This window comes from Culex quinquefasciatus, chromosome 3, assembly GCF_015732765.1.
Source record: "Culex quinquefasciatus strain JHB chromosome 3, VPISU_Cqui_1.0_pri_paternal, whole genome shotgun sequence".
Classification (NCBI taxonomy): Eukaryota; Metazoa; Arthropoda; class Insecta; order Diptera; family Culicidae; genus Culex; species Culex quinquefasciatus.
In genome coordinates, this window is record NC_051863.1 from 7,822,723 (window position 1) to 7,966,901 (window position 144,179).

At 35.2% G+C, this 144,179-nt stretch overlaps 3 protein-coding genes across 6 annotated transcripts; 1 reads left to right on the forward strand and 2 right to left on the reverse strand.

Annotated features, from left to right (window-relative positions):
• Positions 1-701: 701 nt before the first annotated feature.
• On the reverse strand, positions 702-10,281 carry LOC6045479. 3 transcript variants are annotated; one of them, XM_038265780.1, is made up of 13 exons: positions 10,241-10,281; positions 9,789-10,135; positions 9,542-9,731; positions 9,105-9,351; positions 8,951-9,049; positions 8,727-8,879; positions 7,383-7,435; positions 3,296-3,642; positions 1,868-2,057; positions 1,448-1,817; positions 1,297-1,395; positions 1,079-1,231; positions 702-1,015 (listed from the first exon to the last, which is right to left on the reverse strand). In XM_038265780.1, the coding sequence occupies exons 2-13, from the start codon at positions 10,132-10,134 to the stop codon at positions 959-961; spliced, it is 2,304 nt and encodes a 767-aa protein (XP_038121708.1). In that variant the 5' UTR covers position 10,135; positions 10,241-10,281; the 3' UTR covers positions 702-958. The 3 variants fall into 3 exon arrangements, with proteins under 3 accessions (XP_038121708.1, XP_038121706.1, XP_038121707.1); XM_038265778.1 differs by having other exon boundaries at positions 9,105-9,486; XM_038265779.1 differs by lacking the exon at positions 8,951-9,049 and having other exon boundaries at positions 9,105-9,486.
• Positions 10,282-65,613: 55,332 nt separating this feature from the next.
• On the reverse strand, positions 65,614-108,957 carry LOC6045483 (ABC transporter G family member 20). Of its 2 annotated transcripts, XM_038263056.1 has the most exons (8): positions 108,791-108,957; positions 108,136-108,288; positions 72,983-73,312; positions 67,486-68,427; positions 67,017-67,411; positions 66,770-66,956; positions 66,446-66,711; positions 65,614-66,388 (listed from the first exon to the last, which is right to left on the reverse strand). In XM_038263056.1, exons 3-8 carry the CDS (start codon positions 73,252-73,254, stop codon positions 66,087-66,089), a joined length of 2,364 nt encoding a protein of 787 aa, XP_038118984.1. In that variant the 5' UTR covers positions 73,255-73,312; positions 108,136-108,288; positions 108,791-108,957; the 3' UTR covers positions 65,614-66,086. The 2 variants fall into 2 exon arrangements, with proteins under 2 accessions (XP_038118984.1, XP_038118985.1); XM_038263057.1 differs by having other exon boundaries at positions 108,136-108,957.
• Positions 108,958-125,234: 16,277 nt separating this feature from the next.
• LOC6045486 (chymotrypsin inhibitor) lies at positions 125,235-125,612 on the forward strand. Its single transcript, XM_001862815.2, has 2 exons — positions 125,235-125,323; positions 125,397-125,612. Exons 1-2 carry the CDS (start codon positions 125,245-125,247, stop codon positions 125,573-125,575), a joined length of 258 nt encoding a protein of 85 aa, XP_001862850.1. The 5' UTR covers positions 125,235-125,244; the 3' UTR covers positions 125,576-125,612.
• The last annotated feature ends 18,567 nt before the right edge of the window (positions 125,613-144,179 follow it).

Consider the following 144,179-nt stretch of genomic DNA (forward strand, 5'->3'; position numbering starts at 1 on the left):
ATTCCCGTATTCGGCTTTTGAAAATGTTGAAGTTTAGAGCACTTTTCAAAAAAACAGTTTCAGTAAATGATTTTTGTATCTTTTTTGGTGAGTTGCTCCATCCTGCATTTTTCGTGAGTCTTTTTGTAACATCTTAGGCTATTTTCACAAAAATTTAAACTTTTAAACTTAAGAATCATAAAATCCCATAAAAGTGGAGTGTTTTTTTCTTTCAGTGTGTTTTTTTTCGGAAAGCCCGTCAAATTTCCTACAAGTTTGTCTTTGACCACTTTTTGATACAATGCTACGGCTTCGAGATACAGCAATATTTAAATTACGAAATACAAAAATATTGAAAACATGTACGCCCTTCTCAAATGTCATTATCGAGTGTTACTGGCTCCATATACACAAAAATGGCTTATATATGCCTAGAATAACATGTCTACAATGTTTCATTGAAATCGGAGAGGGTCGAGAAAAAAGTACCTAAAAAAATCCTGTTTTGGGCTGGAATTGCTCGAAAGTATAAGTATCGTCAGTTGGGGTGACTCTTTGGGTCCTGTTTTTTAGTATCACAAACAATTTGAACGTTATCAATTAAATCATCAGGTGGAAATGGTCTTAGATAGCATACATTTTCCTAATGTGCTATCATGGTCGATTTGAGAATTATGCCACTCTGTTCACTTCTTTTATCATAGTTTTTAATGAGTTTTGTTTACAAATGTTCGGAAATTTAATATATTTTTGGACATCTTCTATATGGCTTATTATACTAAATGCAGGGGATTTTAAAATATTGATGAGTGAGTTCAACATTGAGCAGTGTGCAATTGTTTGAAGCTATCAGGAGTTGGTTTTGATACTATTTTATCATATTTATTTTGAGTGCAGTTAACTTTTATGAGAATATTTACATTAAAACTGCGATGAAATTTGTATACCAATCTTATTCCTACATCTTATGTTATTATGTTTAGTTTTCCACAAAAGACTGCATAATCGTCATGTAAGATCCAGCAGTACGAATAATCTGGAAATTAAAATGGTAAAATGTATATTTTTTTTCGCACAAGAAATTTTGATTGATACGCACGGCACCGAAAGTGACTACTGATGCTTCAAAGAATGGTATTTCCACCCTGCACGGCCTTTGAGCTCGAACCATCATCATTTGGATGAGCTGACGGACTTCCCGGTCGTAGCGATACCACGAGAAATTGTATGCTCTGTGGCAAACATTTTCACTCTAAAAAGACGAAATTAGTAAATTAGAACACTGTATTTCAAAAGAGTTGTGCGCGATAAAATTACCTCTTCCATCAAAAGAGTCCCACCAAACGAATAGATGTAAATTTCTGTAAGAATTCCGAGCGAACCAAACAAGAAGATAATCCTCACTAAGATGTCAGCCTAAACCAAAGACTGTTAAAATAAAGAATGTACAAGGCTTGTAGAAGCTTACCTTGGACATAATAAGACATGCCATACCCAGCTTAACGGCGGCGATAGTGTAGCATGTAAATACGTTCGGAACGAACAACGAGGACATTTCCTGGGACATTTCAATGGCCTGATTGTGACGCTGGACGATTTGCTTCAATTGTTTCAAAATTCGCTTGTTCTCAGCGGGAACATCTTCGGAAAGGCTCTCTTCAACCTCGAGATTCTCCAGCTGCTGTTGGACTAAACGGAACTGGCTGCTGACGAGTAGACTGACGCCGATGAACAGGCCATCGCTGCCACCCAGCATGAAGCAAGGGGTAAACGTAATGTAGGACATCAGCAGGAATGTCAACTCAAACATTGGTGAGTACTTGTATTCGTATGGGAGACTGTAAATGATTGGGTTATTTTTTTAATATTTATACAAATTACGACTTACGTTACTTGCGTTGGTAGCAGAAAGATCCGTGGGTTGTTTGGATTCATAATTGAGTTAAACAGCATCACCCCCAGTGGAAATAGTGAAAAAAAGAGACAAGTGACTAGAAAGAAGTTCTGTTCGAAATTCGTGAATTGTCGGCTCCAGTATGTAACCCATTTGTAGATTGGTTTCTCATTCTCATCAGCCTCTGTAAGTTCAAAAATGTTCATCGATTGCCACTAGTGCGTCCATCCCGGGAATTCCCGGGACAAAAATCCCGGGATTTTTCCTAAACCGGGAATTCCCGAATCCCGGGATTTTCTATAATTTGTCCCGGGAATTCCCGAAATTGAAAAAAAATCATATTTTGGTCTGGAAATTCAGATTTGGTTGTGAAAATAGTAGAACAATAAAATGAATTAAAATATGTATTCAGCAAATCTCAGCATTAAATTGGCATTTAAGGAAAAAATATTATAATTTGAATTACTAGGTCCGCAAAATGCCTAGTGCTTTACATTTTTTCTCTATTATTTTATTTTTTTGAAAAACTGGATATATTTACGTATATTTTCGATTTTAAATAAAAAAAAAATAAATCTCATATCAAATTATTTATAATCAAACACCGGCATCTAGGGCAAATACGTACAAATGTAACGAATAAATACAGCTATTAAAGCAAAAAATATTTGCATGACGTTTTGGACTACTTCGGTTGAAACAGTAACAGAACAAAACAATTTGTACTTCCAAATGTATTGCTCTAAAATCTTTTGTACCTATTTAGACTGTAATTCTGATTTTCCCTCGGTTGGCGGTAGTAACTTGAAGATAATTTGTAAAATATGTTTTATATAAAACAATGAATTCAAAACTTATCTAAAATTTTACATTGACTGGTATCATTTTATTTATTGTCGTTGTTTGTTTTCTAGCTGTTTTAGTCATGTCATATAAAATATATATAAAAGAAAAAAATATGAAAGAATTCCAAAGTTTTTTTTGAATAGGTCCTATAAACATATGGAAAACAAAAGCTTATTGGACCGTTTCAAAAAAAAAAAAAAAACTCAAGAATTATGTAATTTGATTCGCAAATAAAAAAATGATTAATCATACTGGAATTAAAAATAGTAGTTGATATAAAATTCTAAACACCACAAAGACAAAAAAAATCTTTTAGGCTATTTTAAAACTGTCGTCTTTGTTTAGATTGAAGTGAGGATTATAACCATTTGATATTATTAAGCTAATTCAATGATTTTAAGCTTGAAAACATAACAAATATAATGAAACATAGATTTTATTACTGATTCAAAAATTTCCCGGGATCCCGGGAATTCCCGGGATTCCAAAAATATTTTTCCCGTTTCCCGGGAAATTCAAAACCCGAGAAAATTGGACGCCCTAATTGCCACAACACCAAATAAAAACATTTCTCACGGTCATGCAGCTCGACAAGTTTGTCCAGAAATTTTTTCAACCTCTTCCGTCCGACGATCAAAACTGAGCACTTGAGCAGTGCCCCGACCCGGCTCAGGGTAGGTGTCATCACTTCCAGCGCCACAAACACCTCACCTTCGCGAATCTTGGCCCAGCCGTGGCGAAACTCCCAGTAGCACAGCTGAACCTGGGACCAGTAATGAAACAGGAAAACGCCAACCAGTGACCAGTGCAGAAAGCCCGAATCGCCCGGGTAGTAACCGAAGATCCTGAATGCCCTCCGTTGCGATTGCAGAGGTTCGTACCGGGATTGGCGGAATGGGTGCACGGACGATGTTTTTGGCATTCTGACAATGATTCAAACAATAAATTTGAATGGAACGCAATTGATAGATTCTTGAAACCCGTTGTATCGATATATGTTGAATGTAATCTTTATAAAGATGCGCACAAGGCACGTAAACTTGTAGACTGACCGCTAGTTTATCTGAACTTATATTAAGAGACTTTACAGACACGTTATGTTATTTATTATTTATTTTCCCTATAACAAAAATGCATGTCATTCAATTTAAATTTTTTTGGAATCAATTATTTAACCAAACAACTATTACCTTTCGATTCTATGTTAGATGCTTAGTGTTGCTGTTTTGCTTCGTCATCATGAAAAACTCTAAATAACCTTTATTTATATTTATTATCCTAGTTTGAACCACATTGCTTGGTGAATCTTCAGTCACTAAAATATTAAAAATAGTTTTTGTGGGTTTGAATTAAGCAATAGGCAATGAAGCAAATCGAAGGCAGTTAATAAATCTAGATTAAATTTTCAAAAGGTCCTATCTGCATAGGAAATCCATGACTGTTTGATATGAAAATTTACTCTAGAAATCAAAAATCACTTGATAAAAATTTACTGTTTATTATGACAAATTACATTCTACTGAACCTAACCTAATTTAAAAGTAACTTGTTGCAATTTAAAGCTAATGCTAGATTTTTATAGCAAAAATGTAAACATCAAGCACCAAGCAGACCAAGAGTTTGACACCCCTTTTACACGGAGTTCACACACACTACCAAACGTTTGTTGTGGTAGAGTTCGTGAGCGCCGTGTAAAAAGTGACAGTTCGTCACAAGCAAACTAAAAACTAGAAAAGTGTCAAACGAAAAAGTGACCAACCACCGGGGGTTGAGTGTACAGAGAAACACCTTTTTTAACGCGGTGGCGTTACGCTTTTTGTTTCGTCGATTTCTCTTAAACCATACAATATGTTTGCAAAACGCGTTTTGTAGATCTGAACAAAACCTACAAATCGCATTCAAAATATTGCAAAAATATTGTCTAGTTCCAGAGAAACTGACATATGGGTCATTCCATCTCAACTGTGCACGAAAAAGTGCGAATTTGAAAATTACCCTCTCAGATCCTGCTCAAATTTGCCAGAGCTGTTGATACTATCAAAACATGCAAGAATCCCGAATTTCATCCAAATCGGACCACCCCCTCCATTTTTGTACCTCCCCAAAAAATCGACTTTTTGGCGATTTTTGACCAAACCTCCTAGTTTCAAACGACAATAACTCAGGAACCACAAATCTTAGAGGGTCGGTCTTAGACTCAATTTTGAAGGAAATTGGACGTAGAATCCATTTCCGTGATCAAAATTTAGATTAATTTATTTTTTCTACCTGTATTGCGCAATTGAAAACTTTAAACGGTCGTATCTCAAAACACCCCAACTTATTTTTTTTATTTGACCTCACCATCGTGTTCCCCGGCCAATTTTACATAAGAATCACTTATCGACAAAAATGAATATGTTTCGTTCCAGAGATATCGAATTTTAAAGTTTTGTGTTTTCGAGATTACCTACATCAGCTTCATTCGCCACATCTGCTAGAAGCACACAGGCGGGCTGATCAATAACTGCTACCTGGTGTTCTGGGAGATGATTAATTTAATTTATATTTTTATAATTTTACGCAAATAGTTATTCATATAGCTAATACCTAGAAATTCTAGTATGTTTGGCAGGTTAAGTCCTCGCTCCTAGTTTCGTCCAATTTACTCATTTGCACTATTTAAACAACAAATTTTGCAAAACTTTTGATAGAAACTGGCTTGTTCACTTATTATTGAGCTATTTATCACTCGATTGAATGCCAAAGCGCTGATATGGCAACAGTAGAGGTACGCTGGAATTAGATGCTGTTCCCCTCTCTTGATCAATCTATTTTTGCGAAAGGAATATTTATTGGGTAATTTTACGTGTTGTTTTTGTTTTAGAGTACCTCCGAGGCCATGACTAGGGCCTTTATCATGGGCGGTAGCAAAATAGTGCCATTCAGCAAAAACCCCAAAACCTGCTTTATTATTATTATTATTATTATTATTATTATTATTATTATTATTATAGTTTATTAGTGACACTTTACCATAATTTGGCAAATCCGATTTATGATTTAAAAGATTGATCATATTAAATCAATTTTTATATTGTGAGCCAGCACCATTTAATTAAAAGAATCCAAGATTGATATAAGAAAAAATACTGTTGTTCGGACGGTGTCGAAATCATCGCAACTAAATTAGGGGAATTAGCCGCTTTGCAGCAGATCAAACTTTGTGATTTTCTTACATTTTTCAGTTTTATACTTTCCATAAATCCTTTTCCTGCTCCTTGTGATCGTCCTTCACTAGAGTACAACGTATACACAAATTTTATAAATTTTAGTTCATATTTTTTACTCAGTAATGTATCGTGCATTTATTGTTCAGTGTTACTAAAAAAAGTAAATCTTTCCCAGTTCCTGAGGGGAACACCCTTGAAGAGTATCGGGGCCGGCATTTACAAAGCGGATTCAGTGGCAGTTTCATTCTCAACTTAATGTTAACATGTTAAGGTTAATGTTAACATTCCATAGGTCGCCTCCCTAAGGTGTCGTGATAAGGTCCAGTTTGTGACGATACACTACCTTCCCATTACTAAGCAATCAATTCCAGAAGGAAAAGATCACCAGTTGTGTTGGTCCGAGCCGGGATTTGAACCCCGATCTACCGCTTACGAGGCGGAAGCGTTACCACTGGGCTACGTGGCTCGGTCAAGTTCAGTGTTACTAACAAGATTAATTGCATTTTCCTGCTCGCTCCGTCGGAATCCAATTCTGCCCTTTACTGTGCGCGTTATTGCTCTGTCCTATGGGTTAGCACAGAAATTCACTTCATTCATTGTTTTTGAGCACATTCGTGATTCAACTCCAGTTTCCTACAGTGTTATACGGTCATTTTTTGTCCAATTTGATAAAGATTATTTATGATGAAATATTATTTCAATAAATGGCCAGGTAGCAGTTATTGATCAGCCCGCCTGTGTCCTTCTAGCAGATGCGGCGAATGAAGCTGATGTAGGTAATCTCGAAAACACAAAACTTTAAAATTCGATATCTCTGGAACGAAACATATTCATTTTTGTCGATAAGTGATTCTTATGTAAAATTGGCCGGGGAACACGATGGTGAGGTGAAATAAAAAAAATAAGTTGGGGTGTTTTGAGATACGATTGTTTAAAGTTTTCAATTGCGCAATACAGGTAGAAAAAATAAATTAATCTAAATTTTGATCACGGAAATGGATTCTACGTCCAATTTCCTTCAAAATTGAGTCTAAGACCGACCCTCTAAGATTTGTGGTTCCTGAGTTATTGTCGTTTGAAACTAGGAGGTTTGTTCAAAAATCGCCAAAAAGTCGATTTTTGGGGAGGTACAAAAATGGAGGGGGTGGTCCGATTTGGATGAAATTCCGGATTCTTGCATGTTTTGATAGTATCAACAGCCCTGCCAAATTTGAGCAGGATCGGAGAGGGTAATTTTCAAATGCTGTTCCGCTTCAGATGGAATGACCCATATTAGAAAAACGTAACGCATCGCGTAAAAAGAGGTTTCACTGCACAAGTTAAAAGCAGGCAATAAAGGTAGAACAGATGAAGTAAAGTTTTTTTAGAACAAATATTGCTCAAAGTATTTTTCTAACATTGGTAAAATAATAAAAATCTAGTATGTAGTGGATTGGTTCAGCAAAACTTACAATTCCACCAAAGACTGCACTAGCGTCATGTAGGATCCAGCCGTTCGAATGATCTGTTTTGTAGAAAGACAAAAATAAAAAGTCAATTTATTCAAAATGCAGTTTCAGTTTCGGTAAAAAATCTGAATGTTGAAGAAAGCACCAGGAATAATTACACTGACCTACAAAATTTACAAAAAATACTGGAGACCTTAAAAACACGTGCATTATGAATTTTTCAAAAACAGGAAAGCCATGGTCGAATGTTTTTTCTCCAAAGTTTGCATGGAGATTATTCTGAAGCAAGTTATGTCCGCTTATTCTTTGCAAAAGATATCGAAATTATTTTCCTTGAGTAATTCATAATTTATGGGGTAAGGTGTTACGTTTATCAAAGTAAAATCTGCCCATCATTAAAAACGACTATTATCCACCATTGCTAAAAAAGTGAATTATGGAGAGTTTGATGCTCGATTAAAGCTCCAAAATACTTTTCAGGCTATAAACTTACCAGCAACAGCACCGCCTCGAGTAAGCACGCAAATTTATGCCACTTACTGGCCAAAAAGATCAAATTTAATGCACTTTTGATCATAATTTCTATTTTGCGAGACCATTTCTCATCATTTTGATGGCACACACGCAAGATGAGAGGTTAATTGCTTAACGAAAGCCGCCATCAATATCTATTCACTTGCGCTAACGATTTCAAAGCGCTTAAGACATAAAATTGCTTCCAACTACCGGCAACATGTTCTTTTGTCCATTACTTAGTCACTCACTTGAAAAATAATCCCGAAAAATGTAAGTAATTAGCAAGCACCAATAAAAAAACAAACGCGCTAAGTCTTTTGACGTTTCAATTTTGAATACCGATTCTAATCGAAGGCTGAAGAAAACCGAGCGAGGAGCGAATGCAAATAAAGAGCAAAGGGTGGCCACCAACACCACCAACATGCTGGTGCAGCGCCTGTTGGAGTGAGCAAGTGCTGCCAGGAAACTTTCGCTATAAATGCTACTTTTCGTGAGTGTTCGCTTAAAATTTCATCAATTTTGGCAACACTAAGCAGACCCAAAAGAGCGCTGGAAGAAAAAAAAAGAACTAAGCTGAAAATAGAAAAATGGGCGTGGCCCAATACACTCGACTGATTAGAATGCATTTTTGAAATATTTTTTTTAAATGCTTGTAAAAGGAATAGCATAATCTTTAATAAAAGTGAAAATAAACAGAAATGTTCACAAAAAGTTGCTCTACTCGTTCGTGTACTTGGTTTTAGTGAATTTCAAGGAACAATCCAGATTATCCAGCATCATTCAAACACGACCGCTTATTAGGCTTAAAATTGGCATATTTTCCCTACTTACCATTCCAAAGGTGGCAATGGTCGCCTCGAAAAATGGAATTTCCACCCTGGATGGTCTCTGCGCCCGAATCATCATCAGCTGGACGAGCTTTCGAACGTTTTTGTCGTAGCGATACCATGGGAAATGGTATGCACTGCGGCCGACGTTTTGACTCTGTAGTTAGAGAAAGGATTTTTTCTTTAATTATTTGGATTAATTCAATTAAAACATTTGAAAAAGATGACCTCTTCCATCAATTTTGATCCGCCGTACGAGTAGACGAAAATCTCTGTTACGATTCCTAATGATCCAAATATGAAGATTAACTTTACAAAGATTTTCGCCTGAAAATATGCGTTTTGTTAAAGTTAGACGAAAGTCAACAGTTTTAAAAATTACCTCCAAAATAATTAGACATGTCAGCCCTAGCTTGATGGCCGCAATCGTGTAACAAGTAAAGACATTCGGCACAAAAAGTGACGACATTACATGAGCAATTTCGATCGCTTGACCGTGCCGGTCAGCAATAAGCTTCAGTTGATGCAAGACTCGACTGTTTTCTGAGGCGGGTTCATCCGAGTATTCGGGTTTAGAGCTCACTTCCTGATCGAGCAATTCCAGCTGGTGCTGGACCACGCGGAACTGGCTGGTGACAAGGAGACAAACTCCGATGAACAGACCATCACTGCCAGCCAGCATGAAGCAAGGGGTGAACACGATGTAGGTTACCCATAGGAATGTCAATTCGAATTCGGGAGAATGCTGGTAGTTGTAAGGTAGGCTGGACGTATAAAGTATAGATATTTTCTTTGAAAAAAAAAAAAACTTCAACTTACTTTACATGTGTTGGGAGTAAAAATAATCGTGGTTCGTTTGGGCTCCAAATGGCTTGATACAGCATCAATCCCAAAGGAATGGTTGTAAAGAACACACAAGTTGCAAGAAAGAAAATAAGTTCAAATTTTGTGAACTTTTGGCTCCAGTATGCTACCGATTGGTAGATTGACTTTTCATCTGGTTTTGCTTCTGTAGAAATGGTAAACGTTAATTGTTTTGTCTAATTTGCTGCTAAACTATCCTTACGGTCATACAAATTGATAAGTTTGTCCAGCAGCTGTTTCAACCTTTTTCGTTTGACAAACAGGAAAGTGCACTTCAGCAATACCCCAAACCGAGTCAGAGATGGGGTTATTACTATAAGAGCCACAAAAATGTCACCATCTGTAATGTTTGCCCAAAAATGTTGAAATTCCCAATAGCAAAGCTGTGCCTGGGACCAGAAGTGAAACACAAAAACTCCAATCATAGACCAGTGCAGAAAGCCCGAGTCTCCTGGGTAGTAACCGAAGATCCTGAACACTGTCCGTTGTAGCCGTAGTGGTTCATATTGAGACTGTCCAAACGGATGGACTGTGCTTGTTCTTTTCATCCTGAAAGAGTTGTTTTTCAATCACTTTATCACTTGCTTGGTGAACTGCATGAATTTCTACCCGGAATGATTTATTTTAATTTTAAAATATAGAAACGGACCTAACCTTTAACTGCCAATCGTTGAACAACGTGTTGTCATTCTAATTCAAAATCAGCTAAGGTCAGTATTTTATTCGTACTTCAGCAATTCACATTTAAGCTTGGCATTTATCTAGGATGACGGTGCAGATTAGGTGCCATATTATATAATGTTTGCAATGTAATTTTCAACGCTAAAGTGTACAACACACTTGTGCTAAGCAGACGTGCATCCGCTCAAACTCCCCTTTTTAGAGAAATTTGTTTGGCATTTCACGTAGATAATTCCCAGCATGTTGCGCCAGACCCTAAGAGATTATATTGAAAACAACTGAGATATAGGGTAAGAACCTTTAAGTATACTCAAAGAGCTTTAAAGAAGTTCTTCTTGAGAGTTTGTGAGCACAGCCACCTGAAAATAGAGCTAAAATAGGGTTTTCCAACGAATCAATGTTTTCTTCACATTATTCATGTTAAAAACAATGCGTTATTGGGTAACAAGCATAACATGACTTTAAACGAAAATGTCATCTAGGACAAGCTGAGCGCCGTTAAGAAGAGCTCTTAGTGCCGATGCATGTCTGGTGCTAAGTAAAGCTGTTTGTATTGTTTTACTGTTTGGAGTTGTTGAATTTTCAATCGATAAGTTCAACCTTCTGCGGTTAAAAGAAATCTGTTACTACTATTTAGCTGGTTTACAAAAAGAGCTAACAAACCCTTTTTCTTCTGCAACGACAATTTGAAAATCAGTCCAAGATGTTTTCAGCTGCAGCTTTTTTAAAATTTTGGAAAAAAAACAAACAAAGTTACGCCCTATTCAAAAGTTATGGCGGTTTTGCTCTGTCGGCATAAGTATGATTGTTAACCCTCTAACGCCCAGAGCTGTTTGCCTATCGTAAAAATAGTAAATGGCTAAATTTTGGTACAATAATGCAGGAAATACTTTACTTTGACCCACCAACATCGAATTGATGCAAAAAAGTTGAATTTGAAGTGGTGCACCAGAGCACCATCAGGAAGATGAGCAACTTTTTTTTAAACCACAAAATCTCGTTTTCTTCAAATCTATTGATTCATTTGTTTGAAAACGCTTCGAAACTACTTATTCTTTGGTCTTACAGCCATATTTCTGAAGTATTAACTACAAATTCTAAAATCTCTGCATTTTCAGGTTTCTTTGATTGACTCATTCAAAACCCACAAACAACAATTTTCATGAAAAATGAGGAAAATAATAAAACTATCGGTCTAATAACAATGTTTTGTCTTGTTTATGAATAGTCAAAACGTTTATAAACTTTTGTTTTGATAAAAATAAGCTTTTTTCTGTAATTTAGAAAAAAAGTGCTCCTGAATATTTAGTTGCTCATATGCCTAGGTGGTGCTCTGGTGCACCAAATGAATAAGGTTGAAAAACACTTAAAACCGGTCCAAACTCACAATGTTATTCACAGGGGTTCTTGTCCAAGATTCAAATGATAGCAAAACATTTTTTGTTTCATATAATTTTGTGTTTGGTAATTTTTACGGGCTTTCGAAAACAGGTCTTATTTATTTCCCTAAAATTGGCCCATTTTTGTTTACATTTCACACTGTAACTTTGCTTGTGCTTAACCAAATTTGATGAAATTTAGGGAGATGTTAGTATACATTCTAAATGAACACCTGCAACTTAAAGCACCATGAAAAGTTGTGTCAGTTCCGAGATATTTGAGTTCAAAGTTTTGGTGCTCTGGAGTAACCATGGGCGGGAGAGGGTTAAGCAATTACACCGCCCTGATTGCCGACCATCATGCAATTATCGTGTAAGGTTTTTCATTTAAAGTTGAACAGTGTTCATGCAGTCAGTAGCATTTTACAATTTCAATGGAAATGTAGTGAAAGCTAGATCTACTTTGATATTGATAAAATTGACTAGGACGTTTTATTTAGAGTTTATTTTAGAAGTAATCATTTTTTTAGTTATATTTATATACAAAGTTATTTCTAATTATCTTCACATTAATACATCTGTTTCAATCTTAACAATCAGGACTGAAAAAATATTTATCTCCATACAAAATCATATGGAAAATGTGCTTGGCTTGGGATGCTCAAGTTTTGTTTGATTGAGCTCATGTTCGGAATTAAGGCTTGGTACCCATACCAATCTGTCATGTAATCTCTTGGCTTGAACACGGTGATTTTAGTAGATTGCAGATTGGACTTTTGCCGTGTATATTCGACAATTTGTGTATTCATGTTGCCTAGGACAATTTGATGACAGTCATCCAAGATAAAAACTGTAGATGCTCCAATTTTTAAGGGGACAAGGGAGATTCTCCACAGAGCAATTCTCTGAGATTTCGGTCATTCGATTTTTTTTGTATTATTTAATCGGGCTGAAACTTTTTAGGTGCCTTCGGTATGCCCAAAGAAGTCATTATGCATCATTAGTTTGTCCATATAATTTTCCATACAAATTTGGCAGCTGTCCATACAAAAATTATATGTGAAAATTCAAAATTCTGTATCTTTTGATGGAATTTTCTGATCGATTTGGTGTCTTCGGCAAAGTTGTAGGTATGGATATGTACTACACTGAAAAAAATGATACTCGTTAAAAATTTTTGGTGATTTTTAATTTCACTTTTTGTCACTAAAACTTGATTTGCAAAAAAACACTATTTTTAATTTTTTTATTTTTTGATATGTTTTAGAGGACATAAAATGCCAACTTTTCAGAAATTTCCAGAATGGGCTAAAAATCTTTGACCGAGTTATGATTTTTAAAATCAATACAGATTTTTTCAAAAAATCGAAATATTGGTCGTAAAAATTTTAAACTTCATTTTTCGATGTAAAATGGAATTTGCAATCAAAAAGTACTTTAGTGAATTTTTGATAAAGTGCACCGTTTTCAAGTTATAGCCATTTTTGGGTAACTTTTTTGAAAATAGTCGTAGTTTTTCATTTTTTTAGATTGGTGCCCATGTTTGCCCACCTTTGAAAAAAATATTTTTGAAAAACTGAGAAATTTCTCTATATTTTGCTTTTTCGGACTTTGTTGATACGACCCTTAGTTGCTGAGATATTGCCATGCAAAGGTTAAAAAACAGGAAAATTGATGTTTTCTAAGTCTCACCCAAACAACCCACCATTTTCTAATGTCGATATCTCAGCAACTATAGGTCCGATTTACAATATTAAAATATAAAACATACGTGAAATTTTCCGATCTTTTCGAAAAAAATACTTTCAAAAAAATTAAATCAAGACTAACATTTCAAATGGACGTAATATTGAATGTTTGGAATGTTCCCAGATGTAAAATTAGGGAAATATACCCATTTTAAGCCTAATTAGCGGTCGTGTTTGAATGATGCTGGATAATCTGAATTGTTCCTTGAAATTCACTAAAACCAAGTAGACCAACGAGAAGAGCAATTTTTTGTGAACATTTCTTTTTATTTACATTTTTAATAATAGTTATTCTATTCCTATTACAAGCATTTAAAAAAAATATTTCCCAAATGCATTCTAATCAGTCGAGTGCATTGGGCCACGCCCATTTTTCTATTTTCAGCTTAGTTCTTTTTTTCTTCCAGCGCTCTTTTGGGTCTGCTTCGTGCTGCCAAAATTGATGAAATTTTAAGCGAACACTCACGAAAAGTAGCATTTATAGAGAAAATTTCCTGGCATCACTGGCTCACTTCAACAGGCACGCTGGTGGGGTTGGTGGCCAACCTTTGTTCTTTATTTGCCTTCGCTTCTCGCTCGGTTTTCTGCAGCCTTCGATTGGAATGGGTAGTCAAAATTGAAACGTCAAAAGACTTAACGCGTTTGTTTTTTTGATGGCGCTTGCTAATTATTTACATGTTTCGGGATTATTTTTCAAGTGAGTGACTAAGTAATGTTCAAAAGAACATGTTGCCGGTAGTTGTAAGCAATTTTATATCTTAAGCGCTTTTTAATCGTTAGCGCAAGTGAAAAGATATTGATGGCGACTTTCGTTAAGCAATTAACCTCTCATCTTGCGTGTGGATGGGTGTGCCACCAAAATGATGAGAAATGGTCTCGCAAAATAGAAAATATGTTCAAAAGTGCATTAAATTTGATCTTTTTGGCCAGTAAACGACATAAATTTGCGTGCTTACTTGAGGCGGTGCTGTTGTGGTAAGTTTATAGCCTAAATAGTATTTTTGGAGCTTTAATCGAGCATCAAACTCTTCGTATGACGAAGATAGGTGTTTGATTAGAAAGGGTATATTTTGCCTACCATGTGTTTTTACTGTGTAAACATCTTTCCCGCAATTTCGGTCAATCAATATGCGCTTTTTTACAGCAACTCCCAACAATTAGATGAAAATTGTTCACGCCTCTGAATCACGATACTTGCATCCACCCTAAGCAATCATTTCCCGAGAAGTGTTACAATAATCTGCATCTGATTGCCGAGGAGATACACTGCAGAGTACACGAGACGGTTTGTTACGCAAATGGATCGCATCCGTTCGAGATAGGTCTCCACACCGTATTGGTCCGTTCCGTCTGGGATGTGTGTTTGGTTAATAGTTATATCGGTTTCAATTATGCGCCGTTGCTGGTAGGTCTTGTTATCTGCGCCCAGCATCAGCCGATCCCTTAACGCAGACGTTTTCCCGCATGCTGGTACCGGGAGGTTCTGCTGGTCGATACCGTACGACCGCTCCAATCTGGGACCGTGAGTCCGGATGTGTCTGGGCCAATCGTCCTCGCCGATGAGTGCACTGCGCGCTGTGGTTGTGACCCACTGAATGAGCAACATCATCATCATCATCATCAGAAGTAGTAGTGCTGGTGGTGGTCAGGCCGAGGGGTGCCCCGATTAATCGTCACCGTGGAAATTCAACAAACCAGACATTAACACGACCATTTCGAGGTTGAAACGACCAAGTGGGGACGCAACGTCATTCATGTTGAAATTTTGGAAACCAACACCCCTCTCGCCGATGGCGCGCGTGTGATATAGTTATTATGCGGGCCTTTGGTTCGGTTCGATGTTCTGCGGATTGAATGAATTGCTGTCAAACGCTCCAGCGGCCCCGGCCCAACCAAGTGGCCCCTGAGCTGGTAGGGTTTGGACGGCCAATCTGGCTGCTGCATTACGGGTTGACACGGCTGAGCTTTCGGAGGCGCCAGAGTCAGTCGATAGCGTAATGGCAATAGTTTAAATTTTCGCTGGTTATTCATTGGATAGTGTTGTCATGGTCGAAGCTTTGGTTATGAGCTGAGATTAGTTTTTATCTAAAAATCATCAACATTCAATAAAAGAATGGAAAAATGACGGAAACGGTTAAAAAACATTTTTTCAGAAAAAACTACGATAATTTAAAAGTTTAAGCGATGACCTAGACATTTTTGGGTACCAAAAGTTGCGTAATTCAATTCCAAAAAATAGTACTCAAAAATGTATATTTTTGACCTCAACGCATTTTTACTTGAAAGCCCAACTAATAACTTTTCTTTCGAAACGTGGCGTTGGTTCAGCCGTTCTGGAGATATAATTTTTGGAAAAATGTGTTTTTTGCGAAAATCGACGAAAACCGCAATTTTTGGTTACCCTGGTTCGGATAGGAGTACCCCAATCACTAGGTTAAGTGATTTCTTGATTTCAAAGGGATCATCAAATCATCGAATTTCGTGACATTTTTACGGGACTATGAAAAAAACCTAAATTATTTCAGAAAATGGCATATTTTTAAGAGTTTGAATCTTCATTAGGGTGATTGGAATAAATGAAAATTTTAGAAAATCTCAAGAACTTTATACTTCAAAGATAAAAAGCGACCTTTTAATCTTAATTGATTTGGCTCAAACTTGGCACAGTTACTTATTTTTGCCTAAGGAATCGAGTCCCTGATGTCTTTTAAAAGAAATTGGTACGATTTGTTCAGAACTACCAAACGCTTGTTGAAGCTTTCAAAAATATTGCATGGTTTAAGAGACATCTACGAATAACTGAATGATCCCTAGTCAATTCGTGCTAAAAGTGATGATAAATGCAGGATAATGCACTTTTTCATGTTGATTGCACTTCTATTCTCACTTAATATTTCAAAGTATATTAAAGATAATTTTGTTTTGGTACCTGAACTTACAAATATAACTAAAAATCAAATTTCAAGCATTTTTTTTAAATTTTGCTCAAAAAGTATCTATTATTGCTTTATTCATTTTTACAGTTGAGCAGTTCTCTACGGAATCGGTATTTTTTCTTTAATTTTAATTTTTGTATTTTTTAATCTGGCTGAAACTTTTTTGGTGCCTTCGGTATGCCCAAAGAAGCCAATTTGCATCATTAGTTTGTCCATATAATTTTCCATACAAATTTGGCAGCTGTCCATACAACGTGAGCCACGCTAGTGGGCAAACATGGGCACTAATTTTAAAAAATGAAAAACTGCGACTATTTTCAAAAAAGTTACCTAAAAATGGCTATAACTTGAAAACTGTGCTTTTTATCAAAAAATCACTAAAGTACTTTTTGATTGCAAATTCGATTTTACATCGAAAAATGAAGTTGAAAAAATTTTGCGACCGATATTTCGATTTTTTGAAAAAATCAGTATTGATTCAAAAAATCATAACTCGGTCAAAGATTTTTTGCCCATTCTGGAAATTTCTGAAAAGTTGGCATTTTATGTCCTCTAAAACATATCAAAAAATAAAAAAAATTAAAAATAGTGTTTTTTTGCAAATCAAGTTTTAGTGACAAAAAGTGAAATTAAAAATCACCAAAAAAATTCTTACAGTGTATCATTTTTTTCAGTGTAGTCTATATCCATAGCTACAACTTTGCCGAAGACACCAAATCGATCAGAAAATTCCATCAAAAGATACAGAATTTTGAATTTTCACATATCATTTTTGTATGGACAGCTGCCAAATTTGTATGGAAAATTATATGGACAAACTAATGATGCAAAATGGCTTCTTTGGGCATACCGAAGGCACCAAAAAAGTTTCAGCCGGATTAAAAAATACAAAAAAAATCGAATGACCGAAAACTCAGAGAATTGCTCAGTTACATGCAACCGTGGAAAAAAAAACAAATATTAATGAAGCCTTCACAAAACAATCCCGGAGTGCTAGGGGTATTTTCAATCTGTGTTTCCAAAATTCTAAATCAGGAAAAGCCTGAAAGTTTAAAAAAATAATTGAAAACATTAAAATAAATGCTATTATATACTACTTTTTCGCAAAATCCTTCAATTTCACGGGATTTCGCGGAAACTATTGAAATTCACGAATTATACTTTATGCCTTCCTCACTAAGGAAAGGCTGTGAAATTATTCGAAAAATAAACTTTTTAATTATTCTTCTAAACCCACCTAAAAATTTATGTACGAAAAAAAAAAGTAGTTTTGCCTAATTTGGTCATAATCTCAATTTACTAACTTTGTATGTGTGACCAAATAAGATTTGTATCGTTTTAAGTTAATTGTTATTCTTAAATTGATATGAGTTGTTTCTTTTGTGGGAACTTAAAGTAAAGACAATTAGTTAGAATAAAGTTAAAAATAAGAATGATTTACCGGTTAACGAATTGGTCAGATAATTTTTTGTGTAGTTTCAATTCCAAAGCTATATATATATTTTTTTAAATTATTGATTTAAAAAATCCTTACTCATTGTTAATTATGTTTTTCGGTTAGGTTGAAAACTACTTTCAAATGTTTCAATCGAACGTCTTAGGCAAAGTTGTTGTTGATGATTTGGACTTTTCAGAAAGTATAGGTACAAGGACAACTAAATTTAACACGCAAAGTTCAATTTTAAAAATCATTTTTGAAATTTTGATTATCAATATTTTAGGTTTTGCACCATTTCAAAGGTTTATTTTTTAATTTTTCCTTCTCTTGCCAAACCGATTGTTAGAACATCCAATTGAATTATAGTGTAAACCATAGTTGAAAGGAACTCCAAAACTCTATTAGGTTATAAGAAACACGAAATTGTAAATTAAAAATAACATTTTTTTTTTCAAAAAATCTTATTCTTTGTACCAGATTTTGCTCCATCCTACATTCTAGCTAAAAAATGGCACATCAACTAGAGGTGGGCAAAAAAAGAGCGAGCCGCTCAAAGAGCCGGTTCACTGAAAAGAGCGAAAGAACCGTGGCTCACAAAAAAAGAACTGCGGTTCTTTTTTAAACTTCGATCTTTCGAAAGAACCGGCTCAAGATGGCATGATTTTTGTTATTAATATGATTTATTGAATTAAAAAAAAATATAGATATAGAAATAAATTTGTTTTTGAGAATTGAAAAGAGCGGCTCTTTTAAATGAGCGAACGAAAATGAGCGGCTCCTAAAAAAGAGCGATTTTGCCCACCTCTTACATCAACAAATTTCGAGTATAAAAAATACGTATTTATTTTGGAAATTCAATTTTTAGTAATAAAATGTCAAATAAAAAAAATGAGATTTTTTCCTGTGTACCTATTTTTTCTGATAAGTCATAATCAACATTTTTGTCGAAGACACCAAATCGATAAGAGAATTCCTAATCATTAGGCTTAGTGATTTTTCACGCTCGAAAATAACAAATTTCACGGGGACCTCTATTTCAAAAAACCAAATTTCACGCATATTTCGCGGAACGTGAAAAATGTTAAAATAACTCTGAAAATTTTAAGTCTAAATCACAGATTGCACTGCTTTTTTAATATTCGACGAATAAAGCTAAAAAGTTTTAGCTGATTTGCTTCTGTTTTATCAGTTTACAGTTAACTTGTTTTTTTTGAATTTCATATCAAAGCATGATTTGACAATCTTGTCCAGCCAAAATCAATAAAATAGTTTGAATTTTCTGCGACATTTAATCCATTCAAAATATTTTTTAAGGATTTCTTCTCATTTTAAAAATTTAATTTATCTATAGGCAAAAATACTATAATTTTTTAACTTTCACGAGGATCATCCACCCAAATAATCAAATAACGTTAAAATTAAACAGGACTCTGAAAAAAATCTGAAATATTTTTCAAATGTGATTTCAAAGATAAAAAATACTCTTCATTTTATTTTGAGTAAAACAAAGCTTGAATCTTTTAATTTCTTTTGAAATTATGTTTCTTCTATTCATAACTTGTTTTAATTAGGTCCTTTAAGGTGCTGTGGATTTTGAAATTATACATTTAAAAAAATAGTAGTAACATTTTTACTACAGCGAATGAAAACAATACTAAATTTAAGTAGTTTCAAAAAAACTAAAAAATCTAGTTAGTAGTAAGCTAATCAATTGAAATTACCTACACAGAAAAAAAATCATGGTGATATTACATCCTGGAAGGGTACATCTTTTATGTCAGAAAAAAGGTGTAATTTTACCACTTTTCTGGTGAAATGTCACTTTTTCTGTCTAAATTGAGGTAAAATTACATCATAAAATAGGTCATATTCAACCTTCCAAAATTACAGCTTCCAAATTTACATTATTTTTTACTGTGTAAATAACCTCTGTAGAAGTAATATTTATTACGATTTCACTTGAAAAAAAAAATTCTGAAAATTGATAAATTTCAAGAATTTTACATCGTCCACGAAATCGTCAAAATTCAATAACCCTTTATTAGTAATTGAACATGCACTTGCTTAACCTGGCCATGGTCTTCGTTTCGTACATACACTTATGGTACTCGGGTCTATATGACCCAGAAATGTATTTGGCTGCCAAAATTCAGAATCTTGACCGATTTTGGATGTCTTGGCCGCAAATGAAAGGTTAGAATGTCTACTTTGCGATTCCGACTGACAGAACCGGTTTTGGGCACTGTGGCCACCGGGAACCTGCTACAACCGAAAAAAGTCCTTTTTGAGGCCCCGACTTTGAGGACCTGTATCTCCGGAACGATAACACATAGCGGGTTGCTTCCAGTTGCATTTGACGGGTAATAACCTCAACTTTAAGCTCCCGTAGAGATGATTTGTCAAAAGTGGACACCGGTTCCGTTAACCCGGAACATCCGAAAAACATGATTTTTTCAGCTTTTGTTATAAAATCAACACATTAGTCAATTTTTTCAACCGGATTTTTTGTAAATCATTACATACGCACACTACATACTACTTCTGACTGTTTGGGATCGTTCCGGCCAACTGTGGCCAATCCGGAACCGGTTCCAGGGTACCACCAAAACGGTTCCAATAATGGTATCGCTAGAAACCCGTCATGTTGCATATCAAACTTCATGAAATTGAAAATCATAACCATCTGAGGTCATTCCGATATCCTCTGACCCAACCTGGTCACTCCGGAACCAGTTACCGATGGCCACTGGGGACACTTCCGGAGTATGCAGGAAAGCATATCATGCGACATATCAAACGTCATGAAATTGAAAATTATGACCATCTGAGGTCATTCCGATATCCTCTGACTCACCCTGGTCACGCCGGAACCGGTTACCGGTGGCCACTGGAGGACACTTCCTGAGTATGCAGGAAGAATCATGCATATCATGCGACGTATCAAACCTGGTCACTCCGAAATTATAAAATTATATGACCATGCTAAGGTCATGGCAATATCCTATGACCCAACCTGGTCACGCCGGAATCGGTTACCGGTGGACACGGGGGGACACTTACGGAATATGCAAGGAAGCATATCATGCGACATATCAAACTTCATGAAATATAAAATTATGACCATCTGAGGTCCTCTGACTCACCCTGGTCACGCCGGAACCGGTTACTGGTGGCCACTGGGGGACAATTCCGGAGTATGCAAGGAAGCATATCATGAGACATATCAAACCTCATGAAATTGCAAATTATGACCACCAAAGGTCTTGCCCACGTTTTTTAATCCAACCTGGCCACTGGGAGACAATTTCTCGTGGCGATGTCCTCCGGCCCATCCTGATTAATTTGGAACCGAAAATGGGTTGGGAATGGAGGAAATTTGTGAAACATGCAAAGAACCAAGTTTGAAGTTTCTTCTCGAACCTAAGATTTAAAAGGTTTTAATGGGGAGAGCACCAAATCCTTTTCATTTTCCAAGGAACCTTCCATCCCAGGGTTCGGACTGACAACCTTTGAATTGGGAGTCCAACCGCCGCCAGCGACTCCGCCGAAGCAGGCTTGGTTTGGAGTGTTGATTGTAATTATAGCAGGGAGAAAACTGAAATGATCAAATGACCGTACAACAACTGAGGCTGGAACCGACGTTCTACTTCCCCATCCGATAGAAGGCGTGATGACACATTACTCGTCACAAGAAATGTGGACGCAATCACACTAGCAGCTACACAACCGAGCCCGATTACCATTCCGGAACCATTTAATTGATGGTGGTTTTAATATTCTGTAGTAGATAAATTTGGTTGAACCTTCCAAAATTACCTAACTTACAGACCCTCCGGAAGTGTCCCCAGTGGCAACCCGTATCCGGTTCCGGAGTGACCAAGTTGGGTCATAGGATATCTGCATGACCTTAGATGATGATAATTTTTAATTTCATGATGTTTGATACGTCGCGTGATATGTTTCCTTGAATTCTCCGGAAGTGTCCCCCACTGGCACCGGTAACCGGTTACGAAGTGACCAGGTTGGGTCAGAGGATATCGGCATGACCTTAGATCAGTGCTCCTCAGCCAGCTGATCATCGCGGGCTTATTTGGAAATTTGCCCCAGAGTCGTGGGCAACATGTAAATATAAATAAAAAATAAGTTGTAGAGTAGAATAGTTTGAAATTGAAATTTTGACAAACAACTAAATTTTTGACAACTTAGAAATTGTCACCAATTATACATAAATCAATTGAAAAAAAATCAACATTCATCATAAATTTTTCTCATCATATTTTATGTTTTAAAATATAAATGTAGTACAATTCGACAATATTTCACTTTAAAAAAAATATTTTTTTTGTTTTATTTATATTAACTTTTTTGTGTTTATAATTATTTTCTTGGTTTTGCGAACACATTTGGTTTGATTGTTCCATTTAAGCTTTGAATGTTTTGAACATTTTTTCAATGATTTTTTGAGTGAATTTTAAAGAAACAGTAAGTTTTGAATTATCGGTATGTTATAGGAAAAATCATATTTATTGAAATTTAGAAGTTTATTTTGGTTCGAAAAATTTGTATTATTGAACAAGATAAAAAATTGTTTTTTTCAATGATTTTGAAATTTTTTAAGATCTTTTCGTACGAAGTACAATCTTCTCGTTTCATTTTGATGCAAAGATTCGGGCACAAAAAAAAAGATCAAAAATATAATCAAATAGAATTTTTATGTTCTGTCGATTTTTTAGGATAACAAAATTGAACCAAAAAATATTAGCTCGGAATTCATATTTTATATTTTCCTTATTCAATATTTCTAACAAGTTTTAGTCAGAAAGTGATCTGATGTTTAGAACTGTTGGATATTTATTTATTCTTAGTATTTTTAGCAACGTGATTCCCAGATAATACAAAGTTTTTGTCACACTATCACATTCATAATTTTATATTTTTAAAGGAATGAATGTTTCATATTCATTATTTCCAAATTCAGAAATTTAATCGCTTTATAAATTCTACAGGAAAATAAGGCACCACTAGTTTAATACTTCCCATGACCTTATAAATATTGTAGAAATCAGAAATCAATTATGGTTATTTCGTCAAAAAAAACATATTTTTTTCTTTTTAAAGAAACTTAGTTCATGATTTCTCTAGCGAACTTTATATGAGAACGCAAAGTGGGCCGGATTCCAAAATAATTTCAAAACCATCCCGAAGGCCGTACAGAAGACCTCGGTTAGCCACATACGGCCCGCAGGTCGCATTTTGGTGACCACCGCCTTAGATGGTTATAATTTTCAAATTCATGAAGTTTGATACGTCGCATGATATGCTTCTCTGCATACTCCGGAAGTGTCCCCCAGTGGCCTCCGGTTCCGGCGTGACCAGGTTGGGTCATAGGATATTGGCATGACCTTAGATGGTCATAATTTTCTATTTCATGAAGTTTGATATGTCGCATGGTAGGGTTCTTTGCATACTCCGTAAGTGTCCCCCGTGTCCACCGGTAACTGGTTCCGGAGGGACCAGGTTGGGTCAGAGGATATTGGCATGACCTTAGATAATCATAATTTTCTATTTCATGACGTTTGATACGTCACATGGTAGGGTTCTTTGCATACTCCGGAAGTGTCCCCCAGTGGCCACCGGTAACCGGTTCCGGAGTGACCAGGTTGGGTCAGAGGATATTGGCATGACCTCAGATGGTAATAATTTTCTATTTCATGACGTTTAATACGTCGCATGGTAGGGTTCTTTGCATACTCCGGAAGTGTCCCCCCGTGTCCACCGGTAACCGGTTCCGGCGTGACCAGGTTGGGTCATAGGATATTGGCATGACCTTAGATAGTCATAATTTTCTATTTCATGACGTTTGATACGTCGCATGGTAGGGTTCTTTGCATACTCCGGAAGTGTCCCCCAGTGGCCACCGGTAACCGGTTCCGGAGTGACCAGGTTGAGTCATAGGATATTGGCATGACCTCAGATGGTCATAATTTTCTATTTCATGAAGTTTGATACGTCGCATGGTAGGGTTCTTTGCATACTCCGGAAGTGTCCCTCCGTGTCCACCGGTAACCGGTTCCGGCGTGACCAGGTTGGGTCAGAGGATATTGGCATGACCTTAGATAGTCATAATTTTCTATTTCATGACGTTTGATATGTCGCATGATATGCTTCCTTGCATACTCCGGAATTGTCCCCCAGTGGCCACCGGTAATCGGTTCCGGAGTGACCAAGTTGGGTCAGAGGATATTGGCATGACCTCAGATGGTCATAATTTTCAATTTCATGAAGTTTGATACGTCGCATGGTAGGGTTCTTTGCATACTCCGGAAGTGTCCCCCCGTGTCCACCGGTAACCGGTTCCAGCGTGACCAGGTTGGGTCATAGGATATTGGCATGTCCTTAGATGGTCATAATTTTCAATTTCATGAAGTTTGATACGTCGCATGGTAGGGTTCTTTGCATACTCCGGCAGTGTTCCCCAGTGGCCACCGGTAACCGGTTCCGGAGTGACCAGGTTGGGTCAGAGGATATCGGCATGACCTCAGATGGTCATAATTTTCAATTTCATGAAGTTTGATATGTCGCATGATATACTTCCCTGCATACTCCGGAAGTGTCCCCCAGTGTCCACCGGTAACCGGTTCCGGAGTGACCAGGGTGAGTCAGAGGATATCGGAATGACTTCAGATGGTCATAATTTTCAATTTCATGAAGTTTGATATGCAACATGACGGGTTTCTAGCAATACCATTATTGGAACCGTTTTGGTGGTACCCTGGAACCGGTTCCGGATTGGCCACAGTTGGCCGGAACGATCCCAAACAGTCAGGGGTAGTATATAGTATACGAATGTAATGATTTACAAAAAATCCGGTTGAAAAAATTGACTAATGTGTTGATTTTATAACAAAAGCTGAAAAAATCATATTTTTCGGATGTTCCGGGTTAACGGAACCGGTGTCCACTTTTGACAAATCATCTCTACGGGAGCTTAAAGTTGAGGTTATTACCCGTCAAATGCAACTGGAAGCAACCCGCTATGTGTTATCGTTCCGGAGATACAGGTCCTCAAAGTCGGGGCCTCAAAAAGGACTTTTTCCGATTGTAGCAGGTTCCCGGTGGCCACAGTGCCCAAAACCGGTTCTGCCAGTCGGAATCGCAAAGTAGACATTCTAACCTTTCATTTGCGGCCAAGACATCCAAAATCGGTCAAGGTTCCGAATTTTGGCAGCCAAAACATTTCTGGGTCATATAGACCCGAGTACCATAAGTGTGACTTTTTTCTGGGGGCACTTCCGGTGGCCACCGGAAGTCCATTTTTGGCTCAAATGTGTGTCTTGGTAAAATGCACAAAGTCATAAAATTTCAGCTCTGTAAGTGCCAAAGGTCAAAAGTTACGATAACTTTTATCATGCTCTTGGGTCATATAGACCCGAAGACCATGCCCGGGTTAATTCTACTCTAGTTCTTATGATAAATTTCATTCCTTTCCGTTTGATAAAATATTTTGAGAAACATCTTAGCAGTTTCACACAAACATAAAATTACACGGGATTTCGCGGAAAAAGCCAAATTTCGCGGATGTCACGCTGTCCGCGAAATCGTGAAATTTCACTAACCCTACTAATCATGAATTATGCCCACATTGTATAACAAAAAACGCAAATTAGTATGAAGCACTGCTTTGAAAAAAAACAAAACATTAAAATCTCGATAATTGTGAAAATTTTAAGAACTATTCTCTAGCAAATAGAGAGAAAGAAAGATTTACTCCAACACTGATTTTACCATGTGATTCAAATTATTTTTGGAGATCATAAAATCAAATCCAGTGTTAATTTTTTGAAAAGGTCCTATAAGCTAATGTGTTTCATAAGACCTTTAAAAAAACTCTAGAAATGGGTTCCCCGAGGCTAATCTAATCGTTGAAATTACAATTCATTTTATTCTCGGCCAGGAAATAATAGCTCATATTTTGGAAATAGATGAAATCTAAAAAAATTTTTAGAGACTAAGCGGCTCCATTGAACCAAATGTTCTTAGAATAAAGGCGCCTAGTTTTTAGAATGATTTTAAAGCATTTATAACCAAATAAAATGTGACCAAATAGGTTTGATAAAAATTAATTCTGTCGATAAAATCAGCTTTTTTAAACCCAATTGAAGTATCCCATGAGCAAAACCACCAAATACAAAAATATTCTTTCAAATTGTTTAATTAATGTTTTAATTTTAATCTTGTCAACAAATTAAATCGTCAACAGAGGTCAACCCTGACTTAGTCATCCACCCAGTTTAAGTAACCACACGAACACGCACTATTGCACCCTTGGGAGGGGAACGGAACAGGGTACAAATCAGCAAACCACCGCACAAACCCTAAATGATACACTGTACTACCAGCTCGAGATATACTTCGGATCGGTTCCTGCCGGCGCGGTCGGCCAGGGTTGTTGCATAACCGATGCAGTTTGGCGTGTGTATCCCCTCGGGGACTCGGGGTCTCTGGCTGCTGCTGATGGACAAGACTCTTTAATTAAAAACGAGGTGGGGGTGAAAACGTATGTTTCTGCCAGAGCAGCACTGGGGACTGCAAAATCTGTTATGGTTACGTGTTTCGCCATGTTTTACTGGGCCGGGCGTCCTGACATCCATTCGACCAGGACGGAGGTGCGTTTGGACCCGAGTTTGGGTCCTGTGATAATAGAATTAATTAAAATCACTTTACTCTCGACGGCAATTGCACCAGGGTGCAGCCACGTGTGCGGCGCCATACCTTGTGGGCATTTCGTATCAAAATGTTTCATCTAGTTAAGGGGGGTGACCTCTGTGGAGGCCAGAACGAGCACATTATTGCTCTGGCCGGGATCCCTTCGCAGGGACGTGATTTAGCATGTGCGATGATTATTGTCTACCTGGCAGGTCAATTCGGTTCCATCGTTCCGCAGAAGAGGCCTCAGGACGACGATGACGACGACGAATTCAATAAATCCTGACCAAGGAGGGAGTTCAGCATGCACCGGCTGTTGGGCACACGGAACATGCGTTGAATGCTGGGACGTCCTATTAGTAACTGGTCCAATCCAGACCGGTTCAGCCAACCGGCAATATGGAAGCTTAATTTTGAGCTGATTCCATAATGAATGATCGATCACGTTACACGTGGGTTTGGGGCCATGGCAACTTTGTTGCTTAAATTAAATTCACAGGGATGGAAATATTTCGAGAAATTTAATATGCTTGCAAGCTTTTGCTGTTGATGTTTGGGAAATGCAAATTTGAAACAGAACTTCTTCAAATATGGCGTGCACTAGGACAACTCCGTTGAGTCTCAACAGTAATCTGAACGATATTAAACATTCAGAATCATTTGCATCAACTGTTCAAATCCTACCAAAAGTCGAGTTTTACAGAAGATTATGAAGCAGCAGTACCTCTTTGTCTTGATACCAGCATCCGATTTGTACCGACGACTTTCACTAACAGCGCAGTATGTGTTCTTAGCAACTATTTGCCCAACGGTTTACTTTATATACACCCCCTTCCCACCTCAAAAACCCCAAGATCTGCTTTCCGCAATGCACAATTTTCTTCTGCGAGAGGTATCATCATCTCCTTGAGGCGTTCCTCCAGCTCAAGAAGATTATGTCATAAAAGCAATGTCTAGGAAGTGAGAAAACAAATGAAGCTTTCGTCTTAAGTCCATCAGTCTAGATTTGCATCTGTTTATTTATTCAGACACTTCTGGTGGTGGTGGGGTGGAGTTGGTCCTGTTTCGGCAGGGTCTATCCAAAATTTCCTTCGCCAAGAATGTGTTACTCTATGCTAGGCGGATACACACCAGTGATCACACAAATAGGGGAGATTTGGGAGACTGAGAAATTATTCAGCTAAACTACCATGCGTCTCCTCTGCAATCTCAAAAGTTTAATGGAGACGCATGGTGGTTCAATTTTTGAGTGATTTCAAAATATATTTAAAAAAAAACACAGCATCCCCTACTTGCACTGCATCATAAGCATGGTTGGTTAGTTGGCGTTGTCCTTGCTTTGGCCAAACCAAACGAAAGGGGGGGATAACAACTGCCATGGTTGATGGTGGGTTATCTTTTCCGTTAGAGCAGAGGTGGTAGTGCCATCAATCACAACCGTAACACGAGGTACACACAGACAAACTCAAACGCAAACGGACGAACGGACAGAAAGACAAACATACAGCTGAAGGAAGATTTGCCCAAGACACGCACTTGCTCCGTTTCGTACGGTTTGTATTTGTGTGGGAGGGTTTGTGTGTGTTTCTCTCTACATGGAAATGGCAGGATAAATAATGTCGATGGCAAACAACAACATCAACAACAACAACAACAACGGTAAGTGAACCGTAAAATAGATAAAGGAAATAAATATTCATGCCTGATTATCATATAAATTCATAAATTCATCAAAACAGATTCTGCATTCCGTCCGGTCATCATCACGGTACAAATGAATGGGATATCATGATGGGAGATTGAGACAAACAAGTCCCTTGCATCCGGCCCCTCGCCAACCCACACCAAGCGAGAAGGATGTTGATGATGATGAGGGGGGAGTGCCAGCCATGAGGCGAAATTCCTTAATCATTATGCTGCTTCCTGCATTGCGTATGTTTTTTGGTTTTATTTTTTCAAATGTACCTTGAATTTAGTCTTTTCAATGAACTAAGGCTGTTTGGTTATTTGATGAAGATATTTCTTTTTTGTAAAATCCTGCCAAAATTTCAAGTATTATGAATATTTTTGTTTTGAAATGCAATTGGGGAGATTTCCGGAGATTCTCAAATATTGTTGAATTTTCTTGAGCAGTTTCTTACAAATAAGAAATAACAGTGATTTACTGAATTTCGGAAAAATCATTGTTTGCATAATTCCCGAAAGAAATGATTTTGTGATTTTACTACTATTTTTTTAGAGTGATATCTTGGCACCCGGTAATGGAGTGAACTTTTATAGAAAAACGCTCTTCTGGTTTCAAAATTTACATAATGTGGGGCAAAAGAAAAACTAAAAGTGTTATTAAACAACTGGTGTTGTTTTCTGTTACATTAAACAGGACAACAGGAACAACAATAAAATATTTATAAAATATAATTTTATAAAATTGACTTGAAAATATTCTTTGGAAATTCATAATTCATTTTATCAAAACCAATATTTCAATGCTTTTTTTTGTTAAGCAAATCGTCGCCGTCGTGCTAACTTGTCGTACGTGCATTTTGGGTCAAATTGAGTTAAGAACGCCATTTTTTGTAGCTCACAATGCCTCACCTTTTGACCTTCACAGATTCACAAAATTCGATTTCAATCCTGAGATATTCAACGAAATCCGGAAAAACTCCGTGCATTTTTGTAGTTTCAATGTTGTCGTGCCATCTTGTCACTCCCTGAAAATTGATGTAAGTGCGACTACTGGCCAAAGGTATTTCAGGTCAGAACGCGTTTGACGCACGTACAAGTGAGACTACCGTAAACGTTTGTAATTATAACTCGGGACTCCAGCAACCACCTTCAACCAAACTTCGGGACAATGCACATAATGGTCAGCCAAACAAAACGTGTTTGTTATTGTTTACATTGCGTGCTTTCGTTTTTGTTTTTTCAAGGTCAAACATTGAAACGCGTTTTTCTCGGAACGTCGAAATGGCGGGTGCGACAAGATAGCACGACGACGTCGAAATGCAAGAAAAGCATCTACAGACTCTCTGGTTGTCGATTTTCTCGATGATTTTTTCAGTTCTTGCAGTTGCTGCAAAAATCGCTTTCGGTTGTCAATAATTTGTCTTCCTCATGGCTTGCATAAAAAGATTTTTGACATTTGATTTTGTTTTTGTTTGCTGGATGTTGACTATATTTTAAACATGTGGTTGATTTATTTTTACCGTTCGTTTGATAAATTTTAGTAATATAAAATTTTTTTTTTTGTTTTTTTTGTTTATAATTGACTATCAAATGGATCAAATGGATCCCCATATTTGTTTTAAATTCAACTCAACTACTATTGAGAGCATATAAAAAATAAATCATAATTAATAATTTATTCTCAGTGTCAAAAATTTGGCTAAAATTAATAAATGCGAAAAAAGCTATCACAGTGATTTTTTTCTCTTTTTCGTCATTTTACCATTTTTGCGCGTGGCGCGTCAGTTTTTATTTTTTTTAAATCATATCTCTGGAGCGTAATTTTCCGAGGAATCCGCTAAAACTATTTTCAGACATAGGCTCTTTGGTCCTATGTCCGGTCAAAACGCCATTTAATGTTTTCATTCGACATTTTCAAATGTTGGCTATTTTTTCGGATCTTTATTTTTTTACTTTAAAACTATTTTTTTTTACTTTAAAACTGATTATTTACCTTCGTTTGCGTCCGAGACAGCTCAAATCGGTTGAAATGGCACGGAGTTATGATTTTTTGAAAAAGTGGGTTATGTGCGAAAATTGACGAAAATACCTGTTTTTTTATTTTGACCAAGGAACCACCAGAAATTTTTTAATCCCGATCGGAGAACTTTTATTCGGCTTAGTATGCTCTTTTTAAATGGAATTGCTGAGATCCAAAAATTAATCGATTTCAGATAATATTGATCTGAGTTATTTTTTGAAAAATGGAGATAAAAAAATATTGACAACAGTCAGATTTTTTAAAAATTATTTTGTGGTTTCTTCCTGTCTTACTGTTAATGTTTATAATTTTTATTATTTTCTTTTATTTCCAATTATTTTTCTTTGAACAGAAAAAAATACTTTATAATGGAGCACTATCGCGATTTAAATAAAAAAACTTTACTTAATCCACCCTTAGGTGGTTGGTGCCTTCCTCTCATTCAAAGGGTAATGCTATCCAAAATAGACACGCTCGTGGGAAGGTCTTTAAATTACCTATCCAAAGATAGTTCGCATGATATATTTGGAATACGTTTTCATCTAAATATCTGAGAACTTGCCTCCAAAAAGTGTATAAATAACTCTTAAGTGCTTATAACTTTTGATAGGGTTGTCAGATCTTCAATGTTTTGGACGCGTTGGAAAGGTCTTTTGATTACCTGTTCAACGATGGGTTGCATGATAGATCCGGACAACGTTTTCATCGTGATATCTGAGATCCGGCTTCCAAAAAGTGCATAAATAACACTTAATTGCTAATAACTTTTGATAGGGTTGTTAGATCTTCAATGTATTGGTTGCGTTGGAAAGGTCTTTTAAATACCTTTCTAAAAATGTATAGCATGCTGGGGTTTCTTACAAAAACCACCCTTTTTACAATCTTCCGGACTTTAGTCAAAATCGTTTTTTTAGCATAACTTTTGAAGTACTTTACTAAACTTCATAATTTTCAATAGGGACTTATGGGACCCCAAGACGAATCGAATGAGACCAAAACGGTCCAAATCGGTTAAGCCAGTGCTGAGATAATCGAGTGCATATTTTTTGGTGCACAGACCCACATCCCTACACACACACACACACACACACACAGACATTTGCTCAGAATTCGATTCTGAGTCGATAGGTATACATGAAGGTGGGTCTAGGAGGTCTAATTGAGAAGTTCAGTTTTCGAGTGATTTTATAGCCTTTCCTCAGTAAAGTGAGGAAGGCAAAAACACATTCAAAACTTTTACCTTTGAAGATCGTTTTATAAATCTTGATCTATGGTGCTTTTATTGATTAGATTTGAATTCAACTTTGAACATTTTCAACTAGATCAGTTAGAATGTTTGTTTTTTTGCCGTTTCACAAAATATTTCGGAAAATGAGATAACGCTTTTTAAATACTGTCGAAATCCCTATAATATTGTAGGTATTAAAATTGAATAGTGATTTTATCCCATTATTTTGAGTAAAATTTAATATTTTTTCACATTTCTTTGTATTAAGTTTAGTGTCCACTGATCCAGGTAATTGAAAATATGCCTTTATACAATACAACGTCCGATAAGAGCCCGTAATTCCAATACAATTTAAGGTGATTAAAACAATTTGGGTAAAAAAACAATCAGTCCAAATACTGAGCACAAAACAATGTCACAAAAGTTCCGTTCTTTGTTTGTTGAAATTTTTATCTCACATTAAGAGTCAGCAACCACTTGTTCGATCAATAAAACCAATTAAAAATTGTTGTAAAATTTCTCAGCTGTTTGAAAATAGTACTTCATTGAAATAATAATCATGAAATTTTCGATTTCAGATTTAATTTTGCATCTTAAAATGAATTTAAAATTTTCAATGAATAAAAAAAGAAATAAAGCAAAATAAAAAAAAGTTTTTATCAGAACTTGATTTTTAAGTAACATCTTTTCTGATGTGTAATGAATTAATAAAAATAGTCAGCGAAATGTTAACGTTACTTTTTCAAGTTTATATATTTATAGCGAGACCACGAACAAAACATACTCATCTCGCATCGACCTCAGCAATCTGGCCAAAATATGAGCACTCTAGGTCAACGGGAAGTGGGGCAAATCGGGACACAAAGTTTGAAGGTTCAAAAACGTCCAAAATCTTTAAAAAAGTTATAACTTAGGAAAAAATCAATTTAATTCCAAAATTCAAAATGCATCTGAAAGGGCTTGAAAAATGCAACAAAATGCAGATAAAGCATTCCAATTTGTGAAATCTAAAGGGAGTTATTGGCATTTTAGTGAAAAAATAGCATTATTTTTAATCTTAAAAAAGTGTTCTATCCAGATATCAAAGTTCCAGCAGTTTAAATATTTACGTACCATTTTTGTGAGGACGGCTGCCAAAATTGTATGGAGACTTGTATGGGTGAACCAATGGCACAAAATAGCTTCTTGGTCATAGGAAAGTCCCCCACAAAGTTTGAGCCAAATAAAAAAAAAAATACAAAATATAAGAATGGCTGAAACCGGCTTATTTCGAAGAGAATGGCTCACAAAATAGATTTTATTTTGAATTTTTTTTCGAAAACTCTATTTTTACTCAAAAATTTGACATTTTTGAAAAAAATCTAATGATGGGAATGGATTCAGCAGACAAAACTTCATTAAATATGATCAATTAGACTTTCGAGACATCGACCTTTAGTCATCTCTGAGTCATACTTTAACATAAAATACATTTTATTTTGAAAAAATCATCGAAAATTCTATATTTACTCAAAAACTTAACCTTTTCCAAAAAATCTAATGATGGGAATGGATTCAGCAGACAAATGATATCCCAGCAGAATTTGTCTTGCATGCAAGTTGGAAAAACTTGAATGAGAACCAACTGAAAATATTATTTTTAAATGGCTTTAAATATGCGTAGAAACAATCAAATTTTAAAAACCAGGGGTGTTTCAGAAAGGGGAAAACGTGAACTTTAAGATACATGTATTGGTTTAGTTGTTTATTCAATAGTTCTTTTGTAAAATAGTCGACAAAGTAGCTAATTTTGGCCTAAACTAACATTTCAAACGGGTGTATCTCAAAATTGGGATCATTTGGAGCAATTCTGGATTCGGATTCAGTAGGAAAAAATCTACTAGGAACACATATAATCGTCTCAGAGACAAGAAACATTTGATTTTTTGTTGAACTGTGTTTTATGGAAAATCACCTTCATAGATTTAGAACAAAGTTCGATAAAAACCAAAGAGAGATCGTGACAACTTTCAACGATTTCGTGGGAATTGAGAGACCCTTTTCATCAAGCATTAGAAAGCATGACATTTTGCAGCCATTTTCAATCAAAATTGCATCTTTTATGGGAATCATGCAATATGCATCGCTCCTGACCTGAAATTGGTCACTTCAAATAATCCTTGACCAGTGATGGCCATCGCCACGAAGCTAGCCCGCCCTGCCCATGATGGTCCTCCCACCCCAAAGGCGAGAATGGCACGGCTGGCCGCTCTCTGTACGGTGGCGGTGGTGTGCTGATATATGCATGACCGCGTCCAGTCAAAAGGCTCGGGGGAAATTATTTTCCCGCTTATTTCTCCATAATCTATTCATAAGTCGCTGCGGGCCAACGACGACGACTACGACGACACTCTGGGCGACCTCTGGCCCCGGTCGGGTGATGGCTCAATGGATATGTGAATGGGAACGCATTTGATGTGTGAATGGGGGAGGCGCTGCTGGTAAAGAAGGTTGCTGCTGATAGCGAACGGACAGCGTGTGAAAGGATCAACTGGTTGCCACAGGTTTTTTTTGTTGCCACTCGCTCTAATTGCCCATTTTATCATGCCCAGGGCCCATTTTATCATAGCCGCACAGTGGGCATGAAATATGGTCACATTTATTGGAAAAGTGTGAAAAAAAAACATCGGAAGGAAAACTGATGAAAAAAAGTGTCTGAAATGTTAACACACAAAATAACATTTTTTCAAGTTAAATTTTCTGAATTATTCACTGTGTCAATTCTACTTATGATAGACATCATACAGACCACGGCTGTGGCCATTCAGCTGAGGGGTTTTGCGGTCACCTTTTGCGCATCAACGCGTGTCTCGATAAGAGCCACTGGCCGGATGAGGTGCCAGGTTCAGGTTCCGTCGAGGGAATACTTCTTTTTTTCCTCCGTCTGTTTGAACTGCGGAATGGTCAACACGCAACGCAGTGGGCAGGTGATGTATGAACCTTTCTTGATGTATTTTTTTACTGCCTCAAAGAACGAACATCGTTGAGTTTTTATGGAATTGCTTCTAAAATTGGCACTATAGAATGCACACGGTGCTGCCGTGAGGAAATGTTAAAAAAATCATTGGATTTTAAAAAATTCCAAATTAATTATACTTATTTTCATTTGTTACTTTTTTGGTATTTTTTTTGGAATTGACAAAAAAAAACTATTCAAAAATATAATTTTTGTAAATTCACTAAAAATCATCATTGCCCTTGTAAGCACCGTGAAATTGTAAGCGAAGGTCCTTTTCCAGGAATATTACTATTTTGTCCATTTTTTTTCTGGGGAAGAAACCCTGAATCACCACGTATTGTGCGCCTGTGGGATGCTGTGAACGGTACAATGAAGTCATGCGTGGAAATGGTTCATCAAAGTGGCAGAATAGATTTTGATTCGCTGTCAGATGCAGCCGAATTTTAGTATTTTCGGAAAAAGTGGAAACCACTTGATAATTTTCTCCATTTTTTGTTTTCAAAATGCAGTTGTATCTTTTTGAAATTTGACATTTGAGAATGGTGCGAAATAATTGAATATTTTGTACTTCGTATTTTAAATATTGCTGTATCTCAAATACGTTGCGTTGTAACAAAAAGTGGTCAAAAACAAACTTGTAAGACACTTTTCGACTATTTCTGAAATAAAAGTTTACGCTTTTTATTTCTATACGATTTTTTGATTTAATGCTTTAAAAGTCAAATTTGAATGTGAATGGATTTAAAAAATAATCAAATTAGTTGCAGTTCTCTTCGTTTTTGCAAATTGACTTTTTTTCGTATTTTTTAATTTGTGTGAAATTTCCTTCTAGGGAATATGTCAAAAGAAGTCATTTTGCATAATTATTTCTTCAATGAGAATATTCATGCAATTTTGCAATTTTTTTTTCTTGAAATACATATGAAAATTGTTGTGTTACTTTTAAAGTTTTATGCAACGTATTTTTTAACTCTCGAAATTTATTAATTGTTTGAGAGGACTTAAAAAAGACTAAAAACCTTTTGCACCATAAAGCATGATGGCGATAAATCTGGTTCCGGAGACATGATTTAAAAAAAATAGAATTTTTGAAATTGTGAAAATAATGATTTTTTTATATTACTGTATTTTAAATATACTTATGCAAGAAATGCAATTTCTTCTTGAAAGCAAAGAAAATTTCCTACATTTTTTTAAAGGGACTGAAAATGCATTTTTCGAGCCAGAGTGCATGATGGTGCAAAATCTGGTTCTTAAAATTGAAAAAGGGCTTTTCAGAAATGTCGAAAAACGCAATTTTTGAAAGAAATATTTTTTAAAATCTAGATCGAATTAACAATTCAAAAGTACTTTACTTTTTTTTTGATAAATAATAAGTATCTGAGATTAAGCCTCACAAAAATCGATTTGATGAAATGTCACATTAAACGAAACTTTTGAGAAATATTCAAAGATTTTCAACAAATAAATTATAAAAAAAATTAAATTATTTCAAAATTTACAAAACTTTTGTTGTGGTTTACAAATGGATAATTTTCATCATTTCATGGTTTTGAACAAATGTAATTTTTAAATTATTTTTATTGAAAAGACCACAAAATTTGACAGAGTCTCAAATTTTAAATTTTTAAATTATTTTTATTTGAAGGGCCAGAATATTTGACATGGTCTTAATTATTTTTATCAAAAAGACTAGAAAATTTAACTTTGCGTCAAATTTAATTTTTTATAATTTTTGTTATGTGAAAGACCAGAAAATTTTACAAAGTCTCATGGATGGAAATTTCCATGCTTAAAAAAAACAGGGATGGATAAAAACATTTTTTTTTCAAACAAAAATTGTAAAAAATATAGCCTAAAGATGACGATATTTCCAAACATCAATCTTTATTATTTTTATGTAGAAGACCAGAAAATTTTACAAAATCTCATGGTTGGAATTTTTTTCAGGTTAAAAGAAAATCACAGGAATAGATAAAAAATCAAACAAAAAATGTAAAAAATATAGCCTAAAAATAACGGTATTTCCAAAACTCTATCTCTATTATTTAAAAAATTAAAATTTTACACAGTCTAAATTTTGTTTAAGTTACAGGAATGGATCAAATTTTTATTTCAAGCAAAAAATGTAAAAAATATAACCTCAAAATGACGATGTTTCCAAACATGTTGGTTATTTTTTTAAATTTTTTTTAGCTTTCTTTGAATTTCTTAGTGATATAAAATAAAACATGTAAAAAAAATATCAAAAAATGTCTTAAATTAAAAAGTACTTGCTTTGGATTTTTTAAAATTTTTAAAATTATTTTTATTTAAAAGACCAGACAATTTTACAAAGTCTCATGGATGGAAATTTTCTCAGATTAAAAAAACAATACAGGAATTAGAGGTGGGCAAAAAAAGAACGAGCCGCTCAAAGAGCCGGTTCATTAAAAAGAGCGAACGAACCATAGCTCACAAAAAAAGAACCGCGGTTCTTTTTTAAACTCCGGTCTTTTGAAAGAATCGTTCCAAAATGGTCCAAGTTTTAAAATCAACTTGTTATAAATATAATTTATTGAATTTGTCACAAATTTGAATTTGTAAATTTGTTTTTGAGAATTGAAAATACAAATTCAAATATTTCAATGATTGTTAAAAAGTACTTTTCAAGTACTTTAAAATTGCTGAATCGTCATATTTCATTGGGGAGTCTATAGCAACATTCTCATCAATATATATTGAAAGACTCTCAATAGCATTGATGTCAATCTTTGAACACCACTTAAAAGTTTTTAAGCATATATATTCAGTTTCCTGCTGTTTTTTTAATTTCAAAAGAATATGAATTTATAAAACAAAACGAAGAAACTTTTAATTGTATTCATCGTACATCAAAGTATTACCCTAATACAAATTTGAGCATTTAAATTTGCTTAGCTTGTAAATTATTATCAAAAATCTACTAAATAGGTTAGAGATTTAGGAAAAAATAATTCCTCCTGCCCGAATAAACTTCAGCGTTTATAAACATTATCGATCAAATCAGAATGTAGAAAAGAGTTTACAGAATATTTTCTTTTAATAAAATATCAGCATTAGTTTAATGTTCGCAGAAATAACCGCCATTTAAAAATTAATAGCAATTTCTCCAAAGTCCTAGATTTAAGTTTGAATGCAATTCAATCATTCAAACGTTAAGGTTCAAGTAGAAATTTCGACATAGAGATCGCCAAGACAAGGGCATAAGGGCATCTTTTCATTTTTAGTTATTTTTTTTAAATAATTTATATAAATCCAATGTGAAATAGCTTTAAAAATCACATCATTCTCAAAAAATATCCTTTTTTATCTATATTTTGAAAAAGAGCGAAAGAGCCGTTCAAAAGAGCGTCTCTTTTTAAAGAGCGAACGAAAATGAGCGGCTCCTAAAAAAAAGCGATTTTGCCCACCTCTAAGGCGTCATCCATAAAGTACGTACGCTCTTAGGGGGAGGGAGGTTACCGTAGGTGTGACAAGATGTGACCAAGGGGGGAGGGGGGGGGGCTTTGCGAGACTGTGACGTCACGCTGGGTTGTTTTTTATGATTGCATAATATTAATTCGAAATGTACACAATTAAATTAAATCCTCGTTTCTAAAATTGTTTGCTTACTATTATTTAGAAGAACCGTCATCAGGGGTGACATTGGGTCTGGGGGGATTGGGTCATACAATTTTGGCCGATTTTTGCGTGGCATACTTTTTGGATGAAGCCTAACAGGAATGGATAAAAAAAAATCAAACAAAAAATGTAAAAATATAGGTAAAAAATAACGATATTTACAAAACTCAATCTAGTATTTTTATTAAAAAACCAGAAAAATTTTTCAAAGTCTAATATTTCTAAAATTCTAAAATGTCCCGCCCGTGTGGATCAATCGGACTGCGCACTGGACTTACAATCCAGAGGTCGCCGGTTCGAATCCCGCGGCGGGCGCTCTAAAATTCTTTGTGTAAATATGGGTATTCGGCGCCGTCGCTCCGTGCCATACTTTCATGCACTTAGGAGCCCAGGGCGGCGAAGTCCTTGTAGATAAAGAGAAAGACACTAGTGGTTGGTACCAGCAATGGTGGCCGACAGATATAAAGTCAACTTCGTTTTCGTTAAAATTTTAAATTAAAAAAAATCATTTAAAAGACAAGACAATTTTACAAAGTCTCTTAGATGGAAATTTTCTCTAATTAAAAAAAAATACAGGGTTGGATCATTTTTTTCAAACAGAAAATGTAAAAAAAAATTAACCTGAGAATGCCGATGTTTCCAAACATTTTTTTTACATTTAAAAATATTTTTTTTAACTTTTTTTGAATTTTTTTGTGACACAAAAAAATCATTAAAAAAATAAAAAAAAAGTCTAAAATAAAAATAAATACTTGCACTGGATTTTTTAAATATTTAAATTATTTTTATTTAATAGGCCAGAAAATTTCACAAAGTCTCATAGATGGAAATTTTCTGAGCTTGAAAAAAAGTTTCAGGGATGGATCAAAAAATGTGTTTAGCCTAAAAATGGTGTTTGTCTGCTTTTCAACTGGACTACGGCCCAGTTAACAAGCAACTACTGTGTACCTATTTTCAATGAGTTGTCCTAATTATAATCTACAGCTATGCGAATACTCCAAATCGCTAAAAAAAATCGCGTCTCAAGATACTGATTTTTATATGTTTACGTACACACTTTGTATGGAAAACCCACATTTGTTTTGGAAAAATGAATTATGCCAATTTAAATTTAAAAATTTCGTATTAATTTCTGGAGAACTATTTTTTTTTGTTTTCGGCCATTTTTATGTGTAAGACTTCATTTTCTAGTCTCAAAGAAATTTTTTTTGAAAAGCTCGTCCAATTTCCCATTTTAATTCAAGCATTCCGAAAAATGAGAAAAAATAAATCATTTTGATCCTTCCTACTTTGATTTCGTGATTTATAGCATTCATTTCTTTACAGTATGTAAAAAAGTATTTACACCCCTTGGGCACTATGTACATATTGTGATGAAACATCTAAACAATTTAATGTTGACAGAAACCTAGTACTACGTTTTGTTCAGAAACTCATGCCAGACATTTTGCTACAAAAAGCTCATGAAAAGATGATTTCTATAAAAAGTTATATAACAAATACTATTACGAAAATAAAAAAGGTGCAAAAAAAGTTTGTACACCTTTCGAAAAATTTACATAAATAATGTTATTTGTTGACAAATCACCATAAATCCAGTCTCCCAACTCCAAATAGGCATCTTTGACTGATTAAAAAATAATTTGGATTGAATATAAAGTTTACTAACTACTTAGTATAAAAGTTTATATAACTCTGGAAATTCTATATAAAACTTATCTTAACTTAATTTTGAAATCTTCTAATTCAACTAAATGTCAATATATTACCATAGAATTGCTAAATAAACATTTTGGAGTGGGTATAACACCGTTTTGGGGGTATTTGTATCGATAGAATAGATTTTTCGTTGGAATTTCGTACCAACCCGGAATTACGTCGTCGGAAAATCCGCCGGCATCTGAACCGGTCCACAATTCACAAGTCAACCTATGTGGCATCAGAAAGGGCATAAAATTTCCGATCTTTTGATACCCATACATCCAGGTTTGCTATAAAACCCACGTTTTTAAATACCTAAGCAAAAACGTTGTTATGGTTTCGTTTGAGCAACCTGTCAAAAATGTATGGAATTTCGTAATTTTGTTCTCGTGGATCAAACTTACTTTTGCCCAGGTATTTAAAAACGTAGGTTTTAAAGAAAACCTAGATGTTTGGGTATCAAAGATCGGAAATTTTATGCCCTTTCCGATTCCACATAGGTTGACTTGTGAATTGTGGACCGGTTCGGATGCCGGCGGATTTTCCGACGACGTAATTCCGGGTTGTTACGAAATTCCAACGAAAAATCTATTCTAGCGATACAAAGACCCCAAAACGGTGTTATACCCACTCCCAAATGTTTATTTTGCAATTCTATGGTAATATATTGACATTTAGTTGAATTAGAAGATTTCAAAATTAAGTTAAGATAAGTTTTCTATAGAATTTCCAGAGTTATATAAACTTTTATACTAAGTAGTTAGTAAACTTTATATTCAATCCAAATTATTTTTTTAATCAGTCAAGGATGCCTATTTGGAGTTGGGAGACTGGATTTATGGTGATTTGTCAACAAATAACATTAATTATGTAAATTTTTCGAAAGGTGTACAAACTTTTTTTGCACCTTTTTTATTTTCGTAATAGTATTTGTTGTATAACTTTTTATAGAAATCATCTTTTCATGAGCTTTTTGAAGCAAAATGTTTGGCATGAGTTTCTGAACAAAACGTAGTCCTAGGTTCCTGTCAAACTTTAAATTTTTTACATGTTTCATCACAAAATGTGCATAGTGCCCAAGGGGTGTAAATACTTTTTTTACATACTGTATATTTTTCACAATCTTCAATTATGGGCATTATTTTAAATTAGTTTTCTGGTGAATTTAAATCAAACTATCAACATGATTCCTTATAACATCAGTAATAATTTTGTTATAACCGTACAGAACTTCAATCTGTGCACTCATCCGTTCCAGATGCGCTGAAGTAGGTTTGTTTTTGCAACGGTTGTTCTTCACAAGTTGGGCTAACCGGGAACCATGCCCAAGTATGCATTTCACAAGTCTCTGTAGATCACATTTTTCCATTTCATACGCTGGAATGCAATGTTTTTGTTTGTTTGACGCGATGTTTTCCGCAATGTTACAGTGGTAATGCGATTTTACAATTAAAATTGAAGAAATGCTGAATATGTAGATTTGTGTTTGTTTTATTCGAAGCAAAAAGTTAAGAAATTTAGTGAACAAGTTTACGAAATCGTGAGATCGCTGTAAGCTGCAGTAGCTGTTGCAGATCCTGCATCATAGCTGGCAAGCAACAGCCGGAAAAATGGACCAGATTTATGACGCTCATTAGTGATCACAGAACGGACATTCGTTTGTTTTTTTTTTCTGGGTGTATTTTTTGTCAGAATTCCAACGCTGGATGCCTCTTGTAAGCAAACATCGCAGGCTCCAGGCTCTGTGGCAAGTTTGCCGGAAGCTGCCGGAGCCGGATTTGTCCATGGTGAACCGCGTCCAGTCTGGTGTGGCTTGGCGAAGTGGCTCACTCATTCATTCATTGAGGTTCACCGAGTTTGGAGATAGAACAGCCTGTTTGCATCCGCAGTAGAGATGATGTCCGCATGACTGCGTAGGACAAGGTCAGTATTGTTGGATGATTTTTTTGCGTTTTCAAAACCAAACAAATCCGGTAGCCCAACTCATAGAAAATTAATTCTACTCATTAGCATAGCAGATAAAGTTTTAACCATCCTCTACCTTCATATTTCCAACCGCAAGTCATTAAAACTAAGTGAAAAAAGGAAGCCCGAGCACAGCTTGACATCATTGTCACGAGAAAAGCTTTCTTTTTCAAGATGAATTCCACACCGCAGAGCTTTTCTTTTACCTGTTACTCCCCTGTTCTCCGTTCAAAACCGCAACACTGCACCCTGTAATCATGACCAACCAGAGCAGGGACTGCCAATTCGCAGCCACTTTTTGCTACCCTTTTGTTTGAATGACCCCCCCTCCCTCGCTTGGGTGGGATTGTGGGTGGGTGCAAAAACGAAAAGCTTTTCATTTTGTACGCGCTCGCGCCAAGGAAAAGTTTATTGTGCACCCTCGGAATTGTCACCGCGAAAAGATGATGAAGACGACGAATTACGACGGTGACGACGACGACGGTGGAAAATTGCGACATAGCTGATGGTCGGGCGGAGTTTTTCCCTCTCTCTTTCTGGGGAAAAAGGAGTAGGAAAACCAAACCAGCAGCTAGCTGCGGCTAGGAAATGTGGTCAGGAAGTGGAAAAGTCATAATGAATGAGAGCATTATGAATAATAACTCCAGAATGACATTCTGATGAATTAATTATATTTAATTGGAAAATTTTCTTTTAATTGAAAATAATGAGTAGCGGACCACGATAATGGTTTTACTAGGTGACAGCCACGATTGGTGGGGATAAGTAGTGAACTTATGATATCAAATTGAATTGCTTGGATTCGAAAAGGTATTTTTGTTGCTTGGTATTTTTTCCAATTATGGTAACCTTTTTTTTCAAAAACTTTTTTTTCAAAAACTCAAAAATATTGTCAAAATCACATTGATAAAACAAAAACAAAAAATACAATAGCTCAAAAATCACAAAAAAATCACAAAAAAAAAAATCACAAAATAATCATAAAAAGATCAAAAAAAAAAAAAAATCACAAAAATCTCAAAAAATCACAAAAATCACAAAAATTACAAAAATTACAAAAATAACAAAAATCACAAAAATAAAAAAAACAAAAAAAAAAATACAAAAATCACAAAAAAACACAAAAATAAAAATAAATCACAAAAATCACACAAAAATCACAAAAAAATCACAAAAAATCACAAAAAAACACAAAAACCACAAAAATCACAAAAATCACAAAAATCACAAAAAATCACAAAAATCACAAAAAATCACAAAAAAATCACAAAAAAATCACAAAAAAATCACAAAAAAATCACAAAAAAATCACAAAAAAATCACAAAAAAATCACAAAAAAATCACAAAAAAATCACAAAAAATCACAAAACAATAACAAAACAATCACAAAAAAATACAAAAATCACAAAAATCACAAAAATCACAAAAATCACAAAAATCACAAAAATCACAAAAATCACAAAAAACACAAAAAACACAAAAAAATCACAAAATATAACAAAAATCACAAAAATCAAACCAAATCAAAACAATCACAAAGATCTCAAAAATCACAAAAATCACAAAAATCACAAAAATCACAAAAATCACAAAAATCACAAAAATCACAAAAATCACAAAAATCACAAAAATCACAACAATCACAAAAATCACAAAAATCACAAAAATCACAAAAATCACAAAAATCACAAAAATCACAAAAATAACAAAAATTACAAAAATTACAAAAATTACAAAAATTACAAAAATCACAAAAATCACAAAAATCACAAAAAATCACAAAAAATCACAAAAATCACATAAATCACAGAAATCACAAAAAATCACAAAAATCACAAAAATCACAAAAATCACAAAAATCACAAAAATCACAAAAATCACAAAAATCACAAAAATCACAAAAATCACAAAAATCACAAAAATCACATAAATCACAAAAATCACAAAAATCACAAAAATCACAAAAATCACAAAAATCACAAAAATCACAAAAATCACAAAAATCACAAAAATCACAAAAATCACAAAAATCACAAAAATCACAAAAATCACAAAAATCACAAAAATCACAAAAATCACAAAAATCACAAAAATCACAAAAAATCACAAAAATCACAAAAATCACAAAAAACACAAAAATCACAAAAATCACAAAAATCACAAAAAACGCAAAAATCACAAAAATCACAAAAATAACAAAAATTACAAAAATTACAAAAATTACAAAAATCACAAAAATCACAAAAATCACAAAAATCACAAAAATCACAAAAATCACAAAAATCACAAAAAATCACAAAAAATCACAAAAATCACATAAATCACAAAAATCACAAAAAATCACAAAAACCACATAAATCACAAAAATCACAAAAATCACAAAAATCACAAAAATCACAAAAATCACAAAAATCACAAAAATCACAAAAATCACAAAAATCACAAAAATCACAAAAATCACAAAAATCACATAAATCACAAAAATCACAAAAATCACAAAAATCACAAAAATCACAAAAATCACAAAAATCACAAAAATCACAAAAATCACAAAAATCACAAAAATCACAAAAATCACAAAAATCACAAAAATCACAAAAATCACAAAAATCACAAAAATCACAAAAATCACAAAAATCACAAAAATCACAGAAATCACAGAAATCACAAAAATCACAAAAATCACAAAAATCACAAATATCACAAAAATCACAAAAATCACAAAAATCACAAAAATCACAAAAATCAAAAAAAATCACAAAAATCACAAAAATTACAAAAATTACAAAAATTACAAAAATTACAAAAATTACAAAAATTACAAAAATTACAAAAATTACAAAAATTACAAAAATTACAAAAATTACAAAAATTACAAAAATTACAAAAATCACAAAAATCACAAAAAATTACAAAAAATCACAAAAATCACAAAAATCACAAAAATCACAACAATCACAAAAATCACAAAAATCACAAAAATCACAAAAATCACAAAAATCACAAAAATCACAAAAATCACAAAAATCACAAAAATCACAAAAATCACAAAAATCACAAAAATCACAAAAATCACAAAAATCACAAAAATCACAAAAATCACAAAAATCACAAAAATCACAAAAATCACAAAAATCACAAATATCACAAAAATCACAAAAATCACAAAAATCACAAAAATCACAAAAATCACAAAAATCACAAAAATCACAAAAATCACAAAAATCACAAAAATCACAAAAATCACAAAAATCAAAACAAATCACAACAAATCACAACAATCACAAAGATCTCAAAAATCACAAAAATCACAAAAATCACAAAAATCACAAAAAAAATCACAAAAAAATCACAAAAAATCACAAAAAATCACAAAAAAATCACAAAAATCACAAAAAATCACAAAAAATCACAAAACCACAAAAAATCACAAAATCATAAAAAACACCAAATATAAAATTAACACAAAAAAAAAAACAGAAACATAAAGAACACTCACAACAACATGAAAAAACAAAGTAATACAAAAAAAAACAAAAACAATTAAAGTTGTTTGTTGATCAAAATTTATACAAAAATTAGTGGTTGTTTTGAAAAAAGTACAAAATAAAAAAATACTTCATTCCATCATTGAAAAAAAAAAAAAAACTTGAATGAGAATGTGACTTGCACTTCGACGTCGTCGTGCTATCTTGTCGCACCCGCCATTTTGACGTTCCGAGAAAAACGCGTTTTAATGTTTGACCTTGAATATTCAAAAACGAGAGCACGCAATGTAAACAATAACAAACACGTTTTGTTTGGCTCACCATTCTGTGCATTGTCCCAAAGTTTGGTTGAAGTTGGTTGCTGGAGTCCCGAGTTACAATTACAAATGTTTACGGTAGTCTAGCTTGTACGTGCGACAAACGCATCCTGACTTTCCTGGCCTGAAATCCCTCTGGCCTTTTGTCGCACTTACATCAATTTTCATGGAGTGACAAGATAGCACGACAAGATTGAAACTACTTTCATATGTAAAGTGACAAAAATGCACGGGTTTTTTTTGGTTTTTGTTGAATATCTCAGGATTGAAATCGAATATTGGGGATCTGTGAAGGTCAAAAGGTGAGGCATTGTGAGCTGCACAAAATGGCGTTCTTAACTCAATTTGGCCCAAAATGCACGTACGACCGGTTTCTCCTGTCTCGTCAGAGACGCTGGAGCAGAAATCCCACGTTAGAGGAAGGCCATGCCCCGGGGGGCGTAGTGCCAATAGTTTCGTTTCGTTTTTCGCACGTACGACAAGTTAGCACGATGGCGACGACTTGTGATTCCTAATTAGAGTCGCTTGTTAGTGTTAATTAGATCAACCTTGTGTCTAGTCTACGGTCTTTGTCCCTTTTCAAACGTTTTTTCACCCCGTCCACCAGATCCAACCCACGATTTTTACACTTAGTCCAGAGTGTTACCCGAGTTCTGTGTGTCACCTGCGAAGAACGCAAGCATCAACCATCAGCTAGCGCAGAAAGTCGTAAAGAAGATTTGCTTTTATTGGAAAAGCTTCATAAAGTGAGCAAATGAACTAAACCGGACGCGGGGGCATTCGAGGAAAGTCAGCAAGGGAAGGGTGTGGACGGTGAAAATTGTGCGAAGAAACCCCTCCTCGAGGCGCTTTCTGAACACCTGAACGGTGGGCGTCACCGCTTGATGCACACAAAGAGCGCCGTCGTCACCATGGTCGTCGTCGCCACCGCCTGCAGTGAAAACAATTCCCGTGGCCCAGGTACGTAATCCACTTAATGCTCTAAAATAACAATAAAATTGAAATTGATGGTACAACACCACTCACGGTCTCATTGTCACCGTCCCTGGATCTTCTTTGCTTGTTCACAGCATCGTCAAGGATTGCAATCTCTCCCGGGCGATGGCGTCGCCAGACCGTGGGATCAGGACCGTAATACCCCCTTCCAGGTGGTTGGTGGTGGCCAGTGAACCGTCAGGATGGCCGGCCCCACCCGCCTGGTTGAGCGTTGTTCTAGGCCAGGGAATGAGCTCCGATTGTGTTAACCCTCGGATGGACACAATGATCGTCATCGTCCAATTAAACATGAGTGTTTTTGGTTTAATCCGATTTTTTTTAAAGAGGTCTTTTGAGCAACTTTTGTTCTACAACCATTTTTACTTCTCTTGTTTTATGTTTGTTTTATTTATAGTAATATTTTTTTGTGTAGTAAATGCCTTATTCTACCATCTCCTATCATAACCTTTTGCCTTTTTAGTTTTTCATGTTTTTAGGTTACCTTCCAAATTTTTGATTGTTTTCACATTGTCTATTATGAAATGATACTATTATTATTTGATTTAAAAAATAAACGCGACCCAAGAAAAAAAATCAGAAACATTGGCAAAGTCACTTAAAACAAGTCAATCTTCTTCTTGAAATTGTTTTTAAAGATAAAAAATTTGTGGAAAAATTTATTTTTCCGATTTTTTAGACCAAAGCCCGCCTAAAGGCGGGGTTGTGTTGTACGGGGTTAATCATTAGCAATTTAAATAATAACACCAACTGCAAAAATAAAAAAAAATTAATCTTTGTCATTTAACCGTTAATCTTTGTAATTTACGATTTTGTGTCACTTAAAAGTAATATGGGATTTCCTTTTTAGTTTTAAGTAATTTGTATATTGGCGATAAGATTACTTATAAGTCTGAAACCTTGCCTAATTATTTGCCATTAAGGGACAAAAGTGACAAAAGGTCGAAAGACTATAGGTCGAAATGACAAAAAGATCGAAAGTGGACCAAAGGCTGAAAGGAAAAAAATTCGAATGAACACAAAAGTTCCTTAGTTTTTGATTTTTTTTTGTGGGTATGTACACTATTGCAAACATAGTCAGCTCTGTGAATTATTTTATGACAGGCAGGCCGGATTCAATTTTTTTTTCGTGAGGTTTATGGAGCAATTCTCTACGAAATCGGTCTTTTTTCTTAAATTTTAATTTTTGTATTTTTTAATCCGACTGAAACTTTTTTGGTGCCTTCGGTATGCCCAAAGAAGCCATTTTGCATCATTAGTTTGTCCATATAATTTTCCATACAAATTTCGCAGCTGTCCATACAAAAATGATGTATGAAAATTCAAAAATCTGTATCTTTTGAAGGAATTTTTTGATCGATTTGGTGTCTTCGGCAAAGTTGTAGGTATGGATACGGACTACACGGGTAAAAAATGATACACGGTAAAAACAATTTGGTGATTTTTTATTTAACTTTTTATCACTAAAACTTGATTTGCAAAAAAACACTATTTTTATTTTTTTTTAATTTTCTGATATGTTTTAGAGGACATAAAATGCCAACTTTTCAGAAATTTCCAGGTTGTGCAAAAAATCATTGACCGAGTTATGAATTTTTTAATCAATACTTATTTTTTCAAAAAATCGAAATATTGGTCGCAAAATTTTTTCAACTTCATTTTTCAATGTAAAATCAAATTTGCAATCAAAAAGTACTTTAGTGAACTTTTGATAAAGTGCACCGTTTTCAAGTTAAATCCATATTTAGGTGACTTTTTTGGAAATAGTCGCAGTTTTTCATTTTTTTAAATTAGTGCACATGTTTGCACACTTTTGGAAAAAATATTTTTGAAAAGCTTAGAAAATTCTCTGCTTATTCAGACTTTGTTGATACGACCTTTAGTTGCTGAGATATTGCAATGCAAAGGTTTAAAAACAGGAAAATTGATTTTTTCTAAGTCTTACCCAAACAGCCCACCATTTTTAATGTCGATATCTCAGCAACTAATGGTCCGATTTTCAATGTTAATGTATAAAACATTTGTGAAATTTTCCGATCTTCTCGAAAATTTTTTTTTCAAAAATTTTAAATCAAGACTAACATTTTAAAAGGGCGTAATATTGAATGTTTGGCCCTTTTGAAATTTTTCAAACATGGTTAAAAATAATCTGACTTAAAACTTTTTTTTAGCCCGTTTTAACCTGTTTTTTTATTTTGTCAAACATTGAGTGTTAAAATACCTTGGTTGTAAACATTTCAAAAATCACTGATTATGTAAACCTTTATATATGTCCCGTAAAAACATATTTTTTAACGTCATACATTAAAGCTCGAAAAACAAGAGAGGTGGTTTGTATCAAATATAAATGGATTATAAATTACTTAGAATACATTCAGTAACGCTTTGCACAGATCGGTACAAAACGTAAAAGTTTAGCAAATAAAATCTCATAAATTCGGTGATATTTTGCAAATTTTTGATAGGAGCATTTTGAGCTACTCTTTGTTTCCAAACTAAGAAAATCAGGCTTGAAATTTAAAATTAAGTTTTGTTTTATTTTTTTTAGGCAATTTGAAATGCAATTTCCTGCGTTTGAAATCATGTTAAGCATGTTTGGGATCAATAAATTTTTCATTCAAGTGTTGATATCATGGCTTGCAACTACAACTGTTATTATTTTTTTCCGTTCTCCCCCCTCAACTTTTGCCACAGTCAAAAAATATTAGCAACAGCCTTTTTAGTCTATCAAAATAATTTATTTAAATATTTTTTTATGGCTGAAAGTAATTTGTGGACGAGATCTTTGAAAAATGTTCCTAATTGAAAAATACATAAATATTGAAAATATTTTTTTGCTAATGCGAAATGAATATTTATATATGGCAATCCTGTCTGAAAGTATTTGTTATCAACACTCAAACGCTCGGGTAGTAATTTGACTCCTATTTTTTTTCTTAAAAATCTCATTACTTTTGGTAGAATTGGCCAATTTGGATGCTTTCGGTTGCAAATGATCCAAATTTGTCTATATTTTTAAGTATCAGATGGGGAAAAAAATATGGTCCATTATTACCGGAGATATTCCACATTCCGTTGGGGTACCTCAGCCCTCCTATATTGGTTTTTGGTCAATATAGTTTGAGTGTTAATGGAATTTCACAAGTCTTAAAAAAAAACGAATGTAAATTTTTGAATGCTTGGAAAACGCTACACGGGTCTAAATTAGAATTTTTTGTTTTCAAATGTAGAGTTAATATTTTTTTTAGAAAGTGATGTGTTTGTTAAGAACTTTTGATCTGGTAAGTCTTGCAAAATGTAGGTTGATCTGCAATTGAGGGTTATCTCACGTTCGAGGTAAATCCTCAAAACAAGTGTAAAAAGATGCTGACAGTCCAGTCATCGTCCGTGGCCCACTTTCGATTCATTCAAGGGAAAGAAAAGTTGTGTGCGAGAAAAGCTCCATTTTTTTTCTACCTCTTGATTCGCTTGGAGACCACGCTTGAAAGCTGTAAAATGGTCCCCGAAAAACAAATTACCGCACCGACGCACTAAAACGATAATGAAAATGGAGCACACTTTTTTTTCATTTCGCTTTTCACCCAGCAGGAAAAGCTTTGTTTGGAGGGTAGGGTGGTTTTAGAATTCGATTTGCAGTTAGACAGTGTGACCGAATCAAATGTGTTCGCACCTTGAGTGTAGTCTGGGAAAATTTTGTAGGTGACTCAAAAAAACCCAGTGAATATTTGTTTTCAACTGAGTCAAACTTTTTATCAAGATTTCATTTTGTTGAAACAAGCTCTAGGGATTCGCTGTTAGCACAGGATAGAACCATTCTTGTCACGGTTGGTTTAATTTTCCACCAACTATTTGAATTATTAACCAAAATTCCAAGATTACCATTAAACCCATTTAAACATGAAAAGACTATCCAAAAGGGGTGCGGCTCTCGAAAAGTTGGCCATCGCCGCCGTTTCCAGGGAAGAATCAATTATTCCAATCCCTGGTGGGTGTGTGGTGATCTCCTTTTCCCCATGTTTGGAAAGCTTCGGCTGTGGGATTGCAAAGTTTTCCAGCGCTCTCAGTTTCTGGGTTTCCTCTGGAGATGAACGAGCTCTCGAGCGCGCGGTTACAAGTTTTTGTATCTCTCTGGCGACACAGCATTAGCGAGGAGTTGAACCAGCCAGGATTGCCGTTAGGAAATGCTTTATGACTCCGGCACTTAAGGTGACGGTCTTTCTCTCTATCTCTCTCTGGCAGGGGGAGGGGGGGGGAGAGCTTCGAAGCAAAACTCGGCAAATGTGAAAAGTTTAGACTGGGGGTGGTGGTGACTCAGCGGGCTCGGTGTGTAAAGTTAATTAAAGCTTTTAACTCGTATTGAAAATAGTTGGGGATTTCGAAGCTCTCCGAATGGGATTAAAGTGGATTCCGGGCGAAAGTTTCACTTGCCTAAGGGTACGGCTTGACTTTTGTAGTTGAGGTGCATCACAACTTGAAAATCGTACGTGGAGACAGGAGGAGTCTGAGCTTAACGCAGCTTACGTTGTGTACAAATCAAGATGAAATGTGCCAGGAGGATGATCCTATCATATTAAAATGGGATTTTGTGTAAACTTAAACCCTTTAATATCAACTTCAAACCGCTTTATAGGACTTGAGTGGCTTCTATAATCTCAGCAAAAAGTATGATTTTAGAAATAAAATAGCTCTGACAGACTTCAGGCTAACTCTGCTCTAATTAATCATGATTGCTGACACTTTGATGCGCATAAAGTATCCAATATCCGTAATTGTGTGCGGTTGTGTGATTTTCCCCGGAAAGCTCGCCTCATTTATTACAAGTACAGAGTTTATTGTTATGCAAATTGCTTCCAATTGGACACACCGCACCAACAACCACTTTGTGCGCGGGCACTAGGTGGTAGTGACGCGCTAAACCGTTCCGAATTAAAGCGAATTTACCACCCAGATTATCATCGAGCGCGCGCCTAAATTAAATGCCTCATTATTCCTGGCCGTCGATAAATCTCACTCTTGGCTGGATCGCTTTTCACCGCCGCCGCCGCTGGCAGCAAAACTGCCCAAACTGGGATCTCCTCGTGTGTGGGTGTGTGTGTGTGTTCGTAATTTAATTACAGAACCCAGGACTTCCACCCACTTACAATAACGAGATTTATGGCGCCATGCCACCGGATCTGATTATGATATAGTGAGGGTTGCGGATTACCCTGCTAGACACTTGGTCTCTCTCTCTCTATCATTTGTGCGGTTGCATTTGCTTAAACTTTAGCAGTATTATCTGATGGAAAGGGGTATACTGACAGAACAGTGCTGTTCAAATTTCAGGACAGTTTATGATGCGCAGTAAAATTAATAAAAGATCAAATGTCTGAGAATTGTCTTTCTGAAAATATCATCAAGATATCGCTTGTAGGCTATCTTGTGACACGTCCTATCTTTTTACAGCAGACGTGTCACAAGATAGCACATAAGCGACGATATTTCATGATCTGCAGACAATTTTAGCCTGATACAATGCACTGCGGTACAATGCAAACTGTCAAACTTGCATTTTTTTTAAACCGGTTCAACTTTGCCAGTTGAGAATGGATTGACCAAAATAGCAGAAATTTCGATTGAAGATTTTCAAGATTTATCTAATGTTTAAAATAATACAAATGCGAAATCAAGTAATAAACTGCTGAATGAGCAATACTCTCAGGAATGAGCAAATTTCCAGATCTCCTTTTGAAAATTTTGAGGAATTTTAGTAAATTCCTTTTTTTATGACCAAAGAAGTTACAAAAAAGCTTTTGTAATTCATCTTATATAAAAAATAGTATTTTCAATAATCTGTATTTGGCAAACGGATTTCTTGATCAATTAGGTTATCAACAAAGTTGAAGATATTGCTTAGGACTTCTTCGAAAAATTATTAACAAATTTGTATTCGCCTTTTCACACAAAAAAATTCAGGCAGCAAAGCCGCTGCAATTTTTTTCGAAGTTAATATTGTCGTTTGCTCTTCAAAATCTTATTTTTGTTTTCGAAAAACATCCAAATTTTAATGGAAATAATGTCGAATCCAGTGGTTACCAAACTGCGGCCCTGAGGTCTTCTGTGCGGCCCGCGGGCTGGTTTTGAAAATATTATGGAATCCAGCCCACTAAGTTTTCTTTTGCAAAGAAAAAAATATAAAAAACATTAAATTAACTCAAAACATGTGAAATCGCAATTCAATTTAAATACCTACAATATTTATAAGGATTTAGCAAGTTTTTAATATCCTTTATCTCTTTTTCATAAAAGATTAAGAGGCAGTATTTGTAAATATTGCTCGGTTTGTTCTAGAGGTCGTATCGAGGTGCTCCGATTTGGATGAAACTTTCAGCGTTTGTTTGTCTATGCATGAGATGAACTCATGCCAAATATGAGCCCTCTACGACAAAGGGAAGTGGGGTAAAACGGGCATTAAAGTTTGAGGTCCAAAACATATGAAAAATCTTAAAAATGCTCGCATTTCCGTAAAACTTCATCAATTCCAACTCTCTTAGATGCATTCGAAAGGTCTTTTGAAGCACTTCAAAATGTGCCATAGACATCCAGGATTGGTTTGATTTTTTCTCATAGCTTTTGCAAATAACTGTTAAAAATGGATTTTTTTAAAACCTTAATAACCTTTTCCAACAGCCTTCAACACCCATACTCCCGTAGGTCAAAAGTTAGGGAATTTCATGGACTATAAGCCTACGGAAATAACTTTTTGGCCAATCGCAGTTTTTCTCATAGTTTTACGATTTTTCTGTAACAAACATTTTACAACGTTAGTTTTTGCCCTGTAGGCCGTCATAGCGGCACTTTTTGGTCTCAATTTTGTCATATTCGGAATCCTCGGAAAATTTAACGTAAGTTAGAAGTATTGCACGGAAAAGAGTTCTATCCAAAATTTAACAATTCAAATTAGCTGGCTTCAAATTGGTGAAACAGTGATTTTTTTGGTTGAATCAGCTAAAATTACAGCTAAATTTACCAACCTGTGATTGGTGAAATAGCTAACCCTGATTGCTGATTTGCTTTTCAAAACTGACAGCCCAAATCAAAATGACAGGAGAGATTTTACCAAAAATAATGGTGTTTCAGCACAATTTTGCGTAATTTTACCAAAAATTAGCTGGAACCGGCAGCATGGATTTTTGACAGGTCATCAGTTCGAGACCAAAACAAAGCATCGTCTTGTATCGTGTTCGATCCTGTTTGAGCCGCTCAGTTCGCGAAGTTTTTGATGGTTATGTGTGCTGTTTGAGTGCAAGTGCAAGTGCAAAAGGTGATAGAATGTGTTGTGTGAGTGAATAAATCAAAAGCCTGGAAGGTTTTCTGCGGATCGACACCTGAAGGTAAGTTTCAGTAGATAAGGTGAGAAGTTTTTTGTGTTGAGGGAAAGTGGTTAGAAGTTGAGCCTCTCGTTATTGTTTGGATGATGCGTAGGTAAAAACATGTACTTAACATAAAGTGGGAGCATCCCTAAACCACGTGAACACTTTGGCAGGGGAAAGGGAGGCTGGCGATTGTCCACAGTATACTTTTTGTATGGACATCTGTCCACCTGGAGGGGCGGCGGGTACAGAATGTCTAGACATAGATTGGCCAATGTTTGACAGCTCCGAACAAATAGGGTGCCTAATGCCTTTTAAGCACATCCATAAATATTGTTAAATATTGTTAGAAATGAAGTTAAATTAAGTTCAATTAAGTTAAATTAAGTGAAATTAAGTTTAATCAATTTAAGGTTACTTAAATTAAGTTACATTTGGTAAAATTTAAATAAAAATGTAGAATTCAGTTAAAATCAGTTAAATTGATAAAATTTAGTTAAAATTAGTTAAATTTAGTTGAAATCAGTAAAATTTCGTTAAAATTGATTAAATTTAGTTTAAATTAGTAAAATAAAGTAAAGTTTAGATAAGTTCAATTAAATTTTGTTGAATTAAGATGAATTAAAAAAATAGTTAAATTAAGCAAAATTTAGTTAAATTCAGATACATTCAGTTGAAATTAGTTATTTTTGTGTGATTTAGTTGAATTTGCCCAAATTTGGTTAAATTAAGTTGTGTTAAGTTAAATTTAGTAAAATTAAAAAAAAATAGCAAAATTAAGTAAAATTAAGCAAAATTAAGTAGAATTAAGCAAAATTAAGTAAAATTAAGCAAAATTAAATAAAATTAAGCATAATTAAGTAAATTATGTAAAATTAAGTAAAATTAAGTAAAATAAAGTAAATTTATGTAAAATTAAGTAAAATAAAGTTAAATTAAGTAAAATTGAGATGAAATTAATGTGGGTAATTCTCTACCAACTCACACGAAATCGGGAAAAGTTGCCCCGACCCCTCTTCGATTTGCGTGAAACTTTGTCCTAAGGGGTAACTTTTGTACCTGATCACGAATCCGAGGTCCATTTTTTGATATCTCGTGACGGACGACCCTTCCATTTTGAACATGCGAAAAAGAGGTGTTTTTCAATAATTTGCAGCCTGAAACGGTGATGAGATAGAAATTTGGTGTCAAAGGGACTTTTATGTAAAATTAGACGCCCGATTTGATGGCGTACTCAGAATTCCGAAAAACGTATTTTCATCGAAAAAACACTAAAAAGTTTTAAAATTCTCCCATTTTCCGTTACTCGACTGTAAAATTTTGGAACATGTCATTTTATGGGAAATTTAATGTACTTTTCGAATCTACATTGTCCCAGAAGGGTCATTTTTTTTAGAACAAAATTTTTCATTTTAAAATTTCGTGTTTTTCTAACTTTGCAGGGTTATTTTTAGAGTGTAACAATGTTCTACAAAGTTGTAGAACAGACAATTACAAAAATTTTGATATATAGACATAAGGGGTTTGCTTATAAACATCACGAGTTATCGCGATTTTACGAAAAAAGTTTTGAAAAAGTTGGTCGTCATCGATCATGGCCGTTCATGGTCACCCGCGACAGACACGGACGACGAAACAAAGAGAAACGCAAAAGTAACTTTTTCAAAACTTTTTTCGTAAAATCGCGATAACTCGTGATGTTTATAAGCAAACCCTTATGTCTATATATCAAAATTTTTGTAATTGTCTGCTCTACAACTTTGTAGAACATTGTTACACTCTAAAAAATAACCCTGCAAAGTTAGAAAAACACGAAATTTTAAAATGAAAAATTTTGTTCTAAATGAAAAATGACCCTTCTGGGACAATGTAGATTCGAAAAGTACATTAAATTTCCCATAAAATGACATGTTCCAAAATTTTTACAGTCGAGTAACGAAAAATGGGAGAATTTTTAAACTTTTTAGTGTTTTTTCGATGAAAATACGTTTTTTGGAATTCTGAGTACGCCATCAAATCGGGCGTCTAATTTTACATAAAAGTCCCTTTGACACCAAATTTCTATCTCATCACCGTTTCAGGCTGCAAATTATTGAAAAACACCTCTTTTTCGCATGTGCAAAATGGAAGGGTCGTACCGCCCTCCGTCACGAGATATCAAAAAACGGACCTCGGATTCGTGATCAGGGACAAAAGTTACCCCTTAGGACAAAGTTTCACGCAAATCGAAGAGGGGTCGGGGCAACTGCTGTGTGAGTTGGCGGAGAATTACCCATGTGTTAAGTTAAATTTAGTAAAATTAAAAAAAAAATAGCAAAATTAAGTAAAATTAAGCAAAATTAAGTAGAATTAAGCAAAATTAAGTAAAATTAAGCAAAATTAAATAAAATTAAGCATAATTAAGTAAATTATGTAAAATTAAGTAAAATTAAGTAAAATAAAGTAAATTTATGTAAAATTAAGTAAAATAAAGTTAAATTAAGTAAAATTGAGATGAAATTATGTTAAATTCAGTGAATATATGTCAAATTAATTTCAATCAAGTTTAATTAAGTAAAATTAAATTAAATCAGTTAAATTGAGCTTAATTAAGTTGTAAATGGTTATATTTAGAAAAATGTAGTTGAATTTAGGTAAATGTAGATGAATATAGGTAAATGTAAGTACATTTATTCAAATGTTATTACATTTGGCAGAATTCAGTTAAATTTAATGTAATTTGGTAGAATTTAGTTAAATTTAAAGTTATTTGGTAAAATTCAGTTAATTTGAGTTTAATTAAGTTAAGTTAACTTTAATTAAGTTAAAATAAGTTTATTTAAGTAAAATTAGGTTAAACTAAAATAAATTAAGTTAAATTCAATTGAATTAAGTTAAATTAAGTTGAATTAAGTTAAATTAAGTTAAATTGAGTTAAATTAAGTTAAATTAAATTAAATTAAGTTAACTTTAATTAAGCTAAAATAAGTTTGATTAAGTTAAATTAAATTAAGTTAAATTTAGTTTCATTAAGTTATATTAAGCTAAATTGAGTTAAATTGAGTTAAATTAAGTTAAATTTAGTAAAATTTAGTTAAATTAAGTTAAATTATGTTGAATTAAGTTAAATTTAGTTAAATTTTGCTAAATTAAGATAAATTAAGTTAAGTTAAGTTAAATAAAGTTAAATAAAGTTAAATATAGTTAAATTAAGCTAAATAAAGTTGAATCAAGTTAAATTAAGTTTAGTTAAGTTTAATTAAGTTAAATTAAGTTAAATTAAGTTAAATTATGTTAAATTAAGTTAAATTAAGTTAAATTAAGTTAAATTAAGTAAAATTAAGTTAAATTAAGTTAAATTAGGTTAAGTTAAGTTAAATCAAGTTAAGTTAAATTTAGTTAAATTATGTTGAAGTATGTTAAATTAAGTTAAATTTAGTTAAATTAAGTTGGATAAGTAAAGTTATTTTGTTTAAGTGAAAGTAATTTGATGTTATATTTAAACTTTGTTAAATGCAAAACATAGTTTAAATTTAACATGAATTTACTATAATTTAACCAAAATAACTTTTTGTAAGTTTTTTTTTGTATTTTTGTTTTTTTGTATTTTTGTATTTTTGTATTTTTGTATTTTGGTATTTTTGTATTTTTGTATTTTTGTATTTTTGTATTTTTGTATTTTTGTATTTTTGTATTTTTGTGTTTTTGTATTTTTGTATTTTTGTATTTTTGTATTTTTGTATTTTTGTATTTTTGTAATTTTGTATTTTAGTATTTTTGTATTTTTGTATTTTTGTATTTTTGTATTTTTGAATTTTTGTATTACTGTATTTCATTTTTTTATTTGTCAATAGAATATCGCAACAAAGCCGTACAATTAGGATGATCAACTATAACATAGTTTAAAAGCCTGGAAACTATTGAAACATCCAAAAAACTTGCTGGACTACCAAAAAACGTACCAAGAATAGCGGAAAATCATGCTACACCAGCAAAAGTCTTTTTGAAAATAAAAAACAACTTTACAGGCAGCAAGGGATTTTTAAAAATGGTTTCGAAATTACCAGTTGAAACAGTCGAAAAATTTGCTGGACCTACCGAAAAACGAAGCAAGAACAAAAAAGAAACGAGCTAAATTAGCCAAAAGGCTGGGTGAATAATGCGTGCTTTGCAGGCAGAAACGGAGGCTTTTGAAAGAAAACTTGTAGAAATAGTGGAAAAATTAGCTATACCAACCAAAACACCTACCAAGAATAGTGCCAAAGTTGGCTAAACTAGCTAAAACGATGTGTGAAAAGACCTGGCTTCGCAGCCATCAATGGAAAATTTTGAGAATGATTCCAAAAAAAACTGGTTGAAACAGCCTAAAAACTCGCTGGGCTAACTATAAAACTTTCTAGAATACCATAAAATCTAGCTAAAATAGCTAACAGACCTTCTCAAAACATACAGCTTTTGAGACTGACAGCATTTTTCCAGCTTGCAAATTAGCAAATTTACTAAAAATTTAGCAAGATTTATCATTTTTAGGACCTGGATCCAGCTGTCAAATCCAGGAATTTTTTTTAGGATTTCCAGCAAAAAAAAATCGTGGTTGGAAAAACAACCAATTTTTTTAGGGTTTTTAACCGAAAATAAGTAAGATTCACGATAAACCTTCTTTCCGTGTGGAGTTGTAAATTTGATTTCAAAAATAGTTAAATAAAACATTTTCGAAAAAAGAAATAGATCTAATTTACCTTGTGATCAAAACGTCAAATGCCGTATTAAGTAGGCGAATATCTGTTTTACCCCTAAACCGACAAAATGTTAAAAAATATTTTAATTCATTTTAAATTGCATTTTTTCCAATCAAATTTACAACTCCAATACTTCTAACTTACGTGAAATTTTCCGAGGATTCCGAATATGACAAAATTGAGACCAAAAAGTGCCGCTATGACGGCCCACAGGGCAAAAACTAACGTTGTAAAATGTTTGTTATAGAAAAATCGAAAAACTATGAGAAAAACTGCGATTGGCCAAAAAGTTATATCCGTAGGCTTATAGTCCATGAAATTACCTATCTTTTGAACTACGGGAGTATGGGTGTTGGAAAAAGATATTAAGGTTTAAAAAAAATCATTTTTAACAGTTATTTGCAAAAGCTATGAGAAAAAATCAAACCAGTCCTGGATGTCTATGGCCCATTTTGAAGTGCTTCAAAAGACCTTTAGAATGCATCTAAGAGAGTTGGAATTGATGAAGTTTTACGGAAATGCGAGCATTTTTAAGATTTTTAATGTTTTTTCGACCTCAAACTTCAAAGCCCGTTTTACCCCACTTCCCTTTGTCGTAGAGGGCTCATATTTGGCATGAGTTCATCTCATGCATAGACAAACAAACGCTGAAAGTTTCATCCAAATCGGAGCACCTCGATACGACCTGTTACACATTGGTGAAAAACTCGCTCTTAATGAAACCTTAGAAGTTTTATGATGTGCACAAACATAAAATTTATGAATAATATTCATTTCCTATGCTAAAATTTTAATTTTAAATATAGTTGTGTTTGAAGAATATTCCTATTATTTATATGAATACCAATAAATAAAATAAAGTTAATATCAGAAAAATTTCCAACAGTTTTAAGCATCAGGTTGGATCCTGTGGAACACTTGGACACTCCTGCAAATTTACAAAATTAAATTAAATTCAAATCAAATCAGAACTTATTTGAATTGGCTAAAATAGTACGACACATCTGGAATAAAATTATTATAAATGATACCACATAAGTTGAGAGCACTTAAAAAAATGTTTTTTTTTAAAGACTATAACAAAGCATGGTTATTTCAAACATTGCAAAGCGATCCAAGATTTTCAACCGCATGTTTGGAATTGATGCATTTTTTATTGGCTTGTCATAAAATTTCAAAGAAATCTTAAAAGAGCAATTCTCTACGAAATCGGTTTTTTTTTCTTAAATTTTAATGTTTGTATTTTATAATCCGACTGAAACTTTTTTGGTGCCTTCGGTATGCCCAAAGAAGCCATTTCGCATCGTTAGTTTGCCCATATAATTTTCCATACAAATTTGGCAGCTGGCCATACAAAAATGATGTATGAAAATTCAAAAATGTGCATCTTTTGAAGGAATTTCTGATCGATTTGGTGTCTTCGGCAAAGTTGTAGGTATGGATATGGACCACACTGGAAAAAAATGATGCACGGTAAAAATTTTTTTGGTGATTTTTATTTAACTTTTTGTCACTAAAACTTGATTTGCAAAAAAACACTATTTTTATTATTTTATTTTTTGATATGTTTTAGAGGACATCAAATGCCAACTTTTCAGAAATTTCCAGGTTGTGCAAAAATCTTTGAGCGAGTTATGAATTTTTGAATCAATACTGATTTTTTTCAAAAAATCGAAAAATTGGTCGCAAAAACTTTTCAACTTCATTTTTCGATGTAAAATCAAATTTGCAATCAAAAAGTACTTCAGTGAAATTTTGATAAAGTGCACCGTTTTCAAGTTAAATCCATTTTTAGGTGACTTTTTTGAAAATAGTCGCAGTTTTTCATTTTTTTAAAATAAGTGCACATGTTTGCCCACTAGCGTGGTTCACGGATATATGAAAAAGACAAAAGTGTTCAATTTCGTTTGCATCAACCGGAATTTTGAAGTACTATGACCCAAAAAGCTAGCCTGAAAATTTTAGCTTATTTGGTTATGGTTTAGTTGCTCCAGTTTTGATATAAAATTAGAATGGAATTTCAATAAATTTAATTGATTTATTTTTCACTTTTTAACTCTTCTTCTAGAAAGTTTTCCTCAACCCGATAAAACTTTATCATGTAAGAGTTTTCTTATAGGTTTTGATTCGGGGAACAACTTTGTAGAACATCGCAAAGCGCTAGGAAATGATCCCGAAAAGATACAGGTTAATTTTATGAGCATATTTTGAAATTTTGCCGAAAAAAGTCAACTCTAAAAAACATCCTGTATCTTTCCAGGATCAATTCTTAGCACTTTGCGATGTTCTACAAAGTTGTTCCCCGGATCAAAACCTATAAGAAACCTATGAATAGGAAAATTTGATAGGGTTTTGGGAAATTTTCCATAAGAACATGTAAAAAGTTACAATTCTCCATATTAAATTGAATCAAGTTCCATACTAACTTCAGATCAAAACTGGAGCAACTAAACCTTAACCAAATGAGCTCAAATTTTCAGGCTAGCTTCTGGGGTCATAGAACTTTGAAATTCCGGTTGATGCAAACGAAATAGAACACTTTTGTCTTTTTCATATATCCATGAACCACCCTATTGCCCACCTTTGAAAAAAATATTTTTGAAAAGCTGAGAAAATTCTCTGCTTATTCAGACTTTGTTGATACGACCCTTAGTTGCTGAGATATTGCCATTCAAAGGTTTAAAAACAGGAAAATTGATGTTTTCAAAGTCCCACCCAAACAACACACCATTTTCCAATGTCGATTTCTCAGCAACTAATGGTCCGATTTTCAATGTTAAAATATGAAACAGTCGTGAAATTTTCCGATCTTTTCGAAAAAAATATTTTCAAAATTTTTAAACCAAGACTAACATTTTAAAAGGGCGTAATATTGAATGTTTGGCCCCAAAATGGCTTCTTTGGGCATACCGAAGGCACCAAAAAAGTTTCAGTCGGATTAAAAAATACAAAAAAAGTCGAATGACCGAAATCTGAGAGAATTGCTATTAAGTTTAAAAAGATCAATTTTACTATAAAAAAATTGAGTGTATGGAGGAGGATGGTATAATTTTATTTTGTTTTTATTTTATTGTAGTTCATGTTTTTCTTATCTTTGATGGAAAATTAGATAAATCAATGGCGAGATAGTCAGCCATTTTTTTTATATATTGAGAATTGTTTGAAATCGCAAGAGCACATTTCCAATAATTTTCCAAAAACAATCATAATTATTATAATTTGTTATTGTTATGATAACTTTTTTTCTCACACTACTTGCTTACTAAAGATAAATCTGAAATGCTCTTTTTTTTGTTTTCGTCGATCCAGGTAATGATGATTTGAAAAAAGATTCAATATGGTTTAGCAATTTAAGGCTAATCTTTCGGAATACAACACAGCAAATTTAAAAATAACTGAAGCTTATGAATGATAGTATTCTGAAATGTGTGTTTCGAAACTCATTCAAATTATAAACAAAAACATTGTAAAGAGCAAAAAAAAAATGTTTAGAACAAAAAAAGTTCCATCTCATTATATTTATGAACTTTTTACCTTTCCAAAAATCTTAAAATTAAGGAATATATTTTTTTATTTTTACGCTGAAAATTTTATAAGAAGGGATGTGATGTGGAAATATATGTGTTTTGCGGAAATTTTAAAACAGGAAAAAAATCAATGACACTTGCAGATTAAATAAAATAAGTCGCACAAAAAGTACGTTTTCGAAAATTCAACTATCAAACTAATAAAATTACAAGTTTCAGTAATTTTTATTTGTGTTCACATGCGACCCCCGATACTACGGCAAATTGCATAAATGGCCCACGAGTTTTAGCCGGCTGAGGACCACTGGTCTTATCAATCAATTGTAATGCACAGTACTGCAAACAAAATTTCCTTCGCAGAAACTCAGCAACCATTGGTATGTTTTGAGCAAATTGATAGGATATTTCTGATCATTTTGAAATATTTTTTGTTAAGAGTTTGTTACACTTGGTGATAACACAGGTAACATGTTTAACAAAAACATACACAGTAAAAAATGTGTAAATTTTGAAGGAGTGATTCTAGAAGGTTGAATATTTCCTCGTTTTGGTATAATTATACATTAATTTAGACTGAAAAAGTGACATTATGCAAGAAAAGTGGTATAATTACACATTTGACATAAAAAATGAACCCCTTCCCAGATGCAATATTACTATGACTTTTTTTCTGTGTTAAAATTAAGTCAAACATAGTTTTTGTTTTGCAATCGTTCCTCGTTTTTCAAACTTTTTTTTTAATTGACAAAAATCTTTGACCAACTTGTTGCTCACAAGATTGCATTTCCAAACATCTAAAACATATCCATAAATTAGATTTTTCAAAAATGATTCTTTTGCGCAATTCAATATTTTGAGTAAATAATCAAATTTGAAAATGATACGTTGTGCAACAAATTCCAAAAAGAAGAATTTTTCAGCACGTACATTTTTCCGATCCGAGTTGGATAAATTCGATGAATGCTTAAAATATCTAGTGTCCATGATTTAAGTAAATTCACCGTTCAAAATAAAAAAAAAAATAGAAAAAAAAACTTGTTGATAATAATGCTGAAAAGTCATCCTGAAAAGTAGAACTTGCCTGTTTCCTTCCTGTTATTTAAAAATTCAAAAAATATCATAGGTTCAAGTAATACCCCAAATTTATTGAAAAAAAAAACTGTTGCTCAAGCTTTAGTAATGCAATCGTTTTACCATTTTAAGAAAATAGAATTGTTTGCCTCAGATTTTTATGGAAAATTTGAAGGAGGCTCTTGGTTAAGATAAGAAATTTGCTTGTTTTTAATAAAAAAAAACACTAATACAATTATAATGGTCAAATCCCACTAACTGTTAGGAACCACTGCTGGATTTACCAAGCTTCAGTCGCCGTCTGGTAGTTTCGCCGTAGTACCTACAATTAATCAATTACCCAATCAGACGGGAATTAATAGTCTCCTGTGGGTTTGGTGTTGGCAAGATGAACTGCGCAGCAAATTGCAGTGTCAAATCGGGCGTGGATTTGCATCGGATTCATCGGAAATGAGCCGCATCATCGCGGTGCTCATTTGCTCAGCGTCGTCTGCGACTGAGTTGAGTAAATAATTGGAAGATGCATCTTGAATAGTGGTGGGCAAAACCGCTCATTTCTGTGAGCCGCTCATTTTCGTTCGCTCATTTAAATGAGCGGCTCTTTTGAACGGCTCATCCGCTCATTTCGCTCAAAGTCAGAAAATAGACTGGAATGAACTGAAACATCTGCTCAAGAATTTTTGATTTTTTTTAACGACCAATGGAGTGTCACACTTCGTATGATTATTGTTGATTGATAATTCAAAAATATATGTTTTCATCGCATTATTCTGAACAGATTGGAGATCGTCCATAAAACATAGAAAACCGTCGATTTGCTTTTTCTTTTTTTGGAAAGCATTTCAAATATAAACGTTTTGTATGAAAAAGGGTAAAAACATAGGGACGTGGCGTTACATCGTGCTGCCGCCTGGTTTTTTTAGGCGCAAGAGTGTAAAAGTGCTGAGTCATCGTCTAAAAATAGACGGCGTCCTATCTCGCCCAGCAAAATGAAGTCGATAAAGTAGTCGGTTTCGATGAGAAAAAGTGGAAAACGTGGTCTAAAAATAGCGACGCCATCCCCCTATTGATCTCTGAAATCCACAAAGATCGAAAACTTATTTCATAGAGAGGTAAACAAACTTGAGTTTTTTTTTCAGAAGTGAATATTTTCAACCAAATTATTGATTTCAATCGTAAAAAGTAAAAAGTAACGAAAAGTTAGCTGAATTATCGTTTTGATAATTATCTTCCCATTATTTTGTGAAACAAAAGATTTAATTTGGTGTTCAGTAACATGCATATTTGAGGTAGCGTTTTGCTGCACTTAATAAATTAGTCTTGAAATGCAGTTATTTGTTTAATCAGAACAACTTTTATTCATGACAGCAAATGAATGATCAAAACAAGCGTCAAAAAGGAAGATCAGAAAAAATGCCTTAATAAATCTATTGAACAATTACCACAAAATAGTACCAAGTTTGTATGATGTGCTGTGGTAAATTACATTTTAAATCATAAACAGTCCAATACATGGATTAAAACCGTTAACTAGCATACTAACTATGTTCGAATGCGTGTAACAACTTCATGTACATAACATTTGAGAAATCTATCGATATTTTCATAATGAGATCATGCAACATCTGGGGACAGTCAGCTCATTCAAAATCACAGGCGCCCCGACACAGGCTAGCAACAAGCATAAAGTGCGCCATAATGTTTAAACATGAGGCGGCCGGTGAGAACCTAGTTTCCCCTCTTTTCTCCACAGCACCGTCACCACCAGCGCGTGGAAGAACGAACCCAACGAGAGCGAATGAGCGAGAGCGAAATAACGAAAGAGTGAGCGAAAACGACTCCGTTCGAAGACGTCGACGACGGCGCGAGCGACGCTAATCAAGCGCTCCGTTCGTTCTTTCCGTTCATTCGTTCTCGCTCATTCGCTCTCGTTCGGTTCGTTCTTCGACTCGCTCTTTGATTTGACGGTTCTTTGAAAAGAACCGGTTCACAAAATGAACCGCCGCTCATTTTTTCTGAGCGGTCGCTCATTCGTTCTTTAGCTTGAGCCGGTTCATAAGAACGGTTCGCTCAAATAAGCCCATCTCTAATCTTGAACAATTTGAACTAAATTGGAAATAATCTTTTATAAATTACAGTTTGTAAGTTTACTTTTTGAACAACTTCAAGTTAAGTTTTTGAACAACCGAGTGCAGCTTTATGACAGGAAAATTCCACATCCGAATGCCTTGGGACGTGGAATCTGCTTCAGATTACCTTTTATCCTTCCAACGATCAACATCCTAGTTCGCGCTTTAATTAAATCCTCCGGCGAGTCCGTCCGGAAGTGCTGCGGATGGGCGAATTAATCACACCGACCATCTTCAATTAGCATCGCCGGACGGTGGTGATGACCGGAAGTTGTGGGGGTGGAAATGAAAAGCGCTCTGCCGTTGTGGGGTTTTCATGTAGACTGGTTTTATTAACTTGGGTGCCCCGCTCCGCGGAGGGAAGGCACGTTGGTTGGTAACAAGTACAGAAACTCTGAGATACATACCATCACACATCTTAAAACTAAACCAGGGAGGGGGGAATTTGGGGATTGTTGTTTTGGGTTAGAGAGATTGTTTTTTTTTGGGGATTTGAGTTTGCTAAGAATAAATATTTGGGTTATTTACAATGCTCGATACGTTTGTTCTAACTAAACAAACACTAGTACTGCTAAAATTACCTCACATCAGTTCTCTGCTCACAGAAAATCTAATCATTTGGCCTATGAAGTGTAAAATTCGCAAGATTTCCATACTTGGCAAAAGTATCCCTTAACAGCTAAAACAGTTTAAAAAAACTACCCTACAGAAAGCCTTCAAATAGTGTACAGCTAGAGCTTGAGCAAAATAATCTGCGTTGTTGGCAAACCTCCGGCTTATCCCTTCTTGAACTTGAGCAGCAGTATGCTCAAGGTCAGGAAGATGATGATCCAGATCGTGATGGAGACGAAGCCCATGTAGACCTGCGGATGATCGATCATCCAACCGCGCTGCATTATCGAACGGACCGATTCGGTAGATTTGGTCAGGGGCAAGAATATCGAGAAGGGTTTCACGAGCGGGTGCATGCCCTCGATGGGCCAGATGATACCGCACAGCATCACGATCGGCAGGAAGCTTCCCATCGCCATGTACACCGCGGATCTTTCGCTGTCAACCGAGCACGAGATGACGAACCCTGGACGGGAGAAAATCGTTTAAATAGAGAAATTTCAAGAACATCGCGATCTCTTACCAAAGCTCATTCCGCACAGTCCGGTCAGCACGGTCATCAACACCACCGATGCGAGCTCGCCGCGAAGCGTAATGTCAAACACGTAAAAGCTGAACACGATCACCATCGCCGTCTGGATGAACATGACCAGCAGCTGGGAGATGACGTGCGAAAACAGAATCTCCACCCCGGTTACGCCGTACACCAGACAACGCTCCAGTATACCTTCGTTACGTTCGATCAACATCGCGCCCGAAGTCAACGCCACCGACAGGAAGAAGATGATCCTGGAAGGTAGAACTTTGCTGTAAAGCTGAACAAAAATGAGCTTTAGTCGAAACTCACGTCAATATCACGCCGGGAGCGGCAAAGTCGGTAAAGTTAGGATCCCGATCTCCGTAGATTGGCGTGTTCCACTGGATCGGAGGGCGTCCATTCGACGGGTTCACGTCACAGTCTTTCAGGATACCTTCGATGAAGTCCAGGTACGCGTATTGGATGTCCCGGAAGAGAAGAGTTCCGATTTGCTGATCTGCGGAAACGAAGTGAGGTTAGTTACAGGTTATGATCAGTTTATCTTTAAAGAGCTTACTCGACATATCCATGCTAACGCCAACGGTAGCCGCCTCCAGCGTCCAGTCCTTGATGTTCCTCAGGTTTTCCGACCGTTCTACCACCGCTTCCGAGTAGTTGTGCGCAAAGACGAGCGATGCCCAAGCCCGACCGTGGGACACTTCATCGCGAGCCTCGTCTTCGGTTTGGTAGAATTGCACGTCGATACTTTTGTTCTTCAAATTTTCCAAATAGCGACAGCTGAGCATACTGTAGTTGCAGCCGGGGAAGGAGGGACACTCCATCAGCGAGAAGTTAGCCTGGGTTTGTTCGTAATTGGCAACGGCAACCTTCAAGCCCACCGGATCGTGTCCTATCGCCCAGCAGAACAGTACGATTTGCCCCACCGGCAGTCCTAGGATAAACAGCATTACTCTGAAAAAAAAAAAAAATAAAAAACAAGCTGTAATAAGTAATGTGAACAACTCTAGTTAGCAATAAAGACCTACCCAACGTTTCGCAACATCCACATGATGTTCTTCCACAGCAGTGCTCGCATGATGTTCGGGTTGACAAACTTAAAGTACTCGATCAGTGGAACCTTGGTGTCCTCCTCGGGAGGCAGTGGAGGAGCTTGGATTTCCGGAGTGATCGAGTCGGGACCTCGCGAGGACATGGAAATGTTATCACCGAATTCGCCGGAGATTTCTCCGTGATCTTCCTCTGAGGACAGGTCCAGCGCGGGGTTGGCGATGGCCGGGACGCGAATCTGCTCCACGACCTCCTGGGCGATCGACGACCGGCGTCGTTTGCCCATGTTTTGCAGCACGGCCAGCTTGAGGAAGACATCCTCAAGCGTTTCTGCCTGGTACTTGGCCAGTAGATCCGCGGGTGATTCCTCGGCCAGGAACTTGCCACCTCGCATCAACCCAATCATGTGCGCCTGGCGGGTCTCGTCGATGTAGTGCGTCGTGACGATCACCGTAGTTTTGTTGTCCTTCACAATCTCCACCAAATGATCCCAGATGCTCTGGCGAAGCACCGGATCCACTCCCACAGTAGGTTCGTCCAGAATCAACAGCTCAGGCTGGTGCAGCAAAGCGGACGCTAAACTCACCCGTCGCTGTTGACCTCCGGACAGATTCTTGATAAACCGGGACGCGTTCGGGAGTTGAAGAAGTTTAACCAAAAATTCGACCCTCTCATCGACCTGTGCTATGCTCATGCCGCAGATCCAGCCAAAGTAGATGAGCGTTTCGCGGATGCTGAACTCGCCGTACAGAGCAATCTCTTGTGGCATGTAGCCGATCCGGGGCCCGGGCACGCCGGAACCCCGCGAGCATGGTCTTCCTCCGAGGACCCAGATTTCGCCCGAGTTGAGCCGTCGTCGACCGACTATGCAGGACAGAAGAGTGGTCTTGCCGCAACCGGACGCTCCCAGGAGGCCGTATCTGGAATGATGATTGATGATGTTAGTTTTTCTTCATGATGCACAAAAATTGTTTAAGGTTGGTAGATTTTTCGGTCAAAGATTCGTATTTGCGGTAAACTCTACAGGGCAGGTCTGGCCGCTTCAATGCATAATTTCGGAAATCTATATATTTTTGTAAGATCCGATTTGTCTTTAACTTTCTGGAGACTTCTTTTTATAATAAAAAAACAGAAATTTGAATACATTGTTTGTTCTTACTAGTTTTCATACAATTTTCTCAGCTGTCCATACAAAACTGTGTGCATATAACTGTGTGACAAACATTTTTCTAGGTTAACGTGCTTAGGTTAATAGAGTCCCCAAGCCCGGTGTAAATTTGTATGGAAAACGGTAAAAACACTATTTTAAACCATTTCTGAACACTTTTTTACATTTTAATGCTGAATCATAAATTGACAAGACAACATTGTTTTGATAGACCAACTATGGTTCCCTTGAAAATGGTGTCAAGCAGGACCTTTTCTGTTAAGAAGGACTACGAAGTTATTTTTTTAAATTGATTAAAAACCTTTGTGGTCATAAAAAGAGCCGTTGAACTCTGAAAAATAAGCTTGATCGTTGTGAACAATAATGTCACAAATTTAAGCTTAATTCAAGGACACAAATGCACTGATCTTTTTTGCCAAAACAACCAAATAAATGAAATAAAATAAACTATTTTTTCCAGCCGTAAAGAACCTCAGAAAAATTTCCCTTCGGATAATCGAATCAGGGAAAACATTTTTTTCGTTGCCTTATTTTTGATGTTCATTCTTAAGGACCCATAAACAACTTGAATATTATTTAGAATTTTAAATTAAAGATGGCGTCCAAAATGGCGCAGATAACATGCTGAAAATGCATTTTTCAATTTAAAAGATAATCAAATTTTCAAATTTGACTAAAATTGGGTCGCAGAACTCGAGCTTGATGTAAATTTAAAAAAAAAAATTAAATTATGAAAAAATGATTCGATTCGATTATTCGAAGTCCTTTACTTCGGATAATCCAAACTTTGGATGATCGAGTCGGGACTTATTGATAAATTTCCAAATGATAGAACTTATTTTTAAAGAATGAAAAATTGGTGGTCAACAATTGAATAAAATTAACCCGTTCATATCATTAATTTTTTTTTGTTTTAATTGTGTTTTCAAAGAAAAATCTTTTAAATAGATAACATTAATCAATGTTCAGCTCAGAACACCAGCGTACATTTGGACTCCCCACATCCAGCCTCTCAATATACCTTTTCCGAAATTTTTCGAATAAAAAATCCTTCCGGCCGGGGGTTTTCAATTTTCACCGATCCAATCCGACCGCAGACCCTTTCATCTCCCGCCGCGTGTCTACAACATTTCCTCTAGCCTCCACCGCAGTGCTCTGTTTTTCCACTTGGCGTACAATAAACAATCAAATTTAAAATTAATTAATTACAGCTCGACGCACAGCGATTTCAATTCCACTTTTGTTTTTCCGAGCGTCCAACCCCCCTCGCTCCCTTTGTCTAGAATTGGTGGAAGTGGGCTAGTAGTGTGCCACCCTCCCACCAGGGATAATCGGCCTCACGGTTTGGATTTGGGAAAGGGGAGTTAAGGGAACTTTTAAAAATTGTTACTGTGAAGGAAATGCGTTTATTTAAATTTCTTGATGAAATAATCTACAAAAAATTGAATTTATATGTTTTTTTTTCTAATCCAAACCTCCCCTACCACTGTGCGAGTGCGTGTCCCTATTTGGGTGTACACCGGAAGTGTACGCGGATATTGCGGAAATTTGAAACCTTCATTTTCATAGAGTAGGGCGGTGCAATTTAAATAGATGAATATTTTAAAAGCTGGTGCAAAAGGGTCGCGCGCGCACTCCTTTGATGTGCCCAACCGGGGACCGCAGCTAAGCTCATGGGAGGGGACGTTGGGTGTCCCAAAATATCCGCTTTATCGGGAAGGGGGAAAAAATGGTTGTATCGACCAGTCTGGGGTGGATTTGGAAATGATGTTAATTGACGATACACATTTTTTTTTTTGCCGGAGATACATACTGACTGGATTTGCAGCGTTATCGATTGATCGTATTACAAATTTAAAAAATTTGACAAGCGTTCGTGAAATGTATTGGTTACCTGCATCGAGCTGGATTTTGTTCTAAATTAAAAACGTTTCAACACATAACCAAACGAAATCGATAGCACTAGGATAACAATATTGCTAACTTCTTTTTTCATATGCAATATCCATCAATCAAATCAATGCTTTATAATATCTATAATTACTATTTATTTTTCAATAATTAACTTTATTGGTCTCATTCATGCTAGACTAACATTCAATATTACGCCCTTTTAAAATGTTAGTCTTGATGAAAAAAAAATAAAATATTGTTTTCGAAAAGATCGGGAAATTTTACGAATGTTTCATATTGAGATATCGAAATTAGAAAATTGTGGGTTGTTTGGGTGAAACTTAGAAAACATCAGTTTTTCTGTTTTTAAATCTGTGTATGACAATATCTCAGCTACTAAGGGTCGTAGCAACGAAGTTCAAAAAAGCAAAATATAGAGAATTTTCTCAGTTTTTCAAAAATATATTTTTTTAAGTGGACAAACATGGGCACTAGTTTCAAAAATTCATATCTCGGTCAAAGATGTTTTGCCCGTTCTAGAAATTTTTACAAAGTTGGCATTAGATGTCCCCTGAAACATATCAGAAAAAAAATAAAAATAGTGTTTTTTTTTGCAAATCAAGTTTTAGTGACCAAAAGTGAAATTAGAAATCACCCAAAAAAAATTATCCTGTATAATTTTTCTCAGTGTAGTCCTTATCCATACCTACAACTTTGCCCAAGACACCAAATCAATCAAAAAATTCTATCAAAAGATATAGATTTTTGAATTTTCATATATCATTTTTGTATGGACAGCTGCCAAATTTGTATGGAAAATTATATGGACAAACGATTGATGCAAAATGGCTTCTTGGGCATACCGAAGGCACCAAAAAAGTTTTAGCCTGATAAAAAAATACAAAAAAAAAATCGAATGACCGAAATCTGAGAGAATTGCTCAGTAGAAATATATTTTTGTATAAAAATATCTATTTTCGAAGTCACCATTTCCATTTTTGGACGATTATTCGAAAATTTCTAGAATTACTAAAAAAATATTTCACTTAAAATGTATAAATTTGAAAATATCGTGAATTTTGATCCAACATCATTAAAAATTTGTAACTAAGAAACTAATTTGTCCTGTTCTGTGTGCAAAATTGTCCAAAGAATCCGATAATGCAATCAATTTTTGGATTCAAATTCAAATTCACGGAGAAAATCATGACGCTTTGCAAGGATTAAATGTAGCAATTTCATCATTATTATCATAACTGCAGTGAACACATTTTTTTTAAACTGCTGAAAGAATTAGTGGACGCATTTGGTTAACCAATCAATGGAAAGAAATTTTATTAACTCCTTATTTTCAATCGTTTACAGAACATATTTTATTTCAATTAGGGTGACAATAAATGAATTGACATCAGGGATACCCTCTGACTCGATTCCTTAGGCAAAAATAAGTATCTGTGGCAATTTTGAGCCAAATCGGTTAAGGTTAAAGGGTCGCTATTTATCGTTGAAGTTTACATAGGAAAAATCGTACAAATGTATGTGAAAAACATCGCTTCAAGATTTTGGGAGCGGATTTCGCTCAAAATTGCCAAAGTATTATTTCTTTCTAGGAAATTCAATTCCCTACAACTTTGCCTTAGGGTGCAAAACAATTCGAGTTGATCCTGTTTTTTTTGTGATTTTTTTAGTAAAAAAGTCTTTTTTTATATACTTTCAAGTATATTAGTAGATTTCTTTTCATCGCATTGCTAATAACTCTTCAGGATCAACTTGGATATTCTTGCACTCTTCGACAAAGTTGTAGGAAATTAAATTTCCTAGAAAAATCTCACAATTGGGCTAGACCCGCGCCATCTGCTTCCAACATCTCGAATCGATGTTTTTCCACACTTTTTTGCTTTGATTTGGCTCAAAATTGGCACAGTTACTTATTATTGCCTAAAGAATCGAGCCAGGGGGTATCTCTTGAGATTTTCCGAAATTTTATTTTTTTCTTGTCACCCTAATGGCGCATTGATTGTTTTGAAAAGTTAGCTAGAATTGTTTGATTTTTTAAAGTAGTTGCTGTGAGTGGAAGGGGCAAAAAAGAATAATTTTCATGAAATTTTGATTTCCTGTAAAAACATGTTTCGAAATCTGTATTAACATTTGAAAACGTCTTAATAAGAATTTTTTTCGTTTTTTTATTAGAGTGGCTGTATTTCTGGAACGAAAAGACCAATTAAATGTTTCTTAGACGAATTTATAGGGAAATTTTACAGACGCGTTGAAAAATCAAAATTATAGGTGGACGGACAAAGCATTTTCAAATAATCAAAATAATTGATAATTTTATCTTAAAATTGAATTAAAAGTGTCAATAACTTGAAAATTTGGCATTATTATCGATGATTCAGAAACATATGGTAACTCACATCGACCCCTTCGGCACGGTCATGTTGAGCCCGTCCAGCACGACGTTGGGGTTCTTTTTGGTGCCGTAGATTTTGTGCGCCCGCCGCACGCAGACCGCCTGCTGCCGCCGGATGGCCACCGTCGAGGGCTGGCTCATGAACATCCGCCGCCGGGCGGCCAGCTCGATGTGGACGCTGTCGGCGGCGTCGGCCTTCGGGTCGCTGATCTCGACCGTGTGGCCCCCGTTCCCGGTGGGCCCGACCGGCTGGACACCCTCGGATTCGACGTCCATCGCGAGGCAACGCCTTGTGATTTAGGGTTGGCGGCGGTGTTACTGCCTCGATCCCACTCTGGAAGGTGAAACGAAAGAAACATATTTGTTGAAGAATTAATAATCAGAAAAAAATATTATTTTTTTTATAATATTCTTAAAATAGGATAGGAAAACAGATACATATGTATTATACAGTCCATCAATAAATAATTTCAACGGTGGATTTGAATTATTGAAAAGCTGGTCACTTATCAACAACTAGATGGCTCTAGTAGGAAGTAATCAATTAATGACTGAAAAAACTGTTATTAGATTCCCGTCTGTTTATCTGTGAAAACAAACTTTTGACAACCTCTGTTGGGGTGTAGTCAAGTGATGAGTCCCTTGCTACAAACGCAAAAAAAAATCTCCCAAGGGGCAGACCACTTAGCTAACTTATTCGACAGCTTGGGCAGCTAAAATTGTACTTCATTACCGTTCAGCGCGTACATCTCATTTTTCCCTCGCCCACGTGTCGTGGTGTACGTATGTGACAAATTAGTCACGGGGAGGCAAAAACATCGCGAGATTGCGTGCAAAAGGCGTTCAGGTAGCGAACGCCAACCTACAGAGGACGATGATTAATCTAATTAGACCTGGCCGCGGGGAAATATGATTAAATGGGTAAATGTTGCCCTTTTCCCCCTCCCCCTCAGAGGCTAAACATTTCCCCGTAAACCGTGCCCGTCACGCAATCTGTGGCCTCTCCCTTGGCGAACGTGGTGACGTGGAGCACGTAATCTGGGCAAAAGGGCAATTGGTCAACATTGGCGTGTCAACGCAATTCTATATCGTACGGGATCAACGGAACTGAAGACAAGCTGGTTATCTCAATTTTTGATGAGTTGTGTTCATCGTATAGGGTTAAACTGGTTTGGTTGATTCCTTTTTGTTTGATGATATTTAATAGTCAAACGGTCAATTTGAAGTATCGGAAACTCACCACAATAATGTAAAATTCACCACTATGTTTTGAAAACCATATTTTACAGCTTCGTTTCGTGTTTCGTGAAGGCGAAAAAAAAAACTAAATTTGTGTTCGTTTCAATCAACTGTCAAACGCGTGTAAATGGTGATGTGGTGAATTCGGGAATACCGTGGTGAGTTTTTTTTCTTTATTCAAATTGACCGTTAAATTGTTTAATCGTTAGGGGGATTTCGAAAAAAATCACATCTTTTTGTCTCTGCTGTCAGCCCCGTTCAAGTACCTGTCAAAGTTCAATCAAAAAGCGCAAACAAGACTTTGACGGTGTTTAACGCAACGCGGTCGTCATCGGCGGCGTTGTGGCGCGCGATATAATTCAATTAAAAGTTTTCCTTATTCCGCAAACAGAACGAAATACGCGTGGCGCACGAGATATTGAGTGCAGCGTGCAAAGTTTAGGAAACTTTGGGAAATCTGAGCAAGGGGGAGGGTAACTCAACATGCCGCCTGCTTGTTGCATATTTTTCAAACTGTTGCTCTTTATTTTTAGAACTGTTGTTGGACTATTTTGAGGTGGGTTGAAAATTTATGGCGTGAGGTCGATTTTTTTGCGAAGGACTGTTGGGAAAGTTTCACTGACTTGATTGAAGGTATAGCAATTATGAGTGGTGAAAATTCAATCAACAGTTGGTTTTACCGACATTTCAAGAGAATTGATTTTTAATTTAATTGAGTTTGTGCTAAATTGTTTTCAGAGCGTTTTCAATGTTTGCAAGTGAATTTACTTTCTTAAGTCAAACCTAACCTTTGCTGCACTTGACTCAAAAAGCCAATTATCGCCAGCAAATGGTGGACAAAAATAGCTAACCTGTATGCCCTCACCTCAAGTTTGTAGCACACAAATAATTTCTAAATGAAAAACGAAATCCTTGCACGACTGTTGGTAATTTACAACCCCTTTTTGTTGTTCCTTTAAATAGCAGCCGTCGGATGGCGATTGCGCGCGATAAATCAATTTGCATAATCACTGCAAGCGTTTTGTAGTTGTACTTTTTCTTGCAATTGAACAAACTACACAAGTTGATAGCCGAAGGGCGCTGCGCAGTTATTTTTCATCACGTGTGACTTCCTGAACTTGACGGTTGAAGGTGAGCTTTTTCTTTTTGCCTTTGGAGCAACAAATTAGTGCTGCACGAGAGGGGAGTGAGGAGAGATTTGTGCTGTTTTTGACAAATTAACTGTAACCAATACTCCAAACCATAAAAAATGCTCGAAATAAATCTCTTTTAAATTTTAAGGACTGAAAACTCAGCATAGCAATTAAAAAAAGGAATTTAAATTAAAACTTTGCTAATATTTTTACAAGACAGTGGAGATTTGAAAAAATCCGTTCTTCTGAACAGTGCTGATGATCAGGGCTCAAAAATGCATGGCACTGCAATGCTATCGATAAATCAGTCCGACCTGAAATTTTCCAATCCCACAAAATGCACCAAAAATGCCATCTTTGTACAAAAGATCGAAAATATTGCCAAAAGTTTCGCGTCTCGGATGGTCATTTTTTGTGTTCTCTCGTACAACCCAACCACTTTGGTGTCGCCACCGACCGTCGAAAGAGTCCAAAGTCCGCAACAAGCACCAGGGACGCCACACTTGCCATTATCGCATCACCGGACACGACTAAGAAGGGGAGTTAAAATAAAATAAAAAAAAAAGTTGAAGTACTAAAACTACACTAAGACACTCGCTACAAAGTTTCCAGCAATTCTTCTCGCTGCCCTGAGAGTTTGAAGAAGTTTCTATCTGCGTTCAAGTTTTGCTGCATGTAAGCAAGTGTGTGAAAAACCGCAATTTCCGGGCAACAACAAAAAATGTGACGACTTTGGAAGGCGACTTGGGTCGCATAAGGGTAAAATGGCAAATATGGACTATTTTTTTAAATTGAATATTCACGTTTTAGGTGATATATCTTTAAAGTTTTTAAATGTTTAATCATAAAACCAGTATCATAGTTGTTTGATTCTCTGCCCGTAACGACAAATCTGTAAGACGAATCCTCGGAGCAACATGCTGCCCCATGTGTCTTGTACTCCGCTGGGTGTCAACGGCGACGATGGTGCCGACCACTGGGGGTCACATCCAAGATTTATTGCGCCCATCTTGACGCGGCACATCGTCTTGGTACAGCACAAGTAGATTTAAGGTTTAGGGAGTTGTTTTTTTAAAATTATTTTTAGGAAGCATTTTTAAAGTTTTTGTGACTTTGCCTTACGTCGTAGACCCACCATAATTCCATCAAATCAGAACAGAATCCAGAGCTGAACAAAAAAGTGAGCGTGTTTCTTAGCACTGGTTGATCCGATTTATGCCAACCCAGTCCTAATTGATTTGGTTCAAGGTTCCATGCATTTGCCAAAAAAGTTAAAAATTAAATTATAATTCTTTACTCAACTTTGTTCAAAATGATTTCCTGATCCAACTTATGACATATCGCAGGATTTTCAGTTGAAAGAATTAGAAGATTCTGGCGAGATAAAACAGTATGATTATTTTCATTGAGAAGGGGGACGATACCGAGATTTTGAAACTTCAATGGATCGAAATTTGCCTTTTTACATTTACCAGGATACCGAGAGATGAAATTTTTTTTTCAATAGGCCCTATAAATTAGTGTCTTTTATATGTTTAAAGGACCAATTAAAAAGAAACTCTTTTTAGAATAATTGTTTGGATTCCAATATGATTTCACTAACAAAAATATACTAATGATTTATTCTTTTCATTCCAATCTGCAGTAAGAGTTTGTTTGTTCATATTTTTTTCATACATAAAGAAAACAAAGCAATGTTTACACAACAAGATTATTGCTTTTTTTGAGAGTAATAAGGACATAGCATTTTTTATGTCAAGTGCTTGGCCCCCACCCCAAAATTTCCTCAAAAAATCAGAAAGGCAGAAACAAATTGACTAAAAATTTAATTTTCGTTGAAAATAACTTGTAACCGCTTTTAAATAATTCAGCATACATTGTAAATAGCTTATTTATGCTTTTTTGATCAAATTGAGACTTTTTTATCCTTCATTTTTTTTTTAATTTTGGGACCATACATCAGGCAAAGACTTTAAATCGGAAGAAATACAAAATTTACGAATTCATAGATGTTTTGTAAATATTCGACAATACAATAACGTCATGATTCGAAATCCGGACACTTAGTAGCATATCATTTTCGTTATAGCTGACAAAAAATCATGTAATAAGTTGGAAATGAAGAAATATCATCAGGATGTAGTATAAACAGTCAATTTTAAGAGAATGTATGCAAAATATGTCTTTTCTAACAATTTTTCATCAGAATTTGAAAATTAAGATGACGTGTTGTGCTTCGAATCCCAGACACTGATAAAAGCTGATTCGAAATCCGGACACTTTTGCTTCAAATTCCGGACACTCGTTTTTGCTAATGAATCACAAAAATTTGGACTGAATAGTTAGTGAATGACATTCTGTAGGTCTCAAATTAGCTGCTAACATCAAAACAATCGATAGTTTATATAAAAATTTGCTAGAATTTAAGGAAATCAAAACCATAAATTTCTGCTTCGCCTTCCCTGAACTTCGGACGCCTATGAAATATTTCACGTGAAATGTTTCTCATTTTTGGTAATCCTATAATTTTATTTTATTTAATTGTTTTGACACTACAGCGTTCAAACAAACTTTAAATGAAAGTTGATGTTAGAATTTATCAAGCAACATAGTTTTGACATTCATAATGTGAACTTGTATCCAAACAATTGATAAAACAAGATGAGGTGTCCGGGTTTCGAAGCGTCCGGGAATTCTAACCATGACGTTAACTGTAATGATGTTTAAAGCAATATTTCATACTTTTTGTTTCGATACTTCGAATCTAAACAAACTTCGATCAGAGCCAAAAGAACATAAACTTTAAATGGGATTTGTACCTGCCTAATCAAATTCTGGCAGAACTTTTTTTTGGGGGAGAGGCGAAATGAGGCAAAATGCACCGCCTGCTTTTTCGGTATTGGGAGAATTTTCCAGGAAAAAAATCATAGAAATTTGAAGCTAAACATTGCAGAACCATGCTGGAAAAAATTGAGCATCGTAGTATAAAAACAGCTTAAGTTATTTGCAAAACATTGAAATGTTGTGTTTTCATCTAATTTTCATTGAACCTTCATTTTGATTTTTGGACAATGTATAAAACATTTATTAATATTTTAAGAGCTGAAGTATATAGTATCTTCATTATTCTGTAGATAGATGGGTCCAAAAACATCAAAATAGTAGTAATAAGAGGATGTTTTTCGGCACGAGTCGTACATTTATCCAACGAGGTTCACCGAGTTGGATAAATACGAGTGCTGAAAAAATCAAGTTTTGCAACGAGTTTCATACAACATTTTTTTGCATTTTAGAAAAACACCCATTCAGTGAAATTATAAGTCAAATGTTCATGTATTCTGTCAATATTTCGTATCAATCTAAAAATTGATTCGATTCTGTTATTTTTGGTACATAAAAGTAGGATATTTCATCGTTCAAGAATGACAGGAAAATTATGTAGTTTCACGACGGAATTGCAAAAATGTATTTTTAATTAAATTTCCTGCAAAAAGCATGGTTGGGGCAAAATGCTCCGCTGTGACGCTCCAGCGGTATCATCTAGTGGTGACTAGCGAAAACAGCTTTAACCCGGTGCATTTTGCCCCAACGTTGTGGTGCATATTGCTCCGCATGGTTGTTTGAAATGAATCAAAAATGTTTTTTTTAGAAATTTGTTATTTTTGAACAATTTTGAGGTTTTTAAATACTTTTTTCACATGGATGACGAAGAGTAATACCCTAGTAACATTTTAGGTTTTAAGTAGGCCATAAAAGCCTATTTAGGCCGCATCAGGGTTTCCAGAACCCTGATACAACCAGTAAGTTTAAAAATGTTACTAGGGTAGTTGTTTTAGAACATCGAACAAAATTCTTCCACAGTTTTGCTGTAATTGTTGAGAAATCACAGTTTTCTCTTAGGGGGTGCATATCTCCCCTCTTCCCTCATTTATGTTCTTATAAAATTGAGATGCTGAAAAATGATTTTTAAGTAACATCTATTTTTTGGGCAAATATCAGATTTGAGTGTATTTTACATTTTTAAATTCTCTTTATCTACTTAGAAAAGAACTTTATTTTCTCTCGTTTAAATTTTGCTGTCGTGATTGAAAATATACAGACATGAAAAATTGATGGCTTAACAGAATGTTGTGACTATTTGATGTGGATCTGAAAAAGATTTACGTGATACATGTTTGATTCATACTGCATTTGTAGATAGTAATTCAATATTCATTATTTGTCTTCCATATCATGTCTTTTAATAAATAAATAAATTTTTACCCCCAAATTTAGTTTTTTATTACAATTTCATGACTGTTACGTAAACAATAAAAAAAAATCAGAAATCAGTACAAAACTGTGTTTTTAGAAAGTAAAAAAAAACTTATACCAGATTTTGCTGAAATAAGTTTACATTTTAAAATTCATTCCCGTCAATAATTCTTTAAAATCATCAAAAAACTTCATCATGTTTGGACTTTTGGACGTGATTGCTAATTTTCAACATGTTTGATGTTTTCCAAGGTTTTGAAAACAACTTTTTTTGTTGTGTTATTGACTAATATCCCCTATTTTTGAAGTCAGTTTATGATTGCAGTAATTTTTGTTGTTTGAAAAAAAAACTTCACCCAAATTGTTTCTACTTTTGAGCTGAATGGTAAGCTCAATGTAAGAATTTAGCATATAAAAAATATGCTAAAAACAAAAAAGAGTAATTGAAAAGTAAAAAAACATGAAAAGCTCGTTATTTATAACGTTATTTATAACTACTAGATTTACTTTTTTATGGAAATTGTTCAGAAAACTTTTTACTACAATGTGATTGATTCGAAAATGTTTTAAAATATTTTAGTGTTGTATGGCAGAGGATTGAAAAAATAATGTTGGGGACCTTTTGGGTAAAAAATAGCTTTTAAATCTAATACTCTAAGTTTAGCAATGGTTGAGGCTCGAATTTGTATCCGGCCATTCTGTTGCTGTATTTTTATGACAAATTGTAAAAAGAAAAGATTTTTATTCGGTCGTTTTGAGATTTCCAGCTTGGATGTTGGGGTTATTTTAAAGAAAGCTAGAAATCTGATAAATTTGGTTTGGAAACTTTTGATTTAAGATCAAATATGTAATTTAGAGTCGCTTGAGGCACATTCATAAGAAATTTGATGGATATGAACATGAACCCATCGATTTCCATCGACTTTTCTGAAGAAAAATCCTATAAAATCCAAAAAAATCTTCAAAAAACAAAGTTGCTCTAGACCCCCCGACAAAATATTTCGCCAGACCCCTCAAAATGTCAGGAAAGAGCCCTTCTTTCATGGTGCTAAATATCAGACTTGCCGAATTGTTTTTATCTTAAGTTTGTTCTAGGAAACACACCGTGCACAACTTGAAAACTTGAGATAGAATGAAACCGCGTTGGAAGAAGCTTGTTTTTAATTTTTAACTTTATGATTTAAAATTTTGCGCTGATTTTTTTTGTTAATTTTCAACAAACCCGATGATTTCGCCAAGAAATCCTCAAACCCACAAAAAAGAACTCCCGTTGGTTTTGCTTATTTGCTCAGCTTTTTTTTCGCCCTCTCCCGCTCTATCTCTCTTCAATCTGCTTGAAACTTGCGCAAATAGTGCTAAATCATCAACTTGCTGCTGGAGCTTCCAGGTCGGACAGAGATTTGCAACCGGGTATGGGACCCAGTTGGTGGCTGGTTGGCCGATTGGCTCAGTTCATTGACTGTGTTGCCCTATTGCCAATGGCCGCACTTTGCGTGTTTTTGCAGTATACCTTGTGCAGATTTAATTGGGAGCCATTATCGCCGTTAGCTGATGCACACTTGCACATGCAAAAGAAAAAGATTAACAGTAATAGGGTAACAAGCAACTGATTCGTCATTTTCAATTAAATAATTTGAAATTTAAAATTAAAGTTTATGAAACAATTTTGATCGGTTAAATTATTTCGAAGAAAAAAGGCACAAAAAACACTAACCTTGCTCCAACGCCAGACTCTTCACACAAAACATCCCCTGTCGTCGTGGTGGACGACTTTGGTGGTTGTGATGAACAAAAAGGCGCGGTATTTTCGGCTGATTTCTTGCGCCCATGAATTAAAAAATATAGAGAGTGAGCACGAAAAAAAAGCTCACCCAGCAACGGCGGCGATGACTGTGCCAGAATTGAAGTGCAATTATCGGCGGGTTTTGCCACCCCTCTCTCTCTCTTTGTCCGGATGAGGCACCAGCGCTGTACTTGCTGTGATTGAACTTGAGCTTTTTTTTTGTTGTGCCTGCGAGCTTTTGTAAGCTGCGTAGATTGTTGGCGGTAGATTTTAGTTTTCAGCAAACCGTTGACTCGACTGTGTGAATGTGTGTACGTTTTAAATGGAGGGCATTCACGTGAAATTTCGTTCCCATCGCTGGCGAAATGTTTGTATAGGTACTGTATTTTAGCTCAAACAATGACTAAAATGCAATCAGTAGAATTACTGGGAAGTGTTTGTCAAAATTTGGCTAATGATCACATGGCGCTATCAAAATGCAAATCGCTGTTTTAGAAAATTGGTAATTTGCGTCAAAATTGGGCATTGATATAATTATTGTCTCTCATAATTACATTTCACTTGATGCCAACTCAATTATTGCAAGGAAAACTAATTTTCAAGCCGTTTCATTCGAACAGAGTAGTGAAATTCGACGAATAGTAATTTGTTGTTAACCTTTACGATTATGTTGTCATATTCAGAATTCAATACAAATTTGTGACAGTAGCGTTATAACTGTAATGATGCATTTTGTGAGTCTTTATGTTTCCAAATTCTTAAAATTTGAATATTTTTTTCTTGTCGCTCACCCTCTCTTTGACACCAATTTTTCTAATATGGGTCATTTTCCGCCAACTCACATGAATTCGGAAAAAGTTGTCCCGAGTCCTGTTCGATTTCTGTAAAACATTGCTCGAAGGGGTACTTTTGTTCTCTTATCATGGATCCGAGTTCCGTTTTTCGATATCTCATGACGATGGGGTGGTACGACCACCTTTATTTTTTAGGATTTTTACTAAGACGCTTTGTTCAGTGATTCATAGCTCGAAACTGTGAAGAGATAGATTTTGGTGTCAAAATGACTTGTGTGAACCTCCCCCCTCCCGGCCCGATATGATTTGATTTAGAACAAAATTATGCATTTTAAGATTACGTGTTTTTGTAACTTTGCAGGTTTACTTCTCAGAGTGTATCAATTTTGTAGAGTAGACAAAAACAAAAATTTGGATGTGCAAACAAAAGGGATTTGCATGTATTTTTTACGAGTTATCTGTATTTTACGAAAACTTTTTGAAACTTTTTCATTGGAAATGTTTCAAAACAACATTGTCGTTCAAAATTGGAAAAAAATGTTGACGTTTTTGAAAACATTTCAATGTTGAGCAATTCTCTACGAAATCGGTCTTTTTTCTTCAATTTTTATTTTTGTATTTTTTAATCCGACTGAAACTTTTTTGGTGTCTTCGGTATGCCCAAAGAAGCCATTTTGCATCATTAGTTTGTCCATATTATTTTCCATGTATTTCCATGTATTTCCATACAAATTTGGCAGCTGTCCATACAAAAATGATGTATGAAAATTCAAAAATCTGTATCTTTTGAAGGAATTTTTTGATCGATTTGGTGTCTTCGGCAAAGTTGTAGGTATGGATACGGACTACACTGGAAAAAAATGATACACGGTAAAAAAAATTTGGTGATTTTTTATTTAACTTTTTATCACTAAAACTTGATTTTCAAAAAAACACTATTTTTAATTTTTTTTTATTTTTTGATATGTTTTAGAGGACATTAAATGCCAACTTTTCAGAAATTTCCAGGTTGTGCAAAAAATCATTGACCGAGTTATGAATTTTTTAATCAATACTGATTTTTTCAAAAAATCGAAATTTTGGTCGCAAAAATTTTACAAAATTTATTTTTCGATGTAAAATTGAATTTGCGATCAAAAAGTACTTTAGTGAAATTTTGATAAAGTGCACCGTTTTCAAGTTATAGCCATTTTTATGTAACTTTTTTTTAAATAGTCGCAGTTTTTAATTTTTTTAAATTAGTGCACATGTTTGCCCACTTTTGAAAAAAATATTTTTTGAAAGCTGAGAAAATTCTCTATATTTTGCTTCTTGGGACTTTGTTGATACGACCTTTAGTTGCTGAGATATTGCAATGCAAAGGTTTAAAAACAGGAAAATTGATGTTTTCTAAGTCTCACCCAAACAGCCCACCATTTTTCAATGTCGATATCTCAGCAACTAATGGTCCGATTTTCAATGTCAATAAGAAATTTTCCGATCTTTTCGAAAACAATATTTTCAAAATTTTCAAATCAAGACTAACATTTTAAAAGTGCGTAATATTGAATGTTTGGCCCTTTTGAAATGTTAGTCTTGATTTGAAAATTTTGAAAATAATGTTTTCGAAAAGATCGGAAAATTTCACAAATGTTTCATATTTTGACATTGAAAATCGGACCATTAGTTGCTGAGATATCGACATTAGAAAATGGTGGGTTGTTTGGGTGAGACTTAGAAAACGTCAATTTTCCTGTTTTTTAACCTTTGCATGGCAATATCTCAGCAACTAAGGGTCGTATCAACAATGTTCAATAATGAAAAATTTAGAGAATTTTCTCAGCTTTTCAAAAATATTTTTTTCAAAAGTGGGCAAACATGTGCATTAATTTTAAAAATTGAAAAACTGCGACTATTTTGAAAAAAGTTACATAAAAATGTCTATAACTTGAAAACGGTGCACTTTATTAAAATTTCACTAAAGTACTTTTTGATTGCAAATTCAATTTTACATCGGAAAATGAAGTTGAAAAATTTTTGCGACCAAAATTTTGATTTAAAAAAAAAATCAGTATTGATTAAAAAAATCATAACTCGGTCAATGATTTTTTGCACAACCTGAAAATTTCTGAAAAGTTGGCATTTTATGTCCTCTTAAACATATCAAAAAATAAAAAAAAATAAAAATAGTGTTTTTTTGCAAATCAAGTTTTAGTGATAAAAAGTTAAATAAAAAAATCACCAAATTTTTTTTACCGTGTATCATTTTTTTTCAGTGTGGTCCGTATCCATACCTACAACTTTGCCGAAGACACCAAATCGATCAAAAAAATCCTTCAAAAGATAAAGATTTTTGAATTTTCATACATCATTTTTGTATGGTCAGCTGCGAAATTTGTATGGAAAATTATATGGACAAACTCATGATGCAAAATGGCTTCTTTGGGCATATCGAAGGCACCAAAAAAGTTTCAGTCGGATTAAAAAATACAAAAAAAATCGAATGACCGAAATCCTAGAGAACTGCTCTGTTGTCAAATTTGACGATACAGAGTTACCCGATCACCTTGCAGCTCATGGAAAATGGGGAATTGAATGGAATTTCCACATTTTTTGACCATGTAGTTTATGTGTTAAAAAATACTAATGTGAGCAATTCTCTACCAAAACCGAAAATGGATTTCATTTGTATTTTTTGATTTGGCTCAAATTTTGTTAGGGCCTTCCCTATTACCAAAGAAGCTATTTTGTGCCGTTGGGTCACCAAGTCCATACAATTTTGGCAGCTGTCCATACAAAAATGGTACGTAAATATTTAAAAATCTGTAACTTTTGAGTGAATTTGAATTTGAAATCTGAAAAGTACATTTCGATTGCAAATTCAATTATTTTCAATGAATTTTCGTTTTTTTTTTTCAAAAGATCACAATTTTTCCAAAAATTCATAAACTTGGCAGATTTTTTACAATACTTCTCTAATATGGCCTAAAGCTGGTGGGTTTTTCTAACCTACAACATATCAAATAATAAAAAAAATTTTTTTGACCAATTTAGTTTTTGTGAATAAAAGCTAATTGAAAATGCGGCTAAATTTATTTTCCTATAACTTTGCCGAAGATTGATCAGAAAAATTACTCAAAAGTAAATAGTGGTTTGAATATTTACGTATCATTTTTGCATGGACAACTGCCAACATTGTACGGAGACTTGTATGGGTGACATGGTCGAAATAGGTGGATTTCGTAGAGAATTGCTCATATGTTCGTTACTCGGTGCACCAGGATCTTGTTGATGTGCATCGACGTAACACGAGGAAAAACATTTTTAACATTTAGCTTCGATCTAAATATCCTGCCTCGATGATCGTTCCAGGAAAATTTATAAAAAAGGCAGTGTTGAATCAGGTAGAGCATCACCGGCTGCTCTTGAGGAAAGGAAAGCCCAGAGATCATGTTTTGTGTTTGTTTCCCTTTTATTTTCCTCTTTCCTGCTATATCTTCGCCCTATTCATCTCCTACTCTTCTTTTCCTTTGAGTCACTCTACTCACTGTTCTTCTTCGTTTTCTTCGGGCCCATGATCCTCTGCTCCAGTCGTTCCAAACTACACCGCACCTTGTCCGACGAATCTCGCCACGGCCCGACACGTCGGGTTCGAGTCAGCCATCACCTTCGCACTGGGTTTGTCAGCACTGGGCCAGATCTCGCATACACCTTCCTGACGATCCGCTCGACGTGTCCGGTTGCGTGCGCCCGATGTCGGGCTTGACGTCGGTCGCGTTCTCTACCGGGTCGAGCTCCTCGGGTGTCGTTCCACCAAGATACGCTCCTCGTCGACCTCCCCGACGCGCGTGGAGCCGAATGTCGGGCTCCTGTCGACCGGGTGGCTCTTACGGGGCAGTCCGCAGCATTCCAGCAATCCAAAACAACGCCCCCAGTGGTGATCCGGGGGCGTTTTCTTAAACTTGTTGGCCGCTTGCGTCCGTCGCAAGTCCCGTCCGGCGTGTAGAAGCTCTCCCTTCTGTGGTGCCGTTCCGGCACTCCAATCAATCGAGGTGATCGACTGGCAACGGCTTCGACGGTGGCCGCTCCAACGGCCAAGGAACCGTTCCGGCCCGTGGTGCAGACGAGCACCAGCCGCGGCAACGACGCGGACTTTCTTCCTCCTGGCGGCCAACTCGCCGAGCCCGTGACGACGCAACTTCACGTGGAACGATTTCGACATTTCTTCCTTTTCTCTTTGCGTGACACTTCTACCGAGTCGTCGTTGACAGGCGTGCGAGTAGTCGAGTGAGGGGTGTTTTCCAGCAGTTTTGTTTTTTTTTTCGAACAGTGGGATTGATGATAATCTTAATTTACTAAAATCTTTCACAAAATTTATCCAAAAAGCATACAAAATAACTACTAACGTTACAGCAGTAGCAGCCTTTTGATATTGTATCAAATTTTCAAGCTCATCCATGCGTCACAATATTTGAAACCTGGTTGTGGAACGCTCTCCGACGCAGACTCACTCTTCAACGTGCGGTGAAAATTTCGTTTCGTAATGTTGGACTGGATGCACACATCGCACACATTATTGCCAAACCGATGCACATTTCATTTTACCAGGCTCACACATTCACACACTTTTGCTAGTTATTCATAATTTGAGGAGACAAGCTCGTTAAAATTTCCACTGGGGTGCAACTCAGCATTGCACACACACCATAATTACTATACTTCTGGTGTCCACACAATGTACGCTTTTCCGGAAACTGTTTCCAGGTTCTCCAGGTCAGTGTACCTATTTTGGACCTAATTTCGACCTATCGTGTGTTTCGACGCTTTCGGCCAGTCCAAAACAGGCAACTTTCCCCTTCTACATCTTTGTCCCATTCTCGGAAGTCCGTGCTCGTTTCTAACGTTTTTTGAGCGACCATAATACACCTGGTTGTGACCAACCCAAAAATGAAAAGAAGCCAGAGTGGCTAACGAGCGTACACACAGTCAGTGTTGCAATTAGAACTTGCCACGTGGGTGTGTGTGTGCGTTTTGGACCTCGCAACCCCGACATTAAGTCTCATTACAGTTACTCTGGCGGAAAATGTAATTTTTCGGGGGAGCATTTTCCTGCATTCTGCGTTTCTGTGCGGGAAGTATGAAGCCACATTGTGCAAGTGCAGCGGAAAATGGAACTTTCTTGTCCAATTAGGGACGCGAAGGGGAGTATGAATGAGAATGCTTGTTGAAACTAAATTGAAGCCTATGTTCTTTTGGTTAATTTGATACCTTTTCTCAAGAGTTACGGTCCTCAAAACCAGTAATTTCTCAAGTGTAACACAAATAGTGTGATATTAAACTTTAATTTCCATTAACCGTGACTGCAGGACTGCGTCGCCGAGCGGTGCAACACCTGAGAGGTGATGTTCACCAACCTGCTGCGCCGCTGCATTACAAAACATCTCCCTCATAAAGTAAATCGTTGCCCCCACCTCCTTCAACGCGGTAGCAGTCGCAACTGGTTACCTGTGTTCACACCGTTCATGTTTAATTCAAATCCTATTAAATTTGTGCATTTCTTCTCCGTGGCACGGCTCCGTGCTGTTCCACAACATAATTTGCTCAAACCGCACTTCTCAGGGCGGCTGCAATTTCGCCCAGCCCAAATCGGCAGAGTGCAATGAAGCGCTTTTCTTGCGGCAGGCGGCTCTGCCTGGTGGGCCACTCCGGATCTCGTCACTCATGAATATAGAACTCATTCCGATGAGTGGTGGTGGAGGAATGGGGTGGGGTATGCAAAGCAGCAATTTCTTCCCCCACTCGCAACGCTCGTTTCCAGGTTTGAGGTACTCGACGTTTATCCAAAACAAACAAACGAGCAGAAGCTTTCGTTGGATATAGGGTAAGGTAGCCAGAAATTGTCCTGAGTTATGCCTTCCTAGAAAATCAACTAAAATTAACAAATTTAATTTAGTTGTTTTTTTTCTGAAACAATTTCTATTGAAGCAGTTTATTGCATGTCAAAAATGTTCAGAGTTGAATTTAGGGTATTTTACCCCATTTCACCGGTTGCAACCTGAAAGCAGTAGTTCCAGCGCTGGTAAAACAATGCATAAACATGCACTCGGAAAGTCTGCAGTCGCTAGTTGGTCTTTTAAATCTCACCTCGATAGTTTGACAGTGCTTTCTATTATTGCCGCTTTCAAGACTAATAAAATGGTATACGTAATAATGAATCTGGAATTTTGTTTTATAGTTTTTGTAAGATTTATGTTATGACAGAATCTCATATAAGAAAAACTACACAAATATATCTGTTTTATGTTTCGAATATTTGATAAAAAATATTTCCATCTACAATGTATAAAAAATTACTGTCTTCATGTTGATGAAACAGCTATTTTTTTGGTAGGATTAGCTTAAAAATTTTTCATATTTTTTAAAGGATAAAATAGCAAAACCATGATTTCTTATTTGCTAATCTGAACATTGACAGCCGAAATAAAAATAAAAGCAAAAATGTCGGCCAAAAATCACAATGTTTTTTTTTTTGCAACTTTTTCGCAGTCAAACTTTTTTCCTGTATTTATAAAATGCAATTTACCTCGAATAAATAATTAAAATTTTATTTTTTTCGATGTTGGTATCAAATTATCTGAAATCTTAGTGCATTATGACATCAGTAAAACAGTGTTTTTTGAGAAAATAATCAAAATTTTCACAAAACCAAGTTGTTTTTGAAAAAAATACAAAAAATATTCAACAATTCCATTTGAAAAGGGGACAAGCCAAGAAAAAAGTTCTCCGATCAGGCTCAAAATTTGTGTGTGAGTCCTTAGCTAAAATAATTAGACCCGTATTTTTATGTTTGGCCATTAGGTGACCTACACCGCCAAAAATGGCAATTTTCGTCAATTTCCGCAAAAACCAAAAAAAAAGCAAAGCAATCCACTTTAACGACCCCCGGGTCTTTTGTGGGCTCTGTTGCAAGTTTCTGCTCATTTCTAGGCGTCCGAAGGTTATGTGTGGTGAGTCACTCAAAACCTCTTTTACGCAAATGGACCGACGTTTTACTTCCCCATCCGATCGAAGCCCAGGAGGATAAGGCGGGAATCGAACCCGCGCCCCACAGCAACTTAGGGATCCGCAAAAACCACATTTTTCAAAAAATCATAACTCCACCATTTCAGCCGATTTTACACCCAAAATTCAGAATCGAGATAATCGTTCTCTCAAAATTTATTGAGGGCTCAGTGCCAAAATCGATAGAATAATGGTACCAACTCACACCATCATAACAAATGAGTTCATTCGTTAGTTGAATCAATAAATCTCCAACAAGTGTCATACATCGACTTCTGACTTCTCCATGGTCACCAAGCTGTGGTGGCCGAGGCAGCTAAGTCATTGGATTGGTTTGTCAAAGGTCTCTGGTTCGATTCCCGTTGTCGACGCTTTTGGTTTTTTGTTTGACGGATGAACTTTTTTTGCAAATGAACCTCGAGAGAATAGTTCTATCGCCCATCTCGAGCTGTGTTCTCTGCGTCCGTGAATGGTACCACTATTCTCTCGACTCGAGACCATCATTCTCTCGGACTAGCGCTGCTAGTTTTGGGTATAGTTTCCTTAGATGCAAATGAAAGGTGTTAGTTGGCCTTTTAAGGAAAAATAATTTGAGGACAGATCAAACTAGCCAAACATTTGAAAAAGTCGGCATTTTGACCGTGTCTGGACCAAAGAGCCTAAGTCTGAAAATATTTTTATCGGATTCCCCGGAAAATTTTAAGTCACATACTCAAAAACTGGAGGGGTTCATTTACAGGATTCCGAGATATGGTTTTTTGAGAATATAACTGGTATTTTCGGTCCTTAAATTATTTTTCCTTGAAAGGCCAACTAACTACCTTTCATTTGCATCTACAACAGCAAAAATCTATTGAAAGTGCGCGGAGTTATGATATGAAAAATGTGGGTTTTGCGAAAATTTACCAAAATGGCCACTTTTGGGACCACCCTTGCACGGTGTAGGTCAACCTAATGGCCTGACAAAAAATACGGGTCTAATTATTTTGGCCAAGAAATCCCCACAAAAATTGTGAACCCGATGAAAAAACTTTTTTTTACGGCTTGTGCCCTTTTCAAATGGAATTGCTGTATTAGTAATAAACAAACGGGTATTGAATGTTCGAGATTTTTTCATACAATTCGATAGTTATACAACAATTTTTCGGAAATGCTCAAAATCTCACAAAACAACGTGTTTTCGACAATAAATCAACATTTAAGTTTTTTTAAATATGTATTTCGTAAATTTGATGATCGTAAATTTTTCATAAATATCGAGTCATATTTTTTGTAATACTCAAAATATTCACAAATACTTAAACCTTTTTAACGCAATATTGGTGTCATACTTTCGGAATTCATGTATTTTAAGTATTTTTAGTGTTTTAAGTATTTTAAGTATTTTAAGGTTTTTTTTAAAAGTATTTTGAGTATTTTAAGGATTTTAAGTATTTTAAGTACATTAAGTATTTCAAGTATTTTAGGTTTTCAAAATATTTTTAGTATTTTAAGTATTTTAAGTAGTTTAAGTATTTTAAGTATTTTAAGTATTTTAAGTATTTTAAGTATTTTAAGTATTTTAAGTATTTTAAGTATTTTATGTATTTTATGTATTTTAAGTATTTTAAGTATTTTAAGTATTTTAAGTATTTTAAGTATTTTAAGTATTTTGAGTATTTTTAGTATTTTTAGTATTTTAAGTATTTTAAATATTTTAAGTATTTTAAATATTTTAAGTATTTGAAATATTTTTAGTATTTTAAGTATTTTAAGTATTTTAAGTATTTAAAGTATTTAAAGTATTTAAAGTATTTTAAGTTTTTCAAGTATTTTAAGTATTTTAAGTATTTTAAGTATTTTAAGTATTTTAAATATTTTAAGTATTTTAAGTATTTTGAGTTTTTTAAGTATTTTAAATATTTTAAGTATTTTAAGTATTTTAAGTATTTTAAGTATTTTAAGTATTTTAAGTATTTTAAGTATTTTAAGTATTTTAAGTATTTTAAGTATTTTAAGTATTTTAAGTATTTTAAGTATTTTAAGTATTTTAAGTATTTTAAGTATTTTAAGTATTTTAAGTATTATAAGTATTATAAGTTTTTTAAGTTTTTTAAGTATTTTAAATATTTTAAGTATTTTAAGTATTTAAGTATTTTAAGTATTTTGAGTATTTTTAGTATTTTTAGTTTTTTAAGTATTTTAAATATTTTAAGTATTTGAAATATTTTTAGTATTTTAAGTATTTTAAGTATTTTTAGTATTTTTAGTATTTTTAGTATTTTTGGTATTTTTAGTATTTTAAGTATTTCAAGTATTTTTAGTATTTTTAGTATTTTTAGTATTTTTAGTGTTTTTAGTATTTTATGTATTTGAAGTATTTTTAGTTTTTGAAGGATTTTTAAGTATTTTATGTATTTTAAGTATTTGAAGTTTTTTTTTATGTATTACTTATACTTATACGTATACTTCAAGTATTTGAAGTATTTGAAGTATTTAAAGTATTTGAAGTATTTGAAGTATTTGAAGTGTTTGAAGTATTTGAAGTATTTTAAGCATTTTATGTTTTGACGTAGTTGAATTAAGTTGAGTATTTTAGAGTTTTGATGTATTATATTGCCCAATTTTGCATAAATGTTTCATATACAATAAAAACAGCAAGCTGAGAAAAACACCTGGCAAGTATGTCCCCATATAATGCTTTGTGTAAAATTTTCGCGATAATCCTCCAGATTTCTAAAAATACCATAGAATATGTTTTTATGCATAAACATTATTTTGAATATCGTTTTTGTTTTTTATTGTTTTTTTTTTGAGAATAATTTTATTTATGAAATAATTTGAAAAATTATCTCCATTTTTATGTTTACACAAGGAAATTATTGCCACTGGTTGTTTTTCTTTCACTTTTGCGTTGCAGTGTAGTAAGTGCCGGGGAATTTCGGAGTTGCAGAGCGCAAACTGTACCTTTTGTGAGTTTGTCTGTAGCCCGGTAGGTACCTGTTTGTTGCATTATTCTGCTCGTATTTCTCCGTTTCCGACTGCTGCACAATGCAATACACCCGGTATATGCACAACACTGTATTGAAGCAGTGCTTGTGAGTGTGTATGTGTCTGAAAAAGGCAGCTGCAGTTAGTGCGGCAATTGCACAGAAAAGAAAGAATAGCTAGTTCTCACTAAAACCGGATTCCCGTTGGCCATTTGGGAGAGTGATACATGTTTTTTTGTTGTTGTTGCTTTGGGTTCTAGAAGGTGTTGCAAAGTAACACTATTTTGCTGCTATTTTTGTTGGTTTATGGATATCAGGATTTCAAAGCATGTTGAATGTGAGTTGTGTACTTTGGAATTGTTTCAAAATTAGTGGGTATCCTAATTGACCTAGATGAATTGAACAAGTTGAAAAATAATGTACACGGAAAAACTTGAAATTGATGCAATTTTAACGTAAAACGAACAATTTTGTCTGATTGTTTTGGAATCAAGCCGTCTGCTCCAAAAATAGCTAAATCGTTCAACAACAATGGATATCGATCAATTTGGGAGCCTCTACAAACGTACGCCAATCGAATTGATTCCAATGAGGAAGTGAAACAAATGAACCTAATTAGCCTACCAGCTTCAGAAGCACCCAAGAACGCAGAAGAGTGTAAACTTCTAAGTTACCTCTCGCGCAAGAAACACAACGAACCTCAGAAAACCGACAATAGAAATCGAAGGCTCCGCCGGTAATTACTTGAACATCGCACTTACGAACCCCAAAGGCAAAGCTTGAAGCAAGGCAGGGGAGCTCAACCAGAACTCATCACACCGGCTCAACACTGCCGGCTCGAGTGAGAAGTGTTGCAATCGAAACCAGCAACAGCTCGCTCAGTGACGCCAATGTCTTCTAGGAGACCTTCGGAGAGTAGTGCTGCTGCTGCTGCTGTTGAGGTTCGCGGCGTTCAAGTTCATGATTCACGTATACGGACACGTCTCTCCACAGATTGCAATTGCCGGCGTTCGCTCGAACTCGTGCAAATAATGCAGGCTGAACGGGTGTGTGTGTGGATTTGCCTGCTCGTGTGTAGGAAAATTTATTTCGCTATTAATGGTCAGTACTTTTCCGGGCGAGCAGAACAAATCCGCATGCCCAGCTCATCATCAATTGGATAGCCCCACAGGGTCGAGACCCGCGCAAGGTGATTTCCATTGAATTGTCGTTGCGCCGTACAGCCATTTATCGATGCGGGGAAGGCTTTTTATTCCCGAGCCCTTTTGCTCTTTCACCTTAAGCAAGGTGACGCACTCCATTACTCATGATTATTGTGCACAGATTGTAACGAGTAAAACGATACTAAATTACTGGCGACTGACACTGTAGGTTTCTTGTAGAGTGCAACAGAAGTTCATACACCCAAAGGGAATACCTCTAAAAACGGTCGTTTTGTCACTTCAAATCTTTTAATCTTCAAATCTTCAAATTTTCAAATCTTCAAATCTTCACATCTTCAAATCTTCAAATCTTCAAATCTTCAAATCTTCAAATCTTCAAATCTTCAAATCTTCAAATCTTCAAATCTTCAAATCTTCAAATCTTCAAATCTTCAACAACGGTAACAGGTACACACACACTGTACCTGTTGTACTTCGACCGCGGCACCGTCAAGATCCAAGACCTGCGGCGGACTAAAACGTTGGACGGTTTTTGGGTAAACTGGCGGTTTTACGCCAAGAACCCGACGGACGTAGCGCAATGCCACCGTTGCCAGAAATTCGGCCACGGCTCGCGGAACTGCAACCTCCGGCCCCGCTGCGTGAAGTGCGGTGAGTCACACCTCTCGGAGGCGTGCGCACTGCCACGAAAGGCGGACTTGGGGGACAAGGCAGAACAAACCAAGCCGCGCGTAAAGTGCGCGAACTGTGACGGCAACCATACCGGCAATTACCGCGGATGCGTCGCGCGCAAGGCCTACCTCGAGGAGCAGGAAAAGAGGAAGAAGAAAGCGTCCCACCCTCCTCAGCGAAGTACGAGCGCAGCCGTTCCTGCAGCTGGACAGCGTACGGTTCCAGCGGAAAACTCAGCGTTCCCTCCTGGTTGGGGGCGTTCATTCGCCAGCGTGGTCGCTGCCGGTAGCGGCAGTACGGCCCGGCAAGAAGTCACCGGGGAAGATCTCTTCACCCTGCCGGAATTCTTTGCTCTCGCGGGGGAGATGATGACGCGGTTTCGGAGCTGCCGGAACAAGGCAGAACAATTCCTGGCCCTTGGGGAACTGATGATCAAACACATCTACAAAGGATAAATTACCTGTGATCTAGATATAAGCTTTCTCTTCCTCTATCTCCTTTCCTTTGCAATTTCTGTAAGTTTTTTTTAATAGTTTTTTCTTACTCTTGCTAGTGCCTTAGTTAAAGAAATAATTGTTCTTAAATGGATTATGATGCAACACACAGCTGTAAGGAACTCCAAAACTCTGTTATGCACAATAACTCATTGTATCTAGATTATTCACCAATAAAACCGAATTGAATTGAATTGAAAAAAAATCTTCAAATCTTCAAATCTTCAAATCTTCAAATCTTCAAATCTTCAAATCTTCAAATCTTCAAATCTTCAAATCTTCAAATCTTCAAATCTTCAAATCTTCAAATCTTCAAATCTTCAAATCTTCAAATCTTCAAATCTTCAAATCTTCAAATCTTCAAATCTTCAAATCTTTAAATCTTCAAATCTTCAAATCTTCAAATCTTCAAATCTTCAAATCTTCAAATCTTCAAATCTTCAAATCTTCAAATCTTCAAATCTTCAAATCTTCAAATCTTCAAATCTTCAAATCTTCAAATCTTCAAATCTTCAAATCTTCAAATCTTCAAATCTTCAAATCTTCAAATCTTCAAATCTTCAAATCTTCAAATCTTCAAATCTTCAAATCTTCAAATCTTCAAATCTTCAAATCTTCAAATCTTCAAATCTTCAAATCTTCAAATCTTCAAATCTTCAAATCTTCAAATCTTCAAATCTTCAAATCTTCAAATCTTCAAATCTTCAAATCTTCAAATCTTCAAATCTTCAAATCTTCAAATCTTCAAATCTTCAAATCTTCAAATCTTCAAATCTTCAAATCTTCAAATCTTCAAATCTTCAAATCTTCAAATCTTCAAATCTTCAAATCTTCAAATCTTCAAATCTTCAAATCTTCAAATCTTCAAATCTTCAAATCTTCAAATCTTCAAATCTTCAAATCTTCAAATCTTCAAATCTTCAAATCTTCAAATCTTCAAATCCTCAAATCTTCAAATCTTCAAATCTTCAAATCTTCAAATCTTCAAATCTTCAAATCTTCAAATTTTGTCCACTGTCCTGTTACATTGTTGGAAATGTTAATTGATTTGCATCAAAATGAATAATTCTGCGTACAATGTGCATTGAGCTAAGATTGATCACGCTAAAGTTGCCCATCTGTGTGCGATCAAATCAGAAGATAAACTCGCTTGAAGAAAGTCAAACCCGTTTCCAGTTTAGTGTATCTTCAAATCTTCAAATCTTCAAATCTTCAAATCTTCAAATCTTCAAATCTTCAAATCTTCAAATTTTGTCCACTGTCCTGTTACATTGTTGGAAATGTTAATTGATTTGCATCAAAATGAATATTTCTGCGTACAATGTGCATCGAGCTAAGATTGATCACGCTAAAGATGCCGATCTATGTGCGATCAAATCAGAAGATAAACTCGCTTGAAGAAAGTCAAACCCGTTTCCAGTTCAGAGTATCACAAAACAGCAACGTCATTGTGCGCCGTCTAGACCATCAGCGCGCTGATACTAAATATCGTACAAAACGGGTTTTCATTCCAACTAAAGTCAATAAACGAAGGGAAAATGTGTAAAATTTGTGAATTTAAATAAATTCCGTCTCGTCAGCTGAGCTAACGGTTCACGTACGAGGGGCACGTGCTACGCGATGTTTAGAGACTATCTCGAGCTAATACAAGGTTAAATTGGTTCAAGTGTTCTGTTTTCAACCACACATGACTCATCGTAAGTGTAACCAGACGCTTTTTGTTCAACTGTCAAATTGAAAGTCACCCAAATTTTTGATGGCCATTACGTGCGGCTACTCATTATCTACACGTTTTTTGCGCACTCACTTACGCGCGCGGCACCCACCAAGAATAATGTTTCCTCAAATGATGCTAATTAGCCGAGTACGTAGACACACTGAAGAATTCGCTGCTCCAAACTCATCATCGTCATTGCCGACACTTTTTACTGCGCGGAACACAATTGCCTTCAATATTCCAAAAAGAAATCCCGTCCGCTATACCCAAACCGGTCGAAAAAAAAAACTTCTTTTTTGGGCAAACAAATTGAAGATCAAGGTATTGAAGTGTGGCACCGTTCAGTATCGATCCTCGACAGGTGGCACTCCTTTCTTTACCTTGAAATTGACGTTGTCATGCTGGATGTACGTCACTGTTCAAGATGGTCATTTTTCTAACACTTTTTACCTCGAGTCCCAAGAAACCGGTAGTGACTCCCCTTACAGTACCGACTTTCTGCAATTGACCGACCCCGTCGTAGATTCCACCGAGGGGCTTCAAATCATCGCCGTTGACGTCAGACGTCGTTCCCGGCGTTCAAACTTGGCGGCTGATCGCGCGGATCATTAGCCAATATGATGGGGCGTAATTTTCCTCCACTACCTGCTGCTCTTAATGACGTTTTCTCAGCTAATGGTCGTCTAGAAGCAGCTAAACTGGGGGAAAAAAGTCCGATCAGATTTGAACCTCGCGCTTCCAGAAAAGGCTGCGCCACGTGAAATTGGAGATCGTTAGGGGGGCTAACGATGAAAGATCATGTGCAAATCGGGGTCAATGACTAGGTTAGGTGTATTAATTTTATAAATGGACATAATCAATAGAACATTTATCAATTATTATGAATCCTCAGTGAAACCAGAATAAAAATTTAAGAGGAATTTCCTAAAAATATTGATAAGAATCAAATCGTTTATTTTCTAATAAGAACACAATTACTTAATCTCACCCCATGAATCAGTAACTTTTCATTTCCCTCACCAACAGAATATTGAACCTCACCCTTTGCAGTCAGTTTTTAAAATCACAATCAATTAGCGCATTGCAAACGCAGTAAATAGTGCGGAAGTCCCACGCCTGGGCCCAGTGATAATGCACTTTTCCCATTCTGGAACTGCAGCTCCGACCGCCATTACCGGATGCCATTTCAGCAAACATTCCCTATCAGATCAAACCGAGTAATTTCACTGTGTTTTCCCCCCGCCCATCCACGAGTCACGATACTTCCTCCGACATAGAACCCGAACCAGCACAGCACACCCCGGAGACGGCCAATTAGGAAAAGTAGTTAGTTGAACAAATTGTGCATTTTTCGATGCAAACACAGACACAGCGCGGCTCAGACTGCGACCGGAGATCGAGAGTATTTGTTCTAATTAGCTCCCTCCCCTCCCCCAACCCTCGTCGCTCGATATTCTGGCAGTTCAGCGGAAAAGCTCCCTCTAATCGCTTCATAATAACTCCAGGGAGCTGGAAAATTAAACGCGGGTTAAAGTGCCCCTTCCGAACTCGTACTACAACCAACAGTTGCTCCTCCAGCAGTACGGAACCTCAGCCACGTCTAATCACGAACTGAATTTGGGAAGGCTCCACTTTCGATATTGCTCCCAAATCGCGTATGATGTTAACACGCACTGCTGCGTTGCGATACAACATGCAATTAGTGCCGCAGAGCAGCTTCCGAAAATGTGCGGGGGTGCATTAGAGTTGCAGCGTGTGCCCCCCCTGTTGCCTTGTTAAAAGCAGTGTTTTTGGCTTGTAATTTTCACCTCATCACTGTCAGTTTTGGATTTAACAAGCGCACCTACACTGAATCGCAGAAATAGACATTGATCATGATGAGGGATCTGCAAGGTTATTAAATTATATTTAATGAATCTTCAATAGATTGGTTCAGTTTTGACTTTTTGACGTCCATCGCAGATCCGAATTACTCGTATTTTGACATTTTTTTTAAGTTTGTTAAAAAAATAAAATATCAAAAATAGATTGTTGGTCCTTGTGTACAGAAATCTAGGAATAGGCAAATTTCTGCAAAAGGATAAAATATCATCAAAAAGGCCACCACGCTAAACTTCCTCCGTATTCCGTTAGAGATATCAGCTTCCCCAGCAGCAGCAGCAGCAGCAGCATCCGCCCTGTTACTCCTCGACGATGAACTTTGAGGTCGAGTACCACTTAGTGTGCTGGAGAAGAGCACTCCTTCAGCGTCGTAAGCTGCTGGGTTGTGCATATATGAGTACGCTAGTACGTCGTGCACCACATTTCAGTACAAGTGTGCAACGCCTGTATGAACCGCAACACTTTAGTCTGCGAGCATCAACCGACTCACAGGACTTCTTCTGCACATCACTGACTGCCTCAGAACGAAGCCTGAGGCCATACTGCACTTTTCTTCACACCCACTTCAACGATGTTGCGAGCCATTCAAGCACGGCACTGTTTAACCCAATTAGTAAGGTTATCGCGAGATGCGCTACCGTTGACTATGCTGACTTCGAGTTTGACTCGACACAGGTCTGGTTTTAATTAAAACTTAGTATTGAGGTAATTTCAAGTAAGTCTTCCATCAAGGTTTACAGTACCCTTTTGTAGGTACTCATTTCATAGTTGGCGTTATGCAACGCAATCTATTTAAATGTGCAGTAAATAAAGCCACTCCTCACAATGCAGCGAAGGTCTTCCGATGTGCAGTAAAGCCACCCAACGGCCCGCGGATGCACTTTTTTTCGGTAACGCCTGACTGCAGCTTCGCAGCTGTTGCACTGAATGCCACTGTTTAAGCCGGTACCGCTATTGTTTTTGTGCAAAAACAAAAAAAAAACGAGGTGCCGATTAATAAGCTGGCTCACAAATTGTGATTTCACATGGCTGACCACACGCCCAGTGCTGAAGCCCGTATACCAGCAACTGGCCAATTGCGCTCAACACATTAGAAGGTTTAGTACCCCCTAGTCAACACCATACACCACATGCAGCAATAAATATTTTACGATACCAATCGCGCCACCCGATAAAGTTTGATTGGCTCGATAAGGAGTGAAGCGCAACAGGAGCCTCGAACGTACTACGGCGCAGAATTGGGGGTCATTATCCGGGGGGGTCATCCAGCAAATCGGATCCCATAAATGCTGTTGTTTTTCTCACTCACTAGGACAAAAGTGAAAGGAACACGCGGGATTCGTCAGTGAAGATCGTACGAAGGCTGTGGTGAGTAAGACTTGAGAGGTGACGTTTACAACCGACCTTCACATTGAACGCAGTGCGTTGCATCAGTTTGGAGGGCAGTTCAAATTCAACGTCCAGCTCGTGGCAATGAATAAATTTTTGAAGTATAGTTCAGACTCGATTCTCTGAATTTCCGAAAATTGGTTAGCCGCAGTTCTTGAAAAATTTCGTGGCACTTTTCATGAATTTATGTAAATCATTATTGAAACGAGACTAAATTCTCATGATTGTTTGAATTTCATTCATGACATAGGTATATTTGTTTGATCGTAATCATGAATTTTTGTTCATAAAAACATGAATATTGTTCACGACTTTTTACGTGCATTTCATGAAATCATGAACATTATTTACGTTTACGAGTGTAATCGGTCATGAAAAGTCATGAATATTTATTCACGGCTCCTGGATTATTCGTGCCCAACTTTCATATTCCGAATCTTGCTGCGAATTCCCGGGATCCTGGGAAACTTTTGAAACAGTTATAAAATCTACGTTTTCATTTTATTTGTTTAATTTTTAAGCATAAATTCATATAATGAGTGTAATACTATTAATTAGTGATAACACTACTCGACAAAACAAAACTTGTGTCAAGGGATTCACGATATCTCATCGGTTCCTCAGAGAAAAGGCATCCCCGAATCCGATGTAATCGACAGAATTTTATGTTATGTCCACGCGGACTGACGAGAAGTTGGTAAATTTTTTAACATAAAAAATCGAACAATTTAAAAAAAAAACATGCGTCTTCTCCCAACTATATGAGCCATCTACAAAAATATGGAAGCGCCTGGTGCATAGCCATTTCCTTTAAGCACGATGGAAACAACCAATACAAATGTATAAAAAAGTTGTCAAGTTCGGGGGGTCCACAGCTAGCATTTTGTGTACGATTATAAAAATAAATATTAAAAGTTTAATATTAAAATATTTGAAAAACATTTTTTTTAAATTTATTTGTTTACTAAAATTGTATGTTTCTCAAAGGTCTATGGGTACTTCGGGATGTCCATGGTCATCCAAGGACTCCCTAGAGTTAAGATCTACGAGTCTACCGCCGTAACAAGCAAGAGGTCGTCGAATTTTGACCCCGGATCATGTGCGTATAGCATCAGTGGATATGGTAGACTACTATATGAATGTAATGGGATGTACATGGTCATCCAAGGACTCCCTGGAGTTAAGATCTACGAGTCTACCACCGTAACAAGCAAGAGGTCGTCGGATTTTGACCCCGGATCATGTGCGTATAGCATCAGTGGATATGGTAGACTATTATATGAATGTGTAGGGATGTCCATGGTCTTCCAAGGACTCCCTGGAGTTGAGATCTACGAGTCTACCGCCGTAACAAGCAAGGGGTCGTCGGATTTTGACCCCGGATCATGTGCGTATAGCATCAGTGGATATGGTAGACTACTATATGAATGTGTTGGGATGTTCATGGTCATCCACGGACTCTCTGGAGTTAAGATCTACGAGTCTACCGCCGTAACAAGCAAGAGGTCGTCGGATTTTGACCCCGGATCCTGTGCGTATAGCATCAGTGGATATGGTAGACTACTATATGACTGTAATGGGATGTTCATGGTCTAGGCTACAATATTTAAAGTATTTAAAGAACCTAAATTATTTAATGTATTGAAAGTATTTAAAGTATTTAAAGTATTTAAAGATTTCAAAGAATTTCAAAATTTTAAAGTATTTAAAGTATTCAAAAAATTTAAAGTATTTAAATAAAATTATATAAATAAAATTATAAATTTAGGTATAAAACCTATGGAATCATATCAAACAACCATGCGTTCCCTCATATAAGCAACCATGCGCACCCCCTTATTCTTGCTACCCCCATACATAAACGTGGGTGCGCATGGTTGCTTAAGATAATTCCCTAGAATTTGTTCCCAAATTTATAAATTTATTTATTGACAGGGAATCCACTAAAATTTAATTCTGTCAATTGGAGCGTGTTTGGGGAGCCGAAATCTTTCATACCTTGACAAAACTGAGGCGTTTACTGACATCAACTTCAAAAATGTTGAGTTGTGTTATCAACAGAATATTCTAAATATTACATCGCCGCTATATTGCACATCATCTTGGATGACATTTTTCCAGAGCATTTTAGAGCCTTTTGGGTTTGAGTTGAAAGACTCAAATAAGATACCCATTTGTTATGATTCGCAAATCATTTTTGTGAAGATTTATCGAATCTGGAGTGGAGAATCCACAGGAGACGGTCGAGAGTAAAAGGCCATGAAGTGGTCTGGGAGGATAATAATATTCTAGAGAGGAAATTTTTTGAAAATAAAATAAATAAATTGCAGGACTTTACTTAAAATCTGATAGCATATTCCTCTCAGACGAGTGCTGCGCTTGACACCATCATTTTAAAGGGTTGTTTCTTTAGCTGAACACGGTTACATATCAAGGTTGCGACTTTAGCTGAACACGGTTACATATCAAGCAACAGCAGTCCTTTTGATGATTCATTTGGTCATCCTTGGTTGCACACCTTAACTACTAATGCTTATAAACATTCAATCACAATCTATCATGTTGTTACGTCCAAGTGGAACGATTCGCGAACGATGATGTGCAAAAATGGTATCCTTGAACTGGTTTCCACACTTTGCAACCCTGCGTTGTACAGAAAACCCCACACCCGTTTCAAAGAAATCCCTTCGCTCCAACCCAGGTCGAAACTTATCATCATCTCACACTTCACAGGAAGAAACGCAAATTCACGTGGCCGGTTTCAGGCGCGTCGGATTGCAAGTGTTTGATCACACTCTCTGCGCAAATATACGGGCTCAAGTGCAAGCATGCACTGTGATGGCTGTAATTGATGAATTCACGAGAAAGTTTGTCTGTTATTAGCGTCACGCCTGCGACACTGTAAGTGCCACCTTCTGAGGATGACCCCACCCCTGTGGCCGGTGAAGGTCGCGACCGAGATGATCGTGTTGCGGGGTTATTACTTACAGCAGTGATTCTCAACGGGGGTCTACAAGAAGGTTGAGAATTGCTGATTTTTTTTTTGTATTTTGAAATGAATTGCTTTTAATAAAATATTTCAATCTCGAAACCATAAAAATAAACGACTGCTTGCTATAAATTTCTAATCTTAGATCGAAGTTCTGCGCCGAAGGTAAAATTTCCATTTCTCTTCTGGTGTCGTTGACCTTCGTGGTCACCAAGCCCTTATCCCTAACCAGAATGGTCACCTTCGTGTCAGTCTGTTCTACACACAACGTACGAAACTGGTTTTACCCTTAACTGGACGGAGAGGAGTGAACTCGTCATCGTGTTCTATACGTGGAACCGGCGATGATCGGCTATAGAACTGATTCTGCGACGGGGAATTCTGTAACTTGAAATTCTGCCACCGCCACCGCGTAGGAGGATGTAAGCAGACAGGAAAATTCCACACCTTACATCGCGAAACCCTGCGGGGAAGGTTGAACTAGATCGGTAATCGAGAGCGGTTCCGTCGCGATCAACAACAACTACCTACTCGAGCCTCGTAAAGCTCGTTTCAATGTCAGACGTTCGACAAAGGGCCAATGTCACACCGTTTGAATATTAATAGTGTGACTGATCTTGAACTCCGCGGACCTGATCCGGGCCTAGCCCAAGCCAAGTGCGAGTTTCGCCTGGTCGTATGCGACAAGTTTTGGGCAAACAGTGCGATCATCCAAGGCAAATATTGGCTCCAACGATTCACGTGTGTGTTTGCTGGTTATGTGACGAACGAGCAAGTAATGTCAAAATTTATCGAAAAACAAATCAAGCGAATTTGATCTGGCCGGAGAAACCGACGTCTACGACGTCGACGACGCCGGGGCAAACAACCTGAATAAGGAAGCAAATTAGTGGTACCATTGCCACGGCCAGCAAGCTCTGCTGCTGCGGCGATGCGGTTTACTTGGTAAATCAAGCGACCCGAGCGTAGCAGTAGGAGCAACGCGGAGTTACAGCTCTCAACTCTATTTGCGGTGAACCGGTCTTTTGGATGAGGCCGGCTGCCGACTGCTGACGAACGTGGCTCGTAGCTCCACGCTGAAAATGGGACATTCTTACGATGAGATTCCTGGTTTAGACCGAGACTTTAATTTACAGTTGATCAAATCAAATCATCTTAACTTCACTGATTTCAAACAGATATCGGCAAAATCTTCCATCAAAGGCGCAGTTCATCGTGGGGAGAATTGTTGTTCTGCGGCAAACGGTTCTCCACGCGAGTAAGTAAACTTATAAATATTGAACGACTCAGTGCAAATATTACACAAGCGCCGGTAGTAGGAGCAACGGTACCGGAGTCGTTGCAGCATGAACTGCGCTAATAGTGGGAATAAGTTGTAAATCGTTGAAGCGCGCGAGTTGGGTCGGGTTGATTAACGAAGGGAAATCTGATAGGAATTCAGCAGTTAGAGTGATCAGCACTTCGAAAGTACTAGAGAACTTCATTTGCCTCGTCAAGTAGTTGATGGGGATCGTCATATTCTGTAAATGTTTGAGCGACAAAAGTTTGCACAGTTAGATAAATACGGCTTTTGTTCATAAGTTATTTGTGAAAAAATAACTTAATCCACTTATGTGGTTGGTGCCTTCCTCACTCTTTACACACAGTGGGTGACATGATGGGACACATACATTTGAACACAAATTTCACCTATTTTTTTAGATCCGGAATAAAAAAAGTACACAAATATCACTGAAGTGGTCATAACTTGAGCCAGGGTTGCCAGATCATCAATGTTTTGGACAAATTGGAAAGGTCTTTCAATTACCTAACCAACGATAGGTCGATTGATAGATCCGGACATAGTTTACATACATTTAAGTGAAATTCGGATATTTGTGAAAACACATTTTTATACATAACTTTTGAACTACTTATCGAAACTTCAAACAATTCAATAGCAACGTATGGGACCCTAAACCGAGTCTAATGCGAGCGGTATAACCTAAATTGGTTCAGCCAGTGCTGAGAAAACTGAGTAACAATTTTGGTCACCCACATACACACAGACATTTGTTTAGTTCAGTTCCGATTCTGAGTACAGATTCTGTTTAAAAATGTATGCTTGATTTATATATTTTTTAATCAAAATCTCCTAGACCCGCGATTATTTATACAAATCGACTAAGAATCAAATTCTGAGCAAATGTCTGTGTTTCAATTAATTGTTAAAAAGTTATGATAAACAACAAAGATGGTGTCTGTATTTGCTTGACAATAAGTCTGCAATGTTTTGAAGACGGAATAATTCTCTTTCTGACGAGTTACTAGAGTGAGAGGAATGACTTCAACATAATTAAAAAAATCGATCCAAATTGAAAACAAACATTGAAACATTGAAAGACAAATATTTTGAATGTCTTGGACATAGATTAGAAACAGACATGATAGTGGCAGTGCGTGGCCGAATGGTTACGCTGTCCGCTTTGTAAGCGGATGATTCTGGGTTCGATTCCCATCTGCTGCAACCTTCCATCGGATGAGGAAGTAAAATGTCGGTCCCGGCCTTGGTTGTTAGGCCGTTAAGTCATTCCAGGTGTAGGAGTTGTCTCCATGCCATAAGTACAAACAACACACCAAACCAAGCCTACTCCGGTGGAATCGCTGGCGGCGGTTGGACTCGCAATCCAAAGGTCGTCAGTTCAAACACTGGGGTGGAAGGTTCCTTGGAGTAAAAAGAGGTTTGGGTGTTCTCCCCATTCAAGCCTTCGGACTCCTAGGTTCGAGCAGAAACTTGCAATAGAGACCACAAAAGACCCGGGGGTCGTTAATGTGGATGGTTTGATTTTGATGATATCTGATACGAATACTTTTCATGAGGTTTTAAATATATTATGACCTGAAATAATTAGATTTATGCGAAAAATAAATAAAATGTGAAATTCAGAATAAAGGAGTTCGATTATTTCCTCCTGAAATTTCAAATTGAAAAAAAAAAACAAAACATAGTTTTAACATAGTGTTACACGCTTTACTGAAGATGTGAAATAACGTCATATTTTTGGTAACGTGTTTTCCAACTTGAAAATGTTATGTTATGATTAAAGATGATAATTATTTCCTATTTTTTAGTTTCTTCCAACATAGCAAATCTAATTGATAGTTATACGAAGGTTGGTATGAAACTTCGGTTAATCGAATCAAGAACAAAAAGAGGTACATCGGCTTTGATCTTCAGTTTTCACAGCGGTGAATTGGCCGTGCAAATTAGGGCGCGGACTTAGTAAGCTAGATATAACTATCGCCGGTTTGATATTTTTTTGGGATTACAGATATTTTTCCTAGCGTCTGCTAGATGCAAATTTACACATTATTAGAGGTACAATTAAACCATTTTTCTGGCATAGAAAATTTACCCCTTTTTAGATGTAATTTCATCATGATTTTTTTACTATATTTGACTATTATTTAATTGTTAGGTATAATGTTGAAAGAAATTAAAAGAGTCAAGCTTGGTTTATTCAAGATTAAATGAATAGTTTTATTATACCTTCGAAGTCACCTTTTAAGAGCATTTCAGATTTTATTGTATGAAGTCCTGTTTAATTTTCAGCGTATTTGATTATTTGGGTACCCGGGCAGACGGTAATAACAAAATTCATGCCATTTCAATAACAAATACTGTTAAAATAACAAAAATTGTTATGGAATCTTCTTGAAAAATCCATTTTTGCATAAGGGTATAATAACTGTTTATGTTATCATAACAAAATTTGTTATTGGTCTGATATTGGTTGAAATCCAAAACAACTTTGGAATAACATTTTTTGCTATGGAAGAATATCTCCAAATGTTATTGGGATGATCGGATTAGTTGTTAAAATAACAAAAAAATAATAAAAAGATTTGTTCGAAGAATAACTAAAAATGTTATTAGTCTGTAAATCCAATAACAAAAAAATCATAACGACGAATAACAAATCATGTTATAAATAACATATAATGTTGTTGGCCTAGTATTTTCAAATAACAAAAAATGTTATTCCCAAGTTAATTCCGTCTGCTCGGGTAGTGGGTTTGTTTTCTGTTTTGATTTTGAATAACATTTTGAAGATTTCGTTACAGATTCAATTATTTTTGCCTTTTGATTTTAAATTTAGTTAGTGAAAAGTTAGATGAAAACTTTAAACATATTTTTACTGGGAAAAATGTCGCAGAAAAGTTATTTTAATTTTTGGCAAATCTTGCTTTAATATGAAATTCAATAAATTGTACAAAGATAAAACAGTAGCAAATCAGCGAAAACTGTTTTGCAATGTTAGCCGAACATTACAAAAACAGTTCAATATATTACAATACGCATGTGTGAAGATTTTTATGAGTTTTTGTGAAAAAAAATATAAAATAAACGTAAATAGTAGTTGTCTGTAGTTTCTGTAAGTTTAACATAAGATTTTCAAAGTTATTTAAAAAAATCACGCTTCGCTGAATTTCCGTGAAATTTGGTGTTTTGAAATTAAGGTCCCGTGAAATACGCTATTTTTGATCGTGAAAAATCACTAAGCCTAGAAATGAGATATATTTTACGATTATTAAAAAAATGTGCACGGATCGGTTACAGAAATAAATGTTGATACATTTTTTTATATGATTGTTTTTAATGTTCTGTGATGTATTAGCAGCGACTGAATTGTAATTTTTGTATTTTTTTTTTTACTTTTTACCTAAAATTGCGAAATTAATATGGTTTTTCCCAGCATTGATTGATTAAAATTTGTTGCTAGACAAAATATGATTAAAATGTGTAGCAAGTTAAAAATATCAAGGACAATTTCCATACAAATATTTTTGTATGGAGCGTAGAAAATTACCAACCCCCCCCCCCCTCCCCCTCCAAAGGTGAGCACATGGTGTATGGATACTTGGAAAAATTACACTCCACACAGTAAAAAGTTCAATTTTGGAATCAAATTTGGTGCTTAAAATAAAACAAATGTTACATTTTTTTTTTCAAAATTGAAAACAAACATTGAACATTGCCCAAGTAACATTTTTTTCCAGGAGTTCTACAAGAGCTCTTCAAGATAGCTACAGCATAGCAGTTTGGACCGCGGTAGGATAAAATTCTCTTCAAAACTTCTTCAGGAGTTTGGAAGAGTACTTGAAGAGAGTTGTATCCTACCGCAGTCCAAACTGCTATGCTGTAGCTATCTTGAAGAGCTCTTGTAGAACTCCTGGAAAACAATGTTACTTGGGTTTAACATTGAAAGACAAATATTTTGAAATAATAAATAAAATAAATATGAATAACCTAATTTTTTATTTAATTTTACCGCTATTTATGTGAAACATGTGAAAATGCACATATAAAAGAATAAATTTGCAAATTTGCACATTGATTTAACACAAAAAATAAATATTCCTCAATGTAATGTTACCATGATTTTACTTACTGGCATTGAAAACATTCAATGGAAATAAATTTGACACACATTGATGAAATATAAAAAAAAACTTTACATCCATCAAATGCCCCCAGCTGGTTGTTATCCAAGATGGTGTGTGATAATGGCTTTAATCGAGAAACACCGCACGAAGCTGAAAACGCACCACGCGCGGTGGCAGCAAAGACCTGAACGGCCGCTGGCGACGAACCTTACCTGTAAATCGTGAGATGAGCCGCTTCGCTTCGATCAGCTGCTGCTCCGGTTATCGGCACAACAAACTCACTTTCTTCGCGCACAATCAATAAAGACCGACCTGATTGGGGTGGATTCACTGTTTGATTTTTTTTCTCTTTATTTTGAACAAAACTGAAATTTGGGAAGAAAAAAAAAGTGGGGAAGATGAATGACACTGGAAACAAATTTCACTTGCACGGGTATGGTAATTTTATTCAATGACAATGTTTGGTCCTGACATTTGGGCAAAACCGTAAGAGTCACTTGAAGTTGTTGGAACTGGCAATTCACGCGTCTCTTCAAGTGCGCGGGAGTTGGGAGCCTTGGAATCGGCGTGCGATCACGCACGCAGGTTAGTGTACGCAACTTTTTTCTACTTCGAAGAACAACCAGTTCAATTAGCTTCGTTGCTTCCTGCTGACCTGACCGGGGGTTGATTACTCAACAACACTTGCGATTTCTGCGCTGCTATTGCAGCTCGTAAAGGGAGCGAATGTTCATGTTTTTTTTCCTCGAGACGCGGAAATTGCTAATCAATTACGAGGCAGCGCGATCTACTGCACTTGGCATTCATGCGTACAAGGTGTCTGATATAAACTCTCAAAAATTACACTTGCTTCAAATTTTCACTCACATTTGAAATATTCTCAAACGACGAACTTCACCAACTCTTCACCGTAGTCAACACAATCAATCAGAACCTTAACAAAAGAACTTCTCAACCAGAATGTCCCGACGACCCGCGAAACGAGCTGAACCGATCGCTTCAGAATCTCACAGCGGACTGACGAGTCGTGGCCCGTGGGGTTTGCGAAATAATACGCGCTCGCGAATCAAATCCGAGCCGCCGCAAAAGCTCGTACACGGAAAGCTCCTCCGACACCTGCCTGTGGTTGGTGTAAACGATCGACGATTTCAATGGGCTGGGGGAGGAAGGGAGACGGAGTTCGGAAGATGGCATCGCGATGATCGGCCTGAACTTTCCTGACGCGAGCGGAGATCCCCAGTGTGAGTTGTGTTGTTCTGAACGGAAAGCTTTGCTCCGATCATGACGAAGGCAAGGGGAGTCGTAAAAAAAACGATGAATGAAAAGTTTTGTGGCAAGGAGTAGCGTAGAGTCGAGAACTGGTTGCTGGTTGAGACTTGAAAGCTAGTAATTTGTTGTTAGGACCAAATGTGGGGCTTCTAATGTAGGCTAATAAAGTTGATGAGTATCGATTTAATGGATGTTGGGTTAGGGATAGATCGACAAGTTTTGATTGATTGTAAAATTGTTGTTCTAATTAAATAATTACATCGATTGGGATTTGTGAATAGAGTGTACTTTTTGACGTTTATTCTCTTTTTGGTTACACAATTTTTGCTTACAACAGATTTTTTCAGGCACTCTAGACGCAAAAAAGAAATGAAAACTGTGCACTTCACTGTACATTTACCCAACAAGCTTCAGTTTCGAAAAGTATAAATTTGAAGTTGAACGCTTCAACACTGTTTATTTGGTGATAAGTAGGCCATTTTGTCGCAGTTTTACAGTTACAAAAATGTAGATAAATTTTCTATTTTGTTTGGCAAATTCGGAAAATAAATTTAAAGTACTTTCTAATGAATTTGAGTCATAAATCGTTTAATACCAATTTTAGCCGAAAAACACAATTGTTAACAAAAAAAAATTTTTTTTTATGACCAGCGCACCGTTTTTGTTAGAAATGACAAATTCAAAAAAATCTAAATCAATTCCACATAATAAAAAACACAAGTGAATCGCCATCTTCGATTTTTGAAAGATTTGCTCATCCCTTCAAAATTTTGGCAAAAAATCAGGGAGCAAATAACTTTACTAAAAATAGAAATCTTTCAGGAAAGAACTTGTTTCATTGGTTGCGAAGCATTGAGAATTGGCTTTTACTTATGCATTGAGCATGCATTTTATTTTATTTATTGATTTTTGCATTGATTTTAAATTTAGTTGAATTATTTAAATGTAATAATATTCTTGATTTTTTTAAAATTTCTAGAATTTCCAGGTTTTTTTTAATTCTATACTTTTTGAATTTCTTGATTTCTTCAAACTTCTTAAACTTAATTCAATCATTTGAATTTCAATATATTTTTTGATTTCTTGGATTTTTCAAATTTTGCTTCGTTGCCTTCTAAAATTCTTGGATTTCATTAAAATCCTCATTTATTTAATTTGTTTTATGTGTCTCATTTTGTTGTTGTTTAAAATCCTATTATCATCTTTTTATGAATCTAGGTTATTTTTAAATTACGTGACTAACTTATAATGTTTCTTAACTAAATTTCTTGAATATATGTAGGTTTTTTTCAATGCTTAATTTTTTTTAGTTTTATTAAATTATTATAATTTTCCAAATTTACAAACAAAAATTAGACATCTTTACAATGTTCGCATGAACTATTATTTATTTATAAATTTTTTCAAGCTGATATTTAAATTTCTTGAATTTATTGAGTTTTATGAATTATTTGTAAATTAAGAAAATATTTAAATTTCTCAAATTTCGTAATTTCCTGGAAATTAAAAATTTCTTTAAATTTAATTAAATCATTTCAATTTAATGATTTTTTTTTAAATTTATTCAATTTAAAAGTTTTGTAAGTTCTGTTCTACTACTTACAAGCATAATTTAGGCCTTTCGGTAAAGTACGCTTTAAAACCTTGTTTTCAACCATTTTAATTTCGTTTTATTAATTTCATTTATGTTATTATCTTATTTGAATTCATCGAATTATACTGAGTTATTCGTTTTTTTTTTTAATTTCTTAAATTTCTAATAAATTTTGCATTCATTGAATTCCTTGATTTGATTCTTGAGGGGGGGAAATTATTTTTTTTAAGGTTCAAATGTTTAATGGAATTTTAAGTGCAATCAAATGAAATCAATTTAAAATGCATTTCCCTACGTTTAGAATCATTTTTAAACATGTTTGGGTGAGTTAAAAAATCTTTGGAATTTTGTTGATTTTCAATGTAGATAACCGCATAAAGCTTTTAATTTACATTTTTTTTCGTCAAATCTTACTTTTTTTGAAGACTAATGTTTGCATATCAACTGTATGAGTGTATAGTGCATTTTCGAATGGTTTTGCCACTGAAATGTTGAACTTCTTAAATTTTCAATAGTTTGGAGTTAAATTATGTTTTGTAACCAAAATTTATTCCAGATAAGTATAATAAAATAAAATCATATCACATCGTTAATAATTTTTGCAGGTAGGAAAAGTAAGTATTTTCAACATATTGTTGAAATAGTAGTTTATGCAAAAAGTTGCAAAAAGAGGATTTTTTCAGCACGAGTCGTACATTTATCCAACGAGGTTCACCGAGTTGGATAAATACGAAGAATGCTGAAAAAATCAAGTTTTGCAGCGAGTTCCATACAACATTTTTTGCAATTCCAAAAAACACACACTGAGTGAAATTTTATGTCAAATTTTCATGTATTTTGTCAATAAATCGTTTAAATCAAAAAAATGTTGAAAAGTGTTACTTTTCGAAACAAGTGCTGAAAAGTTTAACTTTTCAGCACCCATTTGAGTGCTGAAAAGTAGAACTTTTCAGCATTTATTTTGAAAAGTGTTGCTATTCGATTCTGTTATTTTTGGTACATAAAAGTAGGCTATTTCGTCGTTCAAGAATGACAAGAAAAGTAAGTAGTTTCACGACGGAATTGCAAAAAAACAGTTTTCATTTTTTTTTTTGAGACTTTTTTACATTCTTATAGAAATGAGAAGTCATTTCAAAATACATGTTTGAATTCTTTCCTGCATGACCAGTTCTATGAAAACAAATTGGTTTTATGGTGGTTGTTAAGTTCTTCAAACATGACAAGTTTTGGATAATATTTTTTGTGGTTTTTCAATCTTTCACATGAGCAGTTCTATAAAATATTTAGGAAGGTTATATGTATTTATTTCTGTGAGAATTTTTGCTGCTAATTAAAAAGTTTAAGAAATGAGTTTTTGCAAGAATAAGAATGGTAAAACAAATCTTTTAGTTTTTGCATTTTTTTCAAACTTGACCATTTCAAACAGGCTTACAAAAAAAATTCCTACAAATTTTTACACTGTTTTGACAATGAGCAGTTTTTTTATTTTTTTTCAAAGATATTATTTTTTATTTTTTTTCAAAGATATTATTTTTTATATTTTTTCATGTTTATGCCATATTTATGATACTTTGTTTTTAGTTCTTTTTATTATATAATAAGAAATTCACAAAAACCATTTTATTACCGATTTTTCTATACATTGTTATTTTCTAATTAACTGGGTTTTTGACATCTGCAATTTTCATTTAATTCTGTATGTTTTTGTATGTTTCAATCGTGAGAAGTTCCTTTAAATCAAACTGAAATAGTTTTAGAAAATAACGAAACATGTAAGATTTTTTTTTGCAATTTCAAAAACATGAGCAGAAAATTTAATTATTATCAGAAGTTAAAATAAATGGTATTTCTTACACGCAAAAAAATGTGTTATAGAATCGATTAGGGTGACAATAATAAGTCGAGTTTCGGCAAGAGCGAAATCGGTCACAATTTAAGGGTCACCATAGATCGTTAAAGTTCACTGCGGATTAAAACACAGAATTGTGATCATTTTAAGATCAAATCTCACGAACGAATGGTGGCTTGAGAATTTTTTGGAAAATATTTTCTAAACGTTTGTCTTGTGATGGTGAACTTCACTTCCGAGATAGAATATACAAACAGATACTTCTTATATCACTTCAACGACTCGCGGTTCCCATGGTAAGAGCACCTATTAAAAATCTGCACTTATTCCAAAACTGCCCGTAACGTTTCCAGGTGAGTCACCTGCCGCCGCTACTCACACCATACAATTCGCTTAGGTAATGTGACGCCGCATTAAAAGCAGATCATACGCCGTAGAGTGGCTCGTAAATCCAGACACCGGACAGGCGCTGTTTACGCACCGTGACTGAGCAGAACGCGACATTCATCACCGAAGATCGATCCACGTCTGATGGCGTGCTGCTCAAAGCAAGACCGCTGAAGTTGGTGTTTTGTGTTGAACGACCTTAGCGATGTTTGGCTATGCTATGTTGGGACAGCTTGTTGTTCTTTTGTGCTAACACAAGAAGCTTTTTGAGTTGACTTTAGCAAGACTAATGGTACAAGATTGAAGTAAGACGATTGTTTGGGGTTTATAGAGCTACCTTTTATTAAGATGGCTGTCATTATTTAAGGGAAAGTCTGTTTTTACTGATATCACGAAGCGAATTTTTGAATATTGTTTTAAATATTTGCTCTTAAGGTAACAAAATATATCAATGTTTTAGAAAGGAGGTAGAGAAAAAAGCAACTTCCGTTCTAGCCTTGGTTCTAGCGGCCTTTTGACACACTAATTCGACGGTTAGCAAACAAGATAACCTCACCTTGTCCTGTGTGTGTGTCTGACACGCACTCGTGTGCAACTTATCAATCAGCTTATAGTATGGAAGTGTTGAGTTCACCAATGCCAAACCTTTTTCCTGTTGTTCACAAACTCCAAGAGTTGATTATTATCTGCTAAGTACCGCTCGCTCACGTGCCTCATTCTCTATTCAAACTTTCACCCCTGTCACCCCGCTTTCCGAGTTCTAGGTGGCAATTAGAATACATCTCCCGCGTTCAAGGGTGGAATGTTGTGTTTTGTAACGTGCATTCACCGACACACAGAGTGAGAGAGAGAGAGGTCTCACCTGGTGGACCCTGCCCTTGACGCGCCTTGAACAACTCACCTTGACCCAGTGCTGGAAAGTCTCTACGACGACGATGTAGACGATGTTGACGTTGACGGTAAGTTACGACCGCGGTGCTGTTTAATGCACTCGCATCCATCCATTACTTCACTTAATTTCGCGCGACTTGCCGTCATTACACACGACCTACCCTCACCTGACCGGGCAAGATAGACGACGACAGAAGAGAGGCGGCCACGTGAAGGTCGGCGATGCCGGGCGTCGAGCATCGCTACCGACTATCCGTCCGAGAGCACTCGACAAACTTGTTTCGTTTGTCCCGGCGAGCAGTGCACTACATTGCACTCGGAGGGAGGTAATTTGCCCTAAAATTGGGCCTTTTGAATTTATCAGACTAAAAACAGCCTTATTATTTGATTTCAATGAATTTTATTAGCAAGAAAATTAAAATCTACTTGAATCAATAATTTTTAGATATCTAGGTCCAACATAGGGACGATCACTGTAATCGTTAAGAGATGCAACATATCGCAGGTGAATTTCATTCTCTGTGTGTAGATGGAAAAATGCAACATAAGCCCTCTAGTAAGTTATGATTTGTAGGGTGACTAAATTTAAAGCACAAACACGCATTTTTTTAATCCCTCTAATCTACTTAGTATAACGATGCGTTTGAAAGATTTTTGTATTGTATTTTTGTAATTTGGATGAAACTTTTTCCATGCATTCCCTAAGTCAAATGAATTCTATATTTGAAAAATGTTCAAGTTTTTGCAATTTGAAAATACTTTATGAAGCAATAGCACATCTGCAATACAAAATTCGAAGAGCAGAGGAAATTCATTTTTTTTTTGCTTATAAACAGCCTCTCAAAGATTACATCTTGTGTAAAATTAGTTTTTCTCATTGTTATCAGGGAATGGTGACTGATTTCGTGTAAAAAAGTGTAATATTACATCAGGAACTACTGAATTTTCATGAGGTTCACATTTTTAAACATTTTTAGGTAAAATTACTCAAATGAAAATTTCTTGTTAAATTTTAAATGTTTAAATTAAACTGTGACGTTTGCTGCACTTCTTTTTTATCTAGATTTTAATTTTTTTATTATGAGTTCCTTATTTTGGGTATAATAAAGAGCTAAAAATTCCACAAAAAAATATAAAATTAAAATAAAAGTCTGACTATCTGTGATAAGGGAAATATTGCAAATATTTTCAAAGTTTTTGCAACCTCCCTCCTCCGAAATCAGCTCAAAAAATCAAGGGCAAAAAAAAAGGTTTTGAAAAGAAAAAACAATTTTCATTGGAAATTTAAGTGCAATCAGCTTCAATTAATTTAAAATTGTGTGTCTACCTCCTTCTCCTACGATTGGAATCATTTTTAGCATGTTTGGGTTCATTTAAAATTCAATGACCGAAAAATGTTTGCTTTTTTGCTGATTTTTTTCTTAAAAATCTTATTCTAATTATTGCTAATTGATTGAACGGGTGTATAATGGGTTTTCCAACATTTTTTATGGAAATTCTGGCTTGCAATTTTTTCTTTTTTTTTGCAAATGTTAGGAGCATCAAAAAGATACAAAACCCCCACTCCCAAACCTTGGAAGAATAAAAGATTTCTGAACTCTGTATCCAAAGTTCTTTCAAACATACCTACGGATACTTATTGATATTTGAATTTAAGGCTTTATTTAGCTAAACTTGATAAATTCTATAAAATTAAGTTCCTGGATTCTTACTTGTCGACAAGGTTAAAAAGAGAAATGTTTAATGCTTATGTAAGAAACTGCTCAAGTAGCTGAATCAATTTCAAGCAAAATCAACACACTTGTTCAAAGTCAAACATTCTGTTGTTGTACTTCTTCAAATTCAGGTGGGATAGATCAGCTAACATTTATTCCCGGTAAAATGTTGCAACTAACGTTATATTTATTATCTAGAGTTAAGGTGAAGGTTCAACATAACAACCAGGGCTGCGGAGTCGGGTAATATTTCAAGCGACTCCGACTCTGACTCCAACTCCGGCCTTCTGAGTTAAGCCGACTCCGGCTCCGGCTTTCCACAAATTGTTGACTCCGGCTCCGACTCCGGCCTACCAACTCTAGCCGACTCTGACTCCAGCTATCCAAAATTTGTTGACTCCAGCTTCGAGTCCGACACCTAATCTGTATTTTAAATATTAAAAAAAAACGCATTTTCAGCACAACAATTTTCTGAGTAAATTTGAATTTCGTTGTTTGAAAATTGGAACATTTTATTTAGACCGGCCCGTGGCTTAATGGCTACGGCTCCCGCCTCATAAGCGGAAGGTTCGGGTTCGATTCCCGACCGGTCTCCTTGAAATTATTCGACTATAATTGAACTTTGAATATGAACAAAAAACGCATGGAATCAGATGGGATTCGAACTCACACCTTTGGATTGGTAGTCAGATGCTCTAGCCACTCGGCCACCCCTTGAGTGAATTAATCCGTAGTGGTGAAATAATGTCACAAGGTCATTTACTATATAATACAACAATCCCTTCCCCAACGATTCCCCTACACACCACACACCATTATAATCTATAAATAACTCGAACCGGTTGGTACGGTATGTCCCCGGCTTCTTCTTCTTCCCCTGTTGGTTCTATGAAATGTGGGATCCGTTCATAGAATCTGTCTCATGCGGTTAATGCAACGCAGTAGGCCGGGCCGCTTTAATGAGTGTAATACACTTCGGGGGTTCTCGAAAGTACTGCAATCATTAATAATGACAAGAAAGAACTTGAGGCGTAATCTAACCATAAGTTCTTCCCGGATGCTTTCTTCGGACTGACTGCGCTTGTGTTCGATTAGATTAGATTAGATTAGATTAGAAAATTGGAACATTTTATTTAACTACTTTAAATGTACCTTCATTTTTTTTAAATTAATACAGTCATCCCACATATTCGGAACACCCTCAAATTTGGAACACTTTTGTGATAATTTGTCAATAGCATGCCAAATGAATCTTTTCTGGCGACCCTTCTATTTTTAGGACCTTTATTTGAACATTCTCTTGCTATTTCACTAGCAAAAGGAGTTCTTTTTGTATAAAAACTGCATTTCGAGACTGTTTTGTTCAGAGCTGCAAAACAATGCCCCCAAATTGCCTGTTCCATAATTGTGGGATGTTATTGTGCCTCCCACAATTGTGGAACACATGAATTTAACTGATATTTTCACAAAAAAGTTATCAAACCATGTATAAAATATCACTAAGCTTGAGTTTTATTGGTTTCAGTGTGTGAAGTCATTATTTGGTAATAAATATGTACTCCTGGAGAGATCCAAAGTTTGTTTACATTCGTAAGAAAAAAGTGTTCCGAATTTGTAGATTTCAAGGGTCAAAGTTTTTCTTCAAAAACTTAATATAAAAGTTAAAATTTGCAGTTGTTCGATACAGTATTCGAAAGATCGCAAGAAAAGCTTTCAAATGAAGGTAAATGCGAATCATTAATTTCAATTATCGATTTTCTATGATTTTATGAACATTGGCCGATCTGTAAACTGTTCCGAATATGAGGGATGGCTGTAAGCTAGCTACACTAATTTTCAAAAAAAAATTCAGCAAGTTTTCATTTACAGAAAATTTTAGTAGTGCAGATTTCAGTAAATTTAAATGAATTCAGTAATGAGAAATCGGTGTGCAGTATCTACCAAGATGCACTGATTTTGAAATAAACAATTTTCAAAGTAACTATTTTTTAAAAGCTTTTTTGTTTTTTTTTTATCTTTGCAGCAGTTTGAAATATTTTTTTGTTTAAAATAATAACAACTAATTTTTTTTCTATGATCTAAAAGTTAAATTTGGATTAGAATTTGATTAAACATAGTTTCTAGGTAAATACAATTCTACAACATGGCGTTACTAGTCCAAATGATTTTATTTTTCCGTTCTAGTCATCCTACTTTTTTATTCACCGTAGCAGTATGTCCACCGATCGTGCGATGAGGCAATGGATAATGAAAAAGCTGGCCTAGCCGATCTGCCCAGCGCCAAGGTGAGGTTTTCCTTTTATTTTTTTCCGCATTGCGCGCATCGAAGTTGCATACCTGCGGCAAACTTGCGAACTTGCGAACCCGTGGACAATGCTCTGGTTCGCTCATAAACTTTATCCCGAAGGTGAACCACTCTAGGCTGCGGCCCGGTCGCGTTCTCGAATGTACCCCCAGATAACTAGTATTCGGTCAGTCAGTGCACTTGTGGGGGGAGATGATGCGGTGTGTGGTCGGCCTTTGTTGGAACGTGATGAATTTTGGAATTTTTACGATACGGTTGCTGTGGTGGCTTGATTTTTTGGCACTTTTCTTGAAATTATGTTACCGTTTATTCAAGGCATTTTGTTTTGTAACAAGCTTTTAAAAATGACTTTACAATGCATTGTTTAATATCCATCCCGGGCAGACGGTAATGACAAAATTCATGCCATTTCAATAACAAATACTGTTAAAATAACAGGGTTTAATAACAGTATATGTTATCATAACAAATTTTGTTATTGGTCTGATATTGGTTGAAAGCCAAAACAACTTTAGAATAACATTTTTTGTTATGGAAGAATACCTCCAACTGTTATTCATATGATCGGATTAGTTGTTAAAATAACAAAAAATAATAACAAAGATTTGTTCGAAGAATAACTTAAAAATGTTTTAAGTCTGTTATTACAATAACAATCCAATAACAAAAAAATCATAACGACGAATAACAAATCTTGTAATAAATAACATAACATGTTATTGGTCTAGTATTTTCAAATATCAAAAAAAAATTATTCCCAAGTTATTTCCGTCTGCTCGGGATTTCAAGGTTCTGTTAACGTGGTCTTAAAAAATGCATAACGGACACTTCTGTCAAAACCATAAACTCTGTAAGATTGCCAAAAGTTGTTAAATACCTCCACGTCGCAAAGTACCTCAATGATCTTTAAGTGCACACTTGTATGACACAATGGTGGGTACATAAACGTTGCAAACAGGGCGTTTTCTGAGCAAGTAATTTCGCTTCACTGTCAGATAATGACTAAAGCTTTGGTCTTGTTGAGTCATTAGTTTGAATTTTTTGATAATGTATGTTTTAAACTATTTCTGTAATTTTGGTATTAAAAGATGTTATTGCTTAGGATTATACCAAACATTTTTTTCGTAGAGGAAAATTGATCTCCGGAAAAATAACCAAAATTAAGCTTTCCTTTGACAAAATTCAGCATAAAAGAGTTCACCAACATTAAACAAACAACAAATCCTTCTCACTCGGGAAACGCATCCATCCTTGAACTCCTCACTCCACAACAGTGATATTTTCGTCCTTATCTGCACAGTTTAACGAGCCATTGAAAACTGTTCCAATTCAAACAATGCAATGGATTGCAATATTTCACTCATCACGTCCGACCTGTACGAATGCACTTGCTGGTGATTCTTCGTCTTCTTCTCTTCAATCGAAGCTATAAGCACTCCGCTTCCCAGCAGCACTATGCAACAGCTTTTGATTTATGGTTTCGATTAGTTTTACCACCTCCTCAATCTCCCCATCCACCACGCCCACAGAGTTCAACGGAACCGGTTGATGTTGTTGTTGTTGTTGAGTTTCCCCCAAAGGTCTTCTTGCATCAACCGACTTGCCCTCGGAGTCGGAATGGTGCAGCAGCTTCGTTTGTCGAATGAAATGGTGCAATTGATTTGCTTGCCAAACTCTGGGCTCCCTCTGGGACCTGTCGAATCGTTCCTATAGGTAGGAACGTCTCGGAGCCAAGTCAAAATTATTTGTTACAGACATCACCCCCCGCTCAATGCCCACTCGGTGGTACCTGGTGAAGAGAGTAGGATGGTCGTCCCCTGATACGGTTGATTCTATTTGCCATTCCCGAGCAGACGGAAATAACTTGGGAATAACATTCTTTGTTATTTGAAAATACTAGGCCAATAACATTTTATGTTATTTATAACAAGATTTGTTATTCGCCGTTATGATTTTTTTGTTATTGGATTGTTATTCTAATAACAGACTAATTACATTTTACGTTATTCTTCGAACAAATCTTTGTTATTATTTTTTGTTATTTTAACAACTAATCCGATCATCCCAATAACAATTGGAGGTATTCTTCCATAACAAAAAATGATATTCCCAAGTTTTTCTGGCTTTCAATCAATATCAGACCGATAACAAATTGTGTTATGATAACATAAACTGTTATTGAACTCTTATGCAAAAATGGATTTTTCAAGAACATTCCATAACATTTTCCGTTATTTTAACAGTATTTGTTATTGAAATGGCATGAATTTAGTTATTACCGTCTGATCGGGTTCACAATTTAGTCAAAACCTCAATCTACAACGAGCAACGCACCGAGCTGCAGCTCAAGATGCGATTCCCGGGGGCCATTTTCCATTCGAAAGAACTTCTCTTCGTCTTTCCGTTTGGCATTCGTTGGGGAGCGACTTGTGCCATGGGGTCTTGGAGCTTTCGTCCAATTTTGGTGTGATTTATTCGAGTCGGAGAACATGGGGGACGGTAGCGAGAGATGGTAGCGTTCCAACACCTCTTCTTCAGGGGTTTCCCATGTGGGACGGATTCTCTGAACTCTGAACGCCGACCACGTCCACACGATGATGATGGGCCACTGAAAGCGCCCGAAGCTCTGCATCCAGCACAACTTGTGGAACTTGTTGCTTCCACTTTGTATTTTCGTGATAAACGTCCCCAAGAGGGTTGCGCGGGGACTGTTCAAACATCACATAACACGCTCAAAATAAACATTGAACATTTATGTAAAGCAACAAAAACTGAGTTTCAAAAATGCACGTTACGTAATGCATGAACACTCCCGCCGGTCATCAGCGCTAGCAGTCAATCTATCTTGGCTTGTCGGAGTCGGAGTTTGAAGCAGCAGCAGCTTCAACAACTTGAAGGCAAGTCCAGCTCCAGACGATTGACGATGGCGATGGTAATCTGGTCTGGCGTAAATTGAAATGAATCGTCGTCGATGGAGGTTGAGCTGTTTTGAAGTTTGTTTTGCGTATTGGGCAATAAAATTAACCAGAATTGAATGAAATTGAGCTTGAGTTTGGCGATTAGTTTTGCGATAGAGTTGGTAATTTAGTTGTAATTTGACAATAGCTAAATAAGCTTTTGACATTGCATCTATCCATTTTTTAATTCGTTTGCATTTAGGAGCTCATTAGGAAATGAGCAAGTAGGGTAACAGCATCTAATTTCAGCGTGCCTCTAATGTTGGCAGGTCAGAACTTTGTCGTTCAATTAAAGCTAATTAAAAGCGTTTTCAACTGAAATCGAGTGATAAATAGCTCAATAAGAAGTGAGCAAGCAAGTTTCTATCAAAAGTTTTGCAAAATCAGTTGTTTAAATAGTGAAAATCAGCAAATTGGATGGAGTTAGGAGCGAGTGCTTAACCTGCCAAACATACGAGAATTTCTCCTAAGTTGCTATGATTTTTTTTTCTTTCATGACTTTAACCAGAAGAGTTATTTTTGTATTTGTTTGATGAAGATAAACAATGCGTATAGTATTCTTGTACCATTTTTTATGAGCAAAAAGCACTTTTTTACAAATCATAATAATCATCAGTTTTGAAAAACAGAAAAGCAAAAGATTATAACCTCAAAAATATTATGTTCTACGTCTTAAATTTAAAAATTTAAAGCAAAAACTAAATTCTGCAAAGAATTATCAACTTTCTTTATAAATAATAAGCTAGGGTAGATTTTAGCAGTACTTTCTTCATGACCAAAAAGGCCATTATTCATGATGAGTTCGTTCATACAAATTTTAATCAATTTTGGCCAGCCGTCCATTCAAAAATATCATCAAAAATTTCAAATCCCGATATCTTCAGAACTGCTTTTCTGATCGATTTGGTGTGTTGGACTAAGTTTATGATATTCATGAAAAATTCAAGAAAATTTCCATTTTTTCTTAAATTCAATTTTAACACAGAAGCATTGTTGAAAATAAAAACTATTTTGGATATGCATGAGATAAACTGTCATGATTTGTGCTATAAAACAATAAGGTCAAAATTCATTTGGCAATGTTTCCGTTTTTTTAAAGGTTTGAGGTTATGACGATTATTTTTACTTCTCTTTAGGTGTAAAATCTTATTTACTATCGAAAGAAACTTAATTATTTTTTTATTAGGCTTGCAGTTTTTATCGATTATCTCTTTTTTTTGTAAGGGCTAATATCAACTTATTATTAGCCCTTGGTACTGGGAAAAATCTACATATTTTTGTTTTACTTTTCCTGATTTAAAAAATTTTATTCTCAACAAGCCTTACCCGAAAAACTTCGTCTTTTCCTTTTTTCGCTTGTTGACGTTTTTAGCTTTTTCCTTGTTCAGCCTCCTATGATCAAAATTTGTTTTTACGCAGCTTTTTCCATACAATCTGCAGATTTTCCGGAATCGGTTGCAGAGTGGCCAAAGTTGCCACTTTTTGGCGTAAGAACCTTCCTTAAACTTATACGAACCCAACGCAACAAAGAGCACCTCGATCCGACGTTCCGTGTTGAATTGATTCGCGTTCGAACAAAATCGTCGAAATTTTTTATATATATTCTCAATAAACATTATTTATTTTTTTTTGAGATTTAAAAAAAAAGATGTTAATGAGATGTTAAAAAAATTTAGAATTTAGATTTGGAAATCCTGATATTAATTTTCAGAAGCAAAATCAAACTTGAAAACAAAATTATCGTCGATAATATTACCGTCTGACGATAACGATAATGGTAATCGTTATCGTCGGGACGATAACGATGTTAATTTAATCATATCATGTTAAATTTTTAATGCTTTCACAAAGAAATTATTTTTTGAAAATCTAATAAGTTTTAATGTAAAATAGGTAGTCAAAATTGTTCACAAAATACCGTATTTTTCGAAAGAACTTAAAATTTCATAATTTGTTATATGGGTATCGAACGAACCTTCAATTTTTTTGGTTTTTGGAAAATAATTTTTTTTTTACAAAATATCGTATTTTTTCGAAAGTACCGTCATCAGGGGTGACATTGGGTCAAAGGGTGAGATTGGGTCTTACAAAAATGCTGAAATTTGTATGACTCAATCTCACCTCCAGACCCAATGTCACCCCTGATGACGTTTCATAATTTGCAGTATGGATTTCAAACGAATTGAAATTTTGTATGGTTTTCCTTTTGGAGTTTTTTTTTGAAAATACTAACTTTTTCACAGAATACATTATTTTTTCGAAAATACTCAAATTTTCAAAATATGTAATATGGGTATCAAACGAAGCGAAATTTTGCATGCTTCATACATACAGTCAAAGTGTGTATGCTTCATATCATACAAAATTTTGCGAAGTTTGATTTACCCATATTGCTACATAAAAAAAGTAATTTCGAAAAATACAGGAATTATATTTAAAAAAACTGATAAATAATGTGAAAAACAACATACAAAATTTCGCTTCGTTTGATACCCACATTGCATATTTTGAAAATATAAGTATTTTCGAAAAGATTGTGTATTTTGTGAAAATTTTTGTATTTTGCAAAAAATCTCTATTAATGCATGCGCAATTTCACTTCGTTTGATACCCATAATGCAAATTATGAAAAATTGAGTACTTTCCAAAATATACGATATTTTTCATACATATTATACTTTAAAACTTGCTAGATTATCAAAAAATGTAATCTCCGTGAAAGCATTGAAAATTAAACATAATATTGTTGAATTAATCGATTTTAGAAAGATTTAAAAAAATAGTTATCGTCCTTTATCGGAGATGATATTACATATTGCCGATAGAATTATCGAAATAACGATAACGATAGATTATCGTTATCGTCCCGACAATAACGATAGAACTAGATAGAACTTATCAAGCCTTGATAATTTTATCGATTGACAACAATGGTATATCAACCTTTGAAAAATAATAAGAATCACTCTAAAGTTTTAGATTTAATCTAAATACTCTACGACCGGCTATAAAAAAGTATCAAATGAAAATGTTTTTTTGTATTAAATTTTAAATCTTAGTTTTTTTTAGAAACAGTGAAAAAAAGTAAATTACAATTGAATTGACAAACAGACACGAAGTTTCTAACAATATAAAATTTTTCAATTCGATTTGGTTGTTTTTTTCGTTTTTTAGATTTGCAAATATTTTTAAAAATAAAAACATAAAAATTCTAAACTACAAACCGTGGTTTCAACATTTGAATGACAAAAGTGTTTTAAAATACATTTTATGATAGTCCAAGTGTTCCTCAATTATAAGTTTTAAAATATCTGAAAAATGATTAGTTTTCTAAATAATCTCAATTAAAAAAAATATTTGCAACGGCCTTATAAAAAAAAAGTTTTTTTCGTTCAAACATAATGATAATCTTGAAAAACCAATCGTTCAAATGTTATGAAGTAAACCATAGTGTTTAAGGCATAAAATCTTTCGTTGTTTTAATAAATACTGAAAAAGGCAATCTGAAACCCATTTCAAATAGACTTCCGTGAAAATATACACTTTTATTGAGTGTAAACAAATTGCTCAATGGTTCACGAGTCATCATAAACAAGTCCAATGATAACAAACCAATAATCCAACGCAAACACGCCCACCACCCTCCCCCAGCATTTGACTCTGGAAAATCCAATTAAATTCAAACAGATTTGCAGAATCATTCTTCTTCCATCGAAGCCGTTTTCTGCAGAGAGTATTTTTTTTTGTCTTCTCTGCTCAAGTTGTACAAATCCTGCCGATCGTCGTCGTCGGGGTGTCCACTTCGGACCACTGCAAACTATTTTCAGTGGCGCACACGATGACCACCCGGGAGTCAAAAGTCGTTCCAAGTTGCACACACATGTACGTTGCTGCCCTTTCATATGTGTGTGTGTGTGTGTGTTCAAGGGGAGGGGATAATAAATATACACTATCGAGAGAAGCGTCGAACTAAATTTATGCATGGAGTGTGCAATGAATTCCCATCTTTTCAATTGGATTCATCCGTGCAGAACTCTCGCTGGAAATGCAATTGAACTGAGATATGCTGTTGGAGCGTCGATAAGTTGTATAACAATGGTTTATATTTAGAGATTCCTGAAAACTTTATCTCCAGACAGTTAACAGCTGAAATTTGAATTATTACCAGACTACATGAAACGACCTTGTTATTCTCAAAATATCAGTTATTTGCATCAATTGAGGCATTGTCTATCATTTTGAGCCATTGACGTCAGCAGACTCAATCGTTACGATTCAGAGAATTCCAAAACTTTCAGGGGTTCGCGGCTATAAATACTGAAATTATAATTCCATTTTACAGTACTCGTTAAAAATGAAGCTGTTGATGTTCGTCGCGTTTGCTCTGGTAGCTCTTTGTCCTTTGGTGGCTTCACGAGGTGCTACTTCTGCCTGTAAGTAAAACAGTTTATTTTTGAATATTTAAAATAAAGCGTTATTATTTTTTTGTAACTTAAATTGTTTCAGCTCAATGTGGTCCAACGGAGTATTTCAACGCTTGTGCTTCCTGCTGTGAGCCCACGTGTCACTCGAGGTGCACCACGGCCGTTTGTCCCACGGCCTGTACGTCGGCATGCCTCTGCAAAACGCCCTACATCCGAGACTCGATCGGCAGCACCCGCTGCGTTACAAGGCTGGCCTGCTAAAACCGGGTTTCGTTTGTTGTTAAAATTAATATTTTGAATTAGATTTTTTTTAATTGTGAATTTTTCTGAGATTTAACAAAAATAAATGTTTTGGATTCCTTACATTTTACCGAATAGAATTTACTGGTTGACTATCCTATCAGTGGATTAGCAAAGTATATTTAACTCCTCTTTAATTGACACCATTGTTCTAAAATTGCAAACAAAGTACCATTAAGCCCATCAATGGTGGTTGCAAAGAAATAACCTCGGATGTTTTTGCCCCAAACCACCACGTAAATATCAGTAACCCCTTGTCAAACCCGCAACACCTCCCTTTCGTGTCATTATCGCCCCACCCTTCCACTGCAAATTTCCATTTACCCCCTCACCACCATTACCACCACGTTGCTCCATTTTCGGGTTAATGGATATTTATTGTACCGACGAGGGCGGAACCGATTAAACTTTACATCGCACTCAATTTCTGGATCAACCACCACCATCAGCATTGCACACAAACACACACGCATGCACATACGAGCGAACAATTTGTACTATCACGGGTTAACCCATAACACGGAAATGCTTCCGTTCCGCGGTTCCCGCTCATTTCCACAGTTTTCCCTTCGTCACACACACACACAGACGGACACATATGCAGCAATTCCGTAAACTGCCATCGTCAGCATTTTACACACAAACACACACACACACACTGGCTGTTTGGTTGTTGGCGGAAATATTCGTGAAAAGTTCGCGCGTGAATTTCACATTCTACAAACACTTTAAAACACGGCGCGCGTGGTTCCTCGTTCATTGTCCTGTGCTATCTCTATGCAAGCTAAAGTGTGGAGGTTAGGGTGATCAAAAGAATCACTTGAAGTTTAATTCTTTGTTCTTCAGTGCTTGATTTAAATAAAATATTACACAGCAATAAAAGTTAAATTTTTAGAGGTTAAAAGTTGGTTTGGTCCATTACCTTTTTTTGAGTAATTTAACCTAGATTAATGTGTAAGAATATGAAATTTGACAGAAACTAATGAAAATTTCACTAGTTTCTGATGTAAGACTACACATTTTTTAACACAAATCTGTCGCCATTCCCAGATGTAACATAACCATCATTTTTTGTACTCAACCTGTCAATATCCGAGAGAAAATTTTAGCCTGGTCAGTGATGTTTTTCCCTCAGATCGATATTTTTCACAGCAATGTATAAATTTATAATTTTTAGTCAATCTTATCTTATGAAAAAAAAGGCTGACATCAAAGTTTTCGCTAAAGCTGATTTGAAAAATTGTAGGATTCGAAAGTCACCCTAGTGAATTGATGGTTGTTGTTGGTGGAATATGGCGTTTGCTAATTTTCACCACGTTCCGCTTCGTTTGCCGCAATTATTACATACGCTGCAGGGTTTCTACACAAATGTTCATAAGAAGTGTTTCGTTTTCCAACTTTTGAATTTTCAGCTGTTTATCCATTTATTTAACACCCGAAAGACCATGCCTCCTTAGAAACAACATTTAAAAATGTAAAAAATCATATCCCGGTTCATTTCATCCAATTTTGATGAAAATTTCAGGCCAGGTCCAGTTTTTAGTCTTGTTTCGAGTGACTTTTGAGTTGGGCCCGAATTCCGTTGATTCCATTTTTTTATGTGTTTGTTTTGACTTTAAGTTTAGGGCGTTGCATGTATTTTTCAAACTTTAGTAAAACGTCGGTCCCGGTTTCTCCTGTCTCGTCAGAGGCGCTGGAGCAGAAATCCCACGTTAGAGGAAGGCCATGCCCCGGGGGGCGTAGTGCCAATAGTTTCATAGTTTCGTCCCTCGACTGGCTGACTGGGACAAAACAAAATGAAAATTACAAGCCATGCTATTGACAATTTAGCGAAAAAATAGTTTTAAAAATCATAACATTTTGTTTTGCAATGATTAGTTTAAAAAAAAATAACTTTTAATGATTATTTGCAGCACATTTTAAAATTTTTCATATGCGTTTTCGTGGTTTGTGATCCCCAACACCGTGCAATATAAAAGGAAAAATGCACTTGAAGACGAGTCTAACATAGAGTTTTGGTCGTCATCATCACAATCTTTTAGATTTTTAAATTGATGTTTGAGTGCTATTCAAAGTTTTAAATAAAAACGTTATTTAATCCACCTTTAGGTGGTTGGTGCCTTCCTTACATTCTTAAAGTAAAGACACTACACATCCTTAAAAAAGTGTATAAATAACACTTATTTTTTTTATCAAATTATCTGAGATCCGGCCTCAAAAAATGTATCAAAAACACTAAAGTACTTATAACTTTTGATAGGGTTGTCAGATCTTCAATCTTTTAGGCTTGTTGGAAAGGTCTTTTGATTACCCATCCAACGATGAGTCGCATGATAGATCCGGACAACTTTTTCATCAAAATATTTAAGATCCGGCTTCAAAAAAGTCTATAAATAACACTTAAGTGCTCATAACTTTTGATGCGGTTGTCAGATCTTCAATCTTTTTAACGCGTTGGAAAGATCTTTCAAATATCTTTCTAATAATATATAGCATGACGGGTTTTCTTACAAAAACTACCCTTTTTACAATCTTCCGAAGTTTAGCTAAAATCGTTTTTTTAGCATAACTTTTGAAGTACTTTTCTAAACTTCATAATATAAACTAGGGTCTTGTGAGACCCCAAGACGGATCGAATGAGACCAAAACGGTCCAAATCGGTTCAGCCAGTCCGGAGAAAATCGAGTGCATATTTTTCGGTGCACGGATTCACATCCAGACACACGCACAGACATTTATCCAGAATTTGATTCTGAGTCGATAGGTATGCGTGAAGGTGGGTCTAGGAGGTCAAATAAAGAATTTAATTTTTTGAGTGATTTGAGTGACTTTCCTCATTGAGATGAGGAAGGCAAAAAGGCAGTTTTAAGAGATTAACCAACACAGCAAAGAAAAGACGTTGAATTTTGGAATGTTGAAAATTTGGTAGGTTGAATATTACCTTTTTTTTGAGTAATATAAACTAAAAATTGTGTAAAAATGTGAATCTGTTGAATATTCACCAGAAACTAATGAAAATTCACACATTTTTTGCCACAAAATCTGTCACCATTTCCTGATGAATATAACCTCCAGAGTAGAAGATCAAAAAACACTATTAATTAACGTTGTTTTCATTTCATTAAATGCTTATTGCACGTTTTGAGGATAAAACAATGGCAAAAATTGAAATGGGATAAAGTTATTCATATTTTTTGGTTTTAAAAAACTGTTTTGATATCGCCAAATTAATCAACTATTATGACATAAAATCTAGTACCGTAAACTGGGTAGACATTACCAGAATTTCAATTGATTTTCAAATATTATTTAAGGGTGTAAAAGTTAAAAACGTTACACAGTAAAAAATAATGTAAATTTGGAAGCTGGAATTTTGGAAGGCTGAACATTACCTCTTTTATGATGTAATTTTACCTCAATTAAGACTGAAAAATGACATTACACCAGAAAAGAGGTAAAATAACACATTTCCAGAGGTAAAATTACACCTTTTTTCTGGCATAAAAGATGTAATATTACCATGATTTGTTTTTCTGTGTACTTAATCCACCATTAGGTGGTTGGTGCCTTCCTCACATTTAGAGGGTAATGCTATCTAAAATAGATACCAAAGTGTGGACCTTTCAGTGGTCTATCAACTTGATTCATTATTCATACAATCAGATTGGGTAGTCAGATCTGCTTAATTCAGGGTACTTATGTGCTTATAACTATCCAACGATAGGTCGCATGATAAATCCGGACAACGTTTTTGTCAAAATATCTCAGATCCGGCCTCCACAAAGTTCATAAATAACACATAAGTGCTTATAACTTTAGATAGGATTGTCAAATCTCCAATTTATTGAACTCTTTGAAAAGGTCTTTTAATAAACTACCCAACGACAAGTCACATGAAATATATGAGATCCGGCCTCTAAAAAGTTCATAAATAACACTTAAGTGCTTATAACTTTTAAAAGAGTTGTCAGATCTTCAATCTTTAAAGCTCGTTGAAAAGGTCTTTCAAAATACCTTTCTAAAATTGTATAACATGTTTCCTACAAAAACCACCCTTTTTACAATCTTCCGGACTTTTGTTCAAATTTTAGCATAACTTTTGAAGTACTTAACTAAACTTTATCATTTTCAACAGCGACTTATGGGACCCCAAGATGGATCAAATGAGACCAAAACGGTCTAAAACGAGTCAGCCAGTGCCGAGATAACTCAGTGCCTTTTTTATCAACATCCCACCACACACATACATTTGCTCAAAATTTGATTCTGAGTCTATATGTATACATGAAGGTGGGTCTAGGAGGTCAAATTAAGAATTTCGTTTTGAGCCTTTCCTTCGAAGGTGAGGAAGGCAAAAAAAACAAAACACGGTTTCAAAATTTAAATGGAAAAAAGTGTTTTAAAATGCATATCTAAAAATAAAAAGTTTCCAAAATATCTAAGTATTGCAGAAAAAAAATTTCCGATAAAAGAATTGGAATTTTATTGAAATACAAAATATTTTTTAACGTGCCCAAACATGCTATTAATGATCTTCGGATCAGTTGTCACAAGGTTTTTGTTAAAATTCAGTAGAAATATATTTTTTCTTAAAATATCAATTTTTGTGGCCATTAAAACAAATTTTATAGCATGAATATAAAAAAAATCAAAATTTACTAAGAAACTGGTTCCACTGAAAATGCCTATAAATCTTGATTATATTTTTGATTTTTTCCAAACTAGTAACTAAGATAAGAATCTAATTTCAACTGTTCTTATTATAAAATTGTCCAAAGAATTCGATAAGGCAGCAAATTCTCAAGAACAAATTTTCAGTGAGAAAAGCATGAAACTTTGAGAGTATTTGAATAATCTTATTTATCATTGTTTTCATTATAAGCCAAGCCTACCAAGCTCGGTATGGCTCAACACCATTCTATTTGTATTTAATTTGTATTTATCTTTTTGCAATACTGATACAAACTTCAAATGTCAATTCGGCAATTAATACGTTTATGCTTTAAATATATTTTTTTGCTATTCCGTCGTGAAACTACTTACTTTTCCTGTCATTCTTGAACGACGAAATAGCCTACTTTTCTGTACCAAAAATAACAGAATCGAATAGCAACACTTGGATAAATGTACGACTCGTGCTGAAAAAATCCTATTTTTGCAACTTGTTGCATAAACTACTATTTTTTCACTTTCAAATTTTGAAACTTAATTCAAAATTTTAAATTTAACTCCTCTTTATTTTTGGAAAGTTTATTACGAGCTGAACAACAAAACAGAACTATTTGGGTTCAATTTTGACATATTCGGAATTCTCGGGAAAATCCACGTAAGTTTGAGGTGTTGGAGTTGTAAATGTGATGGAATTAATGGTAATTTTTAATGAATTTTAATACTTTTTAAAATAATTTGTCGAAAAAAAAGGGTGAAATGGGTATTCGCCTACTTGATACAGTACAAGGTAAACAAAATCTGGATTTTAAAAGAAACGCTTGGTAAAATTATTTTTCATTGCAAACTTACGTGGAATTTTCCGAGGATTCCGAATACGTCCTGATGGCCTACCTGGCAAAAGTTAACAGTGTTGAAAGTTTGTAAATACGACGGGTGCTAAAAAAAAACATGTTTTGCAATGAGTTGTTTACATTTTTTTTGCAATTCCAAAATACGCTTTTTGATTGGAACTTTATGTCTATCATCCATGTTTTAAGTAAATTCACATTTCAAATTAAAATAAAAATATTGAAAAATGCACAAATTTCAGTAAAAGGTATTCATTTTTCATTGTGTTATTTTTGGTAGGGAAAAGTAGGCCGTTCCGTTTCTTCAGAAGGACAGGAAAAGTTGACAGTTTCACAGCAGAATTGCTAAAATATGTATTTTTAACAATTATTTTCAAAAGCTATGCGAAAAAGTTATACCAATGCCGGATCTTGTACTTCAAAATAAACATTCAAATGCAACTAAGAGAATTGAATTTCATAAAGTTGTACGAAATACGAATGATTTTTAATGATTTTTGATCTCAAACATCAATGCCTGTTAGCCCCCTCTCCCTTCCCTTTGTTGTTAAGGGCTCATATTTGGCATTAGTACATTTTACATATAGATAAACAAACGCTGAAAGTTTTATTCAAAAAAGGGCACCTCAATACGACCTGGGACAAACTGTAGAAAAACTCGCTCTTAATGGTATACAATAAAAGTGTTATGGAAATGATGTAAACAAATCAGGTTAAGTAAATATTCTTAATAAATTGTAAAATTTAAATTGTTGATTTATGTGAATCCACTAACGATTAGGCGGATACATTTATGGCACTTTCACGATCTTATGATGTTCGACTTCTTAAATCTACTGCAAAAGAACCCCAGCTCTACCGAAACGCACTTAGAACGGGCAACAACTGGTACCCGTGCGCAAATCTGGTGCGAGTGGAACGTGTCCTTGGCGGTGAATCCGTGGCCATGATAATGGGACCGGTGCAGAAAGACGTGCTTAAGTTTGTTCCTCCCACACTTCGTCGCGTCCCGCGGGGGCCTGGTCTCGATTTGCTGGCGGCTAATAATTTTGATCGTTTGAAAAGGATTCGTTTTTATTTTACTGTTATTAGTCGCCGGAGGTGTTTTTGGGTTGGCCAAAAATGGGAGAAAGGAGCCAAAAAAATGTAGGTAACATTGAGAAGACATAACACGACCACCACCCACAAAATGCGAACATAATCCGTTGGAAACACGTGGCGGCGACAAGTAGCAGACAAATATTGACACGAGCATCGTGCGTTTTTTGTGGGTAATGATAATTTGAAAAGTTTGCAGTTTTATTTTATTGCGGAACATTGGGCTGGTTGTTTTTTTGTTTAATAGATTACAAAAGAAGGATGTGTAAATAATCACTTACTACCTTTCACAAATAAATAATGATAGTTTATCAAATGCTCTATTGATAACTGCAAATTGAATTCATGTTCCTATACATGTAATTTAAATTATTCCATTGAATTCATAATTCACAGCTTGATTTTCGCTCCACAAAATGCAATTAATATCGATTACATCTTGTGTTAAATGAAAAAGCAAGCCGATCAACGGTTGACGCAAAAATATAATTCAATATAATTAAAATTCACACCACGTTCCCCATTGATACGAGGCAGCTCTGGTTTTTTCAACGATGGTTATTTTTAAATTGGGTCAATTTCGTCGGGCAAGTGGTGCTTAATGAAAGAGGAGGGAGGAGGGATACTAATTTACTCCACGCACACGGGGTTGGGGTTTATTAATTGTCACCTTTGACAGCTCGTTGAGAGTGCGAGTGTTAATTGAACAATGGCACCGATATTGATTGATCTGAAGCGGTGTGGGGGATTCGCCACATGAAATTTCATCGAACTCATCGTTTAATTGCATGGAGAGAGAAGGAATATTAAGTTGAATGGTTTTTATGAACGACGCCTCTTTAAACAGAAATACAAATTAAAACTGCTGTAAATTTAAGTGGCTATCGAGAAGTATACCTTCAGGCGTTTATTCTGACACGTGGACCGCGCCTGGAGTCTAACCCAAGGCGTTGATTCGATATAATTGCTACAAAGATCTATTCCAGCAAAGCCTCATCACATTCTCACCCTGTCGTCTGGGAAGCTTACCAACACCTACACTGAAAACACACCAAGCCCACAAAGTGTGATATTGTCAAACAACCGTACTGTCACTATAATCACCGTCATTAGCATCAGCGCAGCAGTGTGTGACGTGTGGGTGTGTTGCCAGAACCGTGCAATAATCGCATCACAAAGTTATGGTTTGGTGCGGTCGAGCAATCGACGACGCTATTAACAAGCGGCTACTCGGTGACGAAGCTTAAGTTAGTTCACACAGCTAGAAAAATCATTGAAATATTACATTTGACAGCTTTTCTGTCACAAAAAAAATGTGTCCCTTAAAAGGATCTCACATCTAATCCAAATTATATTTTTTACTGTGCACCGGGAATCACCGGGCGTGCGTCATGAAATGTGTGGGTGTGTGTGTGTGTTTTGCGACACAGAATAGCAAAGGTGTTGTTGTGATTACACACATTGGGCATTTGGTAAGCTTTACGCGAATAGACGGTACTATTGGCACAGCTATTAGTGACACCTGATCCGGGAGGCCTCAGCCTCAGTGTCAGGTGATAATGATGGGTTTGTGGATGCCTGCTAAGGAACTTAGTAAGTAAATATTGAGTTGTTTTGGCAAAATCTTGTAAAATTTTGACGTAGATATTATTTTCAATTTTACACTCTCATTTTATGCAACATTGGATCTATTTTAAACTCGTTTGCATGCTCAGCGCAAAGGCAATTTCACAAAAGCGCAAAGAGGATTTCAATTGAATAACTAATAATTCTTTAAAGCATTTGAAATCAACTTTCACATGTTTTGCAAAAATCTGATTTAAGATCACTAGAGGTGAAATTGAGCCTTTCTTACAAAATGATGAAACTCGGACAAATATATTGGTGCAAATAATTTTTCAGAAACATAATTATACCACTCAGTGAGAATTTGACCTAAAGCTTCGAATCTTTTTAGGCTAAACCTCGAATGCATTTTTTTTAAATTTCAGATGTACATTAAGGGTCGCAAGATAATTTTATGTAAATAAGAAATACATATTGGTTTGACATTATAAGATAAGGTCTTTAATGTTACTCAATGATTAACTTAATAAAATATGAATCGATATTGCACATTGTCGATCTAGAAGAAGCCAGAAAGAACACTTTCAAGCGTAGCGTAAAACGCGCAAGCGTAAATATGCTGGCGTTTGTGCTTCGACTTGACGACTTATCGATCTTTCGAACGAGAACGAGCCGGCACTTTAAATTTGATGCTCAGTATATAATGTTGTTTAAAACCAAAAATTTAATGGGAAAAATATGGTAAAAATACGACGTAGAACACTAATTCGACTATACGACTATACCTCTGGAAATAAATTTTGGAAAAGCTTAAATTTTTGGGCCCAAGCAGTTTATGGCCCATGATTTGGAATGGCTTTTTGTTTGAAACTGATTTCTTTTAATTTTTTGTGCTATCTGAAAAAAGTCCAAAAATTCCTCTCAAAATGGCTTTGACCTCATTTACTGGTCGTAAATCGTGAATCGAAAAATAAAATGTTCGTCTCCGACCCCACGGCTGCAAATCTAAAATATAAAAATTGTGGGTTTTAAGAGCGATTTTCCAATGATGGAAAACACAAATTTTTATGAGCGGATACTGGCATCGCATAAGTATTTCAAAAAAAGAGCTCTCAAAAATCAAGCTTTGAGTTCCGGGGTTTTGGCCAAAATTCAATCAAAAGAGCGCATCAAAACCTCTAAATTAGACATAAGATTTTTTCAGGGCCGGCTCCCCGCCGTGCACGCACGGGGAAAAATGAGTTCCCAAAATCGTGAACAAGCGTTCATGAAAATTGGAACCACGAACAAAATGTTCAAATCCCATGGTACGTTTTTGGAAATCGTACCATGCAATTTGAACACTTTGCTCGTGGTTACCATTTTCATTAACAATTGTTCACGATTTTGGGAACTAATTTTTCTCCGTGCGTTTTTTTAGATTGCTGAGAAAAACGTTTTTACAAAAGCAAACCTTAAACCATTCTTTTGTAAGAAAGGCAAGAGACGATGCCAAAAGGTTTGGAGAGGTGATTTGGATACATATTGGGTTATTTATAAAATTCGAGCTACATAAAAAGTAGTCAGTCGCTGAAAATTGTATTGAATGGCATTAATGGCTTTAAATTTTCCTGGGTTTTGAATTTCCCAGGAAACAGGAAAAATATTTTTTAAATCCCTGGAATTCCAAGGATCTCGGGAATTTTTTGAGACAGTGATAAAATCAATGTATTCATTTTATTTTTAATTTGGTTAAAATCATATAATTAGCTCAATACTATTAATTGGTGATAATCAACATCTCAAACAAAACAATGAGAGCAGCCTGAACATTTTTTAAATCTTTATTTTGCTTTGAAATTTTATTTTTTATTATTGGATAGCATTTTTGGGGAAACATATTCCTGTAATAATACGAGCGAAAATTTGACAGAATCATATTGGATTTTTTTTAATTTTCTAAATATTTAATGTTCTCAATTTCGCTCAAATTCTGTTACAAATCTTGGAAGATGGAACTTTTTATGCATCTTCCAACCAACCAATGACTGAAAAAGCTTTCAGGGAGTCTTGGAAACATATTCCTGTGATAATTCAAGCGAATATTTGATACAATTCTTCTGTAGAAATTTTTTATTTTTAAAATATTTGAGTTTTTCGAATCATGCTCAATTTTCCTTTTTTTTGTTTTCTAGATAGGTCTTGCCAATCCAAGCAAATTTGCCGAAGACACCAAAATTTTACCTCACAATCTACAACCAAATTTAGAGAAAGCATCTGAGCAAACCTTCAAAAATCCTGAATTTTTGAACGATGCAATTCAGGGTTCATATTTAGAGAGAATTTTCGTAGTAGAGCAATTCGCTGAGATTTCGGTCATTCAATTTTTTTTCGTATTTTTCAATCTGGCTGAAATTTTTTGGTGCCTTCGGTATGCCCAAAAAGTCAGTTTGCATCATTAGTTTTTCCAATAATTATCCATAAAAAATTGGCAGCTGTCCATACAAAACTGATGTATGAATATTCAAAAATCTGCATCTTTCGAAGGAATTTTTTGATCGATTTGGTGTCTTCGGCAAAGTTGTAGGTATGGATAAGAACTACACTGAAAAAATAATACACGATAAATTTTTTTTGATGATTTTTTATTTTACTTTTTGTCACTAAAACTTGATTTGCAAAAAACACTATTTTTATTTTTTTTATATGTTTTAAGGGACATCAAATGCCAACTTTTCAGAATTTTACAGAATGCGAAAAAAAATCTTTGACCCTGTTATGAATTATTGAATCAAAACTGATTTTCTCAAAAAATCGTAATACTGGTCGCAAAAATTTTTCAACTTCATTTTTCAATGTAAAATCGAATTTGCAATCAAAAAGTACTTTAGTGAAATTCTAATTAAGTGCACCGTTTTCAAGTTTAAGCCACTTTTAGGTAACTCTTTTGAAAATAGTCGCAGTTATTATTTTTTTAAATTAGTACCCATGTTTGCCCTTCCTTGTAAAAAATATTTTTGAAAAGCTGACCAAATTCTCTATATTTTGCTTTTTTGAACTTTGTTGATACGACCCTTTGTTGCTGAGATATTGCCATGCAAAGATTTAAAATCAGGAAAATTGATGTTTTCCAAGTCTTACCCAAGCAACCCAAAGGTCCAATTTTCCATGTTAAAATATGAAACATTCGTGAAATTTACCGATCTTTTCGAAAACAATATTATCATTTAAATAAAGATTAACATTTCAAAAGGGTGAAATATTGAATGTTTGTCACTTTTGAAATGCTAGTCTTGATTTTGAAAAAAATATAATATTGTTTTCGAAAAGATCGGAAAATTTCACGAATGTTTCATGTTTTAACATGGAAAAACTAATGATATAGAATGGCTTTTTGGGCATACCGGAGGCACCAAAGAAATTTCAGCCGGGTTAAAAAATACAAAAATAAAAATAAAAATAAGACCGATATCGTAGAAAATTGCTCACCTTTCCAGAAATTTTGCAATCATAAATTTCCAAAATATCTAAGCACCTAATATTTTTTTGTGTACGATAAAAAAAGTTTTGCGTTGCTTTGGATTGGGATTTTACAAAAATGCAAAATGTTTTCAAATGAGCTCAATCATGCAAAATAAGATTGTCTATGCAGTTTAGTTGATTAGACTTTAATTTCCATTAAAATTTTAAAGTTTTCTTAAAAATCTAAAAAAATAATTAAAAATAAATGTCTGCTTTGGTCAAGCACGAAATTTCAGGCAGATAAAAAAGCACACAATAACCAAAAGCTGACATAGCAGAGAATTGCTCACATCGCGACGGCCTAAAAAAAGTCCTATTTTTTCTATAAGTTAATTAAACTGTGCTTGATCAAATTATTTTAGTTGCTTTCAAAACATTTCAAGATTAATTTGTTTATCTTGTGGAAAATAATTACAATAATTCAGTTTGAAAACTCATTCTTCCAGCAAGGTTTTATTTACATTTCCAATCTCACTAAACAAACAGCAAGTCCGGAAGCACACCGCTTCTAATTGCTTGACTGCTTCCAATCCACGACCACTTTTGACTAAATTCTTCCGAGGAATTCCAAACATCATTGCCACTGGCACTGCAGTTTTAGCTGGTACCAATCACATCGGTGACGGACACCTACCCCAAAAACGCCACGTGACAGTGCGCCCGTCAGTGTTAGCAATTTTCCGATAATTAATTTCAAACGTTAATTAAATTGCAATCAACATGCGTGTGATTCCTATCACGCCCAGCAAAAGGGACGATGTGTCGGAAATCGTCGTGGCTCTGGTGCTCGTTTGTCCCATTTTGGGTGAAATCGTTTGTTCGCCCGAGTACGGAGAGTCGTCAACTGGAACCCGGTAGAACACCGTGGACCGTGGAGTTGCGCCACCACGACCTCTGGTGTGAAGCGCACGTGTGTCACCGACAGCCGGAGCTCCCAAAAAGCTCGACCTCATTGATCGACCAAAGCTCGACGTGGTGGATTCCACGTGTGGTGGCGTCGCGACGCCCACATCACAGCGTGGGTGCGACCGAATCGCGCGGCGACAGGTAGCTAATTTATGCAGCGTTAGGTTGGAAAATCTGTGCCGGTCGTAAATTAGGGAGATTCGGGAAAAGGCCATCACGCACTGGACCAATTTGGGTTGAGGGGGGCACTATTTAAAATCATAAATTTCAAAAGCCGATAATTCGGTGGAAAATCGAATAATGCTAGGCCACATGTAACACGTAGTCACTGATATTTGGGCTGCGGCACGTTCCGGGACCGTTGATTGTGGCCGGCTGATAATCTCGTTTAGGGCGTTATTGAATTAATGAACCAAGCGTTTCGACATCTGACACTATTCCACGTAAATTGCAAATTAATTATGAATTGAATTTGAGCTCAACTTTAGTGAAACGTGATTTATTTGGAAAAGGACAGAACAGATCTAATTCAAATTATTATCTAATCTTGTTATAACAAAATTTAGCATAGCATAGCATAGCATTGGTGTCTACCCGTAGCTGCTACTTCGTTATTGACCAGGACCCCCAAACATTGCTCCGTGGACCACAGATGAAAAGTATAATCTTGTTATAACAAAATTTCTAGCTAAAATCTAAAGCATGTGAGCTTTAATCAGCTGAGACCCTTTATCACAATAAAATAAAGTCTGCGCAAAACAAAGTCTAGCCCGAGTCCAAGTCCAGATGCCGTAACGAAACTATTGGCACTACGCCCCCCGGGGCATGGCCTTCCTCTAACGTGGGATTTCTGCTCCAGCGCCTCTGACGAGACAGGAGAAACCGGGACCGACGTTTTACTTCACCATCCGATAGAAGCTCAGTGGATAAGGCGGGAATCGAACCCGCGTCTCATAGCATCATCGGGATCGGCAGCCGAAGCCGCTACCCAGATGCCGTGTAGAGAGAAATAAACAGAACGAAGTTGAACCAACCAACCAGCGACTAGGGGCAGATCTGTCTCCGCTCCAGCAGTCCGGCACAGCCATGCATCAGCAAGAGTAATGCTGTAAGCGAAGTGGTAAATTCAATAAATAGGATTAGCTGATTTACTGCAAAGTGAAAAATGCTGCAGAGGAAAAGCAAGCAGAACGGCGGGCGTCCTTGGACAAAAACCAGTGAATTTCTGCCAGAGAGAGGGACGGGGATGGGAAAAAAATCGAATTTGTCTCGAATATCAATGTATGTGACCTGCACCTCAGTCAAGATTTGCTTTGGATAGACACAATGTTGACCCATTGATATTGGATTTAAAACCATAAATATTAATTCAAGAAAAGTGCTAAAATTTCATGAAAATATTTCGAAAATTTCGTATAAGGATACAAATTTGAACAATTTCAATTGTTGGTAGTAAAGTGGCAAACTCTTGAACGTAACGCAGTCTCCACATTAAAGCTATTCTGCTGGATGTCTAACTATTTTTTTTACTTAAAATTTTTTGTAAATTCTGTTTTGCTTCATTATTTGGGAAATTTTCGTTTTATCGCCATTTGACCACACAGGTCTTCATTCAAATTAGATAGCTGTCCGTTTTAAAATGGTTTTTTTTCAAAATTTATTTTTTATTAAAGGTTGTCTGCATTGATGAGGAGTATTTGAAATGTAAAAGCCAAACTCCTCATAAACTTGTTTTTGAATAAAACTTTTTATCGCAAAAAGTTGAACAAAAAAAATGGTAACAATGGACGCATCAGTTTTTCCAAAATTTAAAATAAGCATATAATTAGGCACATATTCTTTATGAATGTTCATCATTCAAAAATGACAAATAAATAAATTTGAAGCCTATTTTTCCAAACTGAATGTCTCGCAAAATGCTCTCTTGCAAATTCAAAATACGAAATAAACGTTTTACAATGTATTCTAAATCGTTTATCAATTGTTTAGTTTAAAAAGATGATAATTGAGATCGTCAGCAATACATATTTTTAGTCTATCGATTTTCCAAGAATTTGTTGAAAGGGGTTATAAAATGTGCATTGGTCTAAGGTTGTTACAAATTCCAAGTTATTAGTTATTTTTTTAGGTGATTTACACTTCTTTGTGCCAGTTATTGACAGATTTGCCTAATTTTTTACTTTATGCTCATTTTGATCAACTTTTCGATTAAAATGAACGAGTTAATATGAAAGAAAAATATGTGTTTTTCTTAACGGACATGCTTCTTCATTATTTTTAGAGGCTATAAAATAAGTTAAACCAACTGAATTGTAATTTTAACTTTGGAATTAATTCATACTCTGCTTCTCTTAACCCTCAGAATGGTTAGATTTTCGTCTGCCAGATTTTCCCAGATTTAATACGCTATTTCGCCAGATTTAATTAATTTTTTAGTTAATTTTCTCCTGATTCGATTATCCGAAGTGAAATTTTTCCAAGGTTCAGATCTATCATAAGTCTCTTATGAGAAAATCTCGCATAAGTCATGGCTTTTTTCCCAATGTTTTACATCTTTGTCTGAACTTCTGTTTAAATAAATTCGTGAGCTTTTATTTTGATTAAAATAAAGATTACGATTGTACTTCAGATTGAACATGCTTTATATTTTTTTCATAAATTTCAATTCGGGAAAAACTTTCTGTCAAATTTGTATAATTCGAATCAATTTTCAGTTAAGAAACAATGAATTAAATTAAATTAATTTAAAGGTCAACAGTTTGTTTCAAGATCATCATTTTATCTAGCTTCGTCATTTTTAAATTCAAAAACCTCTTGCAGATTTTTTGATCGATTTGGTGTCTTCGGCAAGGTTGTAGGTATGGATATGGACTAAACTGAAAAATGATAAACGGTAAATTTTTTTTGGTGATTTTTAATATTCCTTTTTGTCACATAAATTTGATTTGCAAAAAAACACTATTTTTATTTATTTTTTTATTTTTTTTATATGTTTTAGAGGACATCAAATGCCAACTTTTCAGAAATTTCCACAATAGGCAAAAAATCTTTGAGCAAGTTATGATTTTTTGAATCAATATAGATTTTTTCAAAAAATCGAAAAATTGGTAGCAAAAAATTTTTCAACTTCATTTTTTGATGTAAAATTGAATTTGCAATCAAAAAGTACTCCAGTGAATTTTTGATAAAGTGCACCGTTTTCAAGTTATAGCCATTTTTAAGTAACTTTTTTGAAAATAGTCGTACTCAGCGCCGTACCTAGGGGTTGGCGCAGTTGGCGACCGCCAAGGGCGCCAGCCCTTGGGGGGCGCCAAAATCGATGATTGTACATAATTTTCATGTCAGCTATAACATCTTCATTAGATATTTGAAACAGAAAGGGCGCCGAATTATAAAATAGAATTACAATTAACTTATTTGGTTTAAAATATAAAAACAATATTTAGGGGCGCCAAAGTCAATTTTATGAATATTTCTACTGAAGTGTTTTTTGAAAATTCATACTTAATGCTAAATTATTTTTTTCATCGAAGAAGGGGCGCTCGAGCGACAGAAAGTTAAAGGAGTTTTAAAAGAAATTCTCAAAATAAAAACACGTTAAAGTTTGGACCGTTGCAACGCGTTGTATAATGAAGTTTAAGTCATACCTTCCAGACTATAAAAATGTCCCGCTATTTGTATTATCACGTTAATTTGGCTGTGAATCACAATATTCTATGAAATGGGAATTATTTTAACATTAAAACATATACCTTTCTTTTGAAATTTTTACATTCTCGAGTTAAAACAAATGGCCTTTGTAATAATTTCAGCACGATTTCCCCTTTTATAATCAACTTCGTGCATTGAAATTTGCATACACTTTTTCAAAATACAAGGGTTTTTGAAATTGGAAAACTGTTGTAAATTTTCACCAATAAGACCAAGAAAAAAGTGTTTTTCAGAGCACATCACTTTTTATGTTTTAGCTTAACTAGTGTTGTTTACATTTTAAATCGTCTAAAAAGCTTTGATAATGAAAAACAATCTTTTTTTTTTAAGTTAAAACCAAAAAATAATATTTTATTAAGGTTTGAAATTATTTGTATAGTTTTGCGCTCAAAAATATTTTTCTAGAATATAAAATGTAATTTTACGAATTAAAAATAAACAAATAAATACATATGAAAATAAATATCAATGCGAAACATAATTAAAAAAAAAATAAATAAATATTCTCAAAAATCGTGTGGGCAAATCACTCAAAATTAATAAAAATTTCTCATCTTTATATTTTTTTTTTACTTTTTTTTTTTCTAACAAAACATAAAATTCGTCGATACTTAGAAATTTTGGAAACTTATGATTGCAAAACAACTGAACGGCCCAAGTAGCAAGTAAAACATCGCTTTTTATTGTTTTTGTTGATCAATTGCTTCACTAGCGTTTTTATACGTTAATTATTGAACAAGTGTCAGAAAATTCTGTCAATTGTTCACATTTTGATCAAAAAACCATTATTCAACATGGTTGTGTAACACAAATGCCAACTCTAGCAACGGATTAAGAATAGTTCATTTTGAAGTTTATTCTGACTTAAATAAAACATGCTTGTAGAACTCGAAAAGCAAAATGACATTTGCAGACATGATGATTCATTTCATATATGTTATTATATGTTTAGCAAACTGCCCTATACAACGGTTCTAACGACGTTTACCTTACCCGGTTCAGTATCTTATGGTCATGAGTTCTTATGACATGTTCAAAAAACGTTCTCTATGCAAGTATGACTTGCACCTGCAAAACTAGCTCGAAACACGGACTTTTCTAACGGATGAAGAGATGTTCAACAAAAGAAAAACGTGCGCTTTTTCCAGCGTTCAAGAGTTCTCGGGGACGTTCGGAAACTCGTTCGGAAAACATAGTAAATGAGTTCAACAACCAGTTCGGAAATCTCTTGGCGAACAAATGTGCTACTAATGCATTTAAAAACACTTTTTCATTGAAATGTTGAAACCGTGGCCGGTAATTTAAATTTTTAAACTGTTTTTGACGAAATTTTGTTTTGCCGCTGCATGTTGAAAAATTATACTTCGATGCCGGTGTGCTCTTTTGAGCTAAGCTTGCTGGGATTCCCATCTAGATAGAACAAGATAGCACACGGTCATCGAATTATATTTTTTTAAATTTTTTTCGTTGTAATTATCGAAATGAAATCCAAAGCCAAGTCAGCTAATTATTTTTCGAATCCTGGAAAGTTCTTTGCTTTTACAATAAAATTAAGACTAGATCAGATCAAATTATGCAGGCATAAAAATATAAAATTTGCTAACAAGTTATAGCCAAATTTATTATGATTGAGCATTTAATTCCGTGCATTTATCTGAGAAATAAATTTAAAAAAAAACTGCTGTCATTATCGATTTTATGAAATTTGAGAAAATATTCAGCCAAATTAACTCCTGTAATAAATTTTCAATTCAACCTATCTCATATTATATGAACAATAAAACATACAATAACAGTGTTTCTGAATTTTATCATAATTAGGTCTCCAATTGCAATTATAAAATCAAAACTCATATAGAAGCAATAATTAAAAATCAATATCAATTTATCAAAATGCTTGTTAATTTGGGAGGGGCGCCAAATTGATGCTTCGCCAAGGGCGCCGTAGACCCAAGGTACGGCTCTGGTCGTACTTTTTATTTTTTTTAAATTTGTGCCCATGTTTGCCCACCTTTGAAAAAAATAATTTTGAAAAGCTGAGAAAATTCTCTATATTTTGCTTTATTGAACTTTGTTGATACGACCCATAGTTGCTGAGATATTGCCATGCAAAAGTTAAAAAACTAATGTCGATATCTCAGCAACTAATGATCCGATTTACAATGTTAAAATATGAAACATTCATGAAATTTTGCGATCTTTTCGAAAAAAAATATTTCAAAAATTTAAAATCAAGGCTAACATTTCAAACTGGCCAAACACTC

Bases quoted from the DNA above. Each gene is read 5' to 3' on its own strand.
- LOC6045486 (XM_001862815.2), top strand. From the start codon at position 125,245: ATGAAGCTGTTGATGTTCGTCGCGTTTGCTCTGGTAGCTCTTTGTCCT. The intron at 125,324-125,396 runs GTAAGTAAAACA...AAATTGTTTCAG, and splicing joins ACGAGGTGCTACTTCTGCCT to CTCAATGTGGTCCAACGGAG.
- LOC6045483 (XM_038263056.1), bottom strand. From the start codon at position 73,254: ATGGACGTCGAATCCGAGGGTGTCCAGCCGGTCGGGCCCACCGGGAAC. The intron at 68,428-72,982 runs GTGAGTTACCAT...TCATCATTCCAG, and splicing joins ACCGTGCCGAAGGGGTCGAT to ATACGGCCTCCTGGGAGCGT. The intron at 66,957-67,016 runs GTAAGCTCTTTA...TCGTTTCCGCAG, and splicing joins CGTTAGCATGGATATGTCGA to ATCAGCAAATCGGAACTCTT.
- LOC6045479 (XM_038265778.1), bottom strand. From the start codon at position 10,134: ATGAAAAGAACAAGCACAGTCCATCCGTTTGGACAGTCTCAATATGAA. The intron at 8,880-8,950 runs GTCATCTTTTTC...CTCTAACTACAG, and splicing joins GATCAAAATTGATGGAAGAG to AGTCAAAACGTCGGCCGCAG. The intron at 3,643-7,382 runs GTAAGTTTTGCT...AATCATTGTCAG, and splicing joins GTGCAGTCTTTGGTGGAATT to AATGCCAAAAACATCGTCCG.